The sequence below is a fragment of the Vidua chalybeata genome, chromosome 6 (assembly GCF_026979565.1).
Source record: "Vidua chalybeata isolate OUT-0048 chromosome 6, bVidCha1 merged haplotype, whole genome shotgun sequence".
Taxonomy (NCBI): Eukaryota; Metazoa; Chordata; class Aves; order Passeriformes; family Viduidae; genus Vidua; species Vidua chalybeata.
Window position 1 is genome coordinate 60,267,128 of NC_071535.1, and position 144,179 is coordinate 60,411,306.

General features: G+C 42.0%; 2 protein-coding genes across 2 annotated transcripts; one reads left to right on the forward strand and one right to left on the reverse strand.

Moving 5' to 3' along the window:
- Window positions 1-22,041: 22,041 nt before the first annotated feature.
- C6H11orf91 (chromosome 6 C11orf91 homolog) lies at window positions 22,042-23,729 on the forward strand. The gene is made up of 2 exons (XM_053945759.1): window positions 22,042-22,487; window positions 23,535-23,729. The coding sequence occupies exons 1-2, from the start codon at window positions 22,133-22,135 to the stop codon at window positions 23,600-23,602; spliced, it is 423 nt and encodes a 140-aa protein (XP_053801734.1). The 5' UTR covers window positions 22,042-22,132; the 3' UTR covers window positions 23,603-23,729.
- A 7,200-nt stretch (window positions 23,730-30,929) lies between these two features.
- KIAA1549L (KIAA1549 like) lies at window positions 30,930-104,729 on the reverse strand. The gene is given in 21 exon segments (XM_053945891.1): window positions 30,930-34,610; window positions 37,690-37,838; window positions 41,645-41,790; window positions 42,552-42,649; window positions 49,653-50,000; window positions 55,506-55,635; window positions 60,183-60,400; window positions 61,964-62,142; window positions 70,744-70,871; window positions 74,536-74,726; window positions 81,413-81,576; window positions 84,779-84,950; window positions 86,342-86,493; window positions 88,025-88,084; window positions 90,795-90,957; window positions 93,209-93,342; window positions 94,479-94,698; window positions 96,941-97,053; window positions 98,401-99,015; window positions 101,802-102,134; window positions 104,690-104,729. Coding segments are annotated over 21 exon segments (4,035 nt in total). The 3' UTR covers window positions 30,930-34,328.
- Between the last annotated feature and the right edge of the window lie 39,450 nt (window positions 104,730-144,179).

Sequence of the window (144,179 nt, forward strand, 5' to 3'; positions counted from 1 at the left end):
ATTCCTGCATTGTCAAGAAACAGCTGTATTGAAATATATTTCCCTTACCTGTTGGTTTGGGGTGTTTTAACAGCGCTTCTTCTCATACTGCACTTTTTATGAAATAAACATCTTCTTGCAGATGTTCAGACATGGGTTTTTAGTGCTGAAGAGGAACTCGGGAGTTGTGGTCGTCATTTCACCTCCTGCAGCCCAGAAACTTTATTCTACTGGAAAAGTGCTTACTCCTATTTTTGCACTTGTAAACTACAACTATTTAAATTATTAATGGTCTTTTTCTCTATTATTTAAATTTAACAATCTTTTGTTCACCAGTGCTTGACTACAACTACTCTTATTCTGGAGACTGGTGGAATTCTAAATGTGTGGATTCATGCAGGAAAAATCTTTTAGTTCCATAATTCCAATGCTGAATAACAAATAATAATTTTAACAGACACCCTGAGTAGTTTGTCCCAGACATAGTCATTACTGCAGCCACGGTGATGAGGCAGGACCAGAAAAATCAGTCCTTCACTTATCTGTAAGGGAATTAAAAATGCTTTCCTTGACCTGTGATACTCATGAATTTTCTTATCTTCCTGAGTTTTAGTGGCTCAAATTTCCTTGTGCTTTGTTTTCTTTCAATAATTTATGTATTCCTTAGTGCAGAGAAAATATCAGTGATCAAGTCAAATCATGTTACACTCAATAAAATATGGTTCAGAATTCTTGCCAATTCCTGAAATATCTTTAATCTTTAATTTGCAATTTAAGATTGATATCCAAAAGAGCAGCTATTGAAAAGGAGTGCCACCAAGAAAATATCAGCCCTCTGAAGGCAGAGATTTATTAATGTTACATATAACTTTTAAATCTTCAAAATTAGATATGCAAGCAATACACAGAACTTTTGGTTTCTGAAAAAGGAGAAAAGTAAAAAAAGCAAAGCAGAGATAAAGAGGTTTTGACGTAGTGCAGACATTTGCCTGTGCAACAACAGTATATTACCTTTAAATAATACATAGACACTGTGTAAATACACTTCAGTTATTAGCATTTTAGAGGAGACTGTGGTTGAAATCAGTTCTCATTATATGTTAACACAGTATTTTACAGAATTCCTTTAATGGGTATTTAACTGGGCATGCAGTGGGGTTTTGTCGTACACAAATACATAAATTCAACTCCAGAAAAATACTGTTGTTTTTATTAAGTTGTAAGTGATAAATTTAAAGCAAGAATAACAGCTTGTTCTTTCTTAACTTCTCTCAAAACCTGCTGTGACCATTTCTACCTCAGCTATATAAATACAATTACCTTCCTCTTTGATGGCAAACATATGAAAAAAAAAAATCTATCAAACCTCAAAATCTAAGAACAAATCATACCTCACTTACCCACTATGGTGGGTTACTATTTTGTTTCTTTCCCTGGAAGAAATTAAGTACTTGGCACCAGGCACCAGAGTTAAGCCTTTTATTTATTTGGAGAACACTTCCAAACAGCCAAAGTCCCAGTTCACTGCAGGTACAGCCCTGTTCAGTCAGTGCTCCACTAAGAACTAGAAATTAAAACAAATTAATTTCTACTTAAAACAAAGCAAGGGTGGACTAAGTGAAATCACACAGAGCCATCCTCTCTAAACCTCTCCATCCTGCCAGTCTGGGATAGAAATCACACCAAATACAGATTCTTTCATGAGAAATTTGCTCCTTTCTGCTTGCCAGAGGCACTGCTTTTAGAAGACCTTTTTATCCAATATTTCAATAGTTCCTTTAAAACTAAAATGCATGTAAGTGTTGAGCTGAGGGAATTAAAAAAGCAACTCAGATCATGAAAAAAAAAAAGCATCATATGGTTTATTCCAGGTCACATAGGCTGGGCTGTGGCATTTCCATGTTAATATAAACATAATCTTTGATATTATTATATTATATATATTATATTCTATATATACATATTATATTATATTATATTATATTATATTATATTATATTATATTATATTATATATATTATATATGATATATCATATTCTATATATATTATATAGAGTATATTACATATTATATATTATATATTATATATTATATATTATATTATACACACAATATTTATATTATTCTAATATATTATGTGTGTATTTACATTTATATTTACAACTATATTTACATTTCTATTTATAATGCTATATGTCCATTATGTGTATATTTATATTTTATATTTAATACACACATAATATTTCCATGTGAATAGACACACACCTCTGTGTGCTTTGCTCAGGGCTGGGGGGGACACTTAAGCACACACCCTTTTTTGGGAGGTCTCAGCTGGGGTCACCAGTGGATAAATGGTTCAAAAATGAAGAGGGAGGGGAGGAAAAAAGTGATGTGCAAACAATGGCAAAGTCTCAAGTCACTGGGCTGATTTGCCTTCTGCTACTTCATTAGAACTCTTTGTTCAGCACAGAGCACATCCCCAGAAAGCAATGCCTCCAAGCAAAGTGAGAGAAGACAGAAAAAAAATAAGGTTGCAGGAGCCATCACGTTCATTTTTTATCTCTCTGAGAAATTAGCTTTGCAGGGCTATAGAGCTGATGACAGCCTGCACAGAGTTTGGTGAGTAATTCAGACACAGCAATTTTGAGATATATCTCACACTTTTGGCACTGTGCAGATCAGGTAACTGTGCTTCCATGCCTGAGAAGAAAGCAGCAAAATGTAAACTAGTTTGTGTAAAAGTTTGAATGGACATCCATGAAAAAATGTATGCAGTGATATATATCTATTTTCTCATGTCAGTAATTTTATAACAATTATAATGCATTTCAACACTAAGGACAAATCTTCCACCTATTGTGTCTTGCCTTTTTTTCCCCTGAATTTAACTCAAGTGGGAGCCAGCTATAACAACTGAGTGTTTTTTCTTACAAGTCATAAATGCAATAACAAGAGGTTTGGGCTTCTCAGCATTAGTATCCTTGTGCTTTTCAAAATGGCCACACTGTAAAAGATGGTGCTCATCCAGAAAGGGAGAAAAAAACCGTTGCTGTATTAAGGCAGAATAGTTTACAAAAGCAATGAGAGACCTGAAGTGATGCACAGCTTGTGTTTATAAAAATTCATAAGCATTTCAAGTGCACTCCTAAAGGAATCATGTAGATGCTGCAACAAATTATTATATAATATAATTAAACACAAAAACCTGGAATAGCAAAATAGCATTAAGGGACAAATTTTCATTGCTGTAGCAGTGGCAGACTGCAAGCAAAGATCCCATTAGAGGTAATGGGAGCTGAAGTTATAATCCACTGCGCAGTGTCAAAAATAATATCCCTGTGGCTTTGGCTTAAACTGGCAGAGTTAAGGCAGCAACCTGATTTCTAAATCTCCCCATTGTGTGCAGACAGGAGCCTTCACAATGTCCCTCGTTCCCTTCTTCACCTCAAACAGTTTAAAAAAAAAAAAATCACAAAGCACAAAGGAGGGAGGGAGAATCAGACTTTATATATGATTGTGCATTTCCTTTGCTTTTGTTGGTATAATCAAGTTTTACTTCATTTTAGCATGGCTAACACTTAGAGCAAAGTGCTACCACTGAGAGTTCTGATGCTTCTCACTCCGCAGGCCTGGGTAAATCACCTTTGGACTGGTGTAGACAGGCTGTTAGCAAGGTGGAGGAACTGCCCCTCCTCCCTAAAATCACCCTTCCCTTCTTGCAGACAGAAATTGCACCAGCCATGGTCATGCACACCACGAGCATCCCCCAGGGCTCTGGCTGGTAGCTGCATTTCCCACATTAAATTTGTCCTGTGGGGCCACTTTGTACCCCTCAAGTTCCTGTTACCTGCTGTCACAGGTTCTGCTGTCACCCAAGCTGTCCGAGGGTTCTGTCAGCTTTACACAGACTGGATGCCCAAACACAAATGCTGCAGCCCAGCTCCAGTCCAAACCTGAGGGCTTGGGCTGTCTCCCATCCTTCAATTAGATCTGCCAGCTCTGAAATGCTGGAATAAAACCAACGTCCATGTGGAATCTGGAGAAATGTTTTTATCAGTTTTCCTGATTTCTCAGGGTTTGGAGTAGTTTGTGTAGCTGCTGGGAAAGAGCCCTGCCCACGCTGGAGATTCACACCCACAGGTCATCAGCAGGGTGGACAAACCTGCAGGTGACACCAAAGAGGGGGGAGCTGGAAGACAAGGCAAACATTCAGGGGGAATTCGACAAGCTGGAGGTAAAACCATCAAAAACATCATGAAATGAAAAAAAAAAAAGGATGCAAAGGCTGCGGGCTGGAGCAGTCCTGTGAATCCCTCCAGGGAGGGGACGGACTGGCTGGGCAGAAGCTCTGCAGGAAATAACGCCTCACTTAAACCCTCACTTGAACCCCCAGCCTGAATTTCTGTCTCGTTCTCCCTTCCTACAAGCTCACAGCAAAGCTCTCTTACACACACAATGCATTATCTGCTCTTCTCCTCCACCCAAACGTGGCAGGGAATTAATCCCATTTTGTGTCAAGGGAAACAGACACACACAGACATCTGCAGCAGCTCTGATGGCAGCAACCCCACGGTGAATCAGTGGCAGAAGCAGAACTAGAAAACAAGAATTACTGGCTTCCAATCCTACCTATTATCCATTCAGCCATGAAGATTTTCCGTGCAAACCTTGTCCTGCCTGGGACTGCTGTCGTGATGTGCTTTAACAGCACTGAGCACAACAGCTTTCTGGCCTACAACTGATAATTCTTGGCATTACTGTGATGCAGATTATGCTAATTATTAGTAATGTGCTGGGGTAGGAATAAATTATGTGTAATACGCAAAATTATTCTGGTGCAGAGCAGTGAGCCCTAACACAGCTGATAAAATAACTTCTGGCAGAGTAGGTGTAGTAAAGTAATAATTGTCACACAAGTGATAATCACTTGGACAAAGGGTTTTTGTAGGTCTAGTAAAGTAATAATTGTCACACAAGTGATAATCACTTGGACAAAGGGTTTTTTTGGGAAAGAACTGGTTTTTTCATGAATGTTTCTACAGGATTTAGCACTATCCCTAATCCAGCCTGCTATAAATCATTATGGTCCAAATAAATTTTAGAAAAAAGAAAATAAAGAAGACATAAATGCAAAACCTGGGACATATAAAAACCTTTTCTCCAATACAGAGAGACAAAAAAGTGAGCAGTACTCATCCAGTAGGGGAAAAGGTTTGCTACACCTACACCTCTTCTTCTTCTTTTCTGACCATCTTGACTGAAAAAATTAATAACTGAGTAATCAGGAAAAAAGATTTCTGAGTCAATATTCAATAAAATTAATTAACTCTGTTTTCCACGCAATGCATTTTTGGATCTGGCATTCCGTTCCAGGCACTTTTATGCTCCCCTATAAAATCTAATGGCAAGCATCAATGTGAATGTGACTAGGACAATAAAAAAGGGGTTTGAAGGTATTGTCCTAGCCTCAGCCATTCTGTAATTTCTAAAATTTCATGGACCTTCTTGTCCAGCAGATTCTAAAGCTCACTCAAAAAAGAAAATCTCTGTGTGACCCAGGCTTATCTCCCAGGGAAAATACCAGGAATCCACCAAACCTGCTACAATGCTCTGCAGTGAAAAGGTCAAGTACAAAGTCATGCTTTACTTGAACTTTATTCTTTGCTGGAAAAAAAAAAAAAGGTTTCAGATGAACTGAAAAAAGGAAGAAAAACCCCAGAGTAACCTGTGTCCTAAGTCAAGAGGCAAAATCTATAAATATCAGCCTGAAAGGATGAGAGGATTCTCTGATCTTTTTAAAGATACCTGAGGTGACTATTCCACCTTCTGCATTGCTCCTGCCACCAACTGTCTGTTAATTGTTTGATTTTCCACTGCTTTGGAAAGATCTCTTAATATTTTCTATGCTTAATGCTATCAGAATGAATTACAAATAAAGAGTAAAAAGAGGAGTTGGTGGCAGAAGCTGAACAACACCAGTGCTTATATAAATAACATATAATAATACATAATAACCCTTAAAAGGTTCAAATCCTGCCTCCAGCAAAGCAAATGGAAGAACAAGGCATTTCATCCCACTTTTTGGTACAGCTCCATCAGTGTGCTTGGGAAATAAGCAAGAAAATCGAGGTAATGAAAGAGTATAAACACCATCACCCTTGGGTTTTCTGGGTGGCACCTGCTAGAAAAGGAGCAATAATTACTGATGACTGGGGCCTCAGTGTCTGTGATCTCATGGCAGCAAGGGTGACTCGCATTTCACAGAGAAAACCAGAAAGAAAATAATTTTTAGCCCTCACTCTATTTTTAAGCATTTCTACAGCATCATTCACCGTAGTAACAGTAAAGGTGCTGGATTTAAAATGGGAAGTCTTCACAGACAACCCTTATTCCCCTGGGTTATTTATACACAGGGCAACGTTTGTCATACATCCCTTACAGTATGCAAAAATATTCAAATGCAGCTTTTAATATGCATGAGCACAGTACCCACCCAGGAAAACCATTACTCTCTTGGGACTTTAACATGAAGAGCACTTTTCTAGCAGTGGCTTGGAGCTGCTAAAGTCATGGAAACATGTTCAGGACTGGTTTAAGTAACTAATTTTGTCACCAAACAAAATTGCTGTTTCATGTTTTAATTCAGCAGAGACCTGATGAAAAATTATTAAGTTGTTATCTCCACTGAACAGAAAGAATTCACATAAACAGAGCGTTTTGATAAAGTTCTAACATCTAGGGCTACATCATAAGTATTGCAAAGGTTCTTTCTTTACTCAATTTATGATTCAACAAATATTTTGTTCTTCAGAATTCTCATATTTTGAGATAAATCTAGAGTTGATGATGGTAACTCAGTTCCTTGGAATTTTTAATAACACGTAATATGAAGTGCCTTGAAATGTTTGCAGATCAGAGAGGAAACAAAGCAGGATCTTTAAAGAGGAGTTAAAAATTGATTTGTTTCTCACACGTTCTACATTCTTGAACATGGAATTGTAATTATCAACAATAAATACTGAGATGTCAAAGCCAAGGTGTGCCAGACACTGCACAAACACAGAGAGACTACAAGAACTGCCAATGTGAACAGGCAAATTAGCACATGGAGAAGGAAATGTGTAGGGTGATTTCTCCCCTATATATTATTATTATTATTATTATTATTATTATTATTATTATTATTATCTGTACCTTCCTTGATCTGGTGGAATACAATGCCATTTGTGTTTAGGCTACTGAAAATAAACCTGACAGTAACAAGCAACACAGCCCAGTGCCCAACCTTCCATATTTAATTTATTATTTAGTTATTTTTAAAGCATCAGGAAGCAGAGGAAAAGACAAAAATATCAGTAAACCCCACTGCTCTTGGCATCACTAAAGCAAAGGGAGACAGGCAGACAGCCAATAAATATTAAATTAAACAGCAGAGATTCATTCTCTACACACAAAGAGTCCCTTCTAAAAACAAAATTGTCAGATTTGACTATAAAGGTTTGTTTATTATTGATCTTTTGGGACCTGCAGTTGTTATGGAGTGCTAGAGATTGCAAACTCCCTGTTTTGGAAATCACCAGCGAGCATTCTGATAGCAGAAGACAGGGGAAATAATTCTTCTCTTTAAAAATTATACTTATTTTATAGCTCTCCTTTTATCAAAGCTTCATTTAAGTATTTCAGTCTCTCTTGTATTAAAAAAAAAAAAGAGTTCTGACTCTGCAGGAAACACTCTCAGTAAGAGGTAGCTCATAAATTAATACACAAACTTGGGGAAACCTCTTAGAATGTAATCTAGAAATAATTCAAGGAAACACAGATTAAAAAAAAAGACCAGGGAAAAAACCCTCTCAAAACCAGAGAAAATTAAACATTAGGACAAGCAATTCCACCACTACCTACACAGAAAACTGGGCCATGACTGGGGCACTGGACTGGGATGTAAAGCCCAGTTCCCAGCTGGGAACCAGTTTGTGTGCTGGGCTGCTCATTCCCAAGCACACAGGACACTGCTGTGGTCTATCATGCATGGAAAATTGGAGCAGAAATTCAGGGAGGTGCATAACTCCACGTGTCCCAGCACTGCCCATAAACCTCGCTGCCCTGAGCCCCCAGTCAGCTGCAGAGCAGCTGAAAAGTGGTTTCCCATCACAGCAGCCCCCCTCCTGAAAATTTAATGGGAAATAAAGGCGTGTATCCCCCTTTAATCCAAGGTGATCCTCACACAGAGCGGCCTCAGGTCCCTGAGAGTCTCCAAACACTGCTTGGCAAGGGAAGGCTGTGGTTGACCCCCAGCATTTGAGCCCCCAGTGCTGCAGACAGAGCCACTGCCAGACACGCAGGGACCCGGTGACCCCCGGGGGTCACAGCCCAGGAGCTCTCACAAAAGGCATCTGTGGCCCACAAGGCAGAAAGGATAGAGGATAAAATGCTGCTCAGGATGTCAGTCAGACCTCAGTTCTCCTCAGGAAGAAGGGAGCAATGCTGGCAGGAAAGGAGCATGACAGTGGCTGTATTCTGCATTTTCACGTGCATTATTCCCATTCAGCTGGAACAACAGCAAAGGCTGTGTGTGCAAGGCTGCAGGAGAGCAAAATATGAAGCTCAGGGCAGGAATTTTGTCTTTTTCCTATTTCTCGTCTTTTTCTGCAGTTTTACAGATCGTGTCTTTCAGATGGGAACTGGTAGCTGATGCCATCCCACCCTTTGCTTTTGATTCTTGCAAATTCCTTCTGGGTTAAATTCTGATTTAGTAACTTGGCATGCTGTGAAATGACTATAGATTCCAGCTCTAGCCAGGCAAAGAGCCAAGGTAGCTGCACTGTGAGAGGGATGGGCCCTGGCTCTGCTCCTGAAAATTTAACACATTTTAACAATTGAATGAAACATGCCTATGTCACATCAAAACAGAGCAGTATTAGGTTCTTGGTGCTGCTGAATTCAGCTGCCTCATTTGATCCTAATTGCAGCAAAAAAATTTTTAAAAGAGACAATTGGCTTCTCACTTTAAAAACACTCAGGGAAAAAAAGGGTAACGGATTCAAATGCATCTAGCAACAACCTGGGAATCAGGCACTACGAAGTAGCTGCAGTGTGTATGAAGCCATAAAAAAACCACAGAAACTCGTACTGATCACACCTGCAGGTTCAAAGCCATCCCTAAGTGTTGCATTCCCAAGCCCAACAGTGAAAAGTTTGCCATGACAAAGGGGAACTGCAGCAGAACTGCTCCAAGAAGCCTCCAAACAGCCCAAAAATGGAAAAATGGCACAGGAGCAAACAGAGCCCTGCACATCTCTGGATGTTCAGGAGCACCTTAGAATAAAGCTCAGCAACATGCCCCAAATCTGAATCAAAATTCCCATATTCCAAGGCTGTTCCTTATGCCTTATGGAGCTGGCACAGAGGCTAGATGGAGTTAAGAGGAATAAAGTGGGTATTTACTGAAGAGCCTTCAAAGGCCACACCCTGGCAGTACCTGGCAGCCGTGGCTCTGCCCAGATGGCTCCAAGTTGGAAGCAAAAAAGAGGGCTTGGTCACGAGATCTCACATTTTTATAAGTTTTAGTCCATTTGTACACAGGAGCCAGCTTTCCAATTAATAGCTTCAAATGATGAAGTTTCATCCTCCTTGCTTGCTTGCCTGCCCTCCTCACATTGTTCATGCTTTGGGCCTGAAGTCTGAAGAGATTGTACTTGAGTCTCCAGCTAGAATAGGATTGTCTTGTCTCCACCACCCTGTGAAAAGATCCTAATATAAACTTAATATAAACTAAACTATAACTTTATATAAAGCTAAAAGCTGCACACCAAACCAGAAAAACTTAAAACCCAAGGTATCATTCCTATCATTAAAAAAATGGGGTTTTGTTGGATTTTTTTTTCTGTTTTAAAAAGCAAGATGACTTCTTTCTTATCCTCGTCAGGTCTTTCTCTGCCTGAAAGAAGAGACAGGGCCCTCTGCTATCCTCATACCTTCAAACCACACAGCTCCCACTGCCTCCTCAACATTCCCTGGATGTTCTCAAACGCATCTGTGACTTGCTGTGGACTGGGTGATGCCTTGTGAAGGCCAACCTAGAGCAGAGGCTGGACAGAGCTAAAGAATAAAGGAGGGATTGATTCAAAGGATCTCCTCCATGGATCCACCTTGGGCAGCACCAGAGCCCAGCCAGGGCTGCAGCCAAGAGGTCCCAAAATGCACGAGCGCTCCCGGGGGCTCTCACTGGGATCAGCTCTGCTCCATTTGCACCTTGCAGTTCATTGTCCCATTCCAGCTTTAGCCCATGCACTCCCATCCTGCTTGTTTTTCTCTCTCCAGCCCACGCTGTTTGTGCTCCTGGGCCTGAGCTTTGGATCATTTGTCCTTGGTGCCCAGCTGGAGCAGGAATTGTTTTGTCTCCCTGCTCTGTGCACAGAGCTCACCATCCCATAATAGGAAGCCCTGACCCACACACTAAAGCAGCACAGAATCTGAAAAATAGAAAAGCTAAAACTTGAGGCATTAGGGTATTCCCCAAAAGGAAAACACCACAATAACTACGCGGATTTCTTTTTTTTTTTTTTTCCTGGAAAGACTTCATTACAAGTGCTGTGTTCTTTCATATGAGAAGCAGCAACCTTAGAATACATTTCCCTGTAGTGCATCTCATTACAAGCACAGAAATAACCAGTGTGTTTGCTTTGATCTTCATAACAGCTGTAAATTCTAAATACTGCATTAATTGTACAGGCAGACACCGCGTGCAACTGTGTGCATTTCAACCTTTTTGCAATTACCCAACCAATTCTCACAGTCACTTTAAAAAAGAAAAAAGTTTTATGACAAGGAGCTTTGGGTGCTTCAGCCTAAAATGACAAAGAAAGATCAGAGGAATAATAACAAATCAGGATAAATTGTGACTGCAGCATATATTTATTAAATTTTGCAGAACTATTCAGGCAAAAGCCACTGGAATACAGTACCACATGAAGTTTATATACACGGACAAAAAATCAAATAAAAATAATATATGAGCATAGAACACAATTATGGTGGTCAAAGAAATAATATTTACTTAGATACATCTTAATGTGAATGAAACCTTGAATAATGGCATCCTTAGTTTAGCATATTTTGTGTCTTGCTTTGTATCAGACTTCTGATACCATTTAGGAATCATATCATCAAATAATTCAAAAGTAAATTTTAGATGCTGCATAAAAGATTTGACAAAATATTACCGAAATGATCTTTCAAGTGACACTGTATAAGTAATAGAACAAGGCTTTTTTAATCAGGCTTATTTTAACTTGATATTTTTGTGCAACACTGAAATCAAAAAATAGATTGGGGTTTTAAAATAATGTAAAAGTGTCTATATCCAGATGTATATCTACTTTAGCATCATAAATGAAATATAAAACATAAACAAAATCTCAGATGGTGAAAAACATACAGATTTCTAATATCAATCAGCATAAATTACTTAAACCACCTAAGTAGCTTTTAAAGCTGATTTTATTAGACATTTCACATGAAATAAGGGGTTCATACTATTTTCCAGAAGGGTTTGTCCCCACTAGAAAAAGGTAATTTTAGTAAAGGATATATTTTTAAGTGCAATTACATAAAAATTGAGATTTTTACTACGTTTACAATAAGTTTCGAAAGTCTGACCTAAACCTTTTTGCTCCCAATAAAAATATTCCCACTCACTTCAAATGCAATATAACATTTAGACTAAATTGATTTCAAAATTCTGCTTGCCAACAAACAAAGCAGCAAAGGGCCACCAGTGTTGCACAACCTGTTTGCATAGCTGCCGTCACCAGAAACAGGACAGAAAATTGTTTCTTGTCATAGAAAATGCTCATAGAACTTTATTTAGTGGGATTATTTAGGTGGGATGAGGCCAGCAGAGGCCACCTCATCCTCCTGCCTGCTCAGAGCCAGCAGGGTGCATGGAGTGACCAGTGCAGATCAGACCTTTCAACACTGAGGGCCCTACAAGATGAAAAAGAAGATTAGTGTGTGGTACCTGCTGTGCAGCACTGGAGAAAAGCAGAAATCATTCTAATTTTGCCATTTAGATGCACCCAGCAGAGATTCTGAGCTTTGTTTGAGCAATATTTTCCCCATCTCTGCAAACAGCAGTGCTGTTAACAGCCATAAATTAATTGGCCATCCATTTTGTAAAGCCCAGACACCACTGCCCATGTCACAAAATCCACAGCAGCAATGAACATGGGCTGATCCACACTCCTGCTGCTCAGAGAGGGTAACACCTTATGATATCCAGGCAAAGTTGACAAAACAGGAATGTTATGACTGCAGTGTCCTTATTCTCTTGTCCTGATTCCAGAGGCAAATTGCTACTTAAAGCCCAAGGACTTGGATTCCCACAGAACATGGTGAAAGCCAGAAGTTCCTCCCTCCCCAGCAAAGCATGGCAATTCAGCAAAGCAATGTTAATGCAACGATAAGCAATTTAACCCAATTATTTACCAGCAATTATTTATCCTTTCCTATCACCAAAACCCACAGCCGTCATTTTTATGCAGAACTCACTCTAACAATCATGCACACAAGTGGAATAAGGTCTGAGCAGCTGTGCAGGAACACAGCTTCCAAAAAAAATCAATCTGTGTTTGGGAGAGACCTTCCACTGTTTCCTGGGGTATGCAGAGCTACAGGATACAGCAGCTTAAAGATTAGACTGGCAAGGAAAACCCCACAACTGACATTTTCAAAGCCAGCTGGGAAAATGGACACCCATCTTGCCTTCATCTTAAAGGTAATCTGCCTAAAAATCCAGGATTCTTCTTCCCTTTGCATATCTGGGATACTACATTAAAAAAATCTCTGCTTACAGGCTTGGAGATAAGACTCTCTCCCCTCTTCTTTGTTGCAAAGTTATCAAGGGCCTCTTTGTTCTTATACTGTGTGGTTCATTAAAAAAAAGAACTTTCATTTTCCCTATAATGGAAGTTGTGCCTTCAGAAACTACAAATATCCCTGAAACAACCCTGTGTGGAATCTGTTGATATCAGATATGTATTTCCCTGAGAAACACTCTCACAATGAAAGAAAAATAGCTTTTCATAAAGGAAGCTAAAAGAACTTGAAAAGTAATACAAAACACAATAAAAGAATTTATTTCTAGCAGAGCTTTTCTGAAGTATCTATCCTTTTGGAGATGTGTCACAGTTTCCTAAAGGGTTGGTATTAAAAAAAAAAAAAAAAACACTTTAAAAACACACAGCAGGTTTCTTTAGGGATTCTATCAGGCTTCATTTCTAACTGAGTCTCCAGAAGTGCATATCTGAAAAGAAAACATCCTGCTGTGCTAAACACTGATGTCAGGGGGCAGATGAGATCCTCCACTCCAGCAATGTGCTCATGCTGCACCTGAAGAGGATTCACTGGGGAGAATTCCTTGGTTCTACCTCTAGAAAAATAAGTCGCTGCCCTCAGCACTCTCCACCTCGACCATTACTGAGGGAGCAGGGTGTAAAGTGCATTTGCATTTCAGTCAGATGTATTTTTAAGAGCCTGCTAATGCTGCACAGGCTTGCTTGGTCACACCACCCCTGTTTTCAATTGGCATTGTAAAATTGGACCCTCTCCATTGCCCTGTTTTCCCCACTCAGTAATCCCTCCTATTTCCAAAGTTCCTTATCCTTCCTGTGAACCTTTATCTCAGCAGCAGGCTGAAGCACCAGGCTCTGCTAACAAGGAGAAAGCCCCTAGTGAATCCTTGTCTGGTTTAATCTTCATTTTCAGACCACTTTTCCTGCAACATATACTAATTAATTACTTTCCACATTTACTTGCCAAACTCTATTCCGTAACGAGCGAACCTCCACTGTGACTTCTCTCTGACATCCTTTCCAGCATGTCAGAATTTCTGTCACCCACCAGGGCAGCTGGAATTTCAAACACATTACATCTTTGACCCGTCCCTCTCCTGATAAAAGGCAACTTTAGCCTTGCCTTCATCTTCTCAGCACTTCAGCAGCCACCCCTGAAAGGCTCCCCCCTACTGTACACCAGCCTCAGAAGAATTCCACTTTGCTCAAACTTCTCCTCAAATTACACTTTCTCCTTCAAGAACTTATTTCAGTATTAGCAAAGGTCAGAAATAGAAAAGGTTATAACATCCATTTGCCACCCCTACTTAGATTACTTTATTCTTTCAGCTCAGAATATGAACTGGGGGAAAATGATCTAAAATGGCACTTGAGTAATTTCATTTTTATACCAGAGATGTTTTCTCTCAGCTTTAGGTGAGAGATTTTTCCTTCAGCTAGATTATCCAAGCTGTGTCTGAGCCCTCACTTCTTTCTGTAATAACTTTTAGCAGACAAACCAAACCAGGTATCTCTCAAATTGTCTTTCCTGGAGTGCATCATTGCATTATTATTTTTCGTGGCACAGGCGTGGGTGACATTTGTGCATGTTCACCCCTGGGAGCCTTACCTCGATGCATTCCTGCACAGAGCAGGATTGCAGCTCTTCGGGGAGGGCTGGAATGAGGCACTTCCCTGCTGCCCACGAGCAGTAAATCAGATTTCAGTTCAGTGCTGTGCAGTAATCAAGAGAGACATCTGCTGGCAGTAACAACAAAGAGCCACCACCACCAAAGCACTTCACATTTACCTATGTGGAGACACACCTAGGCATGAAAATGAACCATTCAGGGCTAATTAGAAACACCCAATCTGCTGAACCCACGTTTGCTTTCGTGACACCCTCTCCCAGGTGCATCCTGTTCCGTTTGTGATGCACTTCCTCTGGTTTTGTTGGATGTGGTTTGCTGCTCTATTCCACAAAAGTGGTCGGTGGGATGGATGCAGTTTGATACAAGAGGTGTTTTTTTCACTAAAAGGATCACTAATCCAGTTCAAAGCTGGAATATGTGCTCTGAGTGCAAGGTATTTGATAAATATGAGCCCTATAATTTCAGCAAATGAATGAGAGGGTGCCACCCATTAACCAATTAGTACACAGCAATTAATTGTAAACCATCCAGCTTTGATGATCCCTTAACTAACATCACCCACAGCAATGGCACTGGCACCAAAGGAGGTGTGATCTCTGGCACAGCTCCAGGGGGATGAGAGTCCAGCCAGCCTCCAGTGCTGGAGCTACTTCCCTATAATTGGGACAAAGATTATTTTTAGCCAACTCTCATGTGAGCTAAAAAGGAGAAAGCCTTCTTAGCCAGTGCCTTGAAGTGACACTTAGCCACAGCCTTGTTAGCTGTACAGCCCCTGTACAGAGCCCTGAGAGACACTGTCTCTGATCTCTGTCCATGGAAAAGAGTTTTCAGTCTTACAGGATGAATTACAAGCTCTGAGTGTTTGATATAAGTAGCAATTAGTGTGGCACAAGTGCAAAAGTAGAATTTTAGGATTCTAGATAAGGGGTTCAAAGGGGACAAGATGGAGGAAATTGGGCGTGCCTTGTCCTTTTTCTTCTTCTTCATGCTCTCCATGTTTCACTGTGGTGTTGGCATTTTTCTATTGGTTTGGGCTGGGCACACACTGTTCAACATGGGTGATGGATACTGGCACGTTATTGTAAATGTAACACATTTCTAGTCTAGAATGTTTGTAACATCCCACTGAGGGGCAGAGCCCCGCACACTGTCCTGCAGGACAGACCTGCTGCAGGTCAGAGAGAAAATAGATAAGAAATAAACAACCTTGAAAACCAGCACAGATGAATTACAACTCCTCCTTTGGCAGCGGGGCTGAAAGACAGAGACTTCTACAATCTCGGGAGCATTTAAATATCTCAGATCCTGACATTAGAATAGAGTTTCAGCTGCAATCACTGTGCTTTTCTGTTTGGCACGAGGCAGTTTCCACTATTCTTGCTTAATGTAAGTAGCAAAGATTGCACTTGCTGGTAGGATTTTGCATTCCTTGATAGGACAGGCTGCAGCTCTGAAGAGCCTCACCAGTGCATCAGAGACCACTCACATTCCTCTGATCCCATAATTAGAAACCATCTACATCTCCAAACTGCAGCACTTCTAATCCTGAGGATAACCAGGATAAACCATCTTTCACAGAAGCTACTGCAAAGTGTGGAAAAAACCTCTCTTTACATGCCAATGATACTCACACAGCTCTGAAAAAACATTACTGACCCTTAAAGATGTGGTAAGCTTTAAGCACGATGCTTAGTCCCTAATTACAGTGTAAACTATTAGAGAACAAATCTTACAGACCCCTGAAAAGGCTTTTTTGTTAATGCCTATTTGAATTAAGTTATGAGCATATGTATATTCACAGTGAAATCCAGATGAATTTCAGATGCCTACAGCCTCCTAAATAAGTTTTGAGACCTATAGGTCACACCACCAACTAAAAATGCACAGATCAATGACAGTGTCAGTTCCCAACACACAAATTAAAATATTTGGCTGACATGTACATTGTGTCTCCCAATGCCTCTCAATTCCAAACAGGAAACAGGAAAATATGCAACCCATCTGAAGACTGCTAAGTAAACTTTATTATTGCCAAGGCTAGTAGTGCTTATTGAGCCAAAATTAAATCATTCTACAGTGGGAATTTCAGAAGGTGTTGGGAGTGTGGCATAATAGCAGCCAGGGGCAAGATGTGAGTCTGCCTTCAGGACTATTCATGACTTCTATTCTTTCAAAGCTGGCATGGATAGGGATCTCTTTAATTTTTTATGTGCTGAACTGTGCCTTTTTTTCAGCAACCTCACCTGCTGTGATGACTCATTTCAGTAGCACTGAGCCCAGATCTCTTGTCTAAAGCTCAGTGGAATTCAGCTTTCTCATTTCACAGGAGATCTCATTATTTCCTTTAAATTGCCACGTACCCAGCTAAAACAATGTAATCTCCCCAAAAGAGACAGACTATGAAAAATTACATTTCAGAAATGAGGTCATTCTAGAGATAAATGTGGAGAGAACCATCAGGGTTTGACAAAGATTCATGTTTCAAGAAAAAGCAGCCATCGTTAACTCAGATACAAGCACAGCTAATCAAAGTATTTACCTGCTCAATTCATATGCAGATATTACTCTGCTCCACCAAAAGAATCTCATTTCTTCTCCATCACCCTACACATATTCATGCAGAAGATAAAATGCATAAACCCAAGGAATTTCAAGGGAAATCTTCAGAGAGCCTGCAGGTAGATCAGTTTTTAATGCTGCTTTTATTCAATTTATGCTAAAAATGTAACATCTAACCCACTCCTGAAGCCACCAGATTCCCATTCCCAGCACTGCATAGAACAGGACAGAATGGCAAAGAGGAGAAAAACCTCAGAACATAAAAAGGTTCCCCAGTTACCAGATTTGAATGCCTTTAAGCAACTCCTGTCCTCCAGAAAACTTCTTGTTTCTTACCTCCTGTTGCGTTCTTCAAAACAAGGCAGGCATTTTGAACTCAGTGGCACAGAAATCATCAGAGAGAGGCAGTCATGGCTCCTCTGCCAAAATCTCAAATTTTTGTGACTGAATACAACCACAAATACTGTAAGACTAAAACAACACTACTGAAAAATAGTTTGATTTATACCTTCTAGGCAAAACAGCACATCTTCAGATCCTAAACATGGCACTGAGGAGAAAATTAAAAATTCATTTCTTACACAGCTAGCACTTCTTTTGCATTTCTGTTAATCAGTCCAAATTTCTATTTCAGGCACAAAGTCTCTGGTTAATTCTGTATTTCAATTGAAAATTCACCTCTTAAAAAAACTTTTTAATTAGCACCTCTTTCAAATTGTGTAATTGTTAATTAGTTGCTCTCTGTTAATTTTAAGTTTGCTGCCAAAGTGCTCTGAGACTTTATAAATAGCCCACTTCGTATTTGGTTTGCATCACTGTGATGTGACAATGTGGCAGGCCAGACACAGAGCAGGGAAGGGAGTGGCATCCTTCTGGAACCAACTCCACTGAGAAATCCTGCAGGTCACAAACTGAAACCAGGAGGAACTCAGGAAAAGCAATTACACCTTGTTAACAGCAAAGGAAATTTCTGTTTGTGATGAATAATTAGTAATTGATAAAATTATTGCATTTCTGTTATACACTGTGGTGGAGGTCACACGTCCTAAATCAGGCTTGGGTGGAACAGCACCAACACCTCTGCAAACAGAAACAAGGGACAAATTAGAGGCAGGACAATCGTTCACAAACACAGACTGGGGCTCTCCTGCTTCTCATCAAGAAACAGCACCAAAAAAATGTCACAAATGTGAGAGACAAGAAGCACCAGGAGCAGAAAGGAAGGAGGGGAGCAGGACGGTCACAGCTCACTGCCTGCAGACACAGGCTTTGGGAGTACAGCACAGCAGCTCCTGGAGAGATTTTTAGAAGCTTTTCCTCTGGCAAGGAGAAAATACAGCAATTTTTGCTGGAGAATCTGAATTCTGCAGGAAAACAGGAAAAAGGGCTGGGAATTTAGGAGCTGAAAGTGGGAAGTTGGTATAAAATGTATTATTGGACCAACCAGGAACTCCAATACAATGAAATTGACTATAAAAGGCAGGAAAAAACTCAGCTAAAAGAACCTAAACTAAAAAGAAGAGATGGCAGAAGACTGATGCTTGAACACCAACACAATTCTCAACTGTGTGCAATGTGATTTATTAGTATACATTTTAAACAACACATTAGATGTTAAATCCAGCTTTTTGCTACAACCTTTCATGATACATCAGTGATGAAAAACTGGGTTTTTTTAACTGACATCAAAACTTATCGCAAGAGGGGAAGAGCTGTAGCTTTTGTGGCTTTTAGAGATATTTGGAGCAACCTGTGTGAAAACATAAATTCACAGACACACACTCTCAATATTTCTGAGTATCAGTACTTAGTGTCATTAACACTGCAGTCTAACTACTACTGCCAGTGATATAAGAATATTTTAGCTGCCCTCAGACTTCATAATTTCAATTCACTATCCTTAACAAAGCCTTTCAAAGAGCTGTGGTGTTTGTATTTAGAGAAGTAGTGGAGGGAATGCTGTCACTACAGACTTTGCCGGCCAGATAAACAAAATATTTGCTTCTCCAAAGCAAACGCTCTCGATAAGCACTTCAAATATCAGCACCTAAACACACAGAGATGAAGGTGCTGAATGTGACAAACTGTGACACGCCAACCCGTGTGTGTCTGCCTCCCTCTGCCGGATCACAGCTGTGTAGCTACTGGCCCCAGTAGCTGCAAAAAAAAACCAAAACTGCTGGCCGAAAAAACACACGCAGACCACTTTTGTCTCAAAACTCTGCTCTTTGTGTCATTTATGGTCAGCCTGTCCCCATGCAGAACCCAGGATTAAATGTCCCCAGCTCTGGTACCAAATTTGCATTGCCAAAGGTGAAGGCAGGTGTGTGAGCTGCGTGTAACACTACAAATAAAGCACAGGTATCTTGCCAACAAAAGCAGAGTTTTTCTCACCTCTCATAGCATGACAGTCTTGATGGGCAGAAAAGAACTGTCTGAAATTCACCAAAGGCCACAAGGTCCTGCACCTGGGGAGGAATAATCCCATGCACCAGCACAGCCTGGGGGCCAACCTGCTGGAAAGCAGCTCTGTGGAGAAGGACCTGGGGGTCTTGGTGGACAAAAAACTGTCCACGAGCCAGCTGTGTGTCCTGGAAGCCAAGAAGGCCAATAGCATCCTGTGGTGCATTTTCCCTCCCTCCATCCCCAAATGTTGCCAGCAGGTCAGGGAGGGGATCCTGCCCCTGAACATGAGGAGAAACTTCTTTACTGTGCAGGTGACTGAGCACTGAACAGGCTGCCCAGAGAGAATCGTGGTGTCAGATTTCTCCTCTGATCAGTGTTTATTTCAAATACGTGTGTTCCATTTACAAAATATGCAACCTGTACTGGGATTGCACTGGTACTGGGATTTTAATTATTTAGGCACACTGCATGTAACACAACATGCATAAACTCTAAGTCAGAGCTCTAACCCTTAACACTGTGCTTTAAAATAAAATACTGAACAACTCTTGCCATTACTTTTCTGTCCCCACCTCTTTTCAGGGCACTGACTGTCACTCTGGTGACAGCTGGAATCTGTAGGTCTGACAAGTTTCAAAACATTCACATCAGCATTGGCTCACGGCTCAGAGCACTGCACTAAAAGTTCACAGAAGTTCTGCTTCTAGAAAATCTTTTTGGTTTATTCAAGAGAAGGCTTGAAAAATGGAATTCACTCCAGAATACACAGCAGTCCCTAAGGGGCTGTGTACTGTTGAAGTCTGCTCAAGGCTCCATTAGCAGTACAGTGGGATTTTCACCTCAATTTAAGTGAATTTATTGATCCTGACTAACCTCCACAGCCCCTGCAGTCACCAATGCTTTATCAACAGTACTGCTACAGCACCTCTATTACTAGGGTTGTCCAGAATACCTCAAATCAGCTTAAATCCATCCCAGAAGTCCTCCTGCTGGAAGCCTGAGAGGATCTTTTTGGCCTGCTCCGAGTTCCACAGAAGCAATCAGCAATGCCCTCACTTGCTGCCTAGGGCTGGAGGAGGGGTGTCATATTTAATGGAAAGAAATAAGGCTAAAGAAATAATCACCAACCAGTATTAATGACAGGTCTCATCCTCAAATAAAAAACAAACAAAATGGAATATTCTGGGGAGTAGGCAAACACCTATCCCCACCCACCAAAACCCCCACAATCCTGAACACCAGATACGCAGAGCATCAGCTGGCCATGTGCAACCACCTGAAGATTAACTTTTTCCCTCATTTCATCACCAACATCCTTCCATCATCAGTAGCTGACTTATTTCACACACAGCCTTGAAGAAAAACCTCTGAAAGCTAAAGACTTTTAGGACAGTGCCTTCCTCACTTCTTTTAACCAATGCTGCTTCCGGAGTTTACTGCACCCTTTCAAACACTGCATTCCCGGCCCAGAAATAAAACCGCCAGGCTGAGATTTTTTTGGGGGGGCGGGTGTGTTTTGGTTTGGGGATTTTTTTTTATGCCTCCAACTATTCCTGCCCTTTTTTTTTTACATCAAAGCTGATGCACAACCGCAGGGTCTTATTACTACTCGATACGTTTTGCAGGTACCAACTCCCTTGACTGATGCCTGCGTTGGTTTTCTTGTTGTCACTTAACGACTTTGGGGGTTTTGTTCCTTTGTGCGACAGTGACTACACCCGTAATTCGTGTGACTCCTCTAACCCGCGCCCTCGGCCGGCTCCATTCCTGCCCTACCACAGGAAAACTGGGAAGACGCTGGGGAGAGAAGCAACGAGGGATGGAAATGGAAAGGAACGGGGCAGCCTCCGGCCGGAGGGGAGCGCGACGAGCCCAGCCTGGGTGGCTCCGGCGGCCAGGGCGCCGCGGGGACAACGGCGGGGCTGTCCCGGGGAACCTCGGGGACAACGGCGGGGGCTGTCCCGGGGAACCTCGGGGACAACGGCGGGGGCTGTCCCGGGGACAACGGCGGGGCTGTCCCGGGGAACCTCGGGGACAACGGCGGGGGCTGTCCCGGGGAACCTCGGGGACAACGGCGGGGCTGTCCCGGGGAACCTCGGGGACAACGGCGGGGGCTGTCCCGGGGAACCTCGGGGACAACGGCGGGGGCTGTCCCGGGGACAACGGCGGGGCTGTCCCGGGACGCTGCGGGCACAAACACGGGGCTGTCCCGGGACGCCGCGGGGACAACGGCGGGGCTGTCCCGGGGAGCCTCGGGGACAACGGCGGGGGCTGTCCCGGGGACAACGGCGGAGCTGTCCCGGGGAACCTCGGGGACAACGGCGGGAGCTGTCCCGGGGACAACGGCGGAGCTGTCCCGGGGAACCTCGGGGACAACGGCGGGAGCTGTCCCGGGGACAACGGCGGAGCTGTCCCGGGGAACCTCGGGGACAACGGCGGAGCTGTCCCGGGGAACCTCGGGGACAACGGCGGGGCTGTCCCAAGTAGCCTCGGGGACAACGGCGGGGGCTGTCCCGGGGAACCTCGGGGACAACGGCGGGGCTGTCCCGGGGAGCCTCGGGGACAACGGCGGGGGCTGTCCCGGGGAGCCTCGGGGACAACGGCGGGGCTGTCCCGGGACGCCGCGGGCACAACCGCCGGTCTCCCCGGGCGGTCCCGGTCTCCGCGGGCACAACGGCCGGCAGCGGCCGCGCTGACGCCGCGCCATGACCGTGCAACGCCCGTCGTGGCCGCCGCTGTACTTCCCGCACTTCCACGGCACCGAGCCCGTGCCGCGGCAGGCCGGCGGCGCCTGGGCCCCGCTGGCCGCGCTGTGCTGGCCGTGGCAGCCGCTGCCGGCCGCGGCCGGGCCGCCCCGCTACGCCGCGCTGCCCGCGCCCGTGGTGCCGGAGCCGCCGCGCCTCTGCTGCCCGCCGGGAGCGCCGCGGGCCGGGGACGCGGCGCGGCGACCCCCGGAGCTGGCGCAGCTGCAGCTGCAGGAGGAGATGTGCGAGCTGGGTATCCGCCTTAAGGAGCTGGAGCTGGCGGCGCTCATCGGCGACGGCTTCGACGCCAGGCAGTGTGCGTGCGCGTCCCGCTGCGGGCGGAGCTGCGGGCACACGGCCCGGCCGCGGGGGCAGCGGGTCCCCCCCCGGCGGTGACCCTTAAAGCGGGATGCTCGTGGGGCGGGTTTTGGGTATCTCCGCCCCGCAGCGCCCTAGAGCCAGCCCGGGGACGCGGCAGGGGCAGCGCGGGTGCGTGCGGAGCGCTGCAGGGAGGAAAGAAAAGTCTTTGTCCCGTGTCAGCAGCACCGGGCAGCGCTCACGGGGAGCGGCCGAGGGTGCGGGTTAGAGGAGTCACACGAATTGCGGGTGTAGTCACTGTCGCACAATGGGACAAAACCCCCAAAGTCGTTAAGTGACAACAAAAAAACCAACGCAGGCATCAGTCAAGGGAGTTGGTACCTGCAAAATGGATCGAGTAGTAAATGAGACCCTGCGGTTGTGCATCAGCTTTGATGTAAAAAAAAAAAAGGGCAGGGATAGTTGTAGGCGTAAAAAAATCCCCAAACCAAAACACGCCCGCCCCCCAATAAAACTCAAAATAATCCACACCAAAAGAAACCACCAACTGAACAAAACCCTTCCAGTTAAATTATAAGTGAGTTTGGCATCTTAATTTTGCAACCTGCTGGCCATGAAGAAAATGCAGGGAATAAAGTAGTTCAGCAGATGATGGTGGTACTGAGAGTTCAGGTGGTGAGGCCAACAACTGTAAGGATTTCATGCTCATCGTTTCCTGCAAGGTCACAGGCTGCAGTCAGGAAACTTTCAGGAGTGCAAAGGTTATAACACAGGAAAATGTCCATCAGATATCTGCATTCAAAGGAAGAGCTCAAAAGAAATTCAGATTGGTAGTTTGCATATTTTTTTTCCTTTCATTCTAGGAATACACACCACTTTCCATTTTTAATACCCACTGTTTTGAGAAACTCTAATTTTCAAATATTTGCTAGCCAAGGCATTGTAAGGATTATTAGTTTGCTTAATACATTATTGGATTTACTTAAAAGTATTGTAAATTATTAATGACATCATTAATGACAAGTTATGTTTAATCCCTGTTTAGATAAAATCCTGAAGACACTGGAAGAAAAGAAGATACAAAGCATGAAAGCAATGCAGAACCTGAAGTAATGTCCACCAGCACACTGAGGATTATTTCAGCTGGATATTTTGCCATTATCACTTTTAATGGGTCTTCAATATTGGGTTTCTACTCGCTATATGCTGTTCTCTTGCCAAATTAAAAATATATCGTTGACTTCTTTTGCATACTATTTGTCTGATACTAGTTACTGATAACACTACTGTGTACTTGAACCTTTTTTTTTCCCTCCAATTACTTTATGCAGGAAGTATATAATATTTTCTTCAAAAACACTGAGAAATGAACACTGTTGTTGTCAGGATTCCCAGCAGTCCATATCTGCAGCTGGGAAACACAGAAATGGCAATATAAAATATGGTTGGGTTTTGGTTTTAGTTCTAAATATATTAAGTGCAATTTTGAGTAAATAAGTATGGCCAGAAGTCCTAAGCCTCTGAACCAGCTTAAAGAACTACTTTCACATTAGCAGAAAAGTCTTTGTTACAATTACAGTGTATTCCTTTATTGTCTTTAGTGCACCATAAAATTCCAGAAGCTGTGGCTTGAGTTGGTTTTTAACAGAGCAGTCACATGACATTGACTGTTAACTGGCATTTATCTATTATTTCAGGAATAACAGTGCTTAGGCTAAAGCCTGTGGCATTTTTGGAAGTGACAATATCCTTATGTTTGGAATGCAAGTCCTTTCACGAGTAAAAATGGACAGAGGCAGGGATGGGACGATCTGGACAGCATTTAGCATTCAAAAATAATGCCACACATTAAGAACCCCACAAAGTAGCAAATTGGCTCATCAGACTGATAAAAAAAACCCAATTACTTTTTCCTGTTCCATTTCCAGAGCAGTAGGTGGCAGCATGAAATAATAAAGTTACCGACCCTGAAGCTGCAATCTTTTGGCAAAGAGCTTTATTTTTAAGAGGAATGTTTTAATCTCCATTTTTTTAAGCTGTTTTCCAATTGCTCAGCTGTGAAATGTTTTACCACAACACAATATCAAATTTTATTTCCTCTTACTGTTTATTGCAGCATTCATCCTTATACTGCCTCAATCTTTCCAGCCAGATTTTGATCTACTGTACACAGAGTTTATATTAAAAAAAAAAAAATCTAGTTTATAACTCCCATTTGTCAATCATCAAACTACAGCAATCACATTTTAATGTGATTACAAAGGAACACCAGAACACTTTGGAAATCTGGGCTGCAGTGTTTCACTGCTCCCCCTGCAGAAAGAGGATAAAAAGTCTCTCAAAGGGTTTTGAGGCTTAAGCAGAAATGGTTAATTGCTGTGAAAATGTGAATGGTTAAGCTGAATTTGTTGGTTACTATGAAAATGAGAACTGTGTTAGTACCCAAACTAAGTACCAGAAAACAAATTTGGATTGGACAAAAAGGGCCAATACGCAGAGGCCTTGAGAGGCTTTGTGGAGAAGTGAGGGCTTTAAAATCAAGTTAGGCAACAGAGGAACTATCTTCATTTTCCCAATCTCCAGATAAATTTCATTCCTAAACCACCCTAAATTTCCCAAGGTTATTGCAAGGACTTTCAAAGGTTTCCATTACATGGAATTGCTGCTTCCTAACAATTACTTCTCAGCTTTTAACAAGTCTTTCACTCTACATCCAGCTCTCATCAGCCATTACTCACTTTTTTTCTTTATTCATTTGTTTTCTTGGCTTAAACAGAGCTGCTTTCCATGGCACACTGTTGAAATATTTTCCATCTGTTGTTCTGTTTTTCATATGGCCTTTATGTTGAAACAACACTTGGCATTTAATTACTGGGTGATAATGCAAGGAATAACATCAGTTAATGTGTAATCTAAATTAGAGTTTCCTGGGGTCACACATCTCCTGAAAAAATCATCTGGATCATGGCTCTTAGCAGGATGGTCACCCTTGGCCAGTGCCACACACAGCACTACTCCATCCTGATGCTTTGGTCAAAACCCTTCCACTAGAAAAAAACAGGTTACTGATACATAATGACACATAGGCTGAGTTTCATTTGCCCCTAAACGTTTCACTTACCTTTACTTTTCTGCTCTGTTTCCACCCGATCTTGTTAAATCCAGTAATTTGCCCTCATGTGAGGGCTTATGGTTTCATCTCAAAGCTGATCTGTTTATCATTTCTTTTGTAAAAAATTAAGCTGTGTATTAGACAAAATAGAACAGCATTCTTACCACATTTTTTCTTATTCACAAAGAATGCATAATTCATTTTTTTTTAATTGTTTCTGTTCTCTTAGATGCTACCTGACATGTAGATGCTGGCACAGTTCAGATCTCTTTCATGTAGCTGCCTTGTGACTCAACAAATCTATCCCTATTGCATTCAAGACAGAAATTTTAGGCTACAGATTTGATTCATAGGCAGAGATCTCAAACCATCCGTGGGTTGCTCCTCAGTGAAGCAAGCCTCCCAAAAAGCAGAGTGCCACACCTTCAGCCAGCCTGAGGGCTGAGCAGTGAGAGAGCCACGTCTGCACCTGCAGTGACACCCAGGTGCCCCCCTAGGAGAGCCTCAGGTCTCATTTCTGGAACCTCAAATGGCCTTGGCTGCTTTATGGTGGGCAAAGTGAGATACAAAAATATTCAAAAACCAGAATGCATTTCAACTTTGAATTATTTTATACCAAACAGTTGGGTCCATTAAATTTCAGACTGCTGTGCTTGAGTTTGCCACATTAAAATTCTCCAAATAGATATTCAGCCTTACTACAATGGATCATTAGAATTTAAATTAATCTTCAAGTCAAGCTGCCTTAATTAGTTCAGGGACAGATTAGAAAGGAAACCCAAAAGCAGTAAGCCATCGTGAAATGATTTTTCTGTTTTCAGCAGCATCTGCTGCATTTTAGATTCACCTGCCCTGAAAATTTAGAGCTAATATCTCAACGGGAAGTAGGGGAATTGAGCAGCACCTAACTCTGGGAAACTTGTCCTCTTTTGTTCCTTTGGCAGGCAGAGTTTTTTAAGGTCGCTGACATCTAGATAATGAATCAAGGAGTTGCCAATCAGGAAGCATTCCATAAGTGCTGCATTTGTCTTTTCCAGGAAACGTATCATTATTAATAACATGAGTCAGTTGAGTTCTGCTGCACACTAAAAACATACGTTTGTGAAATAGGCTCGGATTTTGGTGTATCTTGAGGAAATCCAGAACAACCCCTTGAGGCAGTTTAAGTACTCACAGTCACAGCAGGTATATAAAATATATAAATACATAGATACATTTAAAAAAATTATATCTTAACTAGGCCATCTTTCTGGAACCTTAGTAGTGATACTTACACTAGGAAGTTCATTTATCCTCTATTTTTGGAAGATCCTTTCCTGCCTCTTTTTTCCTCTGAAACTACAAAGTAGTAGTAAAGCAACTTTTTATTCCAAATTTCTTGCATCACAAATTATATAAAAGCAGCCCTGTCAAAAGCTGCATTTTCCTTTTACTTCAGACTGACAGCACGAAACTTAGGCCTGAGTAAATGATATTAAAAACCACAAAAACTGGATCTAAGGAGGAGGACACGGCAGGAACAACCAATAAGTAGCAACACAGATTTTAAGACACATTTTATTTCATGTGCAAAGTTGCCAAGGAAAACACGTGTACAACTTCAGCTAAGCTATAGCCACTAACATGAAAGGAGCTACTCTATGTACTCGTAAGCTTTATTTCTAGATTCACCCTATGGCTCAGAGTAAAAACAGAGGAATTTGGTAGTGACCCAGAACATTTTAAATCTCTCCTTTTCAGTCATATGTAAAACTCTACATCAGCATGTAATTTTAAATAGCAGGTCTTGGAGATTTTCTTTCTGATTGCATAGTATAAAATTTTAATTATTTATTTTCTTATTCTCTCGGTTTAATCCCTAGACTCAGCTTTAAATTTGCTCTCAATTTTGCAGCTTCAGAAAATTAATTTTCCCACTTACAGCTGAACCACTCATAAATTTTGAGCAAGTTTCACAGACACAGCCATTACAATTCAGTTGAATCAAGCTGTGAACACCAAAGATAACATGGATATTTGTAATCATGCAGAGCTAGTCCTTTCCATAATTCAAAGACGTAAGAAAAGTTCATTTGCTTGGAAAGTGAGATCTTTTGCCTGGGAAGTGAGACAGTTTATTGATATAAATTCTGTAAATCTCTGTAAAAAAGTGTAGAGGTTGTTATTGGAAAGGCTTCCTAGAACACACTGAAATATTTTCAAGAGGTGTTTTTTTTTTTTCCCTTGTAAATTCACATTTATTGAAATGCTACCATAGGAATAGGTGCTTTATAGCCCTGAACAATTCCCAAAGCTCCATGAAGTAATAAATGGTGCCTCTTACTCAAGTATCCACTGCAGTCCAGGGTTTGAGTTTCAGCAGAGCAGTGAGGAGAGGCAGTCCCTTCACCCTGCCCTACAGGTGGGACACTGAGGCACAGTCACATTTTAGACCACTCCAAAATCCTGGAGAAGAGCAAACTGAGCTTCCATCTCCCAGCTTCCAGCCCCCCATAAACAGACAGCATCCTTCCTCTCCTGGCACAGTTTTAAGACACTTGTGATGGCTGATTTATTGGGGGGTCCCTGGCTCAGCCCTGTTCTCCTTGAAGGGAGCAGGAGAACAATTGTTTTGGCAGCAATTGCAGTGGAAAATGGTAGCTAATAGGAGAACACACAAAGCACACCGTGGGCTGAAGCCATGCAGTGCCATGGCTGTTTAAAAATTCTGTGCTGTGTTGGTCACTGCTTCTGTCACACCAGTGAGGCAAAGAGTGTGTACACAATGTAAAACTCAAATTCAGAATGCACAGTGATGGCAGGAAAGCCATTAAATGAAGATAAAAAGTCAAAAAGCATAGGAATATCTGTGCTGGACAATCATGCTTTCTGATGAGATCAAGAACTGCCCAGAATTGACCCTTTTGTTAGGCCTGAGCTGTTTCTGTTGGGTTGCTACATCCTGCATCAAAATCTAAGCCTCAGCAAGATGTGTTCTATGATATTTTCCAAAATCCTTGGCTTCACTCTCATTTTTTTTCTATCAAGTATGACATTGACTGCAGCTTGCAACAAGAAGTCAACAGCAAGATGAGATGGAAAAGCCTTCCCAGTCTCTTTGTCATAGAAGGAAATACTAAAATTTGTTTGGTGCAAAATAAAGCATTCGGGTTGTTTCCTCATTGCAGCATGGAGAGTATGAGATAAAGACAGGGATAAAGAATAAACTTCAAGTTTACCTACATCCAGATCTCCTTGCCAGCTACACAGGACCTGAGCTGATGCCACAGTTTGTTGTGGTGTTTGGACTGGTTTACACAGCACAGAAATGCTCTGGGCTCCAGTGAGGAGGGAATAGTTTGGGAGAGAAATTCACCTGCTCTCCAAATATTGCACTCAGTGGAATCACCTTTCTTTGTGATTTACAGTCCTTTGCACCCATTATTGCCCAGTGGGTAAGTGTGTGTTTCTAAAGTTACAAAATTATTTGCAGAATGCAATATAGTAACAGCTTACTCCTCGGGTATGAATTGACTGTGGAAAATTCATGAAGTCAGACTTCTTAAAACAAGAATTATTTTTAACAAATGCAAAAAAAAAAAAATCAAATTCCTGAGACACCTCTTCATGATACTTGTAATTATTTTCAAGACATCTATTCTACATTTGACCACCTAACTATTTAAAGCCCATTTCTCACCTTTCATGAGCTTCATAACAGAACAACTCTGAGATTTATCTCTTCATTACTGCCTCTGTACCCCTTAAGGAACCTGAAATGGATGGGGACAAATAGATGGACAAATAGAACCAGGTTTGAAAAATTATTTTTGACACACTCATATATAGATACAGATTAATATGATGCAATATTCATAAGAATATGGTCTTAAGGTGACTTTAAAAACATGAAATATTATATGATTTGGGGGCATTTCAACTATTTTTAAAATCCGTGCCTACCTAAACAACCTTGTTCAATGCAGTTATTCTCAGGAGAGATTCTGCAGTATTGACCAGCTTTTCCTTTATGACTTGGCCATCCTGAAAGATTTTTAAAGAGCAAGTCAGTATGCAATTTCTTTACTGACCTATATATAAATCTCACTTCCACAAGTTGAGTTTTGCATTATTTATTTCCGAGAGAAAGGCAAAAGTTCAAAAAAGCATTCTCAAAGAGTACTCTTCTCCTTAAGATATGAAAAAAAAAAAAAAACAACAACAACTTTGAATTATTTTGATAAACAAAAAAGAAATCTGTTGCTCATTTCTGGAGTTAAAAATTAACCCATGAAGAGAAAGCTGAATTTTCTAGTAGGTATGAATGACATGCAAGATCCCTGTCCCTCTGCCATTTCGTGTCAGTGAGGGCTGGGAAGCCACTGGGATTTGTTAATGTGTAAGAAATGCAAGAGCAGGACAAAAACTGGTTGGACACAGGGTTTGGAGCTGCTGGGATGTGCACAGGACAAGAGGGGCAGCAAAATGCAGTGATTTCTGTGAGCTCAGTAAACTTGCTGCTTTCAAGCTTCTAGACTTCTAGAAGCTGGCAGTCAGCTCTTATATTGGCAATGCAGGGCTAAAAAAAAACATACATTAAAATGTGATTAATCCTTTAACAGCCAGACATCTTGAAATGTAATGGAAACTGTGGTCAGCTTGGTATATATCAGCCCTTAAACAAAGTAATTCTGCCACTCTACACGATGTTGCATTTTCTACCTGCCTCTCATTTTTATCCTACACTTCTTGCGTGTCTCATCTTTCAAAGAGAGTCTGAAAAAGAGATGATCACTGTTGAAGATAATATCCTCATTTCTATATATAGGGTTTGCATGCACTCCTATCAAGCTCTACCCATCGTATTATGACATACAAATATTACTCATATTTCCAGACTGAGTGCTGGAGCTTCTCTCCAACAGAGATAATATGTCAAGAAATGACTGCCAACAAGTCAAGAAATGACTGCCAAGAAGTTCCCTTTTATCCTTTTAAAGTTACTGTTCTACTGATACTAATAAATGTCACACGTGGTTTTCCAAGTGAAAGTGGTCAGAACAAATGTACCAAGAAGGAATTTTTTGTTGTTTCATTTGCAGCTGGTTCCTACTGATGATTTACAAATCTGAAGACAGATAGTGGTCAGAACATCAACATTTTGTATACACATGAAACAGTACTTTCACCTAAACATTTAACATACCTTTAAAGAAAATTGGGGCATTGAGTAGAAAAAGCTAAATTACTACTTTTTTTTCTCTGTAAAAATGGCATGGATATATCTGGACCAGGTTATAACTTTAAACACAAATACTTTCTTCTTTGAAATCAGTATTGAAAAGCATATTGTAATTGTAGCCATACAAAATGTTTATTATATTACAAATTATTTGTACACTATATTTTCACTTTATCATTGCTTTGTGCTCAGACAGTATAAATAGTACAGCATGATTTTTCTTTCCCAGGAATGTCCTAACTGTCTTGATATAATCTTACTTTATACTTAAAAAAAAAAAAAAAATTACAGAAACATATTACAAACAGGATAAAAAGGCATCATGAATGAAGAATGCAAGATGGTTTTCTGAATAAAGTGCACCACAATGGTTTCAGAGTGATGGCTCAGGAAATATTCAATAGACTGCACATCATCCATAATAATACCAAACAAAATTAATTTTGAATCTCTAACAGGTCTTCGTCAGAAGTATGAAGAGTACTTTGTTTAACTGTACTGAAATGGTTTTTCTTTCTAGAAGGCTATTTAAATGCTTTTGTTTGGGGGTTTTCCATTTTCTACAGACATCCAAACCCTGGACATCTCTATATTTTCCAAAATTTGTAGTTTCCAGTATGGCAAGACACAAGATTCATTGTGTAAGATATCGGAGGCTTTACCCTCACACATTTTTAATAGAACTATTAAATTGCCACAATTTAAGAATGGGAACAGACTTACAAAGAGATAAGTGTCCAAAAGATGTCATTTTAAACTGGAATGCCCTGCTTCCCGTGATTTTTTTAGGACTATATTATTACATTACCCTTCCCACCTCTATGGCTTCAGCGTGCCCATCCATGGGATCGTGGCTGCTCGCATAATTTCAGCCTCAGGATAACTCTGCAAAACTGGAGTCTAAGCTAGAGAAATTTATTACACAGCACATTTCACCCCCATTGCTTAGAAGGGCCCATTTACTTCCAAAATTTCACTGGGCTACATAGAAGAATCATTCAAAAACTGAGATAATAAAGCTGATGCAGAATGTGGCTGACACGACCTGGTGTAGGTTTTACTTCCCAGGTTAGCTCAGGCCAGCTGTGAACCAGCTCAGGCTAAATAAAAGTCAGCTGCTCTTCCATTATATCTGCACCTACGTTACAGAGATCCAAATGAGTGAGAAATAAACAGATTTCTGTTCAAGGGGTCTAGTGAAATTTGCTTTTATAGACAAAGCCCAATAGAGAAACTCAGCCTTGCTCTCAGTGAGTGGAATTCCCACTGAAGCCAACCGGAACCTGTCTTTCTGTGGCACACTGGGTTTGGCCCAGTATTTTTCAGCTGTTATTCTAAAGTGTGATGCTCTTAGCCAGCTATTAATTTGACCCAATTTGGCTGTGTTGTATTACACTGATAATATCAGTATTACCTGGCTGACAGGTAACTGAGACAGCAGCCAGCCTTTACTAGACTTGTATTTATATGAAAAATTGAGTTTCTTTGGTTGTTTAGTATCCAAGTTACCCAATTGTATATTTGTGTACTCCAGACATAGCACATTTATATTGATCAGTACAATTATCAGGGGTTTATTCTTTCTTTCTTTTTTTTTTTTTTCCACTTAGTTTATGGAAATTTTCTGACTACAGCAGACTAGTCACTTATATAAATATACAGCACATATATACATAGAAATTACAAAAATACATTTTATTTATATCTGATTTTAAATAATAAAAATGAAATTTCACATTTATTGAAAGATTTACTAGCATTCCAAACGCTTCTGCAATATTCCAGGTATTGGAGCAGAGGATGTCTGTATATTCTAGGATAATTACACATCACAGTCTCAGGGTTTGTAATATGATTATTAGGGGGGGAAATAGCTATGCCTTAAAAGTTTGTGCTTCATCAATTTCTTCTTCTATCCCCTATTCTAGTCTTCTCTCTCCTTCTCTCAATTTACTGATGGCCAAAAAGCTAAACCAAGTTCCCTTTCTCACATCAGCTAAGACCAAAGAAACTCAGGGAAATGAAATGATCAGACAAAATAGTAATTGAGGATAACTAAATAACCCACTGAAATGAAGGACATTACCTTTAACTCCAGTTGACATCAAACACGCCCAACACAACAAATTTTGCAACAACTTCAGTTCCTGAAGCTAATTGCTGAAGGAACTGAAAACAACTGTTCGTGATCTTCAACTAGTTTGTACAACTGCAAAATATTAACTACTGTCCCATCCCAAGTGGTTTGATTTTCTTTTGGGACTGGATTCCTACCACAACGCCGTGTAACAATCAGTGACCTTTATCTTGCACAATATAAAGTCAACATCATTTCTGGCAATGCTCTCTTTTTCACAGAACATTCATATTTTTTGTTAATCCATGTAGCTGTTAACTTATTTACATGTTAATATAGTCATTAGGTCCTCTACATTCAGAACTTCCTGGGTGCGCATTCACCGTGCCAGCGCAATCAAAATCAACTGCAGCTTCAAGGTAGCACTTTCTGGCATCACTTTAGTAGATAGCATTGCTAAAGAAAGAGGAAAAAAAGCACTGTGTTGAACAGAGGTTTCCTTGTCCAAGCAGGTGTATTCATTTTTCCAGGTTGGAAGGATTTGAAGGTCTCAGGTTTACCAGCTTCACATGCATTCAGAGTGAAAAGCCCGAATGTAGGGAAAACAGGAATAACCTTCTCTCATTTCTCTGGGAAGCTTTTAGCACCAATATCCTTTGCTGGCTCTTCATGCATTGTATTCACTCACGCTGAAAAAAAAAAAATCTCCTCCATAACTCATCGGTGGCACTGAGGGACAAGGTAGCCACCAATTATGGAAATGTCATTCACCTTCTTCACAGTCCTCTCTTCTTTCACTTCTTTGCACTGTTAATAGGATGAAGAGACTCGGAGCTATTTACAGGACTTTTATTTGTATTACTTAATCACGTTGAATTCTTTTGGTTTGAATACAGTCTCTGGGATGAAAAGGCTGAAATGACTCTGCATTGCTGAAATCAGCACCCCTTGTACCATGTCCTACAGCAAACAATTAACACGGCCACTGCCATGCCAGCCATGGCCTTCAGCAAACCCTGTTCTGCGGGGTTTTTCTTCTTGAATCAAAGTTTTGGCATGCAGAAGTTATTTTCAGCAGCTCTACCTCTGGGCCTGCAAATGAAACTTCTTGTGGCACAGACATGTTCAGCAGCATCTTTAGTGACGATGGGTCATAATACGAGAGCGAAGTGACAAACAATTGCATATGGTTGATCTCATCAGTATGAAACAGTTTCCTGGCAGCTTTTCCTTAGCTGGAAAGCGGAATTTCGTGTCTTCAGAGTCCCGTTGCTCTGCTTTAAGTCATTTCATAGCGCTGACTTTTCAGACAGATTAAAATGCCATCGCTTTGGCACAATTCACAGAAAGTCTGTAGCCGAAAATTAAAGGAGTTGCTTTCTTGGCTACCCCAGGTCGCAAGACACAAACACCGAGCACAGAAGGTATATTAGACCTGGAACTCAAACATATCTGTCTGCTTCTTGGCCAGCTTGGCCACTTCTTCTCTTATTGCCTTGACGAGGGCAGCCGTGGAGATGTTGGTGAGCGGCGCGTCGGAGGGGTCGTTGTCGGCCAGGCTCTGCTGGGAGGCGGCGGCGGAGGCCAGCGGAGCCTGCTCCAGGCTGGGGTGCAGGCTGCCCTGCTGGCTGTACTGCCTGGGCAGCCGGGAGGGCGAGTTGTGCTGGTAGCGGGGCCTCGGGTAAGCCTCGATGTAGCCAGGAAGGGGGACCTGCGGGGAATTGGAATTGCACAGGATTACGCGGAACGATCGATCCGCCAGGGACCGCAAACCTCCCCGGGGCAATGTCAGATGTGACAGAGAGCACCAAACGAAGGGAATGCAAGCCTCAGAATTCCCAGCTTCTGCCTACAAATGCCCAGCCTGGCACGTGCCATTTATGCACGTCCCAGCAAGCACGTCCTGCTTGTCCACATTTATCATCACCTCCAAAAAGTCCAAGGGAAAAGGTTTTTCTGGAAGTGCGCTCTCTGCTTAGCAAACGCTTCGGTTTCAAACAAGCAGCATGATTTTAGTACACCAAAAAGCCTAAAACAGAAAAGCAGTTGTCTGATTTCTATCTAATCCAAGGCAACCTGGCCTCACTGGTCCTAACAGAAACTCACTGGATCCAGACAACAGGGATAAGCTCAGGTGCGCCAGCTTGGAAACTCAAGACTCAAAGGGATGTTTGAGTGCTCAGAAGTGTCGAGATTTCTGGCCATGTCTAACAGAATTACATGAGGGATTCATAATTTTTGTAACTCCACAGATTTCAGCGCCACATTAGCTAAAACTAAAACAATAATGTAGGCCCTTTAGTCAGAGTGAGAGATTAAATTTCTTTCACAAATCCATGAACCACGGTACCAGTCTTTTTGGAACTCAGATTTTAATGCATCAAATAAAAAAATAGTATTTATGATTTCCAAAAGTCTATAAAACAGGAATCTACAGGCCTTAATTTAGAAGAAGGCTTTATGCCTGAAGCCTGACCATTAGGATTTACACATCCTCTATACAGCCTTGGGTATTATCAAATGCTGAAGAGAATGTAAAAGGTTCATTCCGGTGTGATGAGACAAACGCAGGAAGCAGGTATGGTATGAAAGTGATCATTAGATGTAAGCACCTCTGTTCAGTTTACAACAGGCTCTTCAAAAGGTGATTTTACCAGAACAACATGTGATCACACCACTAGAGGCCACCAAGTTACTGTTTTCACTAAGCAGCATCCAGCAGTTGGGAAAAGAAGTGCTTTGTGGGTACAGCTGCCTTGTCCCACAAAACTTAGTGTTTCAATACTTACCATTTGTGTCAGAGAATAATGTATCACAGTAATTTTGCTTATAAAATAGGTAATATCTCCTGTTTCCTCTACTCCCTTGTTTACAGTCTAGGCTAGCAGAAATGTGTGAAAAAATAAAGAATCTTATAGATATTAAGCCTTTGTTCTCAATAATTGTAAGAAAATCTTGGAAATGTGATCGAGCAATAATCTAGAGGCTCAGAAACCAGGATGCATGCAGAAATTCAAGACCTGAGTATAACTTCAGATCTTTATGTTATTTACTTTTATTCAGGCTTTCTGACTGTGCTATATTGCTAATGCTATTACCAGCTCCTCTAGTAATGATTTTCAAACAAAGACAATTTCTTGACACATTTGCAAATTCATGGTAGAAACTGCAGTAGTTTCTATATTTTTACCTCTTCTGCAAAGCCACTGGAGGGTTGAAAATCTGAGTAGCAAGGAATAGTTAAAGCTCTGCCATGGGTAAGTGAAAAGGGACATTTGTTTCCCTTGAACTCTATATTGCCATGGTTATTTTTCAGACAGATTCTTATATCACTCTCCATTCCTCTTTCCCTGAAGACAAGGAAACCCACAACAGGGTTATGCTCTTCTCTTTCCAGAGGAAGGAGCTGGAGGCTGGATACTTGGTTGCAGTTTTGACCCATTTGTTCCAGTCTCCACTTTTGACAAGTGATACCTGGCTCTTTTTCCACAGGACTGCAATCAAGAGTAGGGATACAAAAGGGAGAATGAATGGGAGACAAGTCAAATTTCCTTATTTGTTTCATGGCTTTTTTTCCTTCTTAGAGAAAAAGTTTAAAATCATTGCTAAGATAAAATGGGCTTCCTGGCTTTAAGATGTCAGAAGGGTTAAAAACACACATAAAACAAATAAATAAACAAAAACCAAACACCAAAACAACAAAGGAAAATAGAGCTTTTCATGCTTTAAAAGGCAGCTCTGAGAAGGAAATTCATACCAGAGCATCAGAAGCCTCCAGGTGTCAGGGGCACATCAGCAGGTGTGCTCAGCTTACAAATGAACAGCTTTTTTTTTCTGATAGTTCAGCCTTCAAATGCAGACTTGCATCTCAAAGTCATATTGAATTCTTTTCCTCACAGGCATCAGGAGCAGCAATAAAGAGTGAACAACAAAACAGCTGCCCCCAGGAACATTTATATGACTGTGTTGTCTCCTGCTTAGCTGCTCAAAGCCAACTTAGATTTCAACTGCAATTCATTAAAATGTTCTGTTGACGATTTGCACAAGGAAATTGAATCTATCTCCCTGTTTTTTTAGCCACAGTGGTTCTGCATAAATACCAGATGTGAACTCAAGCAGAAGAATTTATCTTTTTTTCCCTTGTGTAAAAAGAAAGCCCTACATTTGAGAAATTGTTTCCAACATGATATACTACTGCAATTCATTTTAGGATGTTTCAACTTCAATTCTTTGAAATGTAGGTTTACTTTGGGCTAAAAATTACATCTGTTCCAGACTGAGATTGTGCAATTAATTATTTAATTTATGATCTGTCACTGCAGCCTTCGGGAGGATTTGAAACAGTGCACAGCAGGGCTGCAGCAGTGCTGGGAGGTAAGATTTGGGAGCCAGGCTGTCTTGAGAGAAGCCTCCAGGAGGGTAAGATGCTTCCCCAACTTTCAAACAGCTCAAGGCTGCCTTGAGAGGCAGCATCACCTTCTCCTGACATGTGTCTATCTAAAAATTTAACCTTTCTCAGAAAAGAAAAATTATATCTAACCCACCAACTTAAACAGGTGCCAGGCCCTAACCTAGTGAATGATTCCACCCTCTAAAGCTCACAATTCATGTTATGAACAGCTGAAGTATCTATGTCCAAGCCATCTCTTATGGCTTTTCACTGCTAGACATTATTCTCAAGGAAAAAATTATCCTTTTCAGCTTCTCTGTAAACCAGTGAAGAATTGCTGAAAAGCCCTCCTGTGCAAAACACAGAAAACACAGGTGGTTAGAAAAGCAGGGATGCTTACAGAGTCTGCCCACTGCCCTGGCAACTCATTCTCTCCAGCATAGGGCATCCAGGCTTGGTTCCTGTAGGCAGTGGGAGGAGTTGGGATGAAATAGCCCGTGAAGCCAGGTCGGTTCGCTGGAATGGCAAACACTGCTGGTACCGTATTTCCTGTCAAATAAAAAAGGAGTAGGCATGGTTAATAGCTGAGCTTTCCAGTTGTAAATCAGAAGGTAGTGCTTATCAAATATGGACTTCATGTTTGTTTGTTGAGGATTTTTGTTTGGAGTTCTGGGTGGGTTTTTTTTTTTGTCCCACCATCTGACTAGAGCAACTTCATAATGCTGGGAAATACTGGAGAAGGCAAGACTTGCAGTTGTCCTCATAACCATGTACAAGTAAAGAGTCCCTAGGACTTGATCCCTGTAACAAATGATCATCAAAACTTTGACTCATTAGAGAAAAGGCTCTATTTCCCCTTAAGTTTGCTTCCTTGTAAAAAATCTTCAGTTATTGTTACCATGGGTTTCAGTGTAATGCACCTCTCTTTTCACTGTTTACCCAGTCTTTCTCAATATCTATATTATTAATATTATTAATATCTATATTATATCAAAATTATTTGTTGGTAAAAAGCCTACAAAAATGAGTGACTGATATGTTTAACAGTCTATACTCTCAACAATTCCATCATAAAAGTTCAATGCTTCTGTAAAAAAATAGCAAGGTTCTACCTGCTCAGTTCCTTTCCCAAGAACAGTCCATGACTGCCACAAATTACACAGCTAAAACTCAAATAAATATTTGTTGATTCCAAATCTGGCTTATCACCTCTTGATTAAGATGCATGCATAGGAATATCCAGGAAGCCTCCTGGATTAAAATCCCACCATCACATTTGGAAGGAGCCAAAGTTTCAGCCAAATCTCTGGGTATGGTCACATCTGCTTTCAGGGAAGGTTTATTCCTGTGGCCCACAGAGATGCAGAGAACAATTTGGTACAGAGATTATCCACAGGCTGTAACTAGGCTGTCTGGAAGACCAGCATCCTAATGTTCCCTTGAAATATTCCCTTTGCTATCATAACCCCATGTATGTGCCTAGTTAAAAACAGACTACAAACTACTTTCTTGCCCAGTTAAGTCTTGCTTCCTCTAGTGTCTATTTACATGCAAAGACAGACTCCAGCAGTGAATCACCAACATCACACTGAGGGCATGAAATCCTCATCCCTAAATCCTCAATGGGACAGCTGCATATCATCTTCATCAGTTACTAGGTTTTCAGTTTATTCAGTTTATTCAGATTATTCATTATACTACATGGACATGTATTTTACTTTTCAGATTCACAGAATGTAGCAAAAATAACATCACTCACATGAAAGCAGTAAACCCTTTAAAAACACAACAAAGCATAACTCCAACATTTTCACTGAGGAATGGAAGCACAGTAACATTATACAGCTAGGCAGATTCTCTGTACTAGAATTAATGCAGAGAAAATAAAATTTCTCCCCCTTCCAACTGCACATCATCTGAATATTGCTACTAATTGCTCTCAGTAGCTATGATACCACTATGCTGACAAAATCACAAAGACATGGGAAGGCCCATGAAATTCATATGGAGTATAATTGAATTAGCATCAATTACTGGCTGCCTCAAATATCCATCCCCCAGAATCTCATTTACAGCCCTGGCACATTTTTTGCTCCTGAACAATCTACAAGAGGATTATGTTGACTACTCTGACAGATGCTGGGACATTGCATGGAGATAGAAAGACTCCACCAGTGACATCCATCCCAAAGCAGTCTCCATAAACCCAGATATTTTCAGTTTCTCAAGGATTTCCCATGCAGTCCCAGGCCAGAATTGCTATGGATGCAATCAGGGCATGAGAAGAGGAGTAAAATATGGTTTGTAGCACATTTTTCTCCAGAGCAGAAACACACCACCTCTATCCCAATTCCTCCAGCCCCATGGTTTGGAAGAGGGTGGGCTAAGAGAAGAAGTGTGGTCAATCATTTGTCCTTCCAGGTCATAAACAGCACAAGGGTTGCTTTTTTAAATGAGTTAGCAAGGCTGAAAATGAACATTCTTCACACATGTACAGAGAAGTGCTGCTCCTGTACATGGCACATGGCTTCTACACCAAAACATTCTTTTAATTTAACCACAGCAAAAGGAGTTACTACTCAAAATGAATATTCAATTGGCTGATGTTATACCTCATCCTAAATTACTATTGCAACGTCCTTATCTTAGAGCTGATGCTGGGCTGCTTGAGAGTGACATTAGGCATTAACATCCCAAATCAGCACCTGCAGCAAGGTTTCTTCAGGTATTGAGGCTATAAAAACTTATTTTCATATCAGAATGTTCAAACCCTTGTGTTACAATTGCACATTTCTCACAACTGTCCTTGACTTTACTTGCCTGTATTACAGCCTTTTGTAGCACCTGACATACATGAAAATTTCCTTCAGTTACTCCCAGAATTATTCTGGCAAACTCCACAATGTACAGGAAGGTAATTTTGTCTCTTGTGAACTGCATCCACCCTTCAGCAACACACAGCAATAAAATCTCCCCATCACTGGATCCAATAAAAAAGTGTATCCCACAGATCCCATCGCTGCACACATAAAGAAGAGGGCTAGGTAGTGTGGCATATTTCACAGCTTGAAATATTTTGAAATGGAAGGGTGAGCATCTGCTCCTTTCAGGTACTGCACCATTTGCAGAAGGCATGACAATAAGTGAGAGCAGAATGGATCCTTCAAAGCTACTGTATTTAATTAATTGACAGCTCATTTGCTTAGCCACATTATGATTCTCAGTCAGTGATGTCAAAGACAATGCAGATAACTCTCTATTACTTCTGAGGAAGCTAAGAATGATTTTTTTTCCTGGCAAATTAACAGAGCAATATCTAACAAACTGCTAACTTCAAAGCTTTGAACTAATGGAAAATTCTTTTGAATATTGTAAACTCTTTTCCATTACTCTTCAGGAAAACACATTTTGCCAATAAGAAGCCATTTGAAATATTTTTTTCCAGCTAAATTTTATCCAGACACTATGAAAACAGTATATCAGCTTCATCTCATGATTAAATCAGTAATTTATAAATACAACTCATATCAAAAGGACCAGGAAATGACTAGGCCTTTAAAACTGGGACTTTTAGACCCAAAACAAGTTCTGGGCAGAAACTATATTCTCCAGAACAGGAGGGGTGGAGAGCTAACAGATTACCCTTGACTGTGCAATAGCACCACTGCCTTGTGTTTTGAAGGGAAGGGGCCATGTACCTTCAATTTGCCTTCCTCAGTAGCCCACTCCTGACAAGAGTAGGGGTTAAGTTTCTCAAGAGGAAACAGGGAGCCTTAAAAAAGTTTTCAAGCACTTGGATCAATATTCTTGACTGACAAAATATTGGAAGGATCTAACTCATTTCTCCCCTCATTTCTCCCCCATTGCCTGTCTCTCCCACTTTGCTTGGTTGGTACAAAGTGCAACACAAACAAGTCACACTGCAGTCCCAATACTGCAAGAGATTTTGCCACCAACACCCTCTACATCCTCCCTAAAAATTCTACTGCCTTTTGCTGTACAGGTGAAGAGTTTTACTGGGTTTTATCAATTCAGAGTCCTGATTAGTGTGCCAGCAGGAAGCCATACTTGAACAGAGAACATCTGGGACATTACTGCTGGATCCTACCTTCAGAAAAGGCCATTTCCTGGTGCTGCTGCAGGAGTATTTTAGGATGCAGCTGGTGCTGCACTTACAAAGGGACAGGCCGTCCTCTGGAGGGCTCCTTCAGCTGCACCAGCAAAAACCCCACCTAATACAGTCTTTCCCCAAATAACCATCCTCTTTTTTTTGCTATATCCCATACTTTCATTTATATCCAAAATAACTTATGAGGCTCTCAAAGCTCCGAGTTGAATCTGGACTGTTTTGTCACCTGAGTGAAAAGCCGACTGATCGAGTGGGCCAACAGACATGGGAGCTCTCGAACCCGCTGCAAAAGGTGTCTGATCATGATGCTGGGCCTGATCTGCTCCACTGGACTCAGGTATTCTCACTTTGCTGCCAATATCTGATGTAGACCTGTGCATTAAGAAAGAAAAAAAAAAAAACACAAATTTTTGTCATTCTGACCTACAGATGTGATTTGTAGCCACGTACACGCCTATCAGCTACAGCAGGACCAGCCAGCGAGGAGCAATCTGTCCAACTTTGCTCTGGCATGACAGAAGCCTGGAGAACAACTGCACACCAGAAGTTTGGAGGAGTCTGGAGAAGTTTGCAAACAACCCTTTTAGCCTGGTTGCTCTTTTTACCAAAGCATGTTGTTACCATCCTGTAGGGCCTTTGCTTGCTGCTTCAAACAAATGCCTGTGAAATACAACACCAAAACCAGAGCTTTACTATAATTGCCCAGAGCTTTGCCATAATTCACCAACACAGTCTGCAGTGTACATGACATGGTATCACACAGCAGGAGACCACTGTGGTAAATAACATTACTGCACTTGGGAAGTGCTGAGGTCTTTGGAAATGTTGCAAAGGAAAAGCAGGAGAATGATGGTGTGAATTATCTGCCTCAGCACACCATTATGAGAGCTGAGGCAAAGAAGGCTTTAAAAGAAACCAGAGCCTGCAGTTCCTAATTTCATTGACACAGACTGGCTAGCAGAAAATTCATTGTTATTTCGTTTCGTGTTAAAACGAAATAAAACCAATATGTTTCTAAGTTCACGAATGTATATTTTTAAGTGCTTTATAAGTGCCCCTTCAGGGTTTGCCCTGGTTCTTACTAGACAGTGAGTTTTACAGACCATGCCTAAAGTAAAATAACAGATAAATACCTTCTGAGAGAGGCAACAGCCACAGGACCCGTTCTGGGAGGGACAGGAGGGGGAGGAGAACCCATTACCATCTCAGGAAGCTGAGAAAATCTATAAGCCTGCAACAGAGAAAAAGAAATATTTTCTGAAACACCAGTAGATCTCAATCAAATTGAGAAACAAACCAAAATCAGAAATTAAATACTTGCTCTGTGCGCCAGTCAACTGGAAGCTAACTTTTTGTGGCATCAAAAATAATTGGAATTTACGGTGCTTTGGTGACTTTTGAATGTGGAAGAAAACCTGAAAATTAGCTCAGAGACAAAATGAAGTCTAATTAAAATAAAATATATTAAACACTGTCTCTGTGACATTTGTAACCTGCTGGCAAAGCAGGTCTGTTGTGATTATGTGAGACTCAACAACTGCTTTGGATCAGAAAAGACCTGAGAATTTTCACTTTCTCCAGGAAAAAAAGTATTTCAAAGATTCAGAAAGTGTGCACTGCAGTGAAGCCGCCTGTGAGCAATCAAGTATTTCAACCTCTTACTTTCAGCCTTCAAGAGATGAAAAGAAAATTTTCCACGAAAACCCCCAAGTTCTGTAACTTCCCAAAACAGCAACAAGGGCTCCAAACAGTTCTGGAAAGGCAGACTGATCCAGAGGAACACCAGGCCCAAGCCACAAAATCACAAAATTAAGCTGCTTGCCCTCAGTAATTCTGAATTTCATCACCAATACGTGTGAAGGAGGAGCAATTATGTGCATGAAACCCACAGCACCCAAGAAATGACATGAAGGACAAAATTTTCCTCCTAAATAATTTGCAGATTAGAGGCCATAATTTTTCCAAATACACTTAGAGGAATGATATCTCACCAGATGCTTCACTACATCATGGGTGAGCATTTTGTTTTCCTGTTGGTTTTTGCTTTATTATTTAGTTGTGATTTTTTTTTTTTTCAGTTGTGGTTTGCATGACAATGCTTCAGAGCAGTGCACGGGAATAAAGATAAAATCAGAGGAATAACAAATAACAAATTTTGGAAAGGCTGGCCACTATCAAGACACTGTCATTTTGAGAAAAATTGGAGCCCAGTGGTGGGACTTTGGCCCCCTAAACAAAAAGTATCTGGTTTACCCAGAGAAGCTCCTCCACAAGCAGCAGTAGAAGTTAAAAGCACATTAAAACACATGGGATGAGTCACATTCTATCTCCTGCCCAGAGCAAGAGCCTACAGGATTTTCATAACTATTTCAGACTTCCCACCTACATTTAGATTGGAATTTGGCAATATACATCCCACACTATATATCAGAAAATACTGTCTTTCTGTAATCATCTTGTAAAATTACACATTTAGACCATATTCCAAATGCCTCCGTTCTCAAATACCTGCAAAACTAGGTCAACAAAAAGGAAAGGTAACTTATCAAACTGATTTTTTTATGTGTCTCCAAGGGAAAAGCAGTACAGACCCAGCATCTTTCTGTCCTTTCACTGCTACCCCTTTGAAAGCAGGTTAGAAACCCTCCAAGGGATGTCTCTGAAAATAATTTTTTCTTGCATGACACCTACAAAGTCTCCTAATATTTACTTTCACCATGCTACCATGATATTTAAAGCATTTCTATATTTAAGTGGGAAAAAAAAAAAAAAAAGTCTAAAAAGACACTACTGCATTTCTTAGCCAGGGGTTGGAACCACTGATTTTTAATGAAAGAACTGTGTGGAAAAAACAAATGTTATTCTCATCAAAGAAAACCTCAATTATATTTCTCCTGATAGTGCTGGATGTGGAATGGTCTGCAGTGCCTCTTCTGCATCTCAGACCCTGGCAGTGCCCTCACAGGCTGAATGAGCTCTCCCTTCTGGCTCCACAAGCCTTTCATCCCACATCTTGCTCTCAGCATGCATTTGTGCCAAGCATGAAATCCTTTTTATTCCCCCTATTTTAAAGGAAAAGCACATGAGATCATGTTTCGGAGTGGAAAGTGACTCCAGACCCTGTTTAGCAGGGTAGGTTTGGTTTTCTCAGAGGTAGATTTGGGTTTTCTCTCGTGTGTTGTGCTTTGGAATATGGACATCAAAGGAGGTATTAGGTATTTCAAGTGATCACAGTTCACAAATATGCTGCAACTTGCACTGGAAATTTCAGGGAAAAAAGTAAAATAGAAAACCTAAGCCTTTATTTTGCTGCTTACGCGGGAGATGAACAATTTTGAGTGAGTGGCAATATTTTGCTAATGGCTGGGCAGAGAGAATCCTGTTAAAGTGAAAAAATCCTGTAAAAAGATCTGCTTCACCACGCTGAGGAACTGTTTGTCCAGAGAGGACAGGAGTCGCCCTCGTTGCCCTGAGCTGCCACACACACCAACGTGGTTGTGGGAGGGAACTCCAGTGAAATTTCTAGACTTTCCTTAATGGTTTGGGGCATTAGTGTTTTCCTGCAGACAACATATGAATGGGGAAAAAAGTGTTCAGAAGAGAAACGAAATCAAAGTTTTACCACAGATGCCTGTTAAAGATTTTTATGAGCCTTTAGGCTCTTGGCCAACCAGCATGATTGTAGAATTAAAGTCAGTTCACCACTGCGAAACGAGTCAGAGAGGAAAACAACAAACCAAAAAAACACAACCCAGCTGATTTCACAGATTTGCCAAATTTTACTCTTCAAAATGTATTTTATCTTTTTAAAATGATCTCTTGGGTTTTTAGCAAAAAAAAAAAAAAAAAAAAAGTCAAAAACAAACAAACAAACAAACGAGAAGCCCAAAAAGAGCAAAAGACTAAAATCTTAAGAAAGAAGACAATCTGCATGGGTTCCAAACTCTATTTTTTGAAAAAAGACGTGTGTAATACAAAGGCTATAACAATCAGGCAGAAGTAATCCCACTTGAGATCCAGGACAGACTGCAGAGGCAGCAGAGTGCAGACCCCATGCCACACTTTCAGTAAGAAACACCAGTGAAGGAGTCTGCTGCAGCTAGAACACTGACAATCGAAAAAGCAAATCAAGAATTAATTTTAAAAAGTAGGAGGTGCAGTTTAACAGCCGTTGGGCCAAGGACCATAAATCCTCTGGAGGATAAAGTCCAGCCACCAGCAGAAACCTGCACCATTGTCTCCCACAACCCACGACAGCCCAAGGTACCACTTGTCAGGATGCAGAAAAGAAAAATCCCAGAATGGTTTGGAAGAGACCTTAAAGACTACCCAGGCCCAAGCCCCTTGCAACAGGCAGGGACTCCTTCCACTAGACCAGGTTGTTCAAAGCCCCATCCAGCCTGGCCTTGAATACTTCCATGATGGGCCATACACAGCTTTTTGGGGAGCCTACTCCAGTGCCTCACCACCCTCACAGTACAGAATTCCTTGCCCATATCTAACCTAACCCTCTCCTCTGTCAGTTCAAAGTCGTTCCCACTTGTCCTATCAGTCCATACCCTTGTAAAAAGCCCCTCTCCAGCTCTCTTGTAGCTCCTTTAGGTACTGGAAGGTGCTCTAAGGTCTCCCTGGAGTCGTCTCTTCTCCAGGCTGAACAATCCCAAGTCTCTCAGCCTGTGTTCATAGGCCAAAGCAGAAACTTTGCAGTTAGTTTTAAGACTACATTTCCCTAGTTCAAATATTTAAATATTTTTACTGCCTTCCACTTCCAGATTGGTCCTGGGTGAAAGTATTCTATGTTGCCTTCTAATCACAGAAATACCCATCTCCTTACATCTCACCATAGGAATTAAAAGGCCAGCATCCTTGTTAACTCACTGAATGATTTATCTTGTTTATTCACCTAGGAATAACGCAAATTTATTGATTTGGCTTTGCCTTTATAGCTGTCCTGTTTCATACTAAGCAGCTGTTATTGAAAGTAGCTGAATTTTGAATGAATTATTGAACACTTGAATCCCCTGTTAAATGAAGGGGAGCTCTGAGGACAGGGATACTTTACCAGTCACTCAGGCTGTAAGTGCTGGTCATCAGTGCCTGTTTGTGCTGCTGGATCTCACCTTGGGACCCAGAGCTCTCTTATTCTCACTCCTCTTTCCAGAGCACCAAAGAGGAGAGATGGGAACTGGTCCAGCCTTGTTATGGAGAGGGTTTTCTTCTCTGGTCCCAGCTCTCACTTGACTCAGCTGAGCAAATTTCCAAAGCAAATTTTCAAACATGATCAACCAAGGCACGGAGCTGGCAGTCCGGCTGGTGTATTCAACCCTTTAACTCCATCCTCCAGTCACAGCACACCAGCTGGGTGCCAAGGACTCAGCCAAGTGTTACTCATCATGTTTTGGAAGCTCCAGAACAACAGGGAGAGTTTGCATTTCACTGGCTTTCCTCTGCCAGGAGAAGGCATGAGCCCCATGTGGAGGAATCCTCTTTTCACAGGTCCCACAACGGGCAGGTTGGTAAACAGGCATTCCCTCACAAGAGCTACAGATAATTTCAGTATTAATGGCAGCATGTACAGAAAACCCCAACCAAGCAAATAAAAACCACAGAGAAGACCTCAAAAGGGAGAAGAAAATGGAAAAAGAAAAAAAAAAAAAAAAAGTGTGCACACTCTGGAGAGATACACAAATGTTTAATGGTGGGACTAGCCAAGAAGTTGACTACAAAAAATTGAAGTTCCACGATTTGGAGGACACCTGAAGCAACACAGAACTAAAGAGTGGCTCTGGACCCCTCTGCACTTGTTCCATCTAGGCTGACAAAATGCCCTTGAATTTTCAAAGATGAAATTTTCATTTTCAAAATGCTCGGTGTTTTGAATTGTAACAGCGTTGTTGATGTTGACTTCTAATTGCCACTAAGAACTGAATTTTAAGGAAGGGAAAAATTACTGATTTTTGGTTTACAGAGGTAACCAACATCCCAGTGCACAGGTACCTCTCATCCCCAAAGCTGGGGATATTTTTCAATTCCAACCCTCTATTCCCATAGAGAACAAACCAGAAAATGGGGTGGTGGAAGCACAGTGCATATTCATGAAACTGATATGCAGAAAACTATGAATTACCAGCCCTTATCCAAAGCCCAGCAAGTCTGTGCCTATCCTCATCTGTGGCAATCAACTATCTCCAGGGAATTTAGCTCTGTCTTCAGAATGCCAGAAAGATAAGCAAAAGGTCCCAAACACGCAGATGATTTAGGAGAGTAATAAGTCTTAGAAAGACAACAGTGAATCATTCACCATGAGAAGAGTGGCTATTATGTTTTTTTTAAAAAAAAACCTCTCACCATATAATATTTTAAATTTCATTTTAGAAAGATTCTTTGAAGTGTTGAGGTAATTTGACTCCCCATTAGCTGTCTCTTAAGCTTTTAATCGAATTCTAACCATAAAATATGATTATATGCTGTACGAATTTCATCTGACCAATTTTAAAGTGCCAGAAATAACCTTAGCATGATTTAAATAGCACCAACCTGAACCTTTGCAAGCAGTGCCACTGGCTTTCAGCTATGTTCAGAATAGTTCAGAAGCAGCATCCTTTAATGTATTTTTTATTGTCATGGAAGGAAGTCATGGTAATGGTTATTTTGAACTGAGGAGGTTTTTCTGCATTTTCCTCTTATTCTAGCCAGAGTTAAGGACTCAAAAAAAAAAAAAAGATCTGACCAACAAAAGCCTTAAAATGAACAATTTATCACACTGATATTGTTAGATGGGCTACTTCTTATCTGAAAGCAATCGCCTCTGGTTTAGATTTGTATCTGATATAAAAGAAAATCTATTGCTGAGTTTCACATTACCGTGTGTGGGAATTCAGGGGCAGTTCCCCACGTGGGGGTGCACACAGTGTCACTGCTGTCTAGACACCTACAAAATTCCATTAACAATTTCCACCCTTGGGTTTAAGTTCCTAGTTCATGTATTACTTCTCTGAGGTGAGGACGTGTTAGCTGCTGCTTGGGGCTAGGAATGAAGGATAAAGTCAGTTATAAGGTCAGCTAAGAGACCTGTGGAATTAAATCTTCTCTGGATTTCTTCTCTAGAGAGCCAAGCCAATAGCTGTAAGTGCAAGACTACCAGTAACAGCCCACATTTCATGTTGCTCTTCAGTGGTGAGCCTCTCCAGTGATGCAGAAGAGTTGCTGTTCCTCCCTAGCCAGGTGTCACCACAGTTAATCCATAAAAGCACGTTGCATTACCTGAGCAGGAGATGTGCAAACACGTTTGGTGTGAGCTCTACAGTACTTCACTCTAACAAACTAAAAATGCAGTCATATTTCTCTCTACACAAGGCTTTTTAAGGATAAACTGTCCAATTAAGAAATAGTACCTAAATTATTTTTACTTTTAACTTATTAACTAACTACCTGTGGCCCATAATGTGGACTTCTTTATCTAATTACATAATACTCCTTAAATGAAGAAGAAGGTGAAGAAGGAGGACTAGCTTCTGTCTTAAACCTTCTATCTTATTTTAAATACATTACCATATTCTAAAACTTTAAACTCTTAAGTTTTCTACTATGTGATATTACACACTTCTATTCAAACAATACACTTATAATCTTAGTTCTATTATTTAATTCTGGAAGCTTTCTCTATGGCTTCAGGTCGAATGCAGTGTTCTCTTAGGGGTCAGTGCCTGTCAGCAGAGAAAGCCTAAAATTCTCAGCAGCCAGGGTTCCAACAGTTTGGGATCTGTTGGACAGCCTGCAGCCTGTTCTTTTAAATCTTGGTACAGCTTAGACAGGACAACCTTGCTAAAACAGATACCAGGTCTTTCATGGTGTATGTGTGTGGCTCACTCATGCTCCCAACTGCAAAGCCTAGGTTGGTGTCTAGGCAAGCACACATGTATATGAAAAAAAAAAAAAAAAATATATATATATATACGCATCACCCTATGCATACTTATTTTCTGTAAGCATCTGGTTTTAAGCACCTAAATGGGACTACTTAAAAAAAAAAACAAAGAAAAAACAACAACAAAAAAAAAACAAACAAAAAAAAACCAAAAAAAACCCAAAACAAAACCCAAAAAAAAAAACCAAAAAAACAAAAAAACCAACCAAAAAAAAAAAAAAAAAAAAAAAAAACAAAAAAAACAATGTGGCTCAGGACAGAAGCACCTTTCTGACATTACAGCGTGGTGAAGAGAAGCTGCACTTACGGGCCTCGGCAAGCTGTACTGGTACATTTCTGGCCTGTAGGTGGGCACCCACTGCACGCCCGCCCGCGGCCGGGTCATGGTGCCGGGGGCACTGGTCACCACCTCGGAGTAGGGCAGGTGCGGGGCCGAGCCGTAGGCGTCCTGCCGGGGCTGGCCCCCGTGGCCAGCGGAGGCCAGGCTGAAGGCCTCCTCCAGCAGCATGTGCATCTGCTGCCGCACCTCGTCGATGGACGGCTGCGAGCTCAGCGTCGACGTCTCCGAGTGGCCCTTGGCCTGCCGGGCCCTGCCGTAATTCCGCGGCTCGTTGACGCGGTCAACGTTCGTTTCTTCTATAATTTCAGGCTCGGTCTGTCGGAGGGAATAAAAGCGCGTGTCAAAGGCTTTGCCAGGCGGCATTTGTGCCGCTTCGACGGTCTCAAACGCAGACGTAGCACGCACGAATGGGGAATTGTGACAATGTGGAAAAAGAGAAACGTCCACAGACACCGGGGGGTTTGGTGTGCAGCCTTGGGAGAAGCTTGGGTTGATGTAAAAATAAAATACATTAAGCAGAAAAATCATAAACTTCTGTTTCTATAGTTGTAAGTAAGAATATGCCTTAAGTAAGTAAAGACTATACTGATAAGGTGGTGAAGGGTTTAGAATGTAGGGGTGTAATTGTATAGAGTAAGCTGAGAGTTTAGATGTTATCATAGAAGCATCTGTGTGTACATGTAATAGTAGCCCATTCTATAAAAGTATCCGCATTGCAGTAGAATTAAGTAAAGGTGATAAGTTAGAAAAGCAAAATAAACTTTGTGGCAACTGTCCATTGCATTAAAAAGTTATCTATTATCTTGTAACAAAGAACTTGTAACTACACTTGAGCTATGGCTGACAGCTTGCTCTCATAAATCTCACGGCCCCTGAGACTGATGTTTATCTGAGCAATAAATTGTTTTTAGCCCAACTGTGGTCCCATCCCTTTAATTAAAGCAGCCATAATAATATAGACACACAACAAATACTGGAAAGAATTCATATGATGCAGGGGAGTATAATAGCCTTTTATATTCTACATTGTTTGCTGTGAAAAGTAGCAGGGACACTCTGTGGCAGATTAAACTGTCAATGACTCACTTAAAAGCAATTAGAATTAATGTTTGAATTCTTGTCTTAGTTATGGTATCAATGGCAGTGCAACTGTGCCAGGAAGAATACGGTTCCCTAAATAGTGCCATCACTGTGAAGGACCCCTTACAAGGGACAGATTATTACAGCTAGAGAGACTGAAATTCCTTTGTTCAGGCTCTCACATTAAGATTTCTGCAGAACTAAAGTTGAGGAGTTTTTCTGAACATCCACAATGACGCCACAAATTCAACCCTGCCCTTTGCAGAGAACACCCTGGTGCAGCTCAGGGGTCTTTACCCAGCCCCCAGACAGGAGTTACAGGTATTCATGCAAAGTTAACTTGGGAACAGGGAATGAAGCAGAAGTGCTTGGGCAGCATGGTTTGAAGGGTTACTCCTAAGGTGATTCCTTCTGTACAGATAAGTACAAACAGAAATCTTCTCTTTGGGTTTTTTTTTTTGTTTTTTTTTTTTTTTTTTTTTTTTTTTGTCTATAACTCCATGACAAAGTAATCATCACATTGCAAGAAGTTGAAAGTGCAATACCACACTTCATCTGTATTTTGCAAGATCAGTTTTACAGCCCAGAGTTTTAAAAACATGTGTTTTAAACCAGCAACTAATTCCTTATAATCCTTTAAATACCTGTAAAATGCATTGACTGTGAAGGATAACTGGGGTGAGCAAGAGGATGTGTGCTTCCTTCTATATATAGCATGTGGTTAGAAACTGTGCTAGTGTTTAAAATAGCCATAAATAAAAGAAACCAGCAGGATGTTCTTGTTAAAAATTCCAGCACTATCCTGATCATTTCAGTGTTCTGTAGCTCCTAGTGTGGTATATTTTTTTCCCCTGTAATAGTGCTTTTCTACACCTGAATAGATAAGTGACTGTGCCCCCAAGCTTTTGCAAGCTATAGGACAATCATAAAATATATTTATTCCTTTTCATAGGGAAATATCAAACTGGTTTTCTTCTTCTGTTGACAGCCACTTAGAAAAGAGTTACACTGGTAGTGAAAACTGATAATAAATCCAAGAAAAATATAAATTTCTCTGTCTTAAGTATAGCTATATCTTGCATTTATGAAAGTACAGCAGTAAAAAAAGAGAAAAATGAAGATAAAAATTAAACATTTGCATATTAGAATTTAAGCATAATTTACATAGTCATGATTATACAGTATGTTATCTAAATTCAAAACCACAAACTGAAATTCCAGCTTCCCAAGTGGTACACACATCAGACTGGGGAAAGGGGAATGCAACTGCACCAAATGATCTTAAATGGAAAAACTTTGTAGGAAATCTTCAACTAAAGACTCTTCCACAATTCCATTCCCTCATTTTGATTCCATTGGTGTTTGTGTTGCTGCAATAAATAAAAATCAGACGCGTTTTAGAAAGCTGACTGTAAAATGCAATGGTAGTTTGTGTAAGTGCAGCCAAAGAGCCTCTGAAATCATAATGTCCTGACTGGATGATTAATAACCACGGCTCTTCTGTTTGCTCATGCTTGCAAAAATGTGAGTGGAATCCCACACAGACCTATTAGTACCCAATGCTGAAATAAATCAGCTTTTCTACTACAATTCACTGGTGAAGCCATTAGACCCCCAAAGAATGTTTAAAATATATCACATGTATACAAGATTCATATTAGCAGCCAATGTTAAGGCAGCTTTGATTTATTAATATAAAACCTGACATGAAGATTTTGGAGAAAAGTAATAATCATTTCTTTTCCTCATATTTTAAAATCTATTTCAATTCATCCTATCACTTTCTGAGTGTTATTTGTTATTTTGTTATCCTATCAACTGAAACACGTAGCGATCATAAATAGAGGCCACCATTACATAAAATCACACAGAGTTACTGTATAATAGAAGGAACTAGAGGTACATGAAGAAAGCAAACAAAACCCTGCAGTGAGAGACAGGCTTTCTACACCTCTTGAATAATTCTGCTGCTGCAACTTTATCAGTAAAATTCTTTATGGCAATGTTAATCCATAACCTTTGGGATGCATTGCATTAATTTAGCTATATCAACAAAATTATGCCCATGAATTCTTTTGTATACTGATTTCTTAGACGTGTATAATAAGGTAGCTTTCTTCCTTTTATGGCAAAAACAGCCTAAATATTCTCTAGTCTGGTATAAATCTCATTAGAGCAGTCTAGAGGTTCTAGAGTCTTTCGTTATGGCATTTACTCTACACACAGTTGTTCACAGTTGAACTTGTTGAAAATAACAAACATGTTAATAAAGTCTCCTGAATCTAATTCCTAGTTGAAGATGATGATAGTAAAACCTGTTGGGATTCTTTAAAATGGAAAGCTAGACACTGTTCAATAATGATTCATTTATAAAAGACATTATAAAGGCAAATAACATACTGAGAACATCAAAGAGTAGAATGTATACTCCAATGTAATAGTAAAAGCTACATATTCCATATGAACAAATGTAAAATATTTTATCTTTATCCTCATATCTTTACCAGTTTTTATCTCTGAGAAACAGAATCATGATTCAGAGAAATATGACAAAAATTAATTCTAGAGAATGAAGTATTTTTAGAAAAGTATGAATGAAGCATTTTAGAAAACCATTTAGAAAATTGTTATTGAAAGGAAACCTTGTGGTTGTGCACATGAGTGAGGAATTCTTAAGGAGTTTTCTTAAAGAATCTAGGAGATCTCAATCTCTTTTCTTCAAAAATAAAAGCATTACTATTGTTAGGAAGAAAAACCTCAAAACATAATCTGGGTATGCTGGTAACAGCTCAAATTCCCTCCACAACCTTTTACGGTGTCAAAAAAGTCTCCCGACATGAAGGCAATATAAACTATTTGATTCATAAATTGAATTATTTGGCACTGCTTATAAAATGCAGATTTCACTATTCTTTGGCAGGACTTGCTGCTAAATAACATGCTGGGAGGAAGAGGTTAGCAGCAGTCTGAGAAGGCTGGAAGATTTAATATGACAAATCAGATGTCCAAAATGGGTACCAGGTGTTGCTGTATGAAACAGAAAGGGCACAAGAGTCAGCACTCAAAGCAGCCCTTTCTCACCCATTTTCAGAGGTCACATTTCCAGAGGTGTTTAGCTGCTGAGATCCATGAATTCCATGGATGCAGCCATCAGTGGTATCCTGGGAGATGGAGCCTGTCAGACACAGCTCCGAGGAGCCTCAAGCAGGAGTGGGGGACCAGCCCACGCTGCAGGCTCAGGCTTGGCAGCTAAATTTCAATATCCTGTCCCATTTCCCAGCAGCATTTCTGTGCTTTCAGATGGGAAATGCATTCAGAGCTGGAAGAGGTGCACTGCAGTGAATCTGCAGTGCATCGGGCAGAGGGATTTTATGTAACTTAGTAAAGCACTGTGCCAGGGACAGGTCGCCCAACTGCAGCACCAAAGGAAAGGCAAAAGCAATTTTTTCTGTTGTGTGCACACATCTCAGAGCTTATAATTACTCTGAGGACCCTTCAGAATCTGCATAAGCTCATTAATCTTCTTCCAAGGTTTATAACAAATTTTCTTTAAAATATGGTTTATATATAGCATACACAATATATTGAAATACATATTTTTAAATCTGCTGCCGTGCCTGCACCCAGAATGTTTTCAACACTGATTTCCAGGGAAATATCCCCTGTGAAAAACTAGTTTTTATTAGCATAGTATTGGCATCCTAATTCCTCAGAAAGCAGGGTAGCAGACAGCCCACTCACATGGCCCCACATGACTCCTGCAGTCTGATGGGAAGTGTCCAAATGCAGGGAATCATTTCAGAAATCTGACAACTACAACCTTCCCCAAAGAATTTTGTAAAAGGATTAAACCAACCTTGGTACTTTCTTTCTCCTTGCTAAAAACACATTCCTGGCACAGAGAGGGCGACAATGAACTGTCCCCCCCTCCACAAATTGTTTTTCACCTACAATGTTTAGAGGATGGGCAACCACAGGTGACCCTTCCTTGTTTTCCAGAATGGTTTAGACCCTCTCTAGGGACTGATCTTCAGGGCTGGCTGAGCTACAGTAGTTTGGACACGTGACAAAGGGTTGAAAAACTCAACATTTCCCTAATGTGGGGCTATTTTTAATCCTTCTAGGTTCACACAGTGTCAACTTGCACCCAGTGCTTGTTCAGACTGCACAAGACAACTCCTCTGCCTTGTGCTGGCTGCCTGAGCTCCTTGGACCATAAAGCAGCATCCCCTCTGGCTGGGTTTGACATTCACCTCCACAAAACTCTCCCAGTTCTGATGGGAGCACAAGGACAATACCTATCCTTAGGGGGTTTCCACAAAACACTGACTTTGGGACTTAGGTGAAAATCCCAGAAGTTGGCTGTTCATTCTTCTGAATCAAGAGAGCAGCTCCAGGCTGTTCTTCAGAACAAGCAGAGGATTTTAATTGCAATGAAGAAAGCTCACTGTCAAGTAGCCACACGCTTAGAAGAACTATCTAAATTCAAGATTTAATACTTTGGTAAATAATGGGGTTTGGGCAAACGTTTTGTTTGCACTTCAGACTGTAAAATGATGTAGAGTGATAAAGTGCATGGAAGAGTCTGAGCTTTTTTCAGGATGCTGAGTGCACATAAACTCCTGTAACACTAAATATCTCATGGCAATCTGTCCTGTGGCTTATCAGTTGGTCCCTGGGTTTAGGAGCAAGTTCAGACTTGGCTGAGCAGATTTCTCTGCCCATACCCAACAAACTTACATCATATCCACTGTTCCGGATGCCACGCCTCGGCCTTTCTCGAGTCACCAGAAGATCCATCTCAGTTTCCCCTGGGCTGGGGCTGTTCAGGGACTGCCTGCTTCTGTACACAGAGTTCTTCAGTGGCTGCCTAGAAAACAGGAAATGAGAAAATGGTAAAATGAATTAAAAAAAAAATGACAGGCAGTAGTTGTTAATATTCACCTTTATTTTAAAATTATGATGTTCATAAAAATGCCACTTTGTTACGGGATATTCTTTCTACGTATATGAAGTACTAGAAATCAGTAACCTTATTAAGAGATGATTCATAGTTTTTTTTATGGTTTAAGGAAAATAAATGTTACATAAAAGGCGTGGACATTGTATGGGGGAGCTTGTCAGATGAAATATGTCCAAAGAAGATATCAGGACCCTTTTAACTTCAGCTGACATGATTCAAACTCATTTAAAAAAAAAAAATAAAAAAAATAACAGGATCTCCCACACACACAGATGGGGAGCAGAGATTTTGGTTGCTGATCCTGAGCGATGAGAGAGAAGCAGAAAAATGCTCCACTGAAACAAACCCCCAGCAAAGGGAAGAGACACAGCAGTGGGAGGAAACTGCTTGCAAGATGCTGGTTTTAAATAGCCAGTTTGGTAACTGGCCACAGCTTTCTCAGAGGGCTGTGCTTCCTGGGATTCAGCTGCTTCACTGGGACAAAGTGCTGCTCATCCCTGGGCACTGAGCTTCCACTGCTGGGTGCTCCAAACCAAGGGGAAGCAAATGCAGAATAAAACTGAATATCCAAAACACACAGTAACCTCGCCAGCAAAACCATTTCTGCACTTGTTGTTGGTTATACAAAAACAAATGCAGCATCCCTCTGTGAAACACAGAGCATATCTGCAGGAGGGTTTGCCAAATGGTGGTACAGGAACTTTATGCTTCATCAAGCTGCATCTTTTAAGAAGGCTACTTGTGCACCAGCAGAGTTTCTGAGTTGTTCTCATACTGTATCAGGCCATTAACTCATTTTGTTGCACTCTCCAGAGGAGCACTGGTCCTGGAGCAGATCAGTAACAGATGAAATAATGGCATGGCAGCTTCATTTATTAACACAGTAATTACACTGCTGGAGCCTGATACACAGCTATCTTTGCCTAGCAATGCTATTTTTCTGCCTTGTGCAATAACTCCATTCAGAATATTAAAATTAGATCAGGTCATCCAACGTGTCTCTGTGATGCTTATTTTACACAGAGGACCTGCCAATGCTCATAGTGAAGTAAGACAAGTTGCACTATTATGTCTGAAGTCACACTTTCAAGTCACTCCATGGTTTAACATCTCAAGAACCATCAATGAAATGAACAGACAAGACAGTCTAAATTAATTCACTGATAAATAATTCTTCAGTTATTCCAGATCTTGTTAACAGCACTTTTTACCTTGACAGATTAGAGCAGCAGAAACTGGTTTGCAGAAATCCAGAAAGTAGGACATTTACATGATCAGACAGGATAAAAGGTAGGACAAAAAAAAAAACCAATTTCATGCTTCTGATTAAATAAATTACTCAGGCACGTACTTAGTTTTAAGGCAACTTTCCAAAACTTCTATGTGACCTTTGATCACAAATCACCATGCTCATGTTTGAAAGTCCCAAATACACTGCCAAAGCAGAAGACAAGCAGAGCTTTTGGAATAAGCTCCTCCTACAAAAAATAATATTGAATAAATTCTTTCTTCCTATATGGTTTTTCTCTGACTATACCATTGATATTACCAGAAAACAGGGTTATGCACAGGGTAATCTGATCTGACAATCTTCTTCTTACATCAAAGGTCTCCAGAAGTTCATATGTTTTACAAGAGGTCCATAAATATTTAGTTGAGGCAATTGTGATATATTTTCTAAGGGATTCAAACGTACAGCTCTGTAAAACATGCAGATTCTTGACCTGATTACAAAGTATTAAAGAAAATCCAAGAATAGTGCATAATATCATCAGTAGGCTCTTAAAAATTACCTTGAGATTGCCAATTACCTCATTTAAGAGAGTTTTAGTAATGAGAAAGGAGGTATGAACAGGAACAACTGGCATTCAAATGGGTTAGGAAGTGCCTTCTGGGAACACAGCTGGAATGTTTTAAAACATGAGGACTGAAAGGCACCTAGAGCCTTTCAAACAAAGCTCTTTGTTCTGGAAAAAAATCATTTAGCAGCAATGCTTTGTAAATCATTTTCAAATACAATTTAAAATTAATTCAAAATATAAAGGTAACCTTAAGTAATCAGCGGCATCCCTATTTTCTGATATGTTTTGGAAGTGCTGTAACAATGTGACTTAAGTTAGAAGAATATATACAAAACAGAAAAGAGTTGAATAGACCTTTTCCCTAGAAACTTTGAAATCTTTGACTTAGTTTTTAGTGCTATTGTTTTAAAAATTGCAAATTTTTCACATTTTAATTGCTGTAACAGTGATTCAAAACAGAAAAAGATAGAAATCCTTTTTTTTCAATTATATGCTTACCCAGATTGCTTTTAAAGCAATTTTTTTTTCATTATAGAAATGCAATTGTATTGACTCATTTATCAATAACCAAACCCCACATTACATTGTAGTATTTTTCAAGGTTTTCCTCCAGCAGTGTAAATTTTACCCATCTTATTTTTATTAGAAAAATAAGGACAATCATTTTCATGCCTGTTGCAGCATATCAAATTCAGTTCCAGGTCTTAGTGTGGAAATTTTAGCACGGAATTCAGAACTGGTTGGTTTGTAAACATCTGCAGCATCTGTAAAGTTCATTAAGAGTTCTGTGTCCTCACAGAAAGTGCATCAGAAGTGATTCTCTCTCCTCATGTGGGAATACAGATAATACATTTAACAAGTCCAGCAGCCAGCCTTTTATGGTGCAGCTGGAATCATTGGAATCATTCCTCCACAGGAGTTTACCTGCCTCCCAGCAGTTTTCTGTCATGCCAGGGATCACTGTCTCAAACAGACTGTGACAAATTTACACAACACATTAGAAAACACACAGGAGAAAAAAATGTATGGGATCTTCCCACACACTGGCACGTGAACAAACATCAGCGTATTTAACAAAAAGCACGTGGCTGTGTTAAAGCTTCAGTTTAATGTTTTAAACGCTTCCCTTGAGCCATGTGACACATCATGAGCATCCAAATTAATGCCTCAATCAGTCACAGCCACAGCTGTGTGTTGAGGGAACTTTCCAGCTCCCTGGACTAAATGCATTCCTCAATAAGGGTTCCCAGTGCTCTGTCTGTACCTCCTGGACAGAGTGTGCAGAGCAGGGCTCCCATGTAAGGCCAAGCTCCATTTCTTACCTCCTCAGTGCACAATAATTTGGAAAACTGCACAAGGAAATGGTGCCCAAGGACATCCAGTAAGAACATAACACACAGCTGAGTCAGCATCTTTTCTCTTCAGTGACCAGGGCAGCCCTGGGAAACAGCTCTTCCAGGGCAGTATCCCTCAGCCACTGAACTCTAGATCTACAGAAACACATCTGACCTCAGCTTTTTGCCCCTATTCTGAGCCAGCAGTGCTTTTGTAATTCCCATTACGGTCTTTTTCATGCCTGTGCCCCGAGGGTAACTGCTGCAGTTGCACTGTGTGCAATGCCTGTGTCACCAGCACTGCTTTGATTGCAGTCCATTCATGCTCATAGGAAAATTTTGGGCTGAGCTTTCCAGGAGATGGGAGGCAAGATTGCACCTCCAGGCATGAGGGCCATTTCCAGAGGAAAGGTGCTTCAGTGTCCCTTTTTCTCTCATGGATCAACTGATGATAGTCCCTGATTACAGTAAGAGCCCTCCTGTGCAAGGTGCAATGGCAAACACAGTCTCTTATCATCCTTCACGCCTCCAGAACTTCCAAGGAAGAGGAATCTGCACACTGTGCCCTTCCTGGGGTAGGACTGGTGTGATCTCCTCTTTCCAATGTGCCAGTTTGTTTTTCAGAGAGCACCAGCAACAGAGCACCCGCCCACGGCAGCAGCTCAGGCACAGTCAGCACCTGCACTCCCCCCTCATTTCTAAAATGGGGTTTTGAATGCTACTGCTATGCCATCCTCAGGAGACAGTGAAGTGTTAATCCAACAGTGGTAATGTTATACAACATGCCAGCTTCACGTGACAGATGAGCAAATTATGCATTTCTCTGTTAAAGGCACAGGAAAATCACCAATAACAGGCACACACAACATCTTACAGGTACTATCACTGCAGGACTTGGAGGGACAACACACTGGTTCTGTTATCTCATGCCCTCTGCAATTGTCATAGATTAAAATGATGACAAAATAATAACACCACTATATTTTGAAAAAGAACCAATTCAGATGCTAATTTCCTGCCTAAAGTCTGCTCTGAGTATCACCAATAACACTACCACTTTTTCTGTTCATCTTTCAGAGTGACTTATAAAAACTTGCAACAGTCCTTTCCCTTATTTTTTTTCTTTCCACTTGTTTGTTTTTCACCACACTGCAGTTTTACCAGAGACCATGTTTTCCGTGGGCTGTATGAATATTCTTCATAAAGCAGAAGGGACCAGTGACCACACAACAAACACCTGGCTCATTAAAATGGCCCCTCTGACTCCCAGGACGTGAACTCTCCTCCCAGATGAAGAACTGCAAATAAAAAGTCTCACCTGTTCTTAGGCTCAGCAAAAGGAGATGAGACATCTGCATCTGGATCCAAAATGTGCTCAAGTTCTTTCTGGTTTTTCTCATACATCCTTTTTCTGTCTGTCAGCGCCTTGCTGTTATCAACCTGTGGGAAGTCATAGTACCCTTTCCTCTTGGCTTTCAGGCGCAGCTTGTTGCGGTAGTGCTCTATGTCAGACTTCTGCTTCAAAGCCTTGTTCACCTAAAAGGCAAGAAGATGTTTCAGGGCTGCTGGTGGGCTGGCTACCTCCAAAGGATCTCGTCAGCGCGCGCTTGATGCGCCGCGTGTGTCATCCCTCTGTAGCACACCGTGCCATCTGCAAGCAGCGAGGAACTGCAAGTGAACAGAGTCGCTGCATTTTTATGGCTTGGCAGATGGTTAAATAATTTTAGCCTTAAAAAAAAAAAAAAAACCTGTGTACCATTACAACAGTGACTCAGAGACACCCACTGAGGAAAAACACGAGTGGTGTCAGCCAATGACCCAACGCTGCGCGTGCTTCGGGGCACAGCTCGCCCGTGAAAACTCTGCTGGGGTACAAAGACATCCCCCTGACTACACAAAACCTTAAATAAGTCACCACTGATGGCTGGGGAAGAACTCCAGTGAAATGTCATCAAGTGTTTACTTTGTTTATATGCTTTCTTATGGGCTCCTGTCAGAGAGGACCCTTAAAAAAGGGGGTGTTTGGTCCATCCTGGTAGAGCTTAGCCCCATGGTTTCTCCTAAGTATTGAAAAAGCTTCTCTCCCACTTCAAACTGCAAGTTACTTGGAAATCAGAAATTTCCCTGAGCTTTGTGCTTCCAGAGTCAAATTCTACAGTCTTCCTAAACTACGGGAAGTGTGTGTGTGTAAGGGTGCACCCAGCACCAGCAGTGTCATCCTGCTACCTTACAGAAAAGAGATGCTGAAAGCCAAATAAGCCTTTCTCCGAGCTTGGAAGCTACGTGGCACATCAGGACTTAAAATGCAAGTATGAAATGGAGCACAACAGGCTGCAATAATCCAGGCCCACATGGGACCTATGCTCTTCTACAGTGTCCCTGGCAGCAGCCCTCCCTGCTGCTTTTAAACTGGTTTTAGCTGCTTACATGATGGTTGCAATGTGAGTTTGTAAACAAGGCACCTCTGTGGCTTGTTCCCATCATGTTCAACAACTTCATAAAAGCCTCAGTCCTTTGTAAATGGACTGGTCTTGATTAAATCTACATCAAAACATGAGCATAAGTTTTGCAGTCAAAGCATGCTTTTTGGCCAGCATCTGCAGCAGACACATGTGCCATCCCACTTTTTTCCTTCAAAACAACTGCACCCTCTGTGCACAGGCTGGAGTGCAGAGCAAGGCCATGGTCCCACTGACCCCTTCTCACTCTGACTGAGATATATTGCTCAGTACAGAAAGATCAGCTTGCCATCCAGGTGATCTATGCATATTTTCATACCCAGCCACAGAATTCACGTAGGAAAAGATGTTATTCTGCTTTCTGCCCTCATTACTCACTTTTTTAAATAGGAGAGGGGGAGACACTGGGAGGGTAGGAATATAGAAAATCACCTCTTCCAAGGTCACAGGCATTCACAGGTGCATTGTGAAAGGGCAGATCTTAAATTCTCAAGTCTCCGAGTCCACAGTGCTAATGGAACATTATACAGCGTAAAGGCGAGAAGCTCCTAGCAGCTCTCGACTCTAGCAGGCTTAAAATCATTCCACTTGTGGCTGTAGCCAAGGAAACACCTGCAGACACTTCTCAGCCAGTCCTTACCTCCCCATTGATGATGGCAGACTCCTGGCTCCTCTCTGAAGCAGCATGGACAGCAGGGAGGGCCACGGGTTTGATGGCAATGAGCTGCACCGAGCCCGAGGAGGTGTCAAAGGGGTCCATGGCAGACTTGGCGACGTTATCAAAGAGAATCCCTCCTTCCTCTTCATCACTCACGGCCACTAGAGCACACCAAACTCACTCAGCACAAAGACACAGACATTTCTGCTGCCTGCTCAAGGGGAAATTCAGCAAGCACACACTTTGGATCAATGATGTGCTCAGTGCCCTCGAGGTGCAGGCCTGGGAGACCTTTACACCAGGGGGAAAAACATCCCAAACACTGTGTATTCAAAGGATTATCTGTCCCTGCCCCAAAGAAGGTTCCAATCCATGCTAATAAGATGGAAAAAGGGAGAACAATGACACAGGAAATGGTATGAAAATGACAGGAAAGTTAAAGTAGATGTTTTGCTAGGTTTCACATGGAAACACACACACACAGGTGCCCACGTGCCAAGGCATCAGTAGCTACACCTGATCAAACCCAAGAGTGCAGCTTTTTCTCTGTCTTATGCTGCAAGAGCAAGGGCATACTCAAAATTTGCTAAAATAAGTAGGTTTCTTTTTCAGAACTTATTAATGCTAAAAATGCCATTTATTAAAATAAAAGCATTTTCTGCTGTGTGTTAAAAATGCTTAAGAAACTGATGGTATCTAATCTTATGTTAATTTTTTGCTTTGCAAGCAGTACCTCGGGTCTCTGTGAAGTTAAACTGTTACAATTGCTTAAGAACCAGAAAAAGGCTTCTGTAAATCTTTTAAATTAAATGGCATGGCAAAGCATCTTTAGTTTTAGATTTCTATACAGAGTAATAACTCTCCCACATGCAATTGGGCCCTTTCCCCTCCAAATTTTCTTTGCAAACCTGCATCCCTTTGTCAGCTGTTGAACCTGAAAAATCTTACGTACATTTTGAAATGAAAGAATGACACTAAAGCAGGAGCACAAATTCTACAAAGAGATACTTGCAAACATTTTTGAATAATTATGCTATTAGAGGGAAGAATGCTTGCTCCATCTCCTAGCTGACAGGAGCAGAGATCCTCTGCTAAAGAACAAAGTGGTCTGCTCTAAATTTATTTCCTCTGAAAGTAAACTCTGGTTTAATATTTAATCACTGCATGAATTACAATGGACTGGTATAAATGCAGCAGTTCAGACAGCCAATGATTTTGGTAAGAAAATATTTGACAGCAGTAACATAAACTATGAACCCACTGAGTAAGCTCATTACGTCTGTCTGTGCTCAGGGTGACTGGAGCTGGCACCACTTGAGCTTTTGAGCAAGAGATGGGTTAAATCACTGTGTGATGGGTTAAAACACTGTCCCTGCAGCTCCACAGAACTCTCCAAACACCACAGAGGCTTCAGTGGGTCTTGAATGCCCCTGTCCCTCCTGGGCTTGTTCAAGCACTCCAGATGTGTGTGCTCAGTGGAACGAGCAGCTCAGGAGCCCGGCTCAGTGACAGTGACCCGGATGCCAGGGACCACCAGGACACCACAGCAGCAGGACCAGGAACGAGGGCATCCTCACCTGGCACTGACCACACGTGAGCAGGGAGGCAATCCTGCTACAGTGAGTATGAAGGTGAAGTACTGATGCTCTTCTCTGGGGGGATTTTTGAAACCCAGTAGCCACAGAGAGCTCAGCTACCTGCAGATGCATGGAATGTCCCCTCAGACTTTGTTTCAGGAGCAGAAACGAAGAGTTTTTTCTCAATGAAAGAGAATTCCTCTAGGACTGATTAAAGGGAAGAAAAATTAAGGGTGAAAAGAATCAGAAACCACAGATGACAGCTAATTCTGATGGGGAGCACTAACACCACGGAGCACTCTCAGTATCAGCTCATTCAAAGGTGAGCACAACTCCTGCACCTACTGCAGTGCTACTGGCACGGAAATGAGAGCCAAATGGGACTAAAAACTGGAATTTCATTCCACCTTACCTCAGCATCTGTTCATTTCTAATGTAAAAGTAGTTTTTTTTCCCACTGCCCCTTTTTCACTGGTAGGTGATAGAGCTGTGCTCTGCAGCCCCTGGCACACTGCTATAATCTGCACTGGCAGGGAACTGTAGCAAGCACTGGGAAATTCATCCTTTGCTCCTATCCGTCTCCTCCCAAGAGAATTTACAGCAACCATTTATGACATGGCTGAACCATGACGGCCTCCAAACTTTGAAAAACAAACCAAAAGAAGTTCAGAGAAATGTTGGAGAAGTCCTGGAGTGCTTCTGTTGTGAAACACCTGGAGTGTTTCTGCTGTGTATCCCAGCCCTGGGCCAGTTCACCCACCCCAGCATCTCAGCTGGGTGAGCAACTGGCCAGCACAGGAAACTGCCCACACATTCTTTATAGTCCCTCACAATAATCACCATTGCTTATTACAGTTGGCAACATGGCTTAAAAGTGATGTTTTAAATTTCTGTTTCCAAACAGATGCATTCCAGCACTACTGTGGAGTTCTACTCTTGCCTGCACTGTGTGAGCACAGAGCGGGACTCAGAAGCTCAGTGGCAGAAAAGGGGCAAACCCCAACTTAATCACTACTTAACAGCAATTTCCCACCTCTGAAATATCTCGTGCTGGATATTTTATGCCACATGATCCACTGAGATCGAATTACTCCTCCTAATCTTTCTGTGGCTGCAGCAGATGAAGATCTATCCAGAGCAATCACTGATGCGGGTCGAGTGCCAGGTGCAGTGAAGAGCAGGGTGGCACTGGGTCCCTGAGGAGCAGCAGCATCCCTGGAGCTCTGTCTCCACACCCCTGCAGCCATCAGAACACTGAGGAGTGCCGCAGGGATGCTGTCCTCCCATCTCCACGCAGCCCTGAGCTATTCCAGCCGGCAGTGCCAGCAGGTGGTGCTGCCCACTCGTGACCAGCTGGTCCCACGGAAAAGGGGCTCTGGGACTGCAGCTCTAAAAAAAAAAACCAATTAGGCAGGTGATGTAGTCTGGTTTTATCTAGTTAATAATTTAGGGTTAAAAAAAAAAAAAAAAAAAAAAAAAAAAAAAAAAAAGATACTTTTGTCAGCCAAATATTTCAATGAGAGCCACAGGAGATTCCTTGTCTCCTCTCTCTTTCCCTCTACCTTGTCTTTCCTCCCCTCTCCCTCATCAAAATATGCTGGAATGAAGGAAAAAAGGACTGAAATACTTGCATCTTAAAAAAAATTAAAATTAAGGACCTTTAAATTGCCTGTGAATCAAGTAACCTTCCAGCCAAACACCTGAAACAAAGATTTGTGCTGTCCTGCTCAGAATCAACCATTTGAAAGATTTTGGAAGCCCTCAGAAAAAGAATGACATCAATAGAGAAAAACACATAAAGCCAAGACTTGGGAAACACCTGCAAGCAGGTGGGCATGCTCTGCCTTTTCTTACATCACTCAATGAAGTATTTTTGAACATTTATTTTAGATTAAGAGAAGGCAAACATTGTAACCATACCTACAGAATATTCCTGCAGTTTGACAAAGAGCAAGCAGTGTCACCTATCTAAAAAAGCTCCTTAGGAAAAAGCCCAGGTATCAGTATTTCAAACAGAAATCCTGACTCCCGAATACGATTTTATAATGGGGAACTAATTTTCATTACAGAGAAAATCTCTATATAAAGAAAAAAAAAATAGACTTTTTTCTATATCATCCAAGTCATTCCATCAGTCAGATGACTCTCTCCACAAAGATACAAACAGGAGCTCTGAGCAATTTAAAAAAAAACCATCTGTTTCTGAAGGAGTTTATAGGGCTATAAGTAAAATACAAGTTTCCCAACATTAGTATCTGAACCTATCCAGGACAGAAGTACCTCTCTGTAAGATAAACAGAAAACACACTTGTGTACACACACACCCTTCCACAATTACACCAGCTCTGAGACAGTGCAATGCTAAACCTCTCACAAACAGCACAAATACTGTATTTTCAGAAGCAGACAGCTTACAGACTAATGGGAGCAGCTCATGATTCCTTCTGGACAGTATTTCCTTGGGTGTAACATCTGCTAAATGCTTGGTGATGTGCCTGAAGTGTTGCAGTCCTGGCTTTGCCTGGGATCCTGAAGCAGGAGCCAGCTGAGCAGGCCATTTGAGATCTCCAATGTGGTATTTTCAGTTTTCCAGTGAAATTGTGTACACAGGGTGAGTATTTGTCCCTTAGCTGCTTGTTTGGTTCCCTTTCTGTGAAGGTCTCCTGTCCTTATAAGCAGGAACAAGGATCAATCTCTCTGTGGTTATTTCTTCTCCAGCCACATCTGCCTCATCTTTCTAAGTATCAAAGTCTTTCAAAAAGAGACCACATATTTCATAGTGTTTCCAGTGAATTCACCAGCCCCTTTTCTTACCTGACACTTCTGTAATAAGTAGGTGCATTCACTAATTAAAATAAAATTATTTAACTGACAAGGATGACAAACACACAAAGACAGGGAAGACATGAGGGCCTACAAGAGAAGCTTCTTTAAGGTGCCCCAGGAGTTTTAAAAACCTTTGCAAAAATAGTTTTCTGTTTGCACAATAAAACTGTACATTTGTCTTCTTCAGTGCTGACATATTAGTGAAAAATCCCAGCCATCCAGACTTCCACTGGGTCTGATGGCATGAACATCTACATGCATTTTACACTACTGCTTGAATGAAAACTCCTGTCAGACTCTGTTAGTGGCAGAGCCAAAATCATCCAGAGGGGAAGGCAAACATGAATGAAGAAATATTTAACTGTGTGACCACCTGCAGATCCCAGATCCCTCAGAGATCTGCTGCAACAGGCACCTTAGCAACACAACACTCAGTATTTTTCTTGCCAGGAGAACAGCAACAAAAAAGGGTCAAAAAAAAAAAAAAAAGAAATTATATTCAGTAAGTCTGAAGAAAATAAAGGGTTCACAATCGCCAGTAGGATGCTAGCAGGGTCACAGTGCTGTCACTATTTAAAGCAAATAAACAACAAAAACAAGGGCAATGGAAGACATGGAAACAGTAATGGGAAGAATTAATCTGTGTCACACAAGCTGAAATCTTGGGAGAAAAGGGAATCAATGCGTAAAGCTTCTGTGAGGTTCAATAGCAACTGATGCCAATGCACAGGATTTCAGCTGAACAGGTGGATTTTGTTTATTCTTTGGGATTTTTACCCCCCTCCAGTTAAACATAGCAAATTACTCCAAAAAGCCTAGGAGTTTGCTGTGAGGAGGTGAAGAGTCAGGTGAAAAACCCAATTAACAACCTTTTGGGGGCAAATGAAAGTAACGCTTCAGGATGAGGGAACGGATGACGAAAAGAGTAGGCTCTTTTCTCTGCACCATAAATTCTTCCCAGCACTCTGATTTCTCAGCCTTTCAAAGACACAGGCAGCATGAAGGGGAATCATCTCACTCCAAATCTGCACAGTTGTCAGGGCTCCTCTCTGACTGGATCTTTCCTCCAGAGATCTGTCCCAGTTGGCCATGGCCCTCTGGAAGCAGCTGACTTGTACTTCACCCAGCACAAAAAGGCAGAAGAAGGGTGCTGGGTGTTTGCTGGGATCCACCAGCTCCCCCCAGCTAACCCTGTGTCCAAGCTGCTACAAGACAACGTTGCTGTTGCCATATTTCACTTTATTATGAGTCACCATAGACGACTGCTCGTAAATTCAGAAAAACAGGCTCTGATGCTGAGCTGCCACATCAGACAGAGTGAAAACTAGTGGCCCACACTTCTGTAGAATAAAGGAGGCAATGTATCATAGCTTGGCTGAGTTACATCCAAAAACCCCTTTGATTTTAGCTATACCAATAATACAAACAAGTTTTTTTCCCCTGCTACTTTGCTCCTGTAGACAGCTCTTGCCTGAACAAAAGAACTTATAGTCTTCAAGACTGGTATTTTAAAAAGGAGTGAGGCCCTTGACTGAATGACTTCTGAAAAGTTACATCTGTTTTCAAAGACGTTGTACAAATGATTGGAAAATGAGAAATTGGTCCAGCTGGGGAAGGTTTCTTACACAAAGAAGTTTCTTACTCTTGGGGAATGCTGCTTGTAAATCTCCACTGGTGGTGATGAGGTTTAAGTATAAACCTGAGCTCAACTACACAACTTCTTAACCCAAAGGCTGGGGAGTCATATGCTTCACTGAGAATTGATAGCAAATCACAACTTTTTCTCTAAGAAAAGAAACAAGCACTCACACTCTTCCAAAGATGTTAATGGGAAGGTTGCAAGATCAAGTGCTTAAAAGGTTGAAAAACAACCTACATCAATTTAATTGGCTTCATTTAGCGAGGAGCTGCTGAAAGGGAAGGTTGCACTGTGGCTGCTTTAGTTCTCTAGGTCTGAGTGGGTTCAGCCATTTGCTTCTCCCTGAATGATGTTTGGCCTGATAAATGATGGGTAGAATTGTTAATATCCTGTTCTTCTCTTCCACATTCTCTCACAAACCCATCTCAGAAACCTCTGTTGGCTGATTCATCCGTATTACAGTCCTCTAACATACATAACCGGGCACTTCTTAAAAACTGTTTGGTTTTTTTAAGTGCCTAAAGTGAATGAATTCATCAACTTCTAGAAAGAAAACTTCCTATTAATATAATAATGTTATTCAAGAAAAAACATGCTGTTACCTTACAAAATCTTATCACTGTTTGATTCAAGTAGATATTTTGTGTTTTCTGTAGAAATAATGCTCGGCTGAAGAGTTCTCCTGATCCTCCAAAGCATCAAGTCCTGAAGCCAAGCCTGTCAGCCTGTGCTGGTTTCACATTGTTCACGCACAGCCCTGACACACTCCACGTGGAGTCAATTTTGATACAAGCCATATAGAATTTAAATACTGAGGTAACATCCAGTGCTGTCATTCCTCCCTGTAACTAAATGTCAGCAAGAAATAGAATCTAAAATTGGTCTGTAACTATGGCAACTAATGAGCCATTCTGACTTGGAGTCCCCAAATCCAACATGTGACCACCAAGGGATTCATTCCAGTTTGAAGATGCTGCTTCTCAGAGAAGAAAATCTGCTGCTGCTTTTGCCAACGTGCGTGCGAGAGCCACCAGCCAGGCTGGGGAGCTGGAGCAGGCTCAGGCAAACAACTGGGAGAAAAGCAGCTTCCTCCTGAAACTGGAATGGAGAACAGACACCACCTTCTGTGGGTGCTAAACACTCTGGTAAAGGTAAAAAAGCCCTGCAGAAAAGCACAAACTGTCAGAGGTGACACCGGTGTTCGTAACCGCAGCACAGGGGAACAAAGTGCAGGCTCTGTGATGAGAGGTAATGGGTGCCTTGAGGTTTTGGACTTTAATTTCAATAGGCATTTGGGATCACACAACTCCAAACTGAACTCCATTAATTCTGACAAGGGGAGGCCATTTCATCTGCCATGACTGCATCCTCCTTCTCAGAAGCTGTTCTGAAAGGGTTGTTTGAGGAAATTCTCCTAAACATACATTAAAAGATATGCCTACAGCTAAAGAGTTCCCCTCTCTTTACCAGGGAGCAAGGTACTTATTCCCTTTCATATTTCTGCCAGATGACCCTTTTTAGTGTCATGGCAGTCAAGTGAAGAGAGTTCCACCAGAAGGAGCTGAAGTCTCTGCCAAGAGGGCTCTGCAGATGAGGTGTCTCATGCACAGGTTTCTCCTAAATTTTCATGAAATTAAGATTTAAAATGAAAGGTCACCATTTCCTTCCATTACATTCAGAGATTTATTTAGGTAGCATGTGTATGTTCTAGAAATGCACTACAGCCCAGATCAGAAGAAAGGATGTTAGCTGTTAGTCAATTCTTTAAAAAAAAACCCAAAAAAACTGGGTTCTTGGTAATTTTCTTTGAAGATGTAAAATCTAACGAAACACAAAATACCTTCCCTAAAATATTTTGTCTACCCATGTAAACAGCACTTAGCATTGGTTTGAATATTGGCTTTCCTGGGTGGGTAAGAAAAAAGACATCATAAATTACAGCTTTTAACTGTGGAAAACACAAATGTTGTTGTCTTGTAAAATGAGCTACATTTCATACAGTGACAAAATAATTAACTCCTTTGAAACTTAGAACCTGTTAGCCAGCTTTCTATTCATGAGGAAAACATAGCTATGGGAACAAAGCTATAACTCAGGAAAAATAAGCAAAGAGAAGAAAAGCAAGGAAGAAATGTGATTGGGTACTTTTCTCATCCATCATGGATCATCACTGATCCATCTCAAGTCACAAGGTCGCCACTATGAAGTAAGGTCTTGTAAGAAACATCCAGTGTGACATCCCAGGTGCATCAGGAAAAGCTGACAGTAAGTGTTAATGACAAACACGTGTGCCAAGGATGCGAGGAAAGACAAAGCACTGGATGCTTCACACTTTTGCAAATTAATTTTTATCTAATTAATTAGTCTTCATCAGATCCCAGCCAGCTTAGCAGCAGCAGCAGAGAAAATTAATATCTTAGGGAACTACAAAACAAAAAAAAAAAGCTGTAAACCCTACTAGGAGGCATCATGTCTTCATTAGTTTACTGATATTCCAAGAAAAAAGAAAAAAGGGGGGAAAAACAAAAAAAAACAAGAGCAAACACCAAGATGTTTCATGGGATCTGGCGAAACAGGTAAAGCAGTAAAGGGGAAGGAGAAAACCCAACAAATGAGCCACACACAGAATGCCCAGGGACTGCTGAGGGTACAAGAAGTTGGTTTCAATTGGCGCCTGCGCGGGTGAGGCAGCGGGAGCGAGCACAACGAACCCCTCTCACCGTTCCTTTTCCTGCCCTCGTCTTTTGCCGCTTTCTGCGGTGCCATCACTTTCTGCAGGGAGCTCCGGCCGGAGCTGGGCTTTCCCGACCCGTTGCTGAGGATGGAGCCGTTCCGGCTCGGGGAGCGGCTGCAAGTAACCACAGCAACAAGGCAGGACGTGAGTTCTCCCTCCTCAACCTCGTTTCAAGGTTATTTCATTCGCACAGTTTGCATCGCTGAGTTTTCAAGTCTGATTTGGTACCAAAAGGAGACAGAATAGAAACAGCCACGCTGCAACACGGTAAAGGTGGGAGCAGAGCGATGGGAGGTGAAGGCGACTTTCCCAATTAGTTCAGGGCTGATGGGCATCTTGGTGGCTTGGAATGCAACTGCTCCTCATGCAGAAGCCCCACAATGATAAAAGTGCCACCGCCGAGGACAAAGAGTCCCGCTGTCAATTCAGGGTCATTAACCCAGACAAAATAAAGCAGACCTTTGTTTTAGGATGCAGGGCTAAATTGATTCCTTTATTATTCACCCTGCATTTACAGTCAGCTGTTGTCAGCCACAACGCAAGATGCACTCACTCACTTTGCATATATGCACACACAACATGATAAGAAATTTCTCCTTTTGGCACATACCCTGGTTTAACCAGCACCCTCACTGGCTGAAACCACCAAGAAATGCTTGTTTCAATCAGCCATTGCATATCCTTGTCCTGAACCTGATCCCTGCCCAGGGTGAGGAGGGAGGGCAGGGCAGAACCGCTGTGCATTCAGTCCCAGCGAGGAGAAGGGACAGAAAAGAGCAGCGTGCTCTGGGCTGTGCTGGGAGAGAGCTCCCACCACAGTTCCTCTGCTTTTTGGGGTGGATAAGTCACTCAAATCCAAATGCACAAGTTGGCAAAAACAGGCCACAGTAGATGATGGTACATTTGGTGCTAGTCCACATCCAGACACAGTCACTTTTTTTTTTACATGTGAAACTGCCACAAAGGGAATGAAAACTCTCCACAGGACCTGTGTAGTTATTCACAAATCTATCTGCAATCTACCACTGAGTTGTCATGGGCAGTGACAGGGTAACGTAAAGAGGTTACATTAGAGAAAAAAAAATGGGCCTAGGCACAGAGGCTTCCATTTACAGAGAAAAAGAATCAAATCAGATTCTATTGCTGTCACAATGGTTTTATAACCAGAAAATGGTACTAAAACAAAACAACTGTCAAAACCATCCTGTAAATCGTCACCAATACTGTATCATCAGCTTGAAACATTCATTTACCTCCAGGTCTGGCCTGCCTGGTGTAAGTGAAAGCATTTACTGCAGTCAGAGCAGCAATGGACAAATATGAGAAAAGCAATTCTTGGGGATTCCCTTTTGAAGACAGCCTAAGTGGAAATATGTATAATTTGAGACAGGCTCTTTCCAGTTGTCCTGGGCTCCAGGACAACTCAGCATGCAACCCCACTCAGTCCAGCCTGAGGGTTTCCTTGTGAAATTCTATTGAAAATAAGTATTCTTGAGAAGCAGGATTCCTCCCTATAAAACTGTCTGTCACTGCTAAATGGATAATCCCAGCCCAGCAAAAAAGATCCATCCAGGGACAGACCAACACCTGAAGAAAATCTGCTCGACTTGGGAACACAGAAAAGAAGTGAGCGTGGATAGCTTGCACAATCATTTCTGTGGTGACACTAATCCAGGTATTTATCCTTTTTAAGTGGCCATCATATTATTAACTGAGAAGTTTCTTTCAGTGGTGACAGCAAAGATACTCTGATCAGTTACCAGCCACTTCATGGCTGTCTGGTTTGAATTGACCTTTCTAGGCTGTAAAGTACCCTGAATGAAAGAGCAAATACATAAAGGGCAAGAAATATTTCTTCATCTTCAGCAACCATTAAATTCCACTTCCAGACACAGCTCCTGGGAATCAAAAATATTGAAATTCTACATGTTCTTACTTACTCAAGTAATCACCCTGAAGGAGGGAAAACTAACTCTTAGTTATTTGCTCAGAAGGGCACCAAGGTTCAGCACATTTTATAATGAGAATAACTTTCCTAGATCAAGTTTGCTTATCAGCATTTGTTTAAAATGGTGCAGATTAAGTGGGGGATTTCTGCACTCACTCTAAGGACTGAGCGAAGTGTTTAATCACTTTGGTTAGAGGATTAATTAACAGGGCTGGTTTACATTCTTTATGTGTATTTACACATGGCTTTGGAGAGGCTTCAAAACATTTTAAAGAGCAATTCCTGCAAAGACTTGACCTACCCAGCACCAGCAACCACTGCAGGTGTCACAGTCATCTTCCAGTAGTCATTTCTTCAAAGGATGGAAGACTTGAAAGGGACAGGTTCACTGGAATGTAGGACCTAACCCTCTCATTTCAATGATTTGTAGCCTGAACAACACCTGACTGGCATTAAATGGCAGAATAACACTTTACACTCAGTTGCAGCTGGCTCGCTCTTCTCTACTGGTACGCCCTGCAGAGAGCTCTTCCCACATTCCAGGATTTACTGCACAGCCAAAGGAGCATGACAAACCAGGCACCAGCTCAGGACCCTTCTGTCTGTTTTTCTGCAGGGAAAACCTCAGCTGATGACCCCTGGGGATGTCTACCCACCCCTGCTCTCCTCCAGCCCCACACCACGCTGGCCGACGCCTTCCCCTTCCAGCACGTTCCTGTCGCACTGTGCTGAGTATTCCAAGCTTTTCCCATTATTCCAAAGGGGGAAATACTGGACAAGACGAGGTGACTCAGCTAGGAAGGCTTGGTTTTCTCTAGAATTTCTCTGCATTAGTCAGCTGCTTTTCTTGTATGTTATCAAATCCCTTCAAGAGGCCAGGCCCGTGTAATGCCTGCTACCTCTGTTCAGGCTGTTTACCCAACAGGTTTGTTTTCCTCCCTTCCCTTCAGTATTCATCCTCAGCTCCAATCTCATTTAATACCAAGGAGAGGGGGTCAAGGAAAAATTAGCCTCAAGGCATGCAAATCAGCTGGGATAAAGGGATAATCTGCTTTCCTTGCCTGCAAGGGCCGAGACAAGGAATATTCAGCTATTCTGTTGATGGTTGAGGGCAGACATGAGGTAAAACTTCCTGACAAGAAAGGCAGGAGAGAACAGATTGCTGGAGGAGGTTGTGATCATCCCACCAGTGGAAGACTTTAAAATAAGGTAGATAAAGTTGAGATAGGGGGGTGTTGGACCCTGCAGCAGAGAAGAGAAGCCATAGAGCTTCCTGGGGATCTTGAATCCATGATCCTACAAGCCTAGAGACTTCATATGAAGAGAGGACAAACCTGGGACTCTTTACCCTATCTAGTCTATTCTTACACTTCTGAAGTTTTATCCTGCAGTAGATGCTTTGATCTAGAGGTCTTCCATAATTTAGTGGAAGGGTTTAGGGTTTCCTCTTCTGCTATTGAAGGCATTGGGTCCAATTCTGGAGAGGCAGAGCTGGCCAGTGGAGTGACAGCAATTTACAGTGGCTGAGGACCTGTCTTTTGGTTCCTTGAGAAATCACCAGCGCTCATGCTGCAGATCCCACGTTTCATTTGGGCTCATCTCTTGTGCAGCACCAACACACACATAAAAATCCACATCACCTCCTCGGTAAGACTTGGTTTTATCTCCTATTTTGCAGCAGCCTTACACACCCAGCACAGACCAGTGTTATGCCAAGGATAAATCATGGAGAGGAACCACCTGCCACACACAGAGCCAAACCTCACAGCAACCAGCAGCACATATCCTATTAAAGCCCTCTGTGGAAAGGCACCAGCTGCCAGCCCCTACCTTTTCCTCGTTTCGTTGGATTTGGCAGTTTTGATGGTGCTCCCATCCTGGGTAGTTTCTCTCTCCTGGGAGGCAGGAGCATCTCTGACTGGAAGTGGAAGGATGACAGTCTCCTGAGTCACAGGTAAAACCTCATCCTCTGCTCCCTGCTGGCCCAAGTGTTGCTTGGCATAGTCAAAGCCTTGCACTGGCTGCAAAAAAAAATGGAAGAAATAACAGAAGTTTCCAGCATGTGTTAGATTTAATATAAATTTTCAAATTCAATGTAAAATTTTTCATGACTCCTTAACTTTTTTAATTACATAAGTGACAGGTAAAAATACATAGATTACAATGTGAATGCCCAACAGAAAACCAATTTTCTGATGAGATCTCCATTCCACACATTTTCAACATGGTTAGTTAGTATGAAATTGATCTTGGCTAACCTTTCTTACCCTGCTGTAACACCCCCAGAAATTACTTTGACAGACAGTGGGAGAACAAGGATGTGGAAGAAAAAATTAGGAGTAAAAAAAAAAAAAATAAAACCTTACAAAAAACCTTCGTTGACAAAACCCTTGTGTTTCCAAAGAGGGTGGGAGTAATTTATTCCCAGTCAAGCCAAAGTAAAAAAGGCACACATCAGAAAGTTTCATGGGCAACATTTTCCAGAAAATAATCTTTTTCAGATCAGTGAAATTAGATTTCCCCTGGCTTGCCAGTTGCCTACTGGGAAGGATATTACTGACTTCACTTGTTTCTCTTGGGAAGTGGCATTTCACCAGAGCCTTGCAGCAAGGCAGTTCTTGCCTTCTGGGCAAAGCAACCAAGGAAAGGTGGATTCTCTCAATGGAAAAATTAAACATTTAGACAAAACTTGACATTCCAAACTGAATTTCCAATTGGAAGAAAAAAAGAAGGGAAAAAAAAAAAAAAAACAAAAAAAAAAACCAACCTGCATTGGAAAATAAATCAGTCAAAGAAATTCCTGACCACCTCTGGAAAATGTGTTCTTGCTACACTAAGTAAAACTAACTTACAAAAATGGGAAGGTTGCTCTCCCTGAAGTAAAAAGAGTATTGACAAAATGCTAAGAAAGGACCACAAAACACTTCAAAGTTGAGAAAGTGGTGATTTTAAACCTCACACATACTTTGGAATTAGTTCATGACTGATTAGTGCAGGTTCCTGTTATGTCATCATTGAATATTTTAGTTCCAAAAGAAAATCAGCACGAGAAAAAAAAGATTGCTGTTGGAACAGAAAAAGGATGAGCTCTGTAAAACATTTTCTCTTGTTGTGTCCCTTACTAAATCTGAGCTGCAGCTCTAAATTCTGATACATTTCACAGGTGATCTCAGTCTGAAAAGAATGGGGCTGTTTCTCACTTTTTAAAACATAAAAAAATGTTTTTTCTTTGTGTGGACCTGCATGGCATTCCCAAACTCCTGCTCAGACTGAGGCTAATGCTTCCTAATGTGTTTCCATACTTCAGCATTCCTCTGATAAGAACCTTCAGTGCATTAAGGAGCGGGCCAGTGCTGATAAGGGAGAGCAAACAACTCCACAAATCACCCCCATGGAACTTGCAATATGTCAGAGAAATGCTAATTCACCATCACCCCTCCATGGCAAGGAGGGTGTCACAAAACAGCCACCAAATAGCTGCAGAGGCAGCAAATGAAGAAAGAGAAGCAGAAGCTGTGTGAAGGACAGTTAGGAAGAAATACTGCACAACATCCCACACAGCAATATTGTTAACTAAAATATTGGTTTTCAACTTCATTATAAATGTTAAGTGTCAGTTAAGACACTCCTAGATATTCTGAGAAAAGGTAACAAGAGAGAAGAGGTGATTAAATCAGTTATTTCTCCCTCCATGCCTTTGAAAGAGACAAATAAGTTTCAACTTCATGTCTTATTTTAAAAACAAGCAAACAAACAAAAACCTCTTCAAACAAAAAACAAACCAAACCAGAAATTGCAGGACATGAGAATTACTAAGGAATTCTGCAGTGTCCCAGCTCAGATCCGCCACAGGAAGAAAATGAAGGATTATTTTAATCAGAGTTCTACTCACCACCATGTCCAGTAACAAACTGCAATAAAAGGAGAGCTGAGAAAGTCATCCTCATCAGCAGACATATTGCATTAAATAAAATTTGTTCTTGGATCCCTGCTCTGTAAAAGCCCACAGGAGCAGATGGTTCTGCCACCCCTGGAGGGAACTGGCAAGGCAAGGCTAAATCACCATCAGGCACAGCTGAAGCACTGCAAACGTAGATGTCCAATACATCCAAAATACTGACAAAGACTGAAGGACTGAGATTCTAATATTGCTTCTGAAATAATAAATGGATAGAGAGATCACACTGCCTGGCAAAGGGCAGATGAATACAGTTGTTTCTGGGACTCTTTTTCCCTGTAATGATTGTGAAAAAGACACTAAAGATGTTTTAAAAAAAGTCAAAAAAAGGGAAGGGAAGGGAAGGGAAGGGAAGGGAAGGGAAGGGAAGGGAAGGGAAGGGAAGGGAAGGGAAGGAAGGGAAGGGAAGGGAAGGGAAGGGAAGGGAAGGGAAGGGAAGGGAAGGGAAGGGAAGGGAAGGGAAGGGAAGGAAGGGAAGGGAAGGGAAGGGAAGGAAGGGAAGGGAAGGGAAGGGAAGGGAAGGGAAGGGAGGGAAGGGAAGGGAAGGGAAGGGAAGGGAAGGGAAGGGAAGGGAAGGGAAGGGAAGGGAAGGGAAGGGAAGGGAAGGGAAGGGAAGGGAAGGGAAGGGAAGGGAAGGGAAGGGAAGGGAGGGAAGGGAAGGGAAGGGAAGGGAAGGGAGAGGGAAGGGAAGGGAAGGAAGGGAAGGGAAGGAAGGAAAGAGAGAGAGAAGGAGAGAGAGAAAGAGAGAGAGAAAGAGAGAGAGAAAGAGAGAGAAAGAGAGAGAGAGAAAGAGAGAGAGAAAAAGAAAGAGAGAGAAAGAGAGAAGAGAGAGAGAAAGAGAGAGAGAAAGAGAGAGAGAAAGAGAGAGAGAAGAGAGAGAGAAGAGAGAGAGAAAGAGAGAGAGAAAGAAAGAGAGAGAGAAGAGAGAGAGAGAGAGAAAGAAAAGAAAGAAAAGAAAGAAAAGAAAGAAAAGAAAGAAAAGAAAGAAAAGAAAGAAAAGAAAGAAAAGAAAGAAAAGAAAGAAAAGAAAGAAAAGAAAGAAAAGAAAGAAAAGAAAGAAAAGAAAGAAAAGAAAGAAAAGAAAAGAAAGAAAAGAAAGAAAAGAAAGAAAAGAAAGAAGAGTCCCTCCCCTCTATTGGTATACCCAGGTACAGTCTCACTGGCTTTTTTTCTCTGTGCCCTTTATCAGACTGATAAGCCTTCTTTTCCCATGGCCTGCAGCACCTGCTTTTGCTTGTGGGTCTTAAACTACAGATCTTATCTCGCTTTACCTGCAAACCTATTCTTTCATGATCTAAAAACAACAACAAAAAAAACGTGAGGGGACAAATGATATTCTAGACTTTAAAAAAGCATGCTGTGAATTAGAAAGCAAGGGAGGCAAAAGTTAATATTCATCCAAAACCTCAAAGCAAAAACAGATTCTTGAAATAAAAACATTAAAATAAAATCCCATCAGATTTTCACCAATTCGAATTTATACTTCTTTCATCTTGCAGCTAGAGAGAAAATTGAAAAAAAAAATAGTATTTTTCAATTTTCCTTTCCCCTGCAGCTGCATCCAGATGTCCCCGACTGCTGAGGCAATTCAGAGCAGCACCACAATCCCCAAGGAGAGCTCCTCTAAACCACGCTGCGTACGAGAGGTCATTCTGCAAACTTCATCTATTTACCCTTCAGCCTGCCACAACACAGAAGTCGTTCTGTGTTCGATTCTCAGGCTCGGGCAGCCGTGCTCCATCCCCTCGCCGCCTCCCGCGGGTGTTCCGCGGTAAATGTGTCACTGCCCTCGGCGCTGCGTCCCGCCGCAGGAGCGGGGATGTGGCAGCTCCGCTCCGGCAGCACCCGCAGGACTGCAGCACGGAGCAGCCCTGCCCTGCCCTGCCCTGCCAGCCCCCCTGGAGCAGGGCTCTGCAGCCCACAGGCGCACCTGAGATGCCGGCATGCAGGTAATCACATCCAGGTAATCACATCCAGGTAATCACATCCAGGTAATCACATCGCATCCTCCTCCCCTGCCCGCGCAGCCTGCCCGGGTGTGAGGCGCCGCAAAATCGCTCCGGTGATTCCACAGCGAATCTCGGACGCGCGGAGGCAAAACACTAAAACAGCTGCTTAAACCACAAATCACTCCACTGTGACTCCACTTCCAGCGGAGTCAGCATTAATCAGCAGTCTCGGGCACTTTCCTCAGCCGTGAAACACAACAGACTCATTTTGAATGTGACATGGATATGTGCTCATTTGTACTCCCAAACTGCGCGAAATATGGCAATTACAGTTCAAGCAATTACCACTAACCCTAACCCTGGAATTAAAAATAAAACTGAAACTCTTCTTTTTAAAAATTACCTTCTTTCATTATCTTCACAAAATATGTTTCTTAGCCTTATTTTAATTAAAGATGCTGAAACTAGGAATGACCAAACCAGACCATTGCTAGTCCCACTGCAGGATTTATCTTCCACAGTCCATATACCAGCATAAACTCTAAACTAGAGCAGGCAGAACCTTTCTGATGGAGCCATCATTGTGAAACTAAATGGAAAGCAATTTAGCTTTCATTTAGAAATGCACCACTTTTCAGATAATGAATTAAATTAAATTTTATGGAGTCTCAAAATAATCCAGAAAGGGGAGATGCACTCTGGAAGGGGACCTTCTGCACTCCAGCTGCAACGAGAGCAAACCTGCAGGAAAAGCTCCTGAAAGGACTCTGGTGTGGGTGCTGGGAGCTCAGCACCAACTGTTTTGTTCCAGCAATTGCAGATCCATCTGATGCAAATGTAACCTGACTGAACAGGTTTTTTTAACCTGAGTGTGTATTTTACACCCTGATTAAATCTGACCTCTCAGGAACAGTAAAAATCCAATTCTGGCTTTCTTTTTGGAATGAAAACAATGCATTAAAATACGAAAATACTTTCAAGTTTTTCCTGTGCTATAATTTTTTTTTTCACAGCAACTTTCTTCAGCTGGTAAGCATCCCATATTGATAGGCAGTTCAAAACAATGTACAAAATTTATCTTTTTTTTTTTTTTCCCTTTAACTGGGACCAAGATTACACATAAAAAGAATCAAATGGTGCATAACATTGGCAACAGCCCCTAATAAAGCATAATTTGCATTTTAGGGGCTTCAATGGGGTGTAAAATAGCACTGCAGTGATATTAATTCCTATCTGTGTTTGTGATATTGTGTGTTGCACTTTTGTAGATCTAGTCTTAACACTGGATGGATAATAGTGGATAAATAGATGAGCACACTGGAACCAAAATGGAAATGTCTTTTCTACATCATTTTTGATACAAATGTCTGGTTTCCAACTGGCACCAGCTGCACCCATCTGCAACAAACCTAAGATAAGTAGAAAAGAGCTGTCAAATGCCTCATGCCTTCCTTCAACTCTTCTTCCCATCTACATTTTTCAGCAGAAGCAACAGAGCTGAAATTGCAATAATCCTGCTGTCTGCAGCATTAAGAAACCAAAGAAAAAATTCATCATCTCAATCCCACACCAGTGGAGAAGAACAAAGCCATCTAAAAGGGCAAAGGAACAGTCTGACTCACACACAAGCACCATAGGCTAAAAACTCCTATCTTTGGGTGGACCTGATCAAGAGCCATTGAATAACAGCATTGAGAGGGCAGGCTTTTTCACTATGGAGATAAAACAGCATTCTGTGACATTTTTCTATCAGAGGATCAAACTGGAACTGCATTTGATTTGGAAAAAAAATATGGATATGGATTAAGAACTTTAAGAAAAATATAATTGCTTGAACCCAACCAGAAATATACACAAATAAATTAGAAAATCCAAAACACTTAAAAGAAAAATAGTAGGAGAGAAAAAAAAATTCAAAGACTGTCTGTTCTGGATTAGCAGTTTGGGAGAACTTTGGTTAGGGCCAGGTCTGAATTGCTACCAGACTTCAGACATTCCCACCTTCAGCAGGCAGGAACAGCTCAGGACACGGGTTTTGAGATCCTACAGGAGATGTGCTGATCCAAGCTGTGAGTAACAACCCTTTCCATTCCAAACATCCTTCAACTGCATCTATCCAAGAGCCACAGCCTCAGCAGGAAAATAGACTTTTGGATCTAGAGCTAGGTCACTTCTCGGGGTCCAGGTGTCGAGGGGACCCCAAGAGTGTAAAAGTCCTCATTTCCCAGCCCACACAGCCAAAGGAGGAGTCTGAATGTGCAGGGTCGGCTTCTCAAGGTTGTTCATTTTCCCTTCTCTAGAACATTCTCTCTCTGCCCTGCTGAGCTCTGTCCAGCAGCTCGGCCATGGCATTCTGTCTGCCCTCAGGGAGGTGTTCACATTTTATACCAAAAACTCCGTGTGCTGTGTTTACAATAATGTTCCAATATCTGTCATTGATGTTGGACAGTGTGTCCCTACCTTAAACCAATAGAAAAGTGTCACCAGCACAGCAAGACACGGAGGACAGGAAGAATGAAAAAAGGTCAGGACACGCCCAAATCCCTCCATCTTGACCCCTTGAACCCCATTCTAAAAGGCCCTAAAATTCTACTTCTTCACCCTGTGCTAATTCAACTCCCACACTACTCAAACCCTTGTGGTTTGTAATTCCTCACACAGAGTTGGCAGCTTTTTCCACGGGCTAAAATCGAAGCCACAGGTGTTTTTGACTTCGTGCCAAGGTCTCCGAGCCCCCTGCCAGGGTCTGGAGCCAGCCAGGGCAGCCAGAGGGATGTGCTGGGCTCCCACAGTGACTGACCTTGGCTCTCTGAGGCAGGTTCATCATGGTGTCTGGTTTGAAGTCGTTCTTGTTCTTCCTGCACAGCACCGCGGTGATGATGATGATGATGACGGTGACCACCGCGATGGGAGCCAGCACGGCTGCAATGATCCACAGGTTGTTTGGGGGGTTCTTCACCACAGCTGCAGAAAAAGGCAAACCAGCATTGGCAAGCTTCACTGGGCAAGGCTCCTGCTGCTTCCAGCCTTCAATTGCCTCCATGCAGAAATTAGTATAAAAGCACTGCAGTTAATCTAGCTTTCTATACAGGGGAATCCCTTTTGCATTACATTACTAGGGGGGGGAAAAGTGAAAATTCAGCAACACTGGAATTCACCCAATCCCTGGGCTCTCCTCTCTTAGTTTTATATTACCTGGTTGTATGCAAAAGCCGACATCCACTCCAAAGACAAGATAGATACCATATAAGATATCACTCCAGCAGTTCATCCATACAATAAACAAACAAATAAAAGGTGCAAGTAATGCATCCTCAACTACTTTTCAAACACAAACCCAGCTTGGACCAAAGTAACATAGCATGTGTGTTAAAAGAACACACATGGAGTGCATACATGATGTCAAAGACTGGCTCAGCAGGAGCAAACTGGCAGAGCTTTTTAAAAAACAATGAAACTAGCTCAAATGGTTACTATCAATATAAATAAGGCAATAAGAAGATGCTTCTCCTGTGCTATAGAAATAATTTATCATAGTTAAGGTCAAAAAGAATTCATCATTTCTGAAGGAGTGGAAATAATGAGGTTGCAAAGAGCTACTTGCAGATTTATTAATGATGGCACCAGGAAAAGGGTACATTTCAGAAATGCAGCAATGCAAAAACATTTCAGACTCCATTTCATCAGAATAATCTCTCTTAGTATGAACCTTCAACTTGTTCACACATACGAGATCCTCCTGTGACACATTCCCAGTTCTCTCATTTAATTTCATTTCTTTTTGGAAAAACAGGCAACCTCTTTATAATGCTGAACTTTGCTGTAGTGAGATATTTAGTGGACTTCCCCATGTTTATCCCTGTTTATCCCTTCCCTGGACTTTATTCCTGTTTATTTTGCTGTGGCACTGGTTGCTGGCGTGGTGAGAACACCAGCACAAAGCAGCCGTTCCCATTTCCTGGGGGACCGGCACTTTCAAATGTCATTGAGCTTATGAGCTGTCAGAGGCACTCAGCATCTCTCAGGATCAGACTTCAAATGCAAACCAGCTTGTTCTGCATTGGGAACCTTACAGCTCTCCAGCTGAAAGCCTGGCTGGAGCCTGAGCCTGCTTTCTCTGTAGATTTGCAACTTTTTGCAAAGCCGGTGAAGTTTGTTGGGTGAGGTAGGAGCAGCACCGTTGGGCTCAGAGCTGCAGCACAAGACTGCAAAAAGGCCAGGTTGGAGACTTTCAAGGTTCACTTTTCAGCAGACTCGCAGAATTCTTAATTATTGACTTTGACATTTAGTTTGGGGATGAAAGGGCTGTGGGGAAGGAAACGGAATCTGAATTTTAACAAATAACAGAAACTTTAATTATAGACTGCTGCTGTGGAAGCAGCAAACAATGGTTGAAAAATTATATTTATTCCTTCTAAGGGATGCAGAGGAAATTGTGACCTTATGGCTAACAGGATAGACATTTAGGAGTCCTAATTTACATCTTTAATTCAGTTACCAGACTCCAATGTGACCTAAAGTCAACCCATGGTTTTTTCAACTCAGTAAGATTTCAGTGGAATTTGAAACAAGCCTTTCATTCTGTTGTAACTCAGTCTCTGGCTCATAACACAGGAACATCAGGTTTTTTGTGTTATTATTCCTCTGTCTCATCCAACCCAGCTATGAGCTCCCGAGGGTACGTGTCTTTTCTCACAGTGTTTTAGGACAGAACTTTTCATTCTGCTAGAACAGAAATGATAATGAGAAAAAAGGAAATCCACACAAAGTATTTTCTGTGGCAATACAGACTACAAATAACCGTGTCCAAAAGGAAAGAAATTGTGTTTTTTCCATAATAAGGTATAAAGGTGGAATTACTTCCTACATTTCAAATACTCTCGGGTACCTCAGGTCACAATTTCAGTTTCTGTCTATTCTATTTTTACAGTGGTCTACGCATACGTGGCTGGTATGAAAATCTACAGATGAATAAGGCTGCCTTATCAGACCATGGAAATACAAGGTTAGATGATGAGCAGTGGATTCCATAATTGCCTAAATATCCATATAAATATAAATCACATCACTGCACAAAGAGCTAGGAAACTGCTGTATCTTCCTTAGGAAAAAATACATTAAAGAAATATTCTCGTGGAAAACAAAATTACTTGGAATTTAAATGCTGGAATTTATGGAATGGAGATCCTCAGGATGAGCTCAATTAAAGTCAGTAGCAGATCATGATCAAATCAAGGATCAGATACAGTACATGGTGCATTTTCTGGAAATTGTATCATATTTCAGTCTTCTTACTCAATCCTATGTTTATGGATGATATATAAGTTACTTATTTCAGTGGTCTCTTCTTTTCCTGTCACCATTTCACATAATTATTTCAGTACCACCACTCCTCCAGGCAGATATAATTGCACCAAGGACTCCCACTTTATGTGCTGTTTCACCAGTAAGGAGATCCAGTGCAGAAATCCACTATATAATTTTGATTCCTTCTAAAGAAACTCTTTGGCCAAATGGAGAAATCCAGTTAGCAAAAGGCATGGATTTGTACACTGCATGAAACATAATTCCACTTTATGTTAACTGCAGGAAAAAAAAACACTCCAAGCTTCACCACAGGTTTATGACTATGGGCCAAGTATATAGGAATAGCTAAAAAAAAAAAAGAAAATTAGAGAAATCTATGTCTACAATAACTCAGTAACTGATGAAGGTCTTGAAAGAGAAATTTGAAAACACTTTACTTTGCAAGAATGGAGTATTTTTGGCCACGTTATTCTGAATGATACTATCATATCTTGAATCTGAAAACTGCCAATATGCACAAGTAGCTCTTTTCAACATCACTTTTCTGATTTGTGTCTGAATTATATCTTTAACAACCATGTCATTTTCTTGGTGAAAAATCTTATTTAAAAAATAATCATCCCTTTGAGACAGAAAGAATCTACACTATTTTGACCAAGTCAAAAATAAGGGACATCTTAATATCCACCACATTTTACTTTCTTTGGCCAAGTTATATGAATGGCAGCTTTGTCCCACTCATCATCAGTCTTTGGTATCATGGTTTTGTCAGCAACAGAATTAATTCTGACTTCCCACAGAGTTCAGCTCATGGAACAAAAACAATGATTAAGTATGGAATTTTTGAAAGGACTCTTACGATCAGCTTGAACTTGGATGACATAGCCCAGGGTCAAGGCCATCCTCTGGGAGTCAACTGTACTCAAAATTTTGGCAGCTGCAGTGCCCAGCAAAGGCTTCCCGTTGTATAAAGTGTAATATGTCAGTTCAGCTGGCTCCTTGGGTCCTGGAATACGTTGAATTTTTACCATCTTCAAGGGAAATAAAATAAATAAATAAATAGGTGAGGAGAGAAAGAGAAATAAACTGTGTTTGTGTAATACCACTGCAAAACTTGCCAGGAGCTATTTGGAGGCCGTGTCCACAGGGGACTCCTTCAAGACCTCCTACAAGCATAAGCTCCATGCAAATATTCTCACAGGATCAGAGCTTCTCCCCTTCAGAGCCCAGGCTATTAAATCAGCCAGTCAGAGAAATGACTAAAATTTTTCTTGAAAAAAATTTAAACATAATCCTGAGGTAAAACCCTACACTAAAAGCAGGCACCAAAGAGGAAACGATCACATTTTTGGACATTACAGTCCTCTGTAAAGGGGGAATTTTTATAATCTGTTCTAATACTGAAAACTCTACTTTAGTGGCATATTGCAGTTGAAAAACAGCCTCACATTTCCCTTCTATACTCATTATTTTTTTGTCCCAGGTTGATAACAAAGGAATCATGCTTTTCCCATTTTATTCTGCAGAACACTGGCAGAATTTTTCCATTGTACCTCTACCTTTCCTGAGAGTGGAGAAAATGTCAAACATTTCTAATGATGAGAAGAAAAAGGAGTTTTGTGATTCTTCTCCATTATGTTATGGACTAAAATTTTACAAAGGTTCAGACTTTTGGCAAGTAAAATGTGTTCCTTCTTTTCAATTCTTTCAATGGAACAATACAAAGAATTGTGTGGGCAAATGGGAAATGCAATTACTTGGGTTTATACCTTACAACAAACAATTCTTGAAAAACAACTTAATTTTTTTAAAAATAACTAATTTCTGAAGATTGAAGAAGAAATCTTTTAATTGCCCATAGCATCATTTGGCTTAATTGGTGAGAAAACAAAATATGATCAGTTCAAAATACTGAATGAAAAATGCTGTAAATAACAGAAAGATGATTAATAAATTACTCAGGTCTCAAGTCTCTACTTCATAACATGATCTGAGGCCACATGATTTGATGACTAACCCTGTATAAATAAAGGCTGCTTCTTATATTTTTTTCCCAACAAAAAGAGAAAAAAATGAGTTTGAGTTACCTAGGAAACTTTTATCAAGAAGAAAAAACTTTGAACTCTTCATTATGCTGAGTACACTAAAATATGTACTTTGCACCAATCCTCATAGCAACTAGAGAGAAAATATTTATGAACACTGATTAACTAATGATGATTTCTCGAGGGTGACAGGCATGCCAACATGGCTGGCTGCAGAAAAAGGCACCACCAGCAGTGCCAGGCATTCCTCCCTCGCCGCTTTGATACCCATGAGAAATACAGGAAATTTCAGCCTAGAAATTTAGCTAGACGTGTCTTTTACAGGAACTGAAGAGGGACACATGCAAGCAAAGCACTTCTCTGAGCACACTGAGCACCTGCACAGTGTAGCTGCCCACGGTGGTGGCACGTCTGAGCCGCCGTCCCTGCTGGTGGGACATCATGAACAGCGGGGCCAAGCGCTGCTCCATCAGCCTGGCAAAGCTCTGGTTGTTCAGCCCCAGCAAAGCAATATCAACCCCTTGGATGACTGTGGGAACAGAGGAAAAAAAAAAAAAAAAAAAAAACACAGATCAGCACTTCATGCACCCACAGGTCAAGTAACACGTGGTCTGTGGGATAGTTTGGGACAGGGAGGTGCGGACTAACTTGGAAATTAAAGACCTGGACACTGTTGTCCCCTCTCAGTAATTCCCTGTGGGGATGTAACACACTTCTGTTTTAGTCCCTGCACTGCTCATCTCAGATAATATCAATGATGCTTCACAGAGTAAAAATCTCAAAATACCATTTCTAGACCTTCAGCTTATTAAAATAGCTCAGAGGAGCATCTACTCTATGATCTTCAATGTAAAAATTAGGTTCAAACCTATTTGAGAGCTGCTGGGTTTATGCTTATTGCCAGATGCTCCTATTAACCAGTTTCTGTCCTGAGGATTTGAACTCTGACGTTTGGATTTTGTACAGTCTCAAACAAAATATCCTGTTTGAGAGCGCTGAAACATGAATAAACATTTCTCAAGTATAAATGAAGGCATCTGAAGTATAAATCAATGCAAGATTTAAAAGACACTGGATTCTAAAGTTCAAGAAAATTGATATGACATGCTGCTTCAATTCATACATATGTATGGTTTTTTCAGTATTATTTCAAAAAAGTCTTCTGGGACCACCAGGTTTTTTTTTGAAAGCAGAGTTTCCATTGTAATGTCAATAATAATCCATCACAGCAAGTGCACAGAGGCAAGAAATGGAGTATCAGGTTCACAGGGTCCATACTGGGAGGAGCTGCACCACTCCCTTCAGAGGATCATCATCTCTGTGTAAACTTATGTTTTAATTCAAATTTATGAAAAGATGGAACTGGTACCAAGTCTATTTCATGTCAGAGCTCTTTGCTCTTGCTCTCCTGAGCATTAAAGAATTCCAGGTACAGATACATCAACTAGAAAGGCTTTGGTATCACTCAAAGATGTCTGAGGGAAAGGGTCTCTTTCTTGCCCAGTTTTCATTTCTGAAGTAAAAATGATTGTGCATGAGAATGTGGCACCTGTGAAATGACTTGATAAAAGAAGTATTTTGAAGCCTAAGATCTTCAAGTGAAAGATGCAAAAATCCCTGTGCCCAGAGAGTGAGCAAATCATAAAGTTCCTTGGTGTGACAGCTTCACCTTTGTTCCTGGGTTATGTCTACGTGTCTCTTTTGATTTCAGATTTAAATCCATGTCCCAGGGTATAATAAATAAATAAATAAATAAATAAATAAATAAATTGTTTATTTGTGTCTCAAAACTCTCAGAAGATAATGCTGCTCTCAGAATTGTTTCAGCCAAAGTGTTATAAATTCTGAGGGGGGTGTTGGTTGCTGGAGATGTCACTGTTCCAGGTCATCTATCACTTATGCCACAGAGTGGCTCTAAGTGCATTTGCCCAGCTGAAGGCAGGTTCTGTGGGCAACCACTTATTTCTGTGTAAAATTACTGCACTTCTGTGTTCATATCAATGAGCACTAAAAAATTATTACCTGGAGTGCCCGGAGGAGGGAAGGACATTAGAAAGTACCTGTTATCACCCAGTAGTCTCTAGTTGATTCCGAGACATCAAGGTTTGGATACTCCAAAGCTTTAAAAATAGAAGATTAAATTATGTCATAAAATTCCAACATCCTACACATTATGCATCCCAACAATGGCTACCCTGACAGCAATAAATAAAATTGAACTATGGCCCAAGAGGAGATTTAGAGCATAATTTTCAGGGTTACAATTTCTTTTCTGTCTGAAAAAGAGCACCAAGTGTAAACAGAAGAAGCACTGCCATACAAAGTGGAGCATATATCTCCTGTTGCCAAAATACTGGCTGGGACAGAGTCTGGGATGAAGCCCAGGAATGCCCAGAACCAAGAAGGATAGCTAATAGGTGTTCTATTCATCTCTGCTGCTTTCTCCCCTGCAGAAACCCTGCAGATGAGATTCCATGATGATTCTGTGATTATTCCTTATGTAGCCCAGACCACAGTTTTAGCCTAAAATAACATGAAAATATACCAGGATCAGACTCCACATGGACTGCAAACGAGACTAGCAAAACTGTGAGCACACCTTGGAGCGTGGTGCTCTCTCACTGTGCACCGTTTGAGGCATTACCACCATATGTGTCTGCATCTGTGAGAAACTGATATTTGCTGTTGTGACGCCTTTTGTTAGCTCCCCCATCTCCAAAGTGCACTAGGCTGTAAAGCTCAATATGCTGCTAATTCATTCCACAGCTCAGCGTTTGTTCAAGAGATGAATACCGGGAGCTTAATTCAGAAAACATCCATGCTCTGCACGTTGATAGGCTGCTACTGAGTCACCTTGATTTTTAAACCCCAAAGTGGCCCAGAATAGTAAACATTGTAAAGGATTTGATTACACACAGTAGCTGCTTTTGAGGAGGATTTCACAGCGTGCCCCGAGCTGTGCATTTCCAGGACAGACTGCAAAGGCTCTGGAGGAGCCACTGGAGCCTACTGGGAAATAACATGCTCGGAGAACAACCTCAATATTTGTTTGATAAACTGAGACAACTACACTGCCACATGAATTAGCATCAAACACTCTTCAAAGGAAACATTTTCCAGACACACTATCAGTCTGGAGCCGTAAACTCTGCGTGCGCATTAAGTTCATGAGTTTGCAGTACAGCTGCTGCACTGGGAATAAAACCAAGAGCTCCAAAATGAAATATAAGCCATTAGTTGTTAAAGAAACACTAGCTAAAGACTTTATCAGGTCTGTTCATCATGTGTGGGCATCAGCAGGCAACTGCAGTACCGCACGAGACTTGCTGTGTGACAAATGGCTCGCACAGCTCCTGACTACCAAGCATATGCTTGTATTGCTCTTGTGAGAAGCACCACAATCCTCTTCCTATGCAACAGGCCTATTTTGGAGGCCAAACACTTGAACTGAGCACAGCCAGCACCAAAACTTCCTCCAGCTCTCTCCTTGTGCTCCTGGATGGCCCATGAAGGCATGTCCTGATCACAGAGGGATTCCACCAGCCATCAAAAAGGAGCCTCTCTAATGAGGAATGGGGACATCCCTTCTAGGTCTATGACCACACCCTCTGTCAACAGCATCTCTCTCTCTGCCTCCCCTTGCCTGTGGAAAGACTTTATGAAAACACAAGCCCACCTTGAGATATGTCTCTTACCCCATGATGGAAACTCAGATTTAAAAGTGCACCAACACAGTGCAAAACCTCACAGGGCAGTTTAACCTACTTGTTTCCAAACATCATAATTTGATAGGTAATGCCTCAAGAAGGACATACAAACCTCCTTTCCCAAAGATCTGCCTAAGTTAGCTGTGATTCCTGACTGCTTCACAGCAGAGGAAAACCACTTATCCCACAGAAAGCTCATGGTGCAAGTCACTGGTGAATTGCACCATGTAATTTCTCTGCTGTTGGGCTGTTTGCAAACAAAATGGACTGACAAAAAAAAACCAAAAATTTGTAATTTGTGTTTTCCTCAGGGCTCACTTTCCAACAGTCTGCTTCTGCATATACCCAGCACGTCCCTGTCTCTTCTCACTCCCAGTGAACACAGAACTCCAGTCTGCAGCGAGCTTAATTTCACACATCACATTAACAAGCAGATTTAAACAGAAATCCCCATAATCAAGTGACTTGTCCCTTTAATCATTTTACAGAAATCAGCAGGCAGAGTCGGAGAGCACATGCACCACATGGGCTGCCCACACAATTGTGTCCAGCTCTCTGCACCTCAGAGCCCTCACAGCAACTGCAATGCAAGAAAACCATTGATGCCAAAGTGCTCGGACCACGTGTAAAATGAGGATGCAGTTCTCAGCAAATGCACCAACAACTTTTTAAAACAGAAGCACACCTCACTACCCAAACACACACTCCCAGCCTGATCCCAGCCCAGCCCCTGGAGCAACCACTGGGGCTGAGGATTCCACTGAAGCAAAAGCTCATTCAGCACTGTGCTAAGCACTCCTGAAATGAAGACTTTGGGACCTTTTGTGCTTTGCTTTTCACAAAACTACAATTTTATTTTGTTTGAAATCTAGCACAGGATATTTTTTTTATATTAATGACAGAGTATATATGTTTTTTCTTACTTTTTAGCCAGTGTTGCTGGCAGCCAAAATAAACACTGAGCCCAGGGGAAAAATATAATAATCTAATTCCCCCCCTTCCCTTTTTTTTAACAAAATACTGTTTAAAAACTAACCAGAAAAGCTACCTACAATCCCTGAGCTTGACAACAAAGCCAGATCCTGGTGTTGGCTAATCTTGATGCTGAGAAGCACATACTTACATTCAGCAATGGTGAGAGGTGGGTAGGTGAGGTAGAAACCCACCAGCTCAGCTGACAGCTGATTAAGAAGGTTGCTGGAAATAGTGCCATTTAGAGTTGTGCTTTGATTTTTCACTACATAAAACAGAGTGACAGCTTGGGAGACATTGGAGGTGTTCAAAATCTGAAACAGGCAAAAAAAAATAATGTGTTGCTGTGGTTCAGCTCATTAAAAAAAAAAAAAAACACCAAGGCAATGCAAAGAAACTGGGGAAACATTAACCTGAAGAATGGATTAACTACATCTCATTCAACTTTACTTGTGTGATACTTTAATCCCTGCTTTTGCACTTGCAGGATTCCTGGAGGACAGCAGCAGGCAGAAAAGGTGCAGCCAGGACTGAAAATGTTTTCCCCTGTTTTTACCAGGAAATGTGGGATGAGGGAGAGGATGCTTATCAGAAAAACCACGCAGTTCTTGATGCAGAGAAATTGTCCTGTTTATCTTGCTGTCTTTGCTGCCTTCCTACTGCTGGTTTCTAGACCTACACATTTTCCACATGAAATTAAGGGATATCATCTCTCTGTTCCTGACATCATATGAATCCCTGCTCTCCTCCCCACTCTAGCCCAGTGCCAGTCTCTTGCTGAGCCCAAATCTGATTGCTACATTTTCAGGACCAATTCTATTCAGCAAGTACTGGATGAGATTCTCAAACACCAGGAACAAAACCCACATGTTTCCTGGAAAACTTATGCCCAAGGGCAAGAGGGATGGGGTAATTTGGCTACTGATAGGCAGGCTCGATGGCATTCATTAATGTTATTTAAATACACCATTTTTATTGTTTGGATCACCAAGTTAAAGAAAAACCATGGTATTAAAAAAAAAAGCATCAGAAGAGCCTAAGGTCAGACCAAAAGTCTGCCTAGCCAATGTCCACTTACAAATGGCTGGAGCAGAGGGTTGGAGAATTAGCACAGGAGAAGAGGAATAAATGGCTCTCAACAGTGTAAGTTATCCCACACCTATGTCAGAGCCATAAATCATATGCCTGGGTTTAAAAAGGGTTGATATCTTTTTACCCTATATCTACGGCCAAATGGTTTTTGTAATTTCCTTATTTTTTTCTCCAGTTGCATCTGGACATCTTTATCACACAGTGCATGAAAGGATGCTTCTTCTTATTGAAATTTGAGTAGTTCTGTTATGGGAAACTCCAAGCGACCACTCCTGATTCACTACTGGCTGGAGAGCCATGGCCAATTTCATTTCTCCTTGCATGAAAGATGCTTCATGCCTTTTACCCATCTTCCCTCTGCTCTCCTAGGGCAGAAATGCCTTTTCTGAGCTGGCTCTGCTGCTCCAGAACGGTTCCCCAGTTTTCAATTCATCTAAAGCCCTCATACAGCATTTTGTTGCAGGGACCTAATCTTTTGCATGATACTGGAATAACTTCAAAAAAATTGATCATGAAGATCACACCCTTGAGCCTCTTACTTCCCAGCTTATATGTTGCCTCCAGGACCTCCATCCTATCTCTCCTTAAATTGGCAATACCCACAAAAACAGCCCGACCTTCTCCTAGGGCTCTTTCCAAAATTGCTTAGGTGCTTTGTGAGATCTGCCACTTCCACCACAAGCAAATTAGGCACCATGAAGTTCCCCGCAATGCCACGGGTCCAGCCATTGAAAAGTTTGATATTTAATCACTTTACCTACTGTAGTGGGCCCTCTCTTGCCCTGTGCTTTGCTGCCTCTCTGAGCTCCTCCAGTTTGAGCACAAGCTCACAAGAAACAGCACCAAAATAATTAGCAGAGCGTTGACGGCAAATTTTCTCCTTCTGAGGGGCACAATCCATACACAGTTTTATCAAAAATCAAAAACATATCACAGTATTGCCCAGAGGATCGTTTGTTTAGTCCTAAAGTATGGCAGAGAATGTAAGAGTGTTGGCCCACTCTACATATAAAGGTGTGTAAAAATCTGTGGTGAATTTGTGCCCGTGAGTATGAAACTGAAATGCATACCAGGAGAAAGAAATGGATTCCATTATTTCAGCTCTTAAAAACAACTGTGCCTAGCACCACCTTTATACCTGAATAGCCTCACTGAAAGCAGCTAATGTGTCAGAATAACACGCTCACTAAAAACATAAATTTGGAAGATGTGTTTTTATACATGGAATTTCATTTATATGACTGAACTGCAAGCAGTAAAACTCCAATTCGTGAAAAGCAAGCGCCTTCTATAAATCATGCATTTGTAAGTTTTCCTGCAATGCATAAACTATCTTATTGGAGATAAAAACATAAATAAACTTCCTTTCACAGTGGCTAGCAAAGGCACTGTGTTGGAATAAAAACAAACACATGGCAAAGAATAACTAGGAGGGGCTGGCAACAGGCACTGGCAAAGCACCCAACACTGTACCTGCACAGTCAAGTTGTTGCTGGTGTTTAGGACCTTTCTTTCAGCATCCTGAAATGCTCTCTGGAGCCGCTGTTCCATGGTCTGAACAAATTTGCATGACTGAATATTATCTGTTTGACCCACAAACTGCAGCTCTGGAAAAAGGAAGGCATTAGCATGTGGACAAAGTATTCTCAGTTGCAGCACCAAGAACAAAATGATCAATTTGCACATTAAGCAGGTGAAGAAAATGCCACTTCAGGAACTGCACTAAATTAGCCTTAATTGAGACAAAATGTAAGAATTAAATTGCATTATTAGAGCTGATACTCTCCACAAACAAATGGAGATTGCTTCTGCAATGATATATAAGATGGTAGGGTCTGTTCACTGTGCATACACTTGCTCAGAGCCAGGCAGTAAGCAAAGTCATTCTAAAAGACAAGTTATAATCTTAAATCTTGCAGGTCTTTTGGTCCTGCAAAATATAATCAATCATAATATTGATTCTCATTCTGTTTTATTTGCACTCTAGGAAAAATGTCCTTAACTGCAACTGCCATAAGTATGTGTGTACAAACATTGTAAGTACACATGTGAGAAATATTTTTTATCATTTAATCCATCATTTCAGAGCACTCTGCCCTCTCCTAATCTTATAGTGCCCCACAATTACTCTGCACTGATGCTTGCTGTCACATCCCCTTGATGCCTTGCTGGGCTACCTAAAAACAGAGGCCAGACAAAATTAAGGGGGAAAAAATGCAGTTATATTTATTGAAGGGCCTTCAGGTACATTTCAGGCAGACAAAGCCCTCCCAAAAAATTGGATGATGGGTCATGGGTTTCATACATTTGTAAGTTTGGTTCATTTACATATTGGGGGTTGATCTTTGAATTACAGCTTTGGGTAATGAAGTCATTTACCCCAAGTTTGCTCCTCCCCAACTCACTTTTGTTTCCATGTCTCAGGGTCTGAGACAGTGAGGTGTCCTTGATTGCCATGCCTGGAGAGGAATTGTTGTGCCTGCCCAAAATGGGAAAGCAGCAGCTCCCACTGTACATGGGGCTGAGTTATACGCTAAAGAATTGCAGGATTACAAACCTATGGAAAATACAAAAGCTAAAACGCCAAGGCATCGCTCTCACAGCAGCGCCCACGGCCCTGGCAGCAGAGCACGGGGGTGCCCACAGGACACCTGAACCCCCAGCAGAACCTGTCCTGCTGCCAGCCCCACTGCCCAGAGAGCCCCTGGGCACACGCCCACCCAGGCAGGGACCCCTCACTCACCCGTCTTCAGCTGGAAGTGGTAGGCGGGCAGGGGCTGCCAGGGCAGGGCCAGGGCCACCAGGGCCTGCAGGTGTGGCACGTGCTGCTTCATGTCCGCCGTGGCGTTGCTGAGGCCGTAGGCGAGCAGCTTCTCGGCGACTGCAGCCGGCGTGAAAACCAGCCTGCCCCGCGTGACGTAGTAACCAACCGTCAGGTTGCTCGACTGCTCCAGGATTTCAACCTAAAACACACAGGCCAGCGTGGGTTTTTTAAATTTTTTTTTTATTATTTCGCTTGCAGCTCAGCCGCTGTTTGATGGGGTTTCTCACCCTGGATATGTGCCCCTTGCAGGGTTTTTATCCTGCAGTCCCCTATAAACCCTGTGGGATCAGTTAGTGTTACATCAGACACGGTGTGGATGCTGAGAACTGGTCAGAGAACAAAGTCAGATAAACTTGCCCAGGCACTGCTCTGTCAAGTTCTGGGAAAGTTCAGAGAAGGAATTAAAACAATTCTTCATCTTTGCAGCTGGTGCTGTTTTCTTTTATGATATTTACAAGAGGGTGGTGTGCCTAATTATCCAATGGTGTGAAGGACATTGATTGAGGACCAGAATCAGGTCCACCTGTATCATAACTTCTATAAAAAGTGTGTGGTTTTTAATAAAATAGCATTTTGCCTTCTGAGACTTTGGAGCCTATGTATCACCTTATTGTAAAATGCAGGTGAACACAGTGGGAAGAAATGATGATGTCTGACTCCAGTTCAGAAGGCTGAATGATTTCTCTATTATAACTATGCTATAATACATTAATATACTATAAAAAGGAAGATACTAAAACTACAAACCTAATTGTTCTAACTACCACATCTAACTCACTAACAACTTGTGACCCTGTTCTGGAGGGTCCAGACACAAGTGGATTTGATTTGCCAATCAGGCTTAAACAATCCTCACCAGAATCCAATCAAGCAATTCCCCCAGGTAAACAATTCTCCAAACACATTCCACATAGGAAAAACAAGGAGCAGAAATAGAAATTGTTTTCTCTTTCTTTCTCTCTGTGCAGCTCCATGAAAAATCCTGAGAGAGAGAGAAATGTGCCTACCACATCGCCTTATTCATCCATCCTCAATACAACAGCGACAAACACGGTATTAGCAGAGCTGCTCAGAGAGTTTTAGGCTCAGCCCACGCAGTTTGGGCTCCGAATTGAAGGAGTGCAGAACTGCTACCCCAGCTGCAAATCTGCAGGTTAGGCTGGGCCTTCATCCATGCACAGATTCTGGGACATTTTACATATGCATGGAAAAACACAGAGAGCTTCCAGCTCCTCCTCCGTGCCTGAAGTTCACTGACTTTATGCATGTTTCTGTCATTGCAGGTTTGCAGACAGATTTTTGAAAGACAAACGTTTCCAATATTTGATTGGGCTGTCTCTTATCTCCTGTTCTCCTGTACTGTCCCACATGGTTAAATCTATGACCCATACAAGTGGAAATGCCAAACCACAAGAATGGACACACTGTGAGTCAAAACATGAGCTGAGTCTTACCTCAAAATTCTGTATTTCCCAAAAAGGTTTTAGCCCTGGAACTCCTCACTAAGGTTTAGCTGGTTTCCTCTGTTAGAAGAAGGCAGCCCCTCCCAAGTTTGTAAAAAGGTAGGGGACTAAACGTGGCAGTTTTTATTGCTGCTGCCATGGAGCACACAATTCCCAAAGCAACTGACATCCTCCACACTTACAGCAATAAAGCGTGATGACTAAAGTCAACCTGATGACCTCTGTTTTGAGAAAAATTCCTTTTTTTCCTTCCCAGAGGCTTGGTGAGTGCGGCTCCTAACAGCCTTAGACCCCACACAGACCCCAGCCTGAGTGCAGAGGAAGCAGTGTCCAAGGAAAAGGGCGCTGGGGGCCCACCTGAGCCTGCTCCCACACACAGCAGTGCAGAGGTTCATGCAATTTAGCTGCAAAGTGATGAACGCATCACCTCCATTTCTTTTCAATAAAACATGCTTTCTCCCTGCTCGGGATTCTTGTTCTTGGGAAATTGCACCTGTCAGGTACTGGGTTTTCAAAGCAGGGAGTGCTCTGACAGCAGTGACATCCCATTTCCCAGCCATGCTCTTGCCATTGATCCAGGCTGAGCACAGCAGCACCCGGCTGCCCCTGAGCAGAAGTCACTCCTGAGCTGCAGGGGGAAGAGGAAACTGCTGTCAGTAGTCATTTCCCAGAGCACACTAAGAAGAAGATTGCATTTCTCTCTTCTTCTTCATCAAATATACCACTAAAAGCTTTGGAGTATTCATTATATTTTTAGAGACCAGAGTGGGTGCCACCTCTGCCTGCTCTCCATAGGAAAATCTCAGTGCTCCCCTCCAAGAGGCATCCAGAGACACCACTGGAGCTGCAGGCACCTGTGGTTCTTTGGTGGGAGAGCTGTTTTGGTGAAATCAAGCAGGGAAAGCCAAACACACTTACCTGAGCACTGACATTCTGGTTGAAAGCTTGTCTCAGCACTTGGTTGAGGCCTCTTCTCACACTCTCCCTGAAGGCATTGCTGATCATCATCCTCCTTGTGTTCAGAAACAGAACTGTGGAGCAACAAAAGCCACGGGGTGGTTTGAGACATCACCACGCCCTTGTTTGCTTTCTTTAATTGTTTTACATTGGGCTGGCTGTGCAGGGATCATCAAAGCAGCTTGGATTAGCAGCAGCTCCAAAGACAAGAACTGCAGGGGCTCAGCAGCTCTGAACTCCCTATTCATCCCATGGCAATAGCCCTTTGTTTCCATGTTTCCAGAGCAAGGTCTAACAAATGCAATTTCATTAGCAGCAACAACAAGTCTTTGCCATGCTGCCTCTCCAAGGAGGCGTGAGGCCACTCACTGCCTGAGGACAGACTGGCACAGCATTCCCAGGGGACTGAGCCAGAGCTGCACAGGCAGGCTTCACATCTTCATGGCCTCAGTTACATAAAAGAAATCTGCTGCTCTAGTGTTACAATTATTTTATATTTAGAAAGCATCTGTATGCTTTTTTTAATAAATCTATCACTATCTTCTTATTTTTCTCTTATAATTTTCAGGAAGAGTTTCATAGCTGTGCTTGAGTACTTTCAATCATATACTGTACACAAGCTGCTTTTCTCTTTAGAAATAGCTGTTGTACTCATCATGCTTCTGATGGGGATATTTAGCAGCAAACAAACACACATTAGGTCCAAAAGCTGCTTATTTCACTGTAGCCTGTGTCATGCAAGGTCACAAACTCTTTTTCTGTACCTATTCTTTGCTGAGATCTCCAAGACACACACACATCTTCTGGTGCTGTGCTGCCACAAGGAGTCCATGAGAAGCCTGGGCAAGGTACCTTTCCAGGCCCCTTGAGTTTAGAGTTCTTACAGATAAGGAGAAGCTGCCCGTGAAAAAACAGCCAGAGCCAGAAGTGGCACTGTTCACATAGAAAACTCAAAATCCTCCCACTTTAAAGTGTGCAACTCTAAACACTAAACATAATTTTCAAACGGATCTGTAATGATAGAATTAGGTGTTCATATTAGAACAGAATTAAGTTTTTGTGGATAAACAGGGCTGAGGACCAAGGCAGGTCACTGCACGGTCCGTCCTCTCCAGCAACACAGACTCCTCACTGCAAAGCACCAAAGGCACCAAACCATCCTGTCCCTCCACACAGGTGGTCCTGCAGTGACCCCTGAACTCCACAGCACCCGATCTCACCACCTCATTTGACACATTCACGTTAAAACCCAAGCCACAAGTAAAACCAACGCCGCTGCCGACTAACAGCCCTGCTCGTACCCACGTGGTTCATCAGCACAGATCAGTCACTCCTGCCCCACATTCCTGGACACTGGGGTGTGTTTCTCACACCTCGCAGACACAGGAGAGCCCGCCAGCTAGCCCAGAGGCTGCACCTACCTGTTTTCACCATCATGTTGGCAGAGAGCCGGCAATCCAGGGAGGGAGCTGCCGTCATGTTAGCGAAAGCGGCTGCTGCCGTGGTGTCGGGAGGAGCAGGGGTGAGTTCCACTGCAGGAGGGGGAAGCCTAGTTGTTTTCGCTGATGCTGTAATAGATGTCAAAGCTGCTGTCATTGTCAGTGGGAATGGGGTTGGCGTTTTGGTGATGTCTGAGCTCGGGAACTTCTGGGTGTCAGTTACGGTTGTTTCTATCTGCCTTGGTACGTGGGCTGTGGGTGCGAGTGTGGAAGCTGTGACCGTGCTGCTCTTGGGGGTTATGAGCAGAGCTGGCATGTCCAGAGGTGAGGCAGTCGTGTTTCTCGTTGCAAAAGGAAAATCTGCCCGTGTTCCTACTGAGCTTAGATCCGGTGTCAGTTTTGTGGCAGTGTTATTTTTTGTTAGTGTCAGGACCGGTGTGCTTAAAGCCATCACGGATGGCAAAGGTGTGTTTTCAGTGCCTAGAGAAAAGAAGGAAGAAGCTGGCACTGGTGAAGCTGGAGATGATTTTCTTGTTAGTGGTTTTGCTTCTGAAGTTTCTACTGTAGGTATTGCACCAGAAGATACTCCAGATAACACTGTAAGAACAGAATGGGTAAAGTTGGTTGTTGACAAAAAAGGAGACTCTATCTGTGTTGGTGATGCATGGACAGAAGTTATGATGACTGCAGAGCACTGGTGGTAGGGGTTTGCAATGGGATGCCCTTGGTAGCTTTATTAGATATGTTACTGGGAGCTAGACTATGACTTGTAGCACTTGTGTCCCACTCCTCCTCACTGAATGTGGCTGGATATTCATCAGCCATAACCAAATAACCAGGGGACTCAACTGGCTGCCTGCAAATTCTGGAAAATTCCCAGAACCAGTGTCTTCTCAGATAAAACTAGTCAAGAGAGTTAAGCCAGAAGGCTTGGTGACAGGGAGGGGAGACTGGGCTGGCAGTGTGCTGAGGGTGACACTGCTTCTGTCTGGGGCTGAAGTAGTCAAGCTGTCAGTGAGCTGAAAAGCCAACACCAGTGCTGTGGCGAATGTTTTGGTCAGTAATCTTTCCAGCATCGCTTGTTTGGGATTCTAGAGAGCTAGGGAGAGCATCTGCAGCATTAACAGGAGGTACATGTAAATGGAGAGGTGCTTTCTCATGTATACTGATAGGAACACCTCCAGCACGGAAGAAATCAGCAATGTTTTCAGCCCTGTTTCCATGCTTTTTTTGCAGAGAGTCAGGCATTGTCAATGCAGTAGCAATGGATGAATACTAAACAGGAGATGTTTTCAGTGCAAGAGCATCTATACCAAATTCTGAAAAGTTATTCTTTTCAGGAAAGGGTAAATTTGAAATGTTTTGACTATAGGATGTATATTTATAGTTTGCTGAAGGGGTGGAGAAGAGTAGCTGCTGATTTGTATTAATTTTGTTTTGCAGACTTGACACTACCGACTATGGTACGTAGTACTTGTCTTCCAATGGAAAAGTACTTGGAGCAACTTCCCTTTTTTCTATTTGGACTGAAGTTTTTACTGAAGGAATACTAATGCCAGCTGCAGAGAGCAATGCTTTATTGGTCCACGTAGAAGCTGAAGTTAGAACTTCAGGAAGGCTGACAGGATCTAAATTGCTTTCAGTGTCTGCATTCAAAATCCTGGAAGAGCCAGAACTGTGGCTGTCCATCACTGTTGTCATGGAAACAAATGATGGCAGCATACCCCATGCTGGAGGCATGACAGAGGCGAGTGGCTTTTCATCAACTGAATGCAGAGTCTGACCAAAGGTTAAATGATTTAAAGCTCTTGGAGATGAATATTCTGCATGAGGGGTCACAAGAGTGGGTACTCCCATCTTTCTGTCTTCATTTACAGTTACATCTGAACTTTCTGCATGTCCAGGTGGAAGATGTGCAGTCACAAAAGCAGTGGTGGCAGAAGTGTTTGTTGTAGCAGGTTCAGGTTTGGAAAGGTGTACAGTGGAAGCAATTAATGGCACCGCAGCTAGATCAAGACAGAGTTGTCATGGCCATCGCCAAAACTCTGTCTAGTATCCTTGCTCCTGTGAGGAGTGTACAGGTTTGGATACCTGGGGAAACTTTGGAAAGCTGAGTTCCATAATGCAGAACATTATCAGCATTAAAGTTCATGGACATCTTTGCTGTCACTCCTCTTGTGAAAGGCGGTTGAGCTGTCCTTGCCACAGGAAAGCCACCAGGATTTGGGAAAGCAGGGCTGAACCAGCTGGGAGTCTCAAGCTATTTGCCTGCTAAGTTCCATCAGTCAGGCCTTCTGCAAAATTCTGATTCCGAGGCAGCAGTAGGAGGGATCTGCAGCCCGTCCTGCTTGGCTGCTGCTGCCCTGGGACTGGCTGTGTGTGCTGCCCCAGTAAACACCTCGTTTGTCTCCGTTAGCAAGGGAGACCTTGGGCTTGTTGGAGAGGAGTGTGCTGCATTTCTAAAGAGAAAATCTGTTTTGCTTCTAAATTCTCCTACTGGCAGCACCGCGCTGCGAGCGTGCTTTGCATCTGGAAAAAGTGATATTGGCAGTGAAAGGGAGGACGTGCTCTGTGCTGAGCTGGAGACCTCAGCCGAGCTCCTGGAGGCTGATGACATGAAAGGTGCAGGGTGAGAGGCTGTGGTGCAATTAGTCAGTGCTGTGAAAGACTGAGGGTGATTCACTGATGGTATCAGATGTGGAGTACCCGCAGCATGGAAGACTGATGTAGGAACTGCTGCTTTATCCTGAAAAACTGATGATGACAGAAGAGTGGTACCACTAATTCTGCCAGTCAGGGCTGCCCTAAATGGCTCCAGTAGAAGACACATTATACATACTCTCACCAAGGAACCATGACAAACTTTTGGAAATTACTGTCAGGGGAGACTGATGCATTTTTGACCCAGGAATACCAGAATTTACAGATGACAGAGAGGTCCTTTCCAAAGGAAACCCTTTTCCCACTAACTCTGTGAAATGCACTGTTGTTGATCCAATGAAAAGCATGGCCCCCATGAACAAGCTGGGACCCCTTCTGTGATTCACCACACTGGAATGCACCATGCTTAAAGCACTATTCCTGCTTTCACTAACCTGTGAGCTAGCTGAATCTGTGCTGAAGAAACCTTCAGGATCTGCAGACAAAGGCACTTGGATGGGCAGTACAGCTGGTTTAGAAAAGTTAATGGCATGAGGTGACTGGATTACCAATGAGGAGAATGATGGTGATGAAACAGCAGCAAGCATGTCTGATCCTGATGTGCTTTCTTTGGAAATGGAGGGTGTTCTCTAATGGCACTGGCTGGGATGGCACAGCTGCACTCAAATGTGTCACTGGTGGTGTGGTGGACAGTGTGGCAAACATACCAAGCTGAGGCAAACCTGTTAGAGCAGCTGTGTCATCTGCATCTTGAGACGACGGCCTCAGGGGCGACTCGGCTGAAACCTCAGCGGGGTCCTGGGGCGCACTGTTCCCACTGCCTTGATAGAGGGAGGGTGACACGTGCATCTGATCCAAAGTCCTGGTACGGGCACCAGTCAGCGTTGTTTTTATCATCTGAAGCAGGTCTGCGTTCTCCAAAGTCTGTCCCAGAGAAAGGTCAGCTACTGAGGGAGTCTTAGTTTCTGTGGAAGGCCGTGTTGGTGATAGTATAGATCTCCAATTAGGAAAAGGTCCTGTAGAAGGATCATCATCGACATGCTGTTGCCTGACACCTGTAAAAAAATAAGTAGAACGAGTACATTCTTCCCCAGAATGAGGATTTGTTATCTTGTTGCTACAAATCACAACACAAAATGCATTAAGTTTGGTAAAACAAGTGATTTTTTTCTGTTGTTTTCAGAGTGCATAAAATTTCAGAGAAAGTTTAAAAAAAAAAAAAAAACCCAAACATGAAACCCAGTGAAAGGTTCAACACAACAGATTTTAAGCCCCTCAACTCATTTCATCTGACAGAAGAATAAGGAAAGCTGCCTTGGCCAAGCTATTCCAAAATCCTACTTTTACCAGGGATGTCTCAACACACCAAAAGACAGATTCTTAAGCCTGGGACAATTCTTGGGGTTATCAAGAGTCACCCTGTGTCAAAATACTGTGTGAGAAGATGGGTTCAGAAGCAGTGCAGAAAGGGTATGGGTTTTGACAAGCAAGCTTCACTGCCTTGGCATGCAGTCTGACATGGGAATGGAGTCAGCACTGGCTGCGTTCCTGTAGGATGCATCTGGAGGTGCTCATCCTGCCAGCTCTAATAACGCGCGCTATTACAGGCACAAAAGGGAAGAAAATAAAGCAGGGATGAACAAGAGGAGAGGGGGGCAAGATCCAAAACTAATTAGGACATTAAACTCTTTTTTTGACATGTGCAGATGCACAACACATCATTTCAAACACCAGTTTACTCTGCATTCAACACTATAATGTTCCTAGGCTTTGTTTTCTTGAAATGATTACAGTTATCCTAAAATCACAGAATGGGAGCGCTCACATTTGTACTAATTCGAAGATTAAGATTCACTCAAGAGGAAAATCTAAGGTGGTGGTTTGGTTTTTTTTTTTTTTCCTTCCCCCACATCAAGACAATAGATCAAAGCTCAGTCCTGGCACTTGGTACCATGGCAGTCTCTGTCCCCTTGCATAGCCAAGCAGAGGAAAAACACAGAGCTAAATCCTGCCCTCCAGCTGCAGCACATCTGGATCAGACACTGGGGATGCCAACCTCCTCCACAGCCCCGTGAACAACCCAGCATAATGGTGAGGAAGGGCAAGCAGAGCAGATCTTGAGACACATAAAATGGGCTGGACACTGTCTCCAGCCACTCATGAGCCCAAGGGTCAGCAGAGCCAACAGCACCAACTGGGATCAGCCCACGTGGACAGGAGCCAGCAGCAGGAGGCCTTGTAGCACAAGGGAGGAGAATGGGTCACACTGCACCTATTTAAAGCTAAGTTTCTTTCCTTCTACAGTTTTCTTTCCTCCTAAGTTTCTACATCACCCATCCCCCATATCCACAGGTCACAGCAGATGATTAGGCCAGCTCCTTCGGGCTCCCGTGTGCCTTCCACAGGAACGTGCTGGAATTATTCAGCGCTTTCTCTCTCTAAAAAGAAAAAAATAATACACACGTACAAAAAAACCCCACCAAGAAAACCAAAAAAGAAAACCCAAACCGATGAAAGATCTTCCATTTTATCCCTGTATTTAAGAGTTTTATTAAGCCATTGTGAAAAACGGCCATTACTATCTCCTTCACTGAGATGCAAGAATAATTATAGTCTCCAGAATCTGGAGCCTATCAATTTGGTTTAGGGAAGCAGCTCCAGGATGGGCAACAGAACAGAGCTCTGCCCCCCAAGCAACCAAAGAAATCCCCAGACCTTTCACCTGACACAGGTTAACTTGCACACTTGTGATCCGGAGAAAAGCAAAGGGAGGCAGGCACAGGGCTACCTATGGCAATGAGAGACAAGCAGGGGAACAAGGAGCCCAATCCACGTTTATGGAGCTGCTCCAGAAGGTCAGCAGGCTGGATAGGAGGCTGCAGAGTCCACCAGGGAACTTGACCCACCAGGAGAGATTTGCAGCACAGAAGGGACGCTTTTGTATTTGGGCCTTGGCTGCTGGTGTGTCATCAGGGGACTGGAGACTGGTGTGGCCTGGTTTCTGATACTCTGTGTGCTCCACCCTATGTTGGAAGGCACATTGTGTTGTAGACTGTGTTTTGGAGGCTTTTCCATCCTTGTGAGTCTGGCAGATTTTTAACAGAAGGTAGGAAAGAAGACAAGATGAATTTTGCTCAGCTAGAATGGATTCAAACATGTGCTGAAATTATGAACTAGCTGATGTGCTTTGCAAAACCAGACTTTAGGCAACCTGCAGCTTAAATATCTCTGCTGGTGAAGTCATCATTACCCAACCGGTTACACCTCTGTCTTGTTTCATCTCAGAACCAAAAAATGACTGCAAAGCCCTTGTGTGGGATTTCTTTTAGCACTCAGTCCTAGAACTACTCTAGCACAAGTCCTAAAGGGGTCTTAAGAAAGTCAATGTTTTCTACTTTTCTAAAACAGCAAAACTGTCAGCATCAGTCCTCACACAGACTGCACCATTCTTCATACATTTCTTCACACATTGGTTTAATGGGAATGATTATGAGCAGAGAAACAACATAAACCTGGAAAAAGCCTTGATGTTACCTCATATTGACAAGAAGCGAAGAAAAGTTCAAATACTGCAAAGAAGATAAAACACCAAATAAAAATATCCTCTAGCCACTTCTTTATTCCAGTCCTTCAGTTCTTGATCCTTCCATTCCCTACCAACTGCCAATTTCTCTGTTCGTGCCCATTAATGAAGTCAAGCTCCCGAGTTACTGAAGCATTAAGAAAATTATACAATATTCTGCAACCTATGTATGATGCATTCCACTGCAGCAGATTTTCTCTTTGTGCCTATGGAGAGACATTGACTGTCAGCATCTGTTTCAAACTGCCATAAATTCAGCATGCTGGTAGTAACCAGACAGACACAATACACGGAGTTTAAACTGAAGGATGTTCTCTGTGCTTGAGAATTGTTAGGATGGCATCGACTACTACAGCTCCCTGTCAAAAACTGTGCAAACCAAGACTGCAATATGGGAAAAAAGGGCAGGCAGGAAAACATTTCCCTTCTACATATATCAACACTTGATGAAGGAGGAGACAATCAATTCAAATCAACAGGAAAGCCACAATAAGAACTCCCCACAGCATGCCTTGTGCACTGAGCCACTGCTGGTACACACCAGTAGCAGCTCCTCCTGCCTCTAGATTACCTTATTCTCTCTTATTTCAGCCTATTGATGAACCACTCCCTCCAACAATCCCAAAATCCATCTAGCAGTAACCTCACTGCAACAGCCATCACGGATGAGGGACCTTTCCATTAGCAATAATGAGGAACATTTCCAATATGCCAGAGCAGGAAGTTAAAAATCAGTCCAGTTTGGAGAAAACCACGTTTTCTACATTTCTGAGCACCTTTGTGCACACCTAAAGGTGTGATAAAGACCCTGACCTCTCCCCTTGAATAAAGTGAGGGTCCACATGAGGAAGGTGTAGGCTGCCATGAGGGCACCCCTCACCTTCTCTTCTCCAAGCTGAGCAAGCCAAGGGACTTCAGTCGCTTCCTCCACATCTTGCCCTCAAGGTCTTTCATCACTCTTCATCACTCTAATAATGTCCTTCTGCCACTTCTGAGTCAATACAAAATATCAACTCAAAGGCATCTTCAACAGAAGATTTTTTTTTTGTCTCAACTTTGGTTGCATTACTTACAGATCACCTGGATTAATAATATTTAAAAGTGAAGCTGATAAAGAGCACATTCAGAAATTTTACTGCATGACTGACAAAGATGTCTTCCCCATTCTGTGTCAAGTATGTATGTTTCCATAACCTTCAGCTTACTGAAGACAGAATTCCAATTTTCCAATCAAGTTGCTTTAATTATTCATTTCTGAGACAAAATATGACAAAAAAAAAGTCCCCAACTGCTATTAAGTACTGTAAAGGTTAAATTTTAGGATTAAAATAATACCTATGTAAGACTAATTGTAGCCATATAAAGCACAGCAGAAATCCAAACATTATATTACATAAGCAATCTAGATTTTATACAGCTCTAAATCAATCAGCCCTAAGGGACAGTAACTCCAAAGATACCTTATAAAAATTCCAGCTTGTGAGAAATACAATTACTTGCCAACAAACACTTCAGCCAAGCCTTTGATAATGTCTCCCAAACATTCTCCTGGAGAAGCTGGCAGCCCATGCCTTGGACATGTGCACTCTTTGCTGGTTGAGAACTGGCTGGATGGCTGGGCCCAGAGTGGTGGGGATGGTGCCACATCCAGCTGGGGACACTCATTAGGGATCAGTGTTAGGGCCAACCCTGTTTAATATCTTTATTGATGGGCTGGGTGAGGGGATCAAGGGTGTCCTCGAGATGTCCACAGGCAACATTAAGCTGGGCTGGAATGTTGAATTCCTGGAGGTTAGGAGGCCCCTGCAGAGGGACCTGCAGGGTCCCTGCATGACCTGGACATGCTGGAGGGCCAACAGGATGAGGTTCAGAAAGGTGAAGTGCCAGGTCCTGCACTTGAGTCACAACAACCCCATGGAGTGCTACAGGCTGGGGGAGGAGTGACTGGAAAAGGACCTGGGGGTGCTGGTCAACAGCAGCTGAACATGAGCCAGGGTGGGCAAGGAGACCAACAGCACCTGGTGTGGATCAGAAATATCCAGCAGGAGCAGGGCGGTGGCTGTCCCCCTGTACTGGGCACTGCTGAGGCCACGCCTCGAGTGCTGTGTCCTGTTCTGGGCTCCCTCAGTTCCAGAAGGACATTGAGGGGCTGGAGCAGGTCCAGAGAAGGGCAATGGAGCTCTGGGAGGTTCTGGAGGGTAAAAGCCCTGTGAGAAGCAGTTGAGGGAGCTGGGGGTGTTCAGCCTGGAGAAAAGGAGGCTCAGGGGAGACCTCACCACTCTCTAAGCTGCCTGACAGGAGGGTGGAGCCAGGTGGGGATTGGCCTCTCCTGCCAGGCAAGCAGTGACAGGATGAGAGGACACGGCCTCAAGCTGCATCAGGGGATGTTCAGGTTGGACACCAGGAGGAATTTCTTCACAGAAAGGATTGTTAAGCATTGGAAGGGGCTGCCCAGGGAGGTGGCAGAGTCACCATCCCTGGAAGTGTTCAAGAAATGACTCGATGAGGCACTTAGTGCTGCGGTTTAGTTGGCATGGTGATGTTTGGCCAAAGGGTTGGACTCGATGATCTCGGAGGTCTTTTCCAACCTTCATGATTCTAGGATTCTAGAAAAACAACCACCCACCTACAAGTATTGCTGAGAGACCCTTTAGCACTTTACCCCACCCTATCCAGTACCAGATAGGGCTACCCTAGGGCTGCACCTCCTCTTTAAAACAATACCACAAACATATCAAAAAAACCCACTTTTTTTCTTCTCAAAAGTACAATGCTTCCCTCTTATTATTGTTTTACCACAAGAGATTGAGTGACCACAGGTCGGATATGACTGGTAGGGGATACAATAATAAAATTAACAGAATTAACAGAAATTAACAGTAATCTCTGTTACACCAGTGAAAAAAATGCACACCCTAATCACAGGGTTCTGCAATTTACTTCCATTGAAGAGCATTAAGCCTACACTGTATGATGATAGCACCACTTCTGAGTTTTCCTAATGCTATCATTTTTTTTTTCATTATTCATTAAGAGTTTACAGTTGGAGAAATGGCACAAAAATACAGATTTCATGAGCCAAAGTATGTGAAATACACTGCCAATGAAAATACAAATGCTCAGCAAAGCATTTATAAAAATAGCTGTGTAGCATATCAAAATCTTGCTCACTGTGCAGAATGGCAGAAACTATGCCCTCATCATATGTTATCCCAATTATACATTGATGAGATCATTATATCACAACCTATGTATCCCATACATCTCACTTTGGCATCATTCCACAGGCATTTGCAGCTTAGTTACACACCTTTTACAAAACAATTCACATGCAAGTGTTTTTTAGCCCTGACAACAAGCCAACCTACAAGACACCTGTCCTGAGCCCTGGCTCCCAGAGGCTGAGCCATGCCTGCTTTTCTGGTCAGTGTGCTTTGTGTTCATCTTCCAAAAAGTCTGCCTGGAGGGACCAGCAGGATCATACTGGAAGGGAGAACAAAGGTGCTTTTGGCAGCTGCCAAACCCACAGCTACCACAGCAGGAATGGATTGCGGAGAGACAGAGGAAACTGAAAAAGAGCAAAGGTAAAGAAACCAGAGAACGAAATCCTGTTCTTCATGAGTATCTCATTAATATCCATTTTATCAGGCAGTTTCTAGGAAAAGTTAAGTGGTTCAACAGACACCTTCTCACATTTCCTTCAGCTGTAACTTTTCCCAGATTAGATCTTGACCTTCCAAACCCAAAATTCTGTCCTGATGGATTTAAACCCAGATTATTTTACCAACAGCTGAGATTGTTTACATCCTAGCCTATGTCTATCAGCCAATGTCTACAAGAGCCAGACAATAAAAAAAGCACCATTACATCCAAAAAAAAGCCCTTTTTCCAGTGATCTTAGAAAATTATAGCTGAAAACTATTATTAATTTTTTTTTGACAATCAGGGAAAAATATTTTGTCCTGATACCATCTGAATTCTGTTGAAATGAAACATTTCTACTTTGAGGGAAAATCTCTGTGAGGAGGTACCACATCGCACAAGGTTTCCTTCTCAACAAACAGAAGTTTAGACTTTATAACAAATAATAGAAGAATGTTTGGGCACAACATTTGGTCATTTCAATTGCACTGCCGTGCGTTTTCTCACATGAAAACCAAAGCAGCAATCTTGTGTTTGGGGTGGTGGTGAACTTTCCTTGCTCTCACAGAGTTCCCTTTGGGTCCCAACGCAGAGCTTGACACGTCAGGGACAACCTCTTGGCCATCAGTTAAAATCCAGGGCTGCAGGGAAGATGCACTTTTTGCCAAAATGCTTTTGGCATGGCCTGCCTTGCTGGCTTGCCCAGCCCAAATGTCAGCTGCTGGGATTCGGGAGCTCCGCGGCTGTCACCAGCCGTGCTCCGGGAAGCCACAGGCTGGTGTGACTTGTCCTGAGTGCCAGCCTGCCCTGGGGCTCCAAAGTGTCCCCTCTGCCACCCAGGCAGCTCTGCTGGGAGGCCTTAGTGCACTCCAGCAGCAGGAGGGAGGGGAAGAGCAGTGCAAGAGACAATGGACCAGCCAGGGTGAGAAAACCACACTCTGGTTGTGGGGGTGACAACTCTGCCAGTGGCATCATCTGCGTGTTGGATTCAGAGCAGATGCTCGGCTGGATCCTTAGGAAATGAGAGTGCAAGAGAGGAGGATTCATCACCACACCATGGCACAGGATAATTGCACGTAATCACACAGAAACCAGAACCTGTAGCAATGTGTTTGAACGACTTAGGCCACGGTGTGCCCCAGCCAAACCGCTTGTAGCTATTCCCATCAGAGCCCTCTGGAATTCATCAGGGTTACTGAGACATAAACTGTGCTAAATGAAGAAAGAAGAGGCTGAGAAACACAATGCCAAGACCACAAGAACTGCATAAAAGAGGGCAGTGAAGCACCTGGACTATAACAAAGCACATATCCTGAGAACTGCAGAACGCGTGGACAAGTCAGAGGCACCAATCAAGAAATGTGTAATTAGTGTGTGCAATAGCTCTAGATTGTATAAATAGTGCATAATGTAAACAATAAATGGTTTCTGCCTAATCATATTGGTTAGTTGTCCAGGTGTCCTGATTTCCTGCAAGAACCTGATCTGGGGTTCTGCCCTTGAGCCTGCTGAATGTCTCTGTGAACATTTCTGCCTGAGCTGATCTGGTTTTTCACAGGATTGAAGTGAGTAAACAACGTATCTATTTATGTATTTGTCATTATTTTACCTATTTGTTATTATTTTAATTAATTTTTAGTGCTTTTTCAGCAACACTTTCAGGATCAATACCCCTGTGAGCCTGACAGCCTGCTTTAGCAGGCCACTTACCTATTTATTTGTAAACAGACATTTGCACAAACCTTTGCAAAGGAATTGTGTTTATTCAGGAAAGTTTCTGTAGACACTGTTAGCATCAGCATAAATGATTTAATGAACAACATAGCAAAAAAAATGTCAAGGTCATTTGGGAACATAAAACAGCAAAGCTGCCAGTTCTCCTGCTTTTACCTTGAGTTTTACAATATTTGAGAGGCTTTTCATGGGACAAACAAAAGAACACCCCAAAAATCCTAAGTAAAACACACTGTATTAGTAATTGTTTTTTTTCATTTTTTACATTAAAATTCTGAATTCTTGACATTGTGGTGAAAAAGAAAACTAAACTGTTTTTCAATGACATGATTTTTAAGCATATGACATTTTCACAGAACTGGTTACATTTATTTACTTATTTTAAATTTCCAGAGCTAGGATAGACTGAAAGGGTGGCACCAAATTCTGAAAAAGAGTGAGAAGAGTTTGGGTTGCAAATTCTGATCTTCTTAGACCTGGAGTTAGGCAGCAAAATACAGGAAGCATGTGGCAGTTTTGCTACTGCAGTAACTAAGCAGCCAATAATAGTAATAGCAGTACTGTTTTATTATTATAGGCAGCAAAAATATGTATTTTCTTAGCTAGAAGCTACTCCTTTAATAAAGCTTGCAGAGTTTAAACTCCCCACCAAAAACAGCACAAGAGGAGACAGCAGAGAGCTCCTGCTAAAAGCCATTTAGATTATTCTCCAAAGGGGAAAAAAAAAAAAAAAACAACTATTGTTTGCAGAACTTTCCTAAAGAAACGACAGTGCTTCCAAAAGGTTGAACTGTGGGCCAAATTACATAATACAATATATTCTGACATGCTCGTTGAGCAATTGTGAATGTTCCCTTGAGCCAAAAAGCTTTCTGCTCACCAACCCAAGCACATCTTCAAGGGAAGAGAGAACATTTGAGGCCACAGCCCAGGAGCAGAGAAGACCCTCTGGACCAGGTGGAGCTCAGCCAACACCTCCCCCCAAGAAGGGAGAGCCAAACTGGGGCTGCAGCAGCAGGAGGCTAAACCAGGACACCAAAACAAGGATGTGCAGGCGTGTTCCTCACGGGCCTGGGGTGCCAGAGGGGCCACACCTCAGCAGAGGGGAGGTGACAAACAGGCTGGCAGCACCAGCACCTTCAGCCACCACTGCTAATTGAGCTCAAGGGTTAGCACCCTCCTTCTTACTAACTTCAACTCATTTCAGAGCTTTGGGGTTTCAGTCTGGGGAGGTAACACTCACACACACAAGGCTGGGAGGGGACAGGCTCTGTGAGCTTTTCAGTGACGATTTCAGGGCGAGACATGAAGGGCAGGCAGGGAGGCTGTGCCTTGGGCACCCCTGTGCTTGCCCTGGAGGCAGATCCTATTTGGGGTCTGTTGCAGCAACATAACCAGCAGAGAAGTGAATCCTGCCCCAGGAGAGATGCAATCTCGGAGGTGCCAAGTGCACAGCATCAACATGAAACACAAACTTAAGAGACTTAGTGATTTTAGAGGAGCTAAGATTTTAGTTAGAGATAAGCCTTACTAGAGTTAATTAAAAAGATTCTGTAAGTAGGCCTTGATGAAGTTAAGAGTTAGTAGTTAACTAATAATTGATTGCTTGTCAACACAATGTTTAGTTAGCTGGGTTTGTAATGGAGAATATAGAAACTGACAAACAGCTTTTAGGAACATAAGACAATTGTGGGCCTCCTCTGTTCTGAAACCAATTGAAGACAGGGAATGGGAGTTCTACCAAGAGTTCATTTATCATATTTGCATTGAAAAGGTAGAAAGGTCAGAATGAGGAAGACTTCATTTACTTCCTCATTTTGGGACCCCTCCCCATGATTAGAAGCGAGGAATGGGATGTACTAAATGATGAATATCTATTTGTATTTTGGGTATTCAATTCTGGTGTGGATAAAAGGACTCTGTAATCATTGGAAAGGTGCAGTGTGTATTTGGGAGCTGTCCCGCACGCTGCCCGGCGCCGCAATGAACATACATGTTCTAACTTCAAACTGTTAGAGAGTTTTTGTCCGTCACAGTTGGATATTGGTGCTAGATCAATATCCATATTTCTTTAATAAATCAAACACAAAGTTCCCACAACGTCTCTTGCTGCTTTCCTGCTCTTTCCACTGCCTGTGATGAAGGATAAAGAGGTGAAGACCAGGAAAGAAATGTAGGTCACACACTGAAGTATCCTGCTTTCTCTGTCTGCACAGGGTTCAATTGCCCCACTGATAATGCTTTCAAAGTACAAAATCTCCACTCTTAAAAAAATTAAAAAATTATATTGATGTTTAGATTAGAAAGCTTTCAGGTCATACTGAAGAGAGGGTGAGAAAAGAGCAAATTACATACCCTTTTTTTTTTTTTTTTTTAGTGCAACAAAATAATCAAATCCAAATTCTATTTTCTCTTCAAGATTTGCCCCAAATAGCCAGTGCTTATCCATCTGGGTATACAATGTAGTTTCTCAACCCAAAAAAGTGCAGTCTATTACAGAGCCCCAAAATGCAGAAGGATTAAAATACTGAATATATGAATGAGCCAATAGACAAATATTGAGTTGAAATTTTGGGACATTCTTCTTTGGAGGGGAATCCTCCTTATGACCATGAATGGGACTACAAACATAAGGTGCTGCTGGGAAAGAGTCAACATAAAATGCAGAAAAGCTGTATTCTGGAGCAGGATAGACAGCACTGAAGGTAAGGGACAGCACAGAAAGCTGCTTCATAAGGCTTTGTGATTTTCCTCTCTCCCCACTTAAAAAGGACAAACTAGGGAAAAAGCCTTACATACAACACCTTGTTCTTCCTTACATATAGACTTTTCAGAAATTGTTAGTTTTATAGCAACCTCTTTTTTAAAAAAAGTCTAATTTTTGTTTTTTAGTTCAGTATCGCCCTTTGATTCCTACCTTTTACAAATGTAGCAGAGGCCCAGTGTCAAAAAGGGAAAAACCCTTTCCTGTGGAGCAAACTTTCAGCTTCCAGGAAGCAGTCAGAGAACATCCTGAGGTCAAGTCAGGATGACAGGCAGCAATTAAATTCTTCTGAACAACAAATCAACCTGCAACTTTGCTGTGACCTGCTGTGGGTATTCACCACAAAGTGCAATATCCATTACACATTAATGAACTATGCATATCAACTAGGTAATTAATTCTTAAGCTCCTTGTGTGTTCTACAGTAAACAAAGACTTGGCTCAGGCTAGAAATTATTGTGAAGCTGTTTAAAAGTTATTTCTATTTTCTATAATTTTCACTGTGCACAGGCCATTAGTCTTTATTTTCAAGGTGTTTTCTTTGCTGCGTAAAAGTGCCAATAGCTCAGGTTTATAACAATATGTTGCCTCATTCCCCTTTCTCACCTCTTGGAAAGAAATGCAAAAATTTATCTGTACTGTCCGAAACAAAAAAATCAGCCATGCTCATGGGCAGAGGACAAGAGGCTAAAAGCAGCAAGGGGGAGACTGAGCACAGGTGGCAAAAATGTTACAAAACTGCCCAGTCAAATCTCCCTTTTCAGTCCAAAATCCAGAAGAAACATGGCACAGATGCAAATATATTTGAGAATTGCTTCTAAATCTGAAAAATTAATAGGAACACTGGCAAACTGTGGGGTTCCCAAAAACACTGCAGAATTACTTTAGCTCCCAGCCCAGCTCCAGGGATCTCCCCTGGGAGCAGTGAACACTCAAACCACCACCAGGACAAGGTGCCTGCACCTGCTCCTCACCTATTTCCCTGCAAAAGTGATGGATCTGTCTGAATCGTTTGGGATTTTAATTCCCAGGTACCCAAGCAGCAAACCCAAAAGTCAGGAAGACCCAACACAGGGATAAAAGCAGGTGGATGCACCCAAAGGCAGCAGCTCTGTGCTTGCGTTGGCTGCCTAAGCACAAAAAAAATGTCACAACTAATCTGTGATGTGGTGTGAAAAAGTTGATTCTTCTCCCTGAGATAAAGGCATTAGCGTTTTCTGTCACATCATTAGACAACATCTTCCCTGTGAAATGACAGGAGCCCTAAAAAAAAAAAATAATTTAAGAAAGCAGGATCACTGCTACAGGGCCAACAATATTCTACTAATAGCTGAAGTCACTTTTCATTGTAAATGGTTAACAATTACCAAGTGGCCAGCTGGTCTCACAAAAATAAGACACTGCCTGGAAGAAAGGGCATTATTAGGAAGAAAAGATGATGCCATTTCCAGATGGTGAAAAGCACTGCACAAGTTGCTGGATCTCCTAATTTAAATCTCCAAGGAGAAAGATTTGGGGCTTTTGAATAGACAGTAAGTATAAGATTCCCTCTGAAAAGTTCAAAACAAAGCCAAATAAGATGCATTTTTCCCTCCACAGTAATGTGATTTTCTTGGCTGTCCTCTGCTGTGCTTGCCCACAGAACTCACATGTTCCATCACACTGCACCTCACTGAATGGCAAACACAGCTCTGGTAGGACAGAAGCTGAAAATCCTCCCCCCTGGATCCCCAGCTGAACCCCATCTTTCTAACTTCCAGCTAAACTCAGAACTAAACCCCCAAAAAGCCCATCTCTGTGACCCACTTTGGGTACTGCCACGATATTTCTTGTCACTGGATTGCTGCTCTTTCTGCTAAAGTTTCAGAAGATTCTGTTCTCCAAAAATTTCTGGGAGCTATTTCTAAAAACAGCCTCAAACAAAAGCAGACCCTAATTTCTTTCCAGCCACTCAGTTAATCTTTAGGGACATGCATAGTCACTTCTAACAAAAAGAGAAGGACGATGCCATACTCAGACAGGCTTTTCCTTTGTACACACACTGTGGAAATGGAAACATTTTGCATTCATGTCAGTATAACTGAATATCTGGATTTTAAAGCCCTCAGCCTAACCAGGGTTTTAGGAGCTTTACTGCTACACTGTCAAACACATGCACTATATAGTATTTAAGAAGGTTTTCCATTAATCTGCTCTGTGCTGGTATTGTTATTTAAATGAGCTCATTCAAATGAGATAGGGATAACCAGGGGAAACTCATGAGTACAGGATATCTCTTAAAAATTAAATAGAGATATGCAAAGAGAAAAGCACACGAAGGAAGAAGGTGCTAAAACTTTCAGGTCATGCAGCCATTTTATTACTCATTTTACTCAGTTAAGAGTTTAATCAGTCAAAGGATCAACATTATGATCCAACTACTTGATGCTACAAAAAAGCAACCCTGACCATCCAAGGCTTTGCTCCAGAAGGTGAAAGCTTCTTCTCATAACCTTCCTGACATGTGACATATTGCACAAACCAGGGCAGAGCACCTGAGAATTTCTCAAGTCAGATTTATGGCGCTTCAGGTACTCTTTCAACACATGTTCTTCCTCACTGTCGAGATTTACTGGCCTGGATGTCAGGAAAACATTTCAGGAACTGTGAGTGCAAACACAGAGGTGACACACCACACTCATGAGAAGAAATTTCCATCCAAAGGTTGCTGCCTTTCTGTCATCAATCAGGACACTGGCACAGAAAGCTGGTGACTTCATGGGTGAGCCATGAACTAAAGCTGTGAGTACAGGAAAGTGTTACAGTGTGGATGCAGAACATGAAAAGATCAGAAGATGTTCGTGACAGTTTCACCAGCAGGAAAAAAAAAGTATCTAAATTTTTTTTTTCAAATATTTATTTGCCTCAGGTGCATCTACCACATGATTTTCAAAATTCTCCCAACAAAGGGTCCTTCTTTGCCACCTTTTCCTCCAGGGTGCTTTCCTTCCCTGCAAGCACCCAAGAGGAACATGAGCTGTGGGACCTGCCCTGCTCCCCAGCAGCTCTCACACCACACCTATTGCTGCTCTATCTGCTTTCCTGTCCTCCTGTCACTCTCCAAGGGTCCCAGGCAGGAGTGTGGATCATGAGTTCACAAAGAATTAGAGTTCCCTGGGGCAAAGTTAGCCACGGAGAAAGTCTGGTTTGCACAGCACCAAAGGGCTGCCTTGCAAGAGCAAAGCAAAGCAGCTGAGGGGTGCGGGGGAAAAAAGCTGAAACACCAAGACAGCTTCTGGTTTCACAATTAGCTATGGCCAGTACCAGATCAGAGCTGAGCAGCAGAAGGAAAGCCCAAAACGCTCCTCTGCACCTCTGAAACATGGTGAACATCACTCTTGCAGCTCACCCTGCTGGAGGCTCTTCTGGGCCCACAAGGAGAGGGACACACAATACCCCCCACCTCAACATCTGGGCTCAAAGACAGGTGCTATTCTGAATTACCTTAAGCTGGAGCCAAATGCTTTATTTGCAGGAAAGGGCAGAAATGAGATTGTAAATTCTGGTCACAGTCTAGAGATTTGTCTTGTTGGCTTTCCCATTAATTTCTTTTTCATGGTTTTACCAAAAGCGATCTGAATCTTAAGAAAATACTAACAATTAATTTCATTCTTCACTGGCTACTGCTTTTTCATTAGCAGGTGATGCTTAAAAGAGTACGAGGAATGTTCCCAGAATTCCAATTAAAAAACTAAATAACAACAATTTTCCGCAAAGATTTGTCATCTCAGAAGTTGTCACTTCAAAGTCATGAATATGTTTCAGTCACATCCCCTTCCTGCAAAGCATGGGGCACCAACCAAAAGCTTCTTTTACTGCACCAGTTATTTAAAACTCTGCCTAGAAACATTAAAATGCTGACAATAACGAGAATACATTCTGACAACAGAAGGCAGTATATTACATGACTTAATAGCATCAATCACAGGACCTCTGTTGGCAGCTATCACAATGAGGCTGCACTGTTATGAAATAAGATGGTTCATTGGCAGTGCAAAATTTAGCTAGAAGCTAAAAAATTAATGCCACAAATTTATCCCCACGACAAAGAAACAATGCTACAGCAGTGGATTGGAAAGGGAGCTACACTGCAGGGGGAGCCAGGATGGGATTAAACTCTGGCTCCCTCCGTGTGACTTGTGTTCTACCATGAAAGCACAATTCTCTTATCTCCTCAGTAAGGCCTTGCACAAACACCGGTTCCATTTGTTTAGGAGAGAGCTCTTTAAATGGAAATACAGCCAGCTTTCTCCTCAGTCAACTTTTTTGGGGTTTTTTTTTTAGTTATTTAGATAAATACATTTCAACCTACTGCAAATGTGCTAAATCTAATCCCCACTGCCCTGAACCTGCTGAACCACTTGAGTTTTAGTAAAGCTCATCTTAGCTGGGGTGACTTAATTCCATCTCATCCAAGGAGGGGACTGGAAGTGCTAAATTATCTTGGCTCCTGTTTTTAATATTCTTATCCCTTCTAAGAATAAAGGCCCATCTGTTGATCTGGCAGTATTTTGATCTTGCTTTTCACAGCTGCAAACAGCTGCAAGAGCGGCAGGGCAGGGATGAATCACACCTGCTGCTTCAGCACTCACATCCAGAGAGCTCTGGAAAATTTGGAATATTTTTTTTAAAACCCCATAAAAACATGCCAGAAATCATCAATTATTTCTATTTTATTATTATTTTTACCCTTTTTCTTGTATTTTTTTTTATTCTTGGTCCCCAGCTTTCCCAAGGACTCAAGGCTATTGAGAAAGGGAAAGCACAAATAAGATTTCTGGGAAATCACTCAGCAGCACACTCAGAACAGGTGTAAAAGCAAAGGAAGTGGATAATCCTACAGGCAAGCCTTACTTTCTGAATTCCAATGAGAAATAAATTAATTTTCATTTCAATTCCTCTCTGTAGCTTCTTTCTTTCTCCTTTTTTGGAAGCTGTTCTGTAATCACCTTCATTCTCAGGTATGTATGAAATATGTGAAGAATCAGTAATGAAGTGTACTATATACCTGCAAGTAATCTAGTCAGACAAAACAATCCCCAATTTAAACCTGATACTCAGTAGATCAAAATTGGGTGGGTTACAGACAACAGGTTAAAACGGGAGGCTGCACCTCTGCTAAGCAAAAATTCAGGAAATCTAATTTACCAGAACACCAGAATGGATGCAGTGCAGTTACTGCAACTGTCAGCATCAAAGTCTTTGAAACCTCTTGGCACTATCATATGAAAACATAAATCTCCAGGAACTTTATTTAATTGTGGATGCACATTGCTGTCACACTGCACTTGGTACCACACAATGTGCCTCGAGGTACTGCATTCCAGTTATCCAGGAGCTACCACAGCCAGCTAAGTGAAAACAACACTTGGGAGGTAAAAAATACCTTCCCGTGGTTCCCCTCAGTGGGGCAGAGGGCTCTAAAGTTAAAAATATATTGGTATATTTTGTTTTCTGTGAGAGCTCAGGCATGCTGCGCTGATTCAGCCTCTGAGCTGACCTGAGCCAAGCCTGACCTGAGGGATTTGGAGGAAGAGCCACCAGTGATTTAACTACAAAATTAGTCCTTGCTGGCCCAAATGTTTCTCCAGGAACATGTGGTCTCTTTAGGCAGAAACACATAAATCTTGGGGTAAGGTTTGCACCAATGCTGAGAGTAATGTTGCTCCCTGCTTGCAAGATATAATGCCAAAAAAAAGCACACCGTTGAGACAAATATCCTTAAGATAATGCCACTCCCTTGGAAAAGCAGGCACAGGAATAACCAGTGTTCAGTGATCAATGAACTGCTGCTTGGCTACAAACTACCTCACGATTTAGCAAGCAGGATTATCTGCAGACAAGCCATTTCTTTTTTTAAAAATGAGAAAAAAAACACCATTGCATTTTTAGGTAGATAATTAATAATGTTTCTTTTGATTTTTTATTATATATCGAATAATATAGAAAGAGTTGTCCAGGTAAACTGCAGTGCAACCTCATCAACATCCAGGTGAGTCAAAGCACCATCAAGTTTCTATCCAAAATATTGAGTATCTTAACTGAGCACCCAAACATTACTTTCCTGTGACCTCTGATTTTCCCTTTTTACCTTCTCTGCTCTCTCCAGAAGGGTTTCAGAGCCAGCTTTGCCTGCCAGGCACCCAAGAAAAGCTCCTCTGAAACCACAAACCTCAGCAAGGCACAAGTTTGGAGCAGTGGTTTGGACACTTCTACCAAACCCACTCTTGCTGCAAATCATTTCCCTGCTGGGGCAAATCCCATCTCCACGTTCACCCACAACTCCTGACTCATGGACACATTCCCTCAGAAAGGATGTGTAGGTCTGTGCAGTACTTTCCATAAAGATATTTATTCTCTCCGTGGGAAGGAGGAGGTTGTACAGAAGCATCACTGAATTCTGTGCCTAACCAGCCTCCCTCTCTTCCCCCCATATTCCCAAGGCTTGTAGGGACCAAGCTGGGACACAGAGTGACAGTGTTGTGTGATGTGTCAGAGGGAAACTGCCCAAAGCCTGCCCCTTCTGCAGTTCTGTTTATTTATAGCAACATTGAAAAACTTGGTGGACTAAATTCCGGACTCAGTCACCAAAACAGAGCAACCTGCTTTCCTGAGCTGTGTATCTGCTCATTACCCAGTGACCAAAAATGTCAAGAATCATTACCAAAGAGAGACAAATTTGTGATTCCTGTCCCCAAACAAGACCCCCGAATACATGCATTTCAAAAAGCATATTTGTTGCTGAGCAGAGAAACATTAAATTCTAAGGAAATGAAAAGATAAGGAGAGGAAGCTAAAATTAACAATATTGCATTCCTGTGGGGTTTCTTCTCACCATCCCTCTACAATGAGTTCACTAAACAGTCATTTAAAATTCTATGCATTAAAGATTTATATGGTAGCTTGGTCTTAATCTTCTGAAATACATAAACACTTGAACACAATATGAAGGATCCTCAGAGATTTGTCACAGTTCTAGGAGCTTTGGAAGTCGTTTTAAAAACACACACATACACACACACATATATATATTTCTCAAAAAAGAGGCTCAGTTTGCAAGCTACTCATCAGCTGAAGTGCCTGAAAATAATTTCATAAACATTTAATAAGCACTTGGCATTTACAAGCTGCCAGGCCCAAGGCAATCAACATTTTCATGCAGAGTCTGGACATCTGCCCTCTGTGAACTGCCCTCTCAAAAATTAAAAGTAAATACAAAATAAATTTTAGGTATAAAAATTTATATATTGTGCTCTTCTTTTCGAGGTGATTTTATGGGGTTTTTTTTACCCCAAAAAAAAAGTCTTGTGTACATTGCTACTTTCAGTAGGTAACAGTATTTTTAAGAAAGGTGAAATTTAACACTGAGTGGCAGTTTGTGGAAATAAATACACTTGATTTTCAAGCATTTACTGGTCTAAATGGTACTAGAATTAAATTAAGGGCAGAAAAAAACCCAGAGAATTATTCCAATCCAGATGAAGAAAACAGGAAAGAATTTTAAATGGAACCATTTAAAATTCAATAAAAGGCAGGTAAATTACCTAAGCCATTAGAGCATTTTGATTAAAAAAAAAAAATTACAAGGAAATATTCCTGAAAATAGAGTACTTCAAATTTTCATTTTCCAATAAAACATTCTTTTCTTAGACCTGCTTATAGGATAAGTTATCTTAATGTAAATAATGAATGTCACCCAGAGAGGTGACAACCCTCCTGCTGTGGAACTGCCAAGGAAGGTGGGCAGGCACCCACTAAATCCCCTCCACCACTCCCCTCCACAGCTACACAGGGGAGAGGAACTCTAACAAAAGGTTGAGATAAGGTCTGGGGGAGATCCCTCACAAAATATCACAGGCAAAACAGGCTCGAATTAGAGGTATTAACTGAATTATTACTGACAAAAGCAGAGCAGGATAATGAGAAGTAAAAAATTCTTTTAAAACACCTTCCCTTCACCCATCCCTCACAGAAGGGCAAACACTTATTTCTATACCTAAACTCTCTGACTGGGATGCTCATTTATTTCTATACCTAAACTCTCTGACTGGGATGCTCATTTATTTCTATACCTAAACTCTCTGACTGGGATGCTCATTTATTTCTGTATCTAAACTCTCTGACTGGGATGCTCATTTATTTCTGTATCTAAACTCTCTGACTGGGATGCTCATTCCAGATACAATTTATTAAAAAAACTACAAACCATGAAAACAGATGCGTCGGTACACCAGAAATAAAAGCAGATAATTCTTCAAAAAGCTGAGAGGAAACAAATATTTTTATTTCTACAGTAATGTAACAAATCTGCTGCATTTCCAGTGAGACAAAGAACAACCTTTTCCACACACAGAGGGGCAAGATCTTACCAAGTATTCACCCAGAACTAATGTCACAGTACCAATTCCCAGGGGCTGCTCATTAAAATATCACAGCACTAAGAGGGAGGGCATAAAATACACATTTTCCTAAATTCTTCAAATGCCAGCAAGATGAAGAGATGCCTCTCAGGATCTCACTCAAGAGAAAAGGAGTTACAGCTGGAACACAAACAGGACAGGATTTGCTTTCACTCTGCTGACCCCACATGACCTTGCATCATCCTGGATCCTCAGCTTGAATTTGGAGCCTGTGCCAGTCCTGAGCTGGTTTCACTGGCCATGGCCACACTTGCTGACCATTCAGCAGGGGAAGGGGGACAATTCCCCTGCCTACCTATCCAAACACATTTTTTCTAACTTAATAATATAATTCTTTTACCCAGAACCACGTGGGGGCAAAAAAAATATTGTCTTCTTTATATATGACAAGGACAGAGCCCTGCATGCACATCCTGGAATGCTTCCCTGAAGGAGCCCAAACTCACCTTTACACAGCCCTGCAGCAATCAGCTCTGCTCATTCTGCCAGCTTTAAGGGAGTTCCTGCTTGTTTTCTGTGTGTGCTCTCATCTGTCAGCTCTCCAGTGCAGGTTTTGAGTAACATGAACACCAATACTGTGTGAACACCACGAGTGAAGTCACAGCTGGACAACTCACATGGCTCAGGAAAGGAACATTTTGGAGCACTTTCCCCCTGTCCTGTCCCTGTGCAGCCCAGCCTTGCCACAGCATCTGCTTCACCCTGCAGTGACCATTTTTTCCCCTGCTCGTTCATGCTGCAAAAGAAATTCCTCCTCTAGGACAGATGCTTTTCCAGCCTGAGATGTGACATATGCTCCTGAAGCAGCCACAGAAGCCCTTCAGTGAGCTGTCAGATTGGCCAAAACCTACAGGTCCCACACCCCCAGCAGGAGTCAATCAGCCAGAAGCCTGGAGAGAAAAAAGTGAGGAAAACCAGGTCACGCCAATAAAACCTCACCTTTACTCCAGGTCTGATCCACACTACCTGATGTCTTCAATCCAGCAGAAAATCCAGCCTTTACCAAAACCAGGTCATTTCTTTTGGGGGGAGAAGGGGACACTGTGGCCCAGGGAGGAATTTCTGCCCAGACATTCCCAGCCCAGCAGCTCTGAGCAGTGCTGCTGTCACCTTGGAAAAGCAGGCACAGCACCTGCCTCTCCTGATTTCACAGCCCTGCCCTCAACAATTCCATGGCAAACATTTACAGCAAGGCAGCTAATTATGGGAGTGGATAAGCTGGAGGTGAATCCTCCTCAGGGGGCAACTCACCTTCTTGCCTCCATGAAGCTCACTAATAGGTTTAGTAGGTTATTATTAAAAAGATTTTCTGTTTGAGGGATTTTCTTTATAATCCACAGTCCCAGGGCACAGGGAAAACACACTTTTCCAATTAGTTAATAACCATTATTTTATTTTTCAAACCGCCTAAGTAGCCACAGGACGATAAAAAAAATCTGCATTAAATGATTCATTTATGCTCACACACCTGCTTCTACAGAACACCCCACAGCAGAGTGCCACAGAACAAGCACACCAAAATGACATCAAAGGGAACTGCAAGAGCCAGAAACCCAATTTTGCTCTGATTCAAGACAAAGAAAATTCACAGGTCTAACCTCTAGGTACTGAGTAGGTAAAATACATTTATATTTATCACCTGCCATTCCTTGTTTGCTCATCAAAAGCTGGGTGTTGCTTGTATCAGTCAAAGAGCAAAGTGATACCAATTACAATACTGTGTTTTCTCCTACATGGCAGTACCATTTTTTGTAACTTATTCAAAAGCAAATGTAATTCACACATTTCTTGCACATCTTCCTGTGGATCCACAGACAACTGCAGATTGATACATCCTGAGAAAAACACCTCCAATTTCTCCAAAAATCAGAAAAATAAGTAAAGCATATGAAAAATTAAAAAGAAAATTGTTAAAACTTGCTTCTTTCTTTTCAGTTTACCAGGCATAAAGCCCACCAACTCATTAGGCAGAAGGAAGATTGTTTTCCCACCATCACTAATACATCTTCATGATTCCTTCGCAAATTAGATGCAATTTTAAAAGATCATCTGCCACTTTTATTGGCAAAATACAAGAATGTAGGAAATACTTCAGAAACTGCTTTTCTGGAGAGAAGCCTTTTCATTTTGGACACAGTGAGTGACTGTTGTGCACTCAAAAGCCTAAGAACACTCCTCTCTGAAGCACAAATACATCTGAGCCATGGTTTACATTTTTCTCAGCAGCTTAAGGCCAAACTAACCCACAAAACCCTGAGGTGAAGGGGGTCATATAAATCTGAGCTGTCAGCATTACAAGAGCAACCCCTCTGCCTTTTGCCTCTAGGGCAACTCTGCAGCAGGGCACAGGTGTTTTTTACAATGCCAGGAAGAGTTTTCACTGTACTAATCCAAACAAAAATGGGAAATTCAAATCTTTTCTGTGCTCAGACCAACGGCCCCAGAAGTGCTCACGTGTCACTGGAAGTTTGAAGTGTAGCAGCATCACCCCAGGCAGAAAGCCTGAAGCTCTCAGTCATGGCATTAAACACACCCTGAGGAGCAGGGATGGTCTATATCATGCTTGATTGAGCTAAATATACAAAAACATGGTTTACTCTTTTAAATATTGTTTCTTCACCTTTTTAATTTGTAGTTATAGCAACATATAAAAACTTCAGAAGTAAGGTGAGGTGGAATGGTGATTTGACTTCAGGATAACCCCGGGTTATTATTTTATTCCTGGGCTACACTTCAACAGAGCAGGTCTTCCCCCCTCTGTCTGGAGAGGGGAGGATGAAAATTCTTAAATCTCTGTGATGCTGGCGTTTGCCCTGATTCTCCTTCCTTCAAAAGAACCACACCAGCTCTTTTCAGGCACTGCAGCTCGTTCCTCCAGCCTGACTCCCAGGAATTCTGGAGGAACTACAGCTTGGTCCCTCAGCAGCTGCACCTCACATTTCCTTGTAATGGTTGGAGGCAGGTGGGGAAGATCTCAAAGGTTTTTCTGAGCAGGACAAAGGAACTGAAGAACTGTTCAGGGGCTGAGGAGTAGTCACTGCCCTCCTCTCCCAAAAACAGAGACCAGACACATCCCATTCCTGAGACCTCACTTCTCCACAGCAGCTCTGCTGAAGGCAAAAGGGACAACTGGTGCTGAGTGCATGTCTTTGTCGCAGAATGAGAAAAGATAAGGAATAAACGCTGAAAATACTTACAAAACGCTGCAACAGTGACTCACGCCCACTGCTGAACCCCTGCCAAACCTTTGGAACACTCCCTCACACATCTGACCCACTCCCAATAATTCCTCCTCCAGGACACAGCCCCAGGTGTGACAGATGCTGTGCTCTCCCAGCCGTGCCACGCCGGCACCTCGGGGACGCCGCAAGGTCGCGGCGCAGCAAAGGCAGGGACCAGGCTGAGCAGCACAGCCTGGCACAGCTGCCCACGAGGCTGCAGGGCAGCCTGACTGCACGATGGCTTTATCTCGAAACAAAACTCCTCTCACTCGCTCACATCCTCCAACCCACGCTCCCACATGTTGGAGCGCTGCTTACTGAGCATTTCAGACTCTCTGCGCTGACGGAAAGAGCAGAAGAACACTGCATTTGACCTCAGGCCGTGGAGAAGGCCTCCAAAATGGAATGATAGAACTGGGATTGTGGGTGGATCACAGGGTGGAAAACTTAGATTATAAGGTTTCAGAATATAGCAATGTATATAAAGCAAGATGGAGGTTTTAGAGTGGAGGCTGGTCCTTCTTCTTCACCTTCTTCTCCGTGGGTTTGGGTGGTTTTGTGCAATTGGACAGAAAAGTCCACGTTGTGGGCACAGGTGGTTGGTTATTGGGTTAAAAGTGAAAATAATTTAGGTGTCATTTCTTAATTGAAAAGTTTTTCCTTAAAAGGCCTTGTAGAGAGAGATACAGGGCCATTTTTTAGCTTGTGCCATAGAACTCAGGGTTTGTGAGACTGTAACATAGATAAGAACTGATAAACACCAGATTCAAACACAAAATACTGTCTCACGATTTAATCCCAATCCTGACCAAGGCAGAAAAAGAAGATAAAACTCAACACCCACAAGTGCCCAGAGGAGTGTGATGAAGACTTTTTGACGAGGAGCTCAGTGACTCCCTGTTTGCAGCATGTCCTTTGTTGCAGTCTGGGCAAACCCCTCCTCACTGCCGTGTCCTGAGATGTGTTTCATTCCAGCCCCTTTTTCCTGCTATCCCTTCTACCCCCAGACACCCCCACTTGACAGCAATCTCACCAGCCCTCCCTGTAACAGAGCACCATGAAAACATGCAGATTTACAGTTTGCACTGTGCTATCCATTACACAATATTCCATAACACATTTCGCTCGAGCTTGCTCGGTGCTTTTTCCAGCACAAATCCTGAAAAGGCAAGGAAATGCCAAACAAGTGGGAGCTTTCTAGGAGGTGTTTTACTGGGACACACAAGAACAGATGATGGACTTTGGACCTGGTTAGCAAAAGAGATTTGATAACAGGATGCCTTGGCAAGAGCAAACAGAACTTTGAGGATTAAATCAGACTGACCTACCGGAAAAAGAAAATTACATCAAACTCTGCAAGCAAAAGATGTTTAAAATGTATAAGCTTGTTTATGTGATGATTAACTCAATCATTGTAGTAAAACATTACTAGCCTTCCTAAAATAATATATAAGCATAGGTGTTCCACAATAAATTTGGATTTTTTTGACCATCTCACAGTCTCCCCATCTCTCTCATCATCCCCAGTAGTGTCTCACCTACAACGGTCAGCGAGACCAGCATGAAGGAAGACTGATGGTGAGTGAGCAGCTCAAGAGTAATTTATTATCACGTCATCCTTCCCCAGTTATCTAATAAATGGGCTGCCAATTAGGTCAAAACAAGATGAACTTCAGAGATTTCCCTCAATTACCATGTATTTACTGGCCTGCCAGACTCAGAGGCCACACAAAAGCAGGTTTTCTGTGGAAAACCCAAGACTGTGAAACACAACAAATTGCTGACAACAGCCTTCCCCTCACTGATAAAAAATGGATTTTAAATCTCATCTGGTGGCTTCAAGGCAATTATAAACAAATAAAATGGGTACATTGATTAAAATGAAAGTAATGGAAATATAAAGTATCAGTAAGTCTGAATAGCTTCTCACAATAATACATCTGATGTGGTCTGGAAATTATTTTCATAGGAAACCTGAAGGAGAGCAAAGCACTCAGTGGCAATGGAACCTCTCCAGTCAAACACTGAACTTGTAAACCCACCTTTAAAACACAGCAGCAACAGACTTAGCTTCAAAATTAAAAAAAAAAAAATCACTGATGAATACAGCAAAAATATTGTGTGATTCTCATAAACAACAAAACCAGTGACATTCAAGGAACATGGAAAAATGAGTGAAACTTCAGTATCCTAACAGAAATGGTTCCACTATTCATACATAAATGTTCCTTCATTTTTTACACATCCTGTAATGATAATTCAGAGAAAATCATGGAGTGGTGCATTCAGCAATCATGTTGTGGGTCTGGGTCTGAGCAGCTCAATGCCATGTTTTCCCTTTCTGGTATTTCTACTGACATGACAAAGATTTTCTACAACAGTGCTGAATATCACATTTAATCAAAAACTGAAACCTGATGTTATAAATGTTACTCAAATTGGAAAGTCGAGTGTTCTAAAATTAGAAAATGTTCCTCTTACAACAGCCTTTGATTGCAGACCCTTTCCTCCAAATCCTTGCCTCATTCAGCAGAGGAACTGGATAGCAATCAGGAATTAAGATGTCAGTTCATGTTTTTTTTTTTAAATCACCCCCTTCACACCATACATTTGCCATATTTGCTGCCTGCACCATGTTTCAGTCATGAGTTCCTGTTTCCTGTTTATCACCGAGGATGCTGTCTCTAACAAAATTGTCTCAGTCATTCCCTAAATGAAAAATAAAGAGGAGTTTTCAGATCAAGAATCTGAGGTGCAGGAAAATAAATGCCAAAATTAATCCTCTCCTCGCTGCTTTTGGATATAAAGTTGGAATCCCAAGAAACTGATTTTTCCAAGTCTATTGCTCTTGGGGTTTCAGAGTCCAAAACAGATACTAAATATTCATTTTCTATATTGTCTTTTAAAGACAATACAGAAAATGGTTTTTTCTTGTCCTGTTTTAAGACAGGAAAATGTAAATAGAAATGTAACTGCCGTAAGTACATGGCATCAGGAAACTGAAAGGACTCAAACCCTGTACATTTCCCATGTCTTAAAGAGAAATCCACCTCCTTCTGTCTCCCATAAGGTCTTGAAAGATGTTCTAGTTCATACCTGTCTGACTATACTCTGAGCACCCATATTCATGCATTTAGCCTTGCAAGCTGCTGCTCTTCTTCCAGATCTAAAAGATGCAGAAAGGCTTGTGCATCTAAAACAGGAATTCTGTCAGCTCTACAAGTTGTTCCCAATAAAACATCTCATCTATAAGCATTGTCCTGCTTATAACCCTACACCATCCCCCTTGCAGCAGTGCCACCAACAAGGGGAGTTTAAAAAGCACAAAGATCATTGCACAGAAAAAAGAGTCTGTGAGATCATCTTTTTTCCTCCATCCTTTTATCTCCACCAGAGGTTTTGCATACATTTTATGGAAAAAAGCATCAGCAGAACATGTACAAACCCTAAACCCTAATAAGAAAAAGGCACAGGGAAGGGGTGTACGAACTCACACTTATCCACGTCTGTCCAAACAGCAAAGAAAAAACATTTCACTCTTGGTTTGTGAATTACAAAACACCAAAGTCTTATTGAAAACGATGCTAGGATTTGCATCCTTAAAAAAAAACCCAAAAAACTTAAAATTGTAAATATGGAGAGCAATATGCTCCACAGCTATTTGCAGTGAAGTTGGTGCTACATGGGAAAGTTGTAAACATTTCTGCTGAATTAGGGAAAAGTCAGCTATTGATTGCAAGGGGTTAAAAATAGCTAAGTCAAGTGATTAAAAAACCATTAGTATTTCCCTTTGTTCCTGTTGAATGCAACAAATATCTCATTTAGCAGAAATATTCATGGGTAAGAGATGATTTCTTTGCAAAAGAAAGTGAGACAAATGGCATATTTTTAGGAAACGCTATTAATTTCCAGAGTGGGTTTTGATGTGCCTCTGAATAGCCACATTTCTGGCTTGCCCCCAGTTACAGAAATCAGTGCTTTCCTAGAGGAGTCTGACTTGAAGGACGTGCTTCACTTTTCATACCACTCAGCCTTAAACCAGGAGGCATGACTGTATATCCCTCCCTTCAAAAGACTTCCACATGTCCAAGCAATTCTTTCATTTCAGTATCACCACAAAGTGTTTATGAAGTAAACAAGTACACTGCAAGCCAACAGCTTATTTGGAATACGTGAGAAGCTATTCAGACTTACTAATATGTTATATTTCCATTAATTTCATTTTAATCAATGTACCCATTTTATTTGCTTGCAATTGTCTTGAAGCCGCCAGATGAGATTTAATTTTTTTAATTGAATGCAGAGCTACCTCTGCTCCACACACTGAAATCAGGAGAGGTAGGATCAAAGCTGCTGTATTAGTCACTCCCACTAGGTAAAACTGGCCAGATTTTATCTGTCATAAATCAGTGTAAATCCAGTGATGGTCAAAGCATGCCAAGAAAAGACCTGCCCACTTCAATACTGTTTCATAATCACTTAAAGAAGTACATATTCTTCATGGAAGCAAGGGCACAGTGTTCTGCTGCAATTAATTAGCACTTTAATGATGCTGTTACTTGTGATCACTCGTTACTTGTTTGGAAAGCATTCATTTTAAGAGAAGAATTTGTGATTTCTCTTTGGAGTTTATTTAAATGCTTAAAAAAAAAAAGAGCAAAGAGGGATTCCTTTGGAGCCAATCCTGCCTGTAGGATGTGAGCAGCACCGATGGCATGGCCAGTGAGGTTGTGGTGCCTTTCCTATTCCCGGGGAAGGAGGCTGTGCCCAGGAAAAGGGAGTTCTCCTGAGCCAGGGCAGGGGGAAAGCAGGTGGGACAGGCAGGCCAGAAGGAGATGAGGGAAGCACGTGGGTGGTGTGTGGAGCCAGGGAAAGTGTGAGAAAAGAACTGGTGCAGTGGGATCAGAAATTATGCATCCACACATTTTATCCAAATCGTTCCCGGGCACGAGCTGGAGCAACCCTTCCTGCATGCACCGTGGCAGTAAAGCCCTAAAACCAACCTCACTGAGGGGGACAACAGTGAAATAAGAAGGAAGATTTAAACTGGCAAGCTGAAAAACAGCTAGAGTGCTCCCTGACACTGGGTGATGGATTTGTTATTAATGGAAAGGATTGAACGCACCTTAAAAAAGCAGGTGACAGAGCACATGAGAAAGTCTTAAAAAAAACTCCTAGTCTTTCTAGAGGGAAGTAGACATTTTCCAAAAATGCACAGACATAATACCAAAAAAAAAAAAAAAAACCACTATCAAAATATTCATTAGAGAAATACAAGCTAAATCAGAATGTGGAGAGACTCAGATTCTCCTCTCAGGCTGTGAGATGAAGATTTTCAGGGCAGCAGCTTGGCTTGCATTTTGCTAGTCAGAGCAAGCAGATATTCACCTGCATGCTGCCAGCTAAAAGTGCACATGCTGCAATTATATTCCACTTCAAAAGGTGTTTTTTGACTGTCTTAGAAATTCACTTTCCTGCATCAAAGTCACAGAAGGCTCCAGTACTGCAAGAGCCTCTGCAAATATAAAACCTTGCCCTGTTACATCAGCTCCTACAAATCTGAGACTCATATATCAAAACTCTGATACCTTTTCTATGAAATACAAACAGGCTTTAATTAAGTGTGTAGTAGTTAAATCAAGAGATCAAAGGTACTTTCATTTTGTGTCTCCTGTATTCCCATCACCCAAGGGAATTGCGTGAGAGATTTCTGCAAATCTGAAATGGATTTTGGACTCCAGGGTTCAGCTTTGGACAATAATTCCCTGTGTGAGCCCCTGGACAGTATTTAATCTCTTCATGTTTTTGTGCCCCACTTGCAGTAGGTGGAAAGAATGATCATGTGAGAGGCAGTGGTCTCCTTTGATTTATTTTAATGTTTCCTGAAGTTCAGTGAACTTCTTGAACAGAGGGATGAATAAAGGGGTTGGCATACATCCTCAAACCTGTACCTAAGGTAGAAGAGTGAGGTATTTCTGAGGGGACTGGGGGTTTATTAGGAGAGGGATCTGCCAGCTAGGCTAACTGCCTGGTGGATTAGAGACCTCTCCAACCCGGGCTGTGATAGGGAGACACACCAAATGAAAAAGAGGCAAAAAAAAAAATTCCTAAATCTGTAAAATAATTAGTTCTCAAAGATACTGTAGAAACACTGCTGCATAAAAATTCAGCAGCACAAAACTCAGAGAGTGATCTGTTTATTCCAGAAGGTTTCTGTTTACCAGAGTGACCCAGATGATAAGTTAGTATAGCAAACAATTCCATGCAGTTCCCTGGAAAACAGCTCATGGTAATGAATAAGGCACAAAGTAAACATATCATATAGGAAATTCACTCTCATCACACACAGCTTTGGAGCTGCTGTTATAAATCCACTGCAAACAGTCAAAGCTCCCATCAGCCAAAAGAGAATCTGCCCAAAGCATCTAAAATTTGCAGGAGGTTATAGGAGGTCTGTCCTGATGGGATTAACAGCCTAAGTCTGTGCTCAGAACATTTCTATCGTCAAAAAAATGTAAATTTGGTCTTTGAAGTGGTCTTCCTATAACAAACCTCATTGGTTTTTAACCAAAGGCTATAGAAACTGCAACACACAGAAATTGTAACAATCAGTTTTTAGCTGAACCCTTGATGCAGTAACTGAGGCAACAATATTCCATGCTCTGGATGAAAGGGAGCAATAATGTAGTATTGGAAGACACAAAAGGATTCATTTTGCAGCATGCAAGATCCAACCAGCATTGCAATGATTTATTTGATGGCCTTAAACAAATACATATTGAATAAGTAAAGAAAGCAAACTTCTTTTAGATTTCATTTTCAAAGCAACTCTGAAATGGCTGTTTAGGGGGGTTTGTTGCAATGTCATTTTTACTGAGTTGTTACATTTTCCTGAGTTGCTGCTACCAAGAGATGGAGTCAACATCTCTGTCAAGAAGATGCAGATCTTCATGGCTTCATCCCATGGCTAAGGAAATATTTTTACAGAGTAAGCCACTCTGGGGGAAGAGCTTTGAATTTCAGCCCTTTCAGCACAAGCCAGCCTTGCAGATGGCAACGAAAAGAAATGAGTCTGGACCCCACCAACCCTAAGACCAGTTGTGCAGCAGGATTCTCCTGTTCAGACAGAGAAGGACCCATATTTCACCTGTACTTTCAGCCATTCTGACACAATAATTGCAAGGCATTATTTCAAAGTGGCAAGTAAGGAAGCAAAGCCAGTGAATCCTAGTCCATGGATTAATGGAAGTTTTATGACACCACTGAGCTGGTTTTGGCTGCCCTTCTACTCGTAAAACCTCCCTACTGGCAAAAATTGTCTAAAAATTACCAACTGTATGCACATCACGAAACAATACCATGGTAATAGGTAGATCAAACCTCTATTTATCTATTCTGTGCAGGAAAAAAAAAATCCACAGCAAGAGAAGGCATGAAAGGCAAAAAGTTGTGCTAACAGAGACTTTACTGCTTCCCAGGAGCACAGATTAACACCTAGGGTAGCTGCTGGGTTGGAAGTTGCCTAATAGGCAACAGCAAGTGAGTTGGTGGATGTGTCACTAGAGCTCCATCAGCAGCTGTGTAATGCAAAGATTAGATATTGGTTACATTTTGTCAGCCTTCCCCAAAGGACTTACAGCTCTGTTTCTGTCCCCAGGCTAGAACATAATCACCATCCAGTCAGAAATCTGCATTCTGTGGTGCACTGGCACGTATCCACAGTGGGATGGAGAAACCTGTTAGTCACAGCACAGAAGATGCATCTCCAAGATGAAAGGGAGCCCTGTGGAAGGGCTCAGGAGTTAGGAGCAATAAATAAAATGCTTGTTCTGTTACCAAACATTGATTTGTTCTTCCTACCTCTCTACATTATCAAAATTATTATTACAGGCAAGAAGTGCAGAAGCAGTATTAGGTAATACCCTCTCAGACAAAATAAGAATAAGAATAAGAATAAGAATAAGAATAAGAATAAGAATAAGAATAAGAATAAGAATAAGAATAAGAATAAGAATAAGAATAAGAATAAGAATAAGAATAAGAATAAGAATAAGAATAAGAATAAGAATAAGAATAGTGCACCTTTCTCATCATATGTTGGCAGCAGGAGAAGCTCTGGGGTTTTTGTCCAGAGAATCCAGTGAGTTTGTCATGCTGTCCAAACAGAAATATATCTGCAGCTTCATGTTTTTCTTTACAGCCCAGCCCTTACAGCAGTTCTGCTGGCTCCCTCTCTATTACATTCAAATTGTTTTGTTGTTTTTTTTTTTTTTCTCTCCACACACACTATCTGCATTCTTTTTCATGCTGTGGAGTGTCTGCAGGGCTGATTTAACAGGCTCTGCCCATCCCAGTCCGATGTTGTTTCCTGATAACTTCTGAGTTAACCTCCAGAAGATGCACTGCTCCTGTCAGTTCATGAGCACAGCAAGTGTTGGAGATGGTTCTTCCAATGGCAAAGGATTTTTAGTAAAGCTAATCCCCCTCAAAAAAAGCAGGAGACAGGACACAGCAATATTTTTTTTCCTACCTAGACAAAGCTTAGGACTCAGGAAGTGCTTTGAATGGATACACTGAGTGCCTCCAAGGACTGGGACACACTGAGCAAGACCACACTGAAAACAAATACATACACATATAAAATAAAACACAAAATAAGGCCAGCAAACTTAACAGCTACGCCATTCCGTGGTACAACAAGTATTTAAACAGAAGCAATAACCTAAGCTAAGATTATAACACACTGTTCTTATGGTCTGGTTTTGTGGGATTACTAAGCACAGTTCAGCTTCATTTTGCAGGTCTACATTTTATCCATTTTTCCTGTTCCATTTCCAGCACTGGATTTTTTAAGTTTCATGTAAAGCATTTGCAGCATTGAATTTCTTAGGAGTTCCTCACTCTTCCAAGCATGACACTATAATTTATGTGCTATATTTTTCCATTTCTCATTTAAATGCATGAGATTTCCTTGCAATTTATTTTACTTATAATAAAATCTAAAAACAGTTGACATCAACGTATAAATGTATCTACTGATGGCTAGGGATGTTATGAGTAATATCAGATTATTAAATCAGGATTTCCTTTGTCAGTAAGGAGTAACTGCTACATCCTCTACAAAGCTCTCAGAGTAACTGAGACTGAATCAGACTACAGTGTCTATAGGGCATTTCACAAAAACAAAGTGAGAAACAATCACCACTTTTACATACCCTGGAGAAGGAGATTTGAGGTTCTGTACTGATTCACTCCCAGGAGATATCAACTCAAATGCAACTGGGGTGAAAAAAGATTTTCCACCACTAGGCAAAGACAGACAAGTACAGTCAAGGATTTCTCAAGCTCTACGCAAGCTAAAAAGTGATTGCCCCTCACCCCCACACTCACACTTAAGTCAGCAAATACTGTGAAATAATATGTGAATCACCTGGGGAAAATGTAGTTTTGGGCTGCATGAAACAATTAAGACCAGGCTTCCCTGAGAACATTTTGTTGAGTGTGCTGAAAGTTTCGATGCTCCTTCCCACGGCCCCGCCAGTGGAGTTTTCCTGCTGCTCACAGCTCATCTGAGAACAGTCGGGTTTGGAACAAGTAAATTACAAGTGACAGGTGTGACTCAGCCAGCTCTGACTGAAACTGAAGCAGCACAGTAGCTACTGACAGATTGAGGGGGGGGGGGAAATGGGAGAAAAGAGAATTATGGTGATGGTCTCAGCTTGGGAGTCCAAGGGATATTTCCCCAGTCAGCAGATTGACTGCTGCAGCCAGGTCTAACTCACAGTGGGGCTGTGAGGAATGTGTTTGTGAGAGATAGAGAGTGACAAGACATCCACACTGTGCCTGGCTGCAGGGTAATCAGTCCTGGCCAGTACAAATGCCATCACCTCTCGCTGGCACATAGCTGAATTTTATTTCTAATAAATTGCAACCTTTCAGATGTATGCAATGAAAAACCCTGATGAGTCTTAGGTATTACGTTGCCTTCTCCACCACAGAATTATGAGGCCTTTTCAAAATAAGTCTAGCTGGGTAAGTTCTTGGTGCAGCTTGAAAAGGGCATTCTGATTAGGCTGCAGGATTGCATGTGATGGTCAACATCATCTCATGTTTTCTCTGTCATCTGCTGGAGTTCTTCTGCCCATTCGTGTAATTTTGCTCCTGAATACCAACTGATTCGATGTTTCAGTTGGTTTAAGAATTACAGCTGACATATTATATCTTGTCAAAAAGCATTTTCCTCTTGAGGACAGTCAAACCAGGAAGCAAGATACCAGAGGGAGGTTCCTTCACTGCCCCTGGAGCTGGGAGACCTGCAGGGTGCAAAACCCTTGATACCACTTGACGTCCAAAGGACAACGGCAGGACAGAAAGAGAAATGGAAACCAAGAAAAAGGACAATGAAAATGCAGACCTTCAACCAGGCCAAGTGTGCTGGATCAGTAAATGTCCATTCTTTGCTTCTTTTCTGACAAGGTCGGGATTAAATGTGTGAGGCAGTATTTATTTCTTGTTGGGACTCAGATGTTTATTAGTTCTTATCTATGTTACAGTCTTACAAGCCCTGAGTTCTACAGTACTTTATCAAGCTACAAAATGGAGCTGTAGCTCTCTCTCTACAAGGCCTTTTAAGGAAAAACTGTCCAATTAAGAAATGACACCTAAATTATTGTTACTTTTAACCCAATAACCAACCACCTGTGCCCACAACATGGACTTTTTTATCCAATTACACAAAACCACCCAAACCCATGGAGAAGAAGGTGAAGAAGAAGGACCAGCCACTGCCCTAAAACCTCCATCTTGATTTATATAGATTATTATATTCTAAACCCTTAACTCTTAAGTTTTCCACCCTGTGATGTTACACACTTCTATCCAAACTCCACACCCACAATCCCAGTTCCATCATTCCATTTTGGAAGCTTCTCCAGGGCCTCAGGTCAATGCAGAGTTCTCTTGGGGGTCAGTGCCTGTCAGCACAGAAAGTCTGAAATTCTCAGCAGCCAGGGTTCCCACAAGTAAAGATTAGATTTTGATTAAGCAGAGCACTGCTGTGTGGAGAGCACCCAGAGCAGGACAGAGTCTGTGGCACTGACACACCATGTAACCTCATGCTGCCACTGGAAATAGTGGCTTCAGGAAACTGCAAAACAACAACAAAAAAAAACTCTAAACACAGGGGCTTTACCTGCCAATAAATCTGTCACATTTCCACAGTGTACCTTAAGCAGAGCCTTTGGAGCCCTTTCAGAGCAGGCTGGAAGGAGCCATGGGCAGAATCCTGTGAGCAGCATCACAAAATGCCTGTGCTGAGCAGAGCCAGTTTGCTGCAAGGCAGCAGGAACACCTGCTTCCCTCCCTGCTCAGTTTTGCTGATGGTAGTTTTTATGTGCTACTGGATCACCCTATGCAATGGCCCACGTTGAAATCATCAGGAAACAGCTCATTAATGATTGACACAATAAACTGTGTCTTATTCAACTGTTCCATTGTCAGAGCTTATAAATATAGCATTTCAGAGTTAAGCAGGTCAGCTCATTTCAGACTTAATTTTCACTACCTTTCTTTTCTAATGGTCTTAGCCAAACCACAAAGGGATACTTGCATTGTAACTTAGAAACTCTGTGGAATAATTCCTATATGTGCATGGATGGTGAAAATGAAGCTGCAAGGCCAAATTTTACCTCCATGGAACTGCATAGGATGCAAGGTGAGTTGAATTAAACCATTAGGAGAGGTGTTGAAGGGATGAATTTGAATGCAAACACTGATTATGTTTGGAGCTGTACTATAAAACTCTACCTTTCTTTGGTCTAACCACAGATAAAAGCTGAGCCCATAACAATAAAATCAGAAATGCCCAGTTTCAGATCTCTGTTTCACTTCAGCAATTCTAAAAACACACCTCCAACCTGTTCTACATCCAAAATACCTGTCATGGTACCCTGGTTTTCAAGCTTAGCTCCTGTACTGATTCTGTGATTTTTAAATTCCACACTCTGTGTCATTTTGTTTTGTGGGTGACCTCCAAATCTGCAAAAGCTTTCAGGTGTGTTGTAACAAATTTAAGTCTGAAATGAGCTGACCTGCTTAATTTAGGATGCCCACAGAGTTTAATGGAACAATCTAATGCTTCAGATTTTTTTGTGCCAAAGGCTCCTGATTTCTCACAGCTACAACAGGGACACCTAAACTCAAATTGTAACTTATAATGCTGTTTATAAAAAATTCTTCAAAATCTGATCACACCTTCAAAGCCTATTTCCCACAAGTGCATCCATTTAGTGGAAACCTTGCTTTTTGCATTTGACTCATATCTTCCTGGAAAATCTTATTTAGGGGGAAAAATGTATTTGGTAATCTCAGATCTTCACAGAAAGGTGGACTTGGTTCTGCTGCAGAGCAGCACCTGGGGTGGCAAGTGCATCAACTGGAGAAGGCACAACATTCACCTGTGTCACACTGGGGCAAGCTCCTGGCAGGGCAAGGAAAAATGAGTAGGTGGTCCAAGTTTCTGAACAATTAGCTCAGTTCTCCCTTGCTGGCAGATGCAATCTTCTGTAGAGAGCACCACCTTAGACAAAAACTTGTGTTATCCATGTGCTAACTACTTCTCCTACCCCTACCTTCTGCTACCTACTCTTTTCCTGCGCTTTCAGTCCAAATATCTGCCACAGCAATTTGATATAATTGGGTTTTTTTTTCTGTTAAATTCATTGAATTACTTTCAGTGCTCTAAGTAATAAAATGCTGATTCCACTTCACTGCTGACAGACCCACTCTCCTCAGTGTACCTTGTTCACTATCCAGATTTAAACTACCTTCATACAGTTTGAAAACCCTGCCAGCTCTAATCCAGCAGATTTGAGGATGTTTCCTGAGGATCTGTAGCAGCCTACCTTAGTCTCATGTTTTACAATAACCATGTAGAATTCAGTAGTTTCCCAAGAATTAGAAATGGCAGAAAAGAAGGTAATGGAAGAAGGCTTATGGAATGGGTTTGATTGAAACAATATTACCTTGGCATAACAGAAGGCATTTTTGGAGAACCTCACTGCACTCCCTCTCCTTTGCAATTTTGGAGCTGTTTCTTCATTATTGCCTTCTTCCAAGCAAGGCAGCAGAAGCCACGCTGTTGTGGCTGAGATCCTGGCACCATGCAGGGTGCTCATGGCTGAGAGCACCCCAGTTTGCATGATAGAATTTCTCCTTCCTGAAGGGGCTTTGTAAATCATCACCTCATCCTCTGTGCAATGTCCCAGCACAGAGTTTTATATTGTTGTATGTATTTGGCCAACCTCACAGTAAAAGAGGTTTTTCTGCCAATGAGGAAATCACAATGAATAAGCTGAGGTTGTAAACTATGTCTTTATGGTGAAATACTATGAAATTCAACAAATTTCTGTGGAACTCATGAATGACCCTACAGGAATTTGCAGAGTGCTCTCTGCTGAGCTGTAGAGATTTTTATAGCAAGTCTCATTTCTATAAAACCCACCAATTACACCCATCTGAAATTCTATAGGCCTATTGCCCTGGGGTCTGTTATCCCAGAAATCCAGGTCAAGAGCAATGTTCAGCTACCACTCACTCCAAAATTCAGACCAACAGGGGCTGGGACTTCACAGCACATTCTGCAGTTGGGCAGATGCCTTGCCAGTGCTGCCCCTGCAAGCACTGCAGGTGATATTCACATTTTTCTTTCAATAACGAACCAAAATGATCTAATCTGAGCACAGCAAAATGCCGCTGGGGAATTGTTCACTACGAGCTAGACATTTTCAAAATAGTCACAGAAGTAATTGCTCCTTAACCCTGGCTGCAGGTTAATGGACATCCAAAGAGGGCTGATGCAAGCTTTTGATGCAACAGGAGGTCCACAGGTGAGGGGCAGCCCAAATGGTGTCAAGTCCAGCCACTCATGCCACAAAACCACAGCAGGAGCACCTTGCAAGCAGGGAAGGAGAATGTCTCTGTTCCTCTGCTTATTGCAGCAGTGGCTGAGTCACCACAGCCTCAACAAACATTCCTTAATTAGACTTGTTCATTTTATCAATACTAAGGAGCTCTGGAGAAATAGCTGTAAATATTTATTACAATTTCTCGACTGAAGTGCTTTTGCCACGCTGAATCCCACCAGGTACCTGTCTTGGCAGCTCCTTTAGAGGGGAATGAGCATTTCCCTCTGAAACCAGAGCTAATGCTGTGAAACCCTCTAAATAAAGCATCATGAATCACAACCCACTGAAGACTTCAAAGGAAGGGAAGGCAAAAAATCCCCCAGTGCTGATGTACTGGACTGGTACATTTGAGCGTGGATTCTTCTTCCTTCTTTCCCCAGGGATTTTCCCAGCTTCTAGCTGCTTTCATTATCTCTGTTTCTTCAGGGAGGTCCCGACCCTGACAGGTGTCCTTCCAAACACGGGACCACCACTGTGCAGATTCTTTGCTTCTTTTTTCTGCTAAGCTCGGGATTAAACGTGTGAGACAGTATTTCTTTTTCACACTCAGGTGTTTATTAATTCTTATTCTACAGTCTCACAAACCCTGAGTTCTACAGCGCTTCACTCTAACAAGCTACAAAATGGAGCCCCATCTCCCTCTCTACAAGGCCTTTTAAGGATAAACTGTCCAATTAAGAAATTACTTCACTGCTGACAGACCTAAATTATTTTTACTTTTAACCCAATAACCAACCACCTGTACCCACAACATGGACTTTTTTATCCAATTACACAAAACCACCCAAACCCACGGAGAAGAAGGTGAAGAAGAAGGAGCAGCCACTGCCCTAAAAACTCCATTTTGCCTTATATATATTACTATATTCTAAAACCTTAAACTCTTAAGTTTTCCACCCTGTGATGTTACACACTTCTATCCAAACTCCACACCCACAATCCCAGTTCTGTCATTCCATTTTGAAAGCTTCCATGGCCTCAGGTCAAATTGAGTGTTCTCTTAGGGGTCAGTGCCTGTCAGCACAGAAAGTCTGAAATTCTCAGCCATCAGGGTTCCAACACTTGAGTTCAGTTCCCAGATCTCATCTGCAGCTTTAGCTTTGGTTGTGGCACTCTCCATGTGACAGGGAGACATCCCTGGGTGGGACTCCTGCAGCTCAGCCTGATTAATTCCTTCCATAAGGCCCTATTTCCACTTCCTTCTCTCTTCTAAACTGCAATATTCAAGAGGAGGTTTTGTACAGATACGATGATGATGATAAAATCAGACCCTGGAGATAAAGGGATGTGGGTTTTCAATAAAACAGATTATGGGGTGGGGGGGTGGTTTAAGAAAAGAAAATTCAGGATGAAATTTGCTGTTCTGTCCTCACAGAAATTCCTGCAGCTTTTTTGAGAAATACAAGCATACAAATTCTTCTGAGCAGGAGTGTGAAATACAAAAATGTGCCATTCACTGTCCCTGTGATTATCCAGCCAAATCTACTCATTACGAGCCTCTGAAAAATGACAATTCACTCATTCTGAAGGCCTGCTAGAATTTGGCAGCATTGTCAAAACTCTCTCTTCTCAACACATATTCTAAATCAGGCCCTAGATTTCTCAAACTAGGCACTCAGAAAAAGGGTAAACTCAAATTTGATTTGAAACATTTTGCATTAGCACTGTGAACAAACCCTCTTGTGCTCCCTCTTTGCATTCAAAAGCACCAAGCCCACGGCAGCTGCCTTGTCCCTTTCTGCATTTGAAAGAGACCTTTCCCTTTCTGCATTTGTTCTCCACAGCAAAAATCATCTTCCAAATCCTACAGCTGAGACAGAGCTGTCACTGATAACAGCCCTTGTTCACAGCCCTGGTTCATTCCTAGGTTTTGATCCATTATTTACTGAAATAGATAAAAACTTTCAAGAGCTTTAAAAATAAGTAAGAAAAGAGACTATGAAATTAAAGACTATTCTGTAAGTATTCAAAAGCAATGTTTTCCTGTTTCCAGACTTCTGCAACCTCCTTGCAGCATCACTGCTGTGTCAGTGCATTTACTCTGGTTATACACTAATAAAAACCAACGGCAACAGCAGCTTCTCCTCACCCCCAAATGGTTCCCAGGTCTGAGTACTGCTCATTGAGGTAAGATTCTTTCCAAGTATATGACCATAAAGGGGCAGGTCATTAAATTATTTTACTCTGCAGTCTGAAATGCTGCCTGGTAATACTGCCCAAGCAAGAAAAAAGATTATTTATCCAAGCAAATATTAAAAACTCCTTGGCTATAACTAGTGTGAGCTGTAAATCATGCTGCTTACACTTGCAATCCAGTCACTTCATTGCTTAATTATCAACATATATGGCTCAATAATAGTTCACTTATTTAATTGCTTTAACAGGGAATTCTGCTAAATATGTAAAGGTAAATCTGTAAATGTTAATAAATCATGATGCACCATTGGAGTGCTAGGACCAAACTGGAGTGCTGTCAGCAACAATTCAACAAAAACAGCCACATGGAGGCTTCTCCTAGCCTGATCAGCAATATTCAGCCATTTCCAATAAATTAATAGTTTCTGCTTGCAATGCAGAAACTCCCCATCATGAGCACACTCTAGCTGGAGAGAAGTTGCATGGAAGATGCTTCAGGTGCCTCATTCCACATCCTCCCTCCACTCACTGAGCCCCTTTAGAGGAGAAATGAGCTGAGAGGTTCAAAGAAGAGAGTACAAATACAGGTATCCTGTGTTATGACAGAGAATTACCAGGTGTGTATCAATGCCAGGCTTCCTGATGCACTAAACCATCAGTAACAGGAACACAGCCAGTGTACACCTTGAGGCATTAGTGCAAAACTGCTCATAAATGACATTAATAACTCACTGAGTGCACTGCAGGTGAGGAAAGTCAACACTGCCATGAAATCACTGCGTTCATTTAGAAATCAACTCACTAAAAATGCAAAAAAAAATAATGATTAGCCCTACACTACACATGATTTTCCATTTTGATATGAATATGAGTTTATTACGCTGCACTTTCAGTCCAAAATCTGCCACAGCAATTTGATATAATTGGGTTTTTCTGTTAATTCATTGAATTACTTTCAGTGCTCTAAGTAATAAAATGCTGATTCCACTTCACTGCTGACAGACCCACTCTCCTCAGTGTACCTTGTTCACTATCCAGATTTAAACTACCTTCATACAGTTTGAAAACCCTGCCAGCTCTAATCCAGCAGATTTGAGGATGCTTCCTGAGGATCTGTAGCAGCCTACCTTAGTCTCATGTTTTACAATAACCACGTAGAATTCAGTAGTTTCCCAAGAATTAGAAATGGCAGAAAAGAAGGTAATGGAAGAAGGCTTATGGAATGGGTTTGATTGAAAAAATATTACCTTGGCATAACAGAAGGCATTTTTGGAGAACCTCACTGCACTCCCTTCTCCTTTATCTACACAAAATGATAATTGGAAAACAACCCTGAGCCACTGAGTTTAGTACCCATTATCCCAATCATGTAATGCAATGTCAACATTCACGGAAAGGATTAATTAAAAAATGCCCCATGTAGCTCCCTGAAGTAAATTGGCTGTACTTCCAGCTAGGAAAAGTGGAGGACAGACATTTTCTCACTTGCAAATGCTTTCATCAGCAAATAATGCATGTCTGGGGAAAGGGAGCAAAATCCAGTGTTGTGGTGCCAGAAGATGTTCACATTTCTTTCCTGAGCACCTGATCTGGGAACTGTGTTGCCTGTATGGGACAAAACACCCATAGAGTAATTTGGGAAGTTGAATGGAAGAGGAAAACAACTCCAGAGCAGTTCAGAAGGCTTTGCCCATCAGCAGTGGGCTGAACAGGACACAGATGCATTAGGAGCTGTTGGGGAAAGGGGACCTTTGAGCCTGCCTTTTGTACAGCAGTTAGTGGTAAGAAGCCCAGGTTTACAGAGAAATGCAGCAAATAAATGCAAATACATGAAAAAAGCCAGCAGTGAGTCTTATTCACGACTTTGACCACCTCCATGAATGGTAATTCATGACTGCAAAGAACTCCATTTTTTTCAGGCTGAAGAATTTTAATATGCTCCATCCTCATGAAGCAAAGGCCAAGGATGGCAGTGATGGAGACACGCAGAGAGCTGGGCAGACAGCATAAACAGAAATGTTCATCCATCTCCTCTAACAAACATGTCACCCTTCTTCCCATGTTCCTGTCACATTAATTCCCCTGCTGAGCAGCAACAGGAGGCACAGGCACCACCCTGAAAATGTGCACATCCCTTCTGTGGCCATGCACGGCTCAAAGCACACGTGCAGAGCGTGTGTGGCACCTTTGGTGGGAAATGCTGCAGCAGCTGCAGTGCTGCTGCTTATTCCACCAGCTCTGGGTGTGCAACGTGTGCTGCAGGGAGCAGAGGCTGGAAGGCTTGCTCAATTCTTCCCAGCTTTCATGACAATTTTGTGAAAGGGCTCTCTGGTGTGATTATTTCCAGCCTTCTGCCCACCTCTCACTGGGCAGCTGCCTGATGCAGCTGTGTGTGGAGGAGCTGAAGGGTAGATTGGAAGGAAGACAAAGTCTGCAAAGGCAAAGAAGCAGTGTGATGTTAAATGTCCCAAAAACATGAAGAAGTCCTGCAGCCTGTTGGGTGTGACCCTTGTGGCATGTCCTGGCCCAGCTGGGCAGGCAGCCTTGCACCCACAGAGCGAGGAGGAGACTGCTCTGCTGCAGAGCCTCCCCAGCTACACCAACCTGTGTGAAGCAGTGTGGGTGGCTCTCGAGCCAAATGCAAATCAGGAGTGAATACAAATTTGAGGAAATAAATATAGGGAGAGAGCTAGTTTCCATTTCTTTCATATATTCTGAAATTGCAGCGATTGTCGGTTCATTAACATAAATCACTGAGCTGGGCACCCTATATCAGATCAGATTCATGAAAACAGCAACTCTAAAGATATCACCTTAAGATAAACAGATGGTGGCCTTACAGAAACACGGGGGGAAAGGAGGGATTCAGAAAAGCACATACACTTGCATACAAGCCATACATTCCCATACAAATACGCTTACTTAATATTCCAGTCTAGCACAGCTACCAAAACGTTCCTTGCCATATAAAAGAGCATGAAGCACATATGAACACACGCACAGGGCAAAGATTCTTCCACCTTTAAAAGGGCATTTTTGCCTCTTGAAAGCCATAAGTCAGAGTCAGAAGTAAGCAGCAGTCTTTGCTCACAGGCAGCACTGAACAGCCCAAGCGCCTTGCATCAACTCTGCTTAACTGCTGCAAAATTAACGCTGGTGTGTGCCAGCTATTTTTAATTCCTTAAGTACTAGCAACACGAAGGGGCTGGTGTTTTATGTTTAACACTAAAGGCAAGTAAGGAGACTTGGAGCTGAGTGAAAGCTGCTGAAAGAATGACCTGCAATACTGTAACCTCGCAAAACAAACCAGAGCCTGCAAAACAAACACGAATACAGAGCTTAGAACAATTCATCACAAGTGCCTCAGGGGCAGATTACAAATGAGGCATGTAAGTGCCTCGTAAGACTTGGAGGAGCTGCCAGCTAACACCTACTCACTTGAGAAGCCACCAGCCCCTTGAAGAGGCAGTGCAATTCCTGTGCAATTCCTAAATTCCTCCAGTGATCTTGCAGGCTCCCATCTGCAACTGCAGGCACCCCAACGCCTCTGTAACTCTGAGCAGAGCTGGTACTACTGACTCACTGAAAGTTACTGAG

Bases quoted from the DNA above. Each gene is read 5' to 3' on its own strand.
- C6H11orf91 (XM_053945759.1), top strand. From the start codon at position 22,133: ATGACCGTGCAACGCCCGTCGTGGCCGCCGCTGTACTTCCCGCACTTC. The intron at 22,488-23,534 runs GTGCGTGCGCGT...ATCCCTGTTTAG, and splicing joins CGGCTTCGACGCCAGGCAGT to ATAAAATCCTGAAGACACTG.